The 119,392-nt window shown below is 34.9% G+C and overlaps 1 protein-coding gene across 4 annotated transcripts; it reads right to left on the bottom strand.

The window, feature by feature from the left end:
• Positions 1 to 4,132: 4,132 nt before the first annotated feature.
• Positions 4,133 to 88,319, bottom strand: LOC120414817 (synaptic vesicular amine transporter). 4 transcript variants are annotated; one of them, XM_052709590.1, is made up of 10 exons: positions 87,928 to 88,137; positions 81,637 to 81,844; positions 54,583 to 54,854; positions 26,017 to 26,166; positions 25,801 to 25,939; positions 25,599 to 25,657; positions 21,985 to 22,580; positions 21,730 to 21,926; positions 14,264 to 14,384; positions 4,133 to 8,666 (listed from the first exon to the last, which is right to left on the bottom strand). In XM_052709590.1, exons 3-10 carry the CDS (start codon positions 54,827 to 54,829, stop codon positions 8,595 to 8,597), a joined length of 1,581 nt encoding a protein of 526 aa, XP_052565550.1. In that variant the 5' UTR covers positions 54,830 to 54,854; positions 81,637 to 81,844; positions 87,928 to 88,137; the 3' UTR covers positions 4,133 to 8,594. The 4 variants fall into 4 exon arrangements, with proteins under 4 accessions (XP_052565550.1, XP_039432073.1, XP_039432074.1 ...); XM_039576139.1 differs by lacking the exons at positions 4,133 to 8,666; positions 87,928 to 88,137 and adding an exon at positions 88,221 to 88,319 and having other exon boundaries at positions 13,804 to 14,384; XM_039576140.2 differs by lacking the exon at positions 4,133 to 8,666 and having other exon boundaries at positions 13,804 to 14,384; positions 87,928 to 88,140.
• Positions 88,320 to 119,392: the final 31,073 nt, after the last annotated feature.

Raw genomic sequence — 119,392 nt, 5'->3', positions numbered from 1 at the left:
GTCACCAGTAGAATTTAGGGCTTTGTTGACACCAGGCCTGCAAAAAGTTTCCAACCCAGCGTACACATGAAGCAAACCAAAATGTCTGTTCACTGCTAGCATGTGACTGCAAGCCTACTGTGTCTATTCAACCACTGCCGCCTGACTTGTGCCGGTCGGCTGCTGGAGAATGAGAGATGTGAAAAAATGAGCTACACTCACTCAATTCGTGTCATATGACTGACTCATAAAATCCTCTTTAAACCCTATTTTGACTATTTTCAAACAGTTGAATGGTTGTAGTCTGTGCAAAACACTTGAAACAATAACTTATATTCAAAATTACATTTCCACGCATAAATACGAACTTTTTGTGTAAAAACTTGTTTCTTTATGTGTGTGCGTGCAACGTCGAATGAGCGTTGGTCGACTACTGCCTCGCATTGCAGCTGCTCAATGAGCTAGGGCACTCACGACTGCGCCGGGTTTGTTTATGTCACGGTTTTACGGTTCAGTGAATGGATCTCAAAAATTCGTGTCAGCGTCGCCGATTTTCGAGTCATGACCCCTGACATTTTCAGCACTGGTTGACACTCTGTAGGTGTCACCCTGCATGTCAATAATTTAAAAAAAAGCCACATTCATATACAACCACTTTTCCTAAGACAACATTTTGCCAGGTTGCCTCCTTATTACTTTAAAAATTAAGATATTGAAATATCTACCGAAATACTGGCAGTGTTGGTAAGAAATATAATTTTCAGCACTTATTTTGAAATGACACTTTAAAAAACTCTGTATCTTTTTTCAGAAGCAGGATAGGACCAAGTTTCGGGTTTAGCTTGTTTTTCATAAAATAATTTCCAAAAACTGTGGAAAAGATATTATCTAAAAAAATATTTTTTTTTTCAGATTTGTTATCAAAAAGTACTTTATAGAAATTTGGATATCGTGCACCGTTTTAAAGTTAATGCCATCACATACTTTTTTTGCCATCAAATACTGATATTTTGTTAAATAAAAACGTGACTTTTTTACCTGTAGAAGTCATCACTAAGCTTAACAATCTCTAAAAATCCTTTTTGAAAAGATCAGAATTTCTAAAAATTTGCTTCAAAGACATTTCTGGAGTTTTTTTTGTAAAGGTCCAACCTGGGTGCAGAATAGTGGTTCGCAAAACGGCCTCAATTTAGAACTGTCAAAGCGGAACCAATTTACTGTTTGCAAAATGATACCAAGAAGTGGCAAGTATTGAAATCGATCTATAATTTATTTTGTCAGGATTGAAAAAATGACTCGAACTTTTGAGGTATTCGAAGTCAACAAATCTTAAGATACAAAGATACATAATCTCGGAACTTCCATTCGGTTGTTCTTCTGGTTCACAAAATTCCACCCACTTCTGACGCAATTTTTCGTCACGTGGAAAATAAAAAAAGCATCTTTTGGCCGCCCATCGTTTAGTCTACGAACAAAAAATGCGCGAAGCACTTAATTTTTCAGCGAAAAGTCTAACATTAACAGATCCAAAATGTTTCAAAACAAGTCACTTCAGCAGCAAAAAATATGTCACGCTTGAGCTTGAACAAAGCCTTCTACTTTGTTTATGTTTACAGCAGTAGTGCACTTGTAGTAGTGAGGAGCAGTTGGGAGCATTCGAAAATCACGTTACGCATTCTGTCTTTTCAGCACCCAGGGTCCAACAAACCAAATTTTCAGTTTTTGCTTTTTGGGTGTTTTTTTAATACCCCTGACTCAAGGCGGTTTCAAAAACACCCAAAAAGTAAAAACTGGAAATTTGGTTTATTGGACCTTTTCAAAAAAAAAAAAAAAACTCCAGATTTAAAGATTGGACCAATGGTTGCTAAGATAGCGTCGATTTTTTGATTGACTATAACTTATAATATATTGTTATCACAACTGTGCGTCTGATTTTCAGTGTCAAAAAAATGAAACTGTCGTAAAATTATACGATCTTTTGAATAACAATATTTTCAAATTCAACCCTTTCATTTGATTTGGTCGAAAATTAGAGTTTTTGGGCCTTCGGTTCCTTTATTTTTTTTTTTACTTGAATTGGGTACTAAAGCCCTGGGTGATGAATAGAGAGAATGCGTAACGTGATATTCGAATGATCCCACTTTGTTTACATCTACAAAGTAGGAGGCTGTTCAAGCACAAGCATGACTTTTTTCTTACTGGTAATTTTTTTACAGTTTTTGCTGGAATTTTTGTGTGTTTTCAAGTATTGATCTGTTAGAAGAGGTTTTTCTTTTTTACGGGCGACAAAGAACTTTGGCGAGAGTGTCATTCTGCGATGTCCGATTTTGGAATCCTACAGCTCATCCTGGACCAGCGAAAAAACGTCGCTGATTCTAGCGAAGCTGATCCAACAAACAGAATAGATTTTCATTAAACCAGTAGGTTTTCAAACGGAACAAAAAATTAAAACAGCTTCTGGATGGATACAACCGCATCGACTCCATAAACAGGTTCATTCATAATTAAAAAAATAATGACGATTTCGCCTTCAATTTTTTTAAGGTTTCTTGACTTCAACTTTAGATCCTCAAAAGCCAAAAATGTTTCAATCTTGCAAAAAAAAAGCAATTTTTAATTATCGATAACAATACTTTCTATTTTTGGCGAACAGTAAATTGGTTCCACTTTGACAGTTGAAAATTGAGGCAGTTTTGCGAACCATTATTCAGCACCCAGCTAAAGCCCAATGTAAATTTTTATGTACAACGGTAAAAAACACGATTAAAAACCATTTCTGATCACTTTTTTTTTCATTTTAATGCAAAAAAAAAATGACAAGACAACATTTTTTCGATGGATCAACTATGGTCCCCTTGGAACGAGCTGTCAAGTAGGAACTTTTCTGTCAAGAAGGACCGCGAGGTTAATTTTTCCAAATTGATTTATAAATCCATTTTAAACTCTATGTGGTCGTACAAAGGGTCATTTTACTCAGAAAAATAAGTTTTATCGCTGTAAACAATAATATCAGCAATAAGACCACCGAATACCGTTTTCCAAAATTTTGGAAATGGTTCTGACGGTTTTGAGTGAACCAACCAGATTGCTTCTCGAGCCGTTGATACCTTTCTTCAAGGAAGTCGCCAAGAACCTCGCAGTGAACTTGGCGTTGTCCACAGTTATTTTGTTTGATGTTTAATTATTTTTAGATTTAACTCAAAATGTAGATTCCCGGTCCTAACTTGGTCTCAGCACATAAAAGGACCTAATAAAAATAAGTTCGTGAAAAAAATATCAGCAATCTAAGCTTTATTTTAGGACCCAATTAAAACGCTTGCTTTAAATTTCACCAACAACTTTATTTAGTGTTCCCCTTTTGTGTAGATTGTACATACATTTGTTTGCTGCTTATTTTGTCTTGTTTGTTTTGTTTACGTTCTGTTTGTATCAATATAGTAATATGCTTTAACATTTTTATAGCCAGTTTGTTGTTTGATTTTGATTTCAATACACTTTTTCGTACACACCTATCACTTCGTTTATGTTTTATTTTTATCATATATTTTGCTGCGTTTGTAAAAGTTTGTTGCCACGTGTATACAGTTATTGTTTCTTGATTATTGTTAATAGATTGTTTCTTTACTTTTCTTCCTATATTTATACTTTTGTTGTTCTTATTCTCTTCATTGTTCATTGTGTGAGTGTGTGTATGTGTAGATCTCATATGTAAATATTTTGGTCATGGTTTAGCTACTTAGACTTAAAACACTTGGATTTTTTTTTTGTTTCGTTTTTCTTTCTTTCTTGGTTTTGTTCGCCACCTTGACTCTGGCAAGAAGGTTTTTTTCTACAACAGTCGTGTAGCAGTAAAGCTTCGGTTAAAGGTTCTCTCTATCTATCGATACTTGTTGTTTATGCTGCTGCAGAATGTGCTCATAACAGTGCAAGCGTTTGTTCATTCAATGCTTATGATACTTTTTTCTTTTTTGGTATTTCAGCTACTTGTTTTCCTTTGTTTAAATATTTTGTTTTAGTATTATACATTTAGACACAGTCGTCTACTCACTACTGGTTGGCTTATGTTCTACAATACAAACGATACTTTGTGTGGGCTATAATTACCGGTGAGTTTTTGTTTTTGGTTAGTAATTATCAATGGTAATTCACAATCGTGTAACTACAAGTGTGAGTAAGTGTTTATGTGTTATGTTTTAGCAGAAGTGTTTGTTTTTGACCTACATAAATCGCTTAACGTTCTACTAATTCCTTGATGTGTGACCCCATACCAGCCTCTCTCTAAGTAAGTACAACAAACTAACCGTTTAGTGCACGAAATCAAACGAAAAAAGAAAATCAGCCTCCTTCGATTAGATAGAATTCCACATGACAGGTTTTTTTTTTTCAAGTGTGTGTTTCCGATTTGATTTCGGTTCGCCAAAAATTATGCTGAGTTTTGGTTTTTGGTTCAAAATTCCTTCCACGCAAAAGTAAGTAAGTTATTGTCTAATTCACAATAACACGGCGCAAGTAAGACCGAATTTTTCTACATTCTTTTTTAGTATATATGTGCTACTAGTGTACTCGTTAGTATTATAATGTGTTCGTTTTGTTTTGTTTACTCCTTCTTTCGAGGACTTCAACATAGACGACTAGACGTGATTAGTTAGATTATACAATTTAGGACAGTACCGAACCGATTATACCGTAAATTAGGTGATTTTAACCAAGAGCCTAGTAGATTTCCTGTACAACGCATTTTGATTGAGTCAGCAATTCATGATTGTATGTGTAAGTGGTGACAGTCTAGAAATAGTGATAGTGTGTGTGTTTTGTTCTTTTTTTGTTGTTTTATATGAAGCCCACATTTATCAGAATGTTAAACTTTTTTGGTTACACCTTAGACGCTGTACAATACCGTTTTAGTTGCATACCGATACTCTACTTGTTTGCTAAATAATTATATAAACTACATAACGGGTTCTCTTTACAGGTTCAAATCTAACATGGTTTACTCTTTTATGAACTTAGTGAATGATTCAATCTATTTATTCAAACTGAGGGCAGGTTTGCGCTATTGCCTAAAACATAGAACTTTCTTTGTATTGCTATGGATACTCTTGTTCACTTCATCTATAGACTCGTAAAATAAGAAATTATTTTCTTCTTTCTAGCTCAGTGATATACCAGTAAAATTCGCAGCCATTCGAATTTTGCGTGTATATCGGATTCACCAAAAAAACTCTCCATAATTGTGATGTGTTGTGAATCGTTTTGTAATAACAGTTAATATTATGCTAGACTTTAAACTGCTCTTTGATTATAGCTACGATAATCTATAAAGGACGTTATTCTTTATGGATTTTGACAATACTAGTAATTGTCGGACTAAAAAAAGATTTTTACAATTTTCTGCACGAAATAGTTCCAGTTTTTTTGTGTGGATAGTGTGATATTTAGATTAAGTTTAAAAGCAAGATAATGCTACAGCTCTCGCTCGATATAGACGACCAGAGTTTAGACAATGATCAGACGATTCCTTTTGTACAGAAAGTTGCGATCGTCATTTGTTGGTTAAGTGAGTAAATTATTCCCATCATCCGTCAGATAAGACCGTCCCGCAATATTTTGTCGCTGAGATCATAAAATATGCTGTAATTGGGTCACTTGAAATTTTGTTGTGGCATTAGAAATTTAAAAAACTTAAAAAAAAATTTACATTGCAAAATATAAGTTAAAAATAAGTAATACAATAAACAGTTCAGATTGCTTGACTCAAATGATTAAAATTCATCAGCCTAATTCGAAAGCTTGAAATAGGCTTGTATTTATTTTTGCTTAACTAATTTGTGACAGTTCCTTGCTTCAATGTATCCGAAAGAAACGGTGATTTTTTCAGCTGTCTTCTAAAAATTTATCATGAAAAGTGATTTTTTAAGGATGTTTCGGAAGAGTCAAATACAGAGCGGATTCGCTAATTCGAATGGAACAGCATTCTAATGAGCGAATCCAAATTCGCTAATTGGAACGACTGACAGCTGTCAAAAGCTTGAAACCACGCAAGGTATGGAGATTAGATAAGGTAAGGCGGGATTTCCCAGCTGTCAAAATAGTTAGCACGAAACCAGGATTTTATATGGAGATTTTCATAAAAGTGAAGTTTTGACCAATGTTCGGGCAAAATTCACCGGATTTTTTTTCTATAGGGTTGTTAAGCATTCCAAACTGAACCGAAAAACGCGTTTAGTAATTTTTTTTATATTTTTGTTTTAAAGGCGTATTTCAGTTCAGTTTGACATGCTTAACAACCCTACAGAAAAAAAATCTGGTGAAATTTGCCCGGAAAATGGTAAAATTTTCACTTTTCTGAAAATCTCCATATAAAATCCGGGTTTCGTGCTAACTAACTATTTTGACAGCTGGAAAACCCGCCTTACCTTACTAATCTACATACCTTGGAAACCACGTGTTCGAAATTGTCGAACAATGGTGTTGAAACGTCAACCGGACGTTCGAAGTAGTGAAATTTGAATTAACGAATCCGCTCTGTATTACCAATTTACGGGCAAATTTTAACGCTTTTATTTTTTTTTAATATGATGAAATTAACTCAGAAATTGTTTTTTTTTCACTTTTGGAAATCTCCACAAAAAAGCATTCCGTGCTAACTTTACAGCTGGAAAATCCGATACATCTTTTTTATCCAGACACCTTGAGTCAGACTCATACTTTTTGACATTTGCAGTGCTGCTAGTTTCACGATAAATGTGAATGCATTGGTTCTAGTTATCTTTTTTGAAAATAATCTCTAACTATTTTGAAGTTGAAGTAACTATGTGGCAGTTGAAAAAAAATTCTTGAGTTTTTTTTTGAAAGGTCCAATAAGCTCTTGTCTTCCATATGTTTATAGGACCTTTTCAAAAAAACTCTGGAATTGCTCAATGTTAAGTTTAATGTAAAGTTGAAAACAAAACATTTAATGGTCTAAGCGACAAGATATTTTTTTTTGTTTTTTGAAGGACGGTGCATGTTTTGAAACGTAACATAAGCAAATGTCAAACAATAACAGAGATAACATTCGTAGCATAGTTTGTGAATAGCATGAAGCTATGTTAATTTTTCTTTCGATCAACCTTGGTAGGCAATTGTTTTGTGATTCCGCTATTTGACTAGAGTTTACAGGATTAATTCGACCGATTCTACTTTAAAAAAACTTAAATTTAAAATTTTCGTTGAAAATTTCTATAAAAAAAATATAAATATTTTAAATAAATAATTTTATTTTAAAGTGGAAATTCAGAGAAATTGTTTAAAATAGTCGTTTATAACAGAGCTATAGAAAAAGAAACTTAAAACTTTTTTTAAATCAACAAAATTTGAAATAATTTCAAATTGAAATTTATGAACTCATGTCAAATAATTGTTTCACATTGAGATCAGGCAATCCAAATTCCATTTGAAAGTCAACGATTTCCCATTTTCCTTTAGATCTAACATGCTTAAGACAGTACCAAAAGTAGATGCTTCAAATCTACAGTCAAAACGTGATTCATGTGACCGTTGCAACTGGTTCGGATTGCCTGCACTCCGGTGGCAGTCATGAGACTGTCCTTCTGCCTTTGGTTAGTTCGATTTCTAGAGTTATTTTGAGCGTTTTTAAAGACAGAAAAATTAGTCAAACGAAGTCGAACAGAAGTTCTCGTAACATGTTTGCTGCGAGTACTGTGCATTTAGTGTTATACATGGGTTGTGAAACATGTGATTTGCTTCAAAAAGCATGGTTGTTATATAAACAAAAATTATTTCAAAAGAATTATTTTTGTTATAAAAAAACTCAGCAAAGATCAATAAGATTGAAATTGTAATGCATTTTTTAAATTTTGGAACAAGTTTAATTAAGATATTTAAGGCTTGCAATTCTGAATATTGAAAAAAAAATCAGAAAAAACACACAAAATAACTCAAGGAACCGATTGACTTGAGAGTTTGCAGGGAGTAATTCTAGTTAAATTTTAATGTTTATATACGTTGTTGTTGTTCGTTTGTTTTTTTTGCTCTGTTCGCCATTCTTGTTTGCGATGACAGAAAGAGAGATGTACCGTTGCTCAACCACTTTGCAGTGTTGATTCGATTTACCAATGATTTGTTTCAAAGTTTTACTCGGGTAGTGCTTTCTATGTGTGTGTGTACATTTACATGTTATATTTTCTGATAACCACTTTCAACTTTTTCTTCCATTAACCTTTTCCTAGTCTCACTTTCAATATTATTTTTTTTTAGTGCTCTTTTCAACAAGTGTAGTCTGTTTTTGTAGGCAACACATCTTATCATATTGGTTGTAATAATCTTAAAACTTTTGTGTACTAAAAATATGGCTTCATTGGACTTTAAAAACTCCTCTAAAATACCAGCAATATCCTCTCCTTCGTTCGTTTTTATTGTATCTTTCGGCTGAAATCTGTTCCCATTTTCTATCTAAATGTCTTTATAAAACATACTTTGAAGCTTCCATTCTCGGTTTTGTGTTGTTGCTGTTGTTGTTTCTGGTTGCAGTTGCAGTGTTGTTTTCCAAATACGTTGCTCTTGTCCTGAAGAAGTAGCCGTTTGGGTTTCCGATCTGGGTGTAGCATACCGCCTTACTCGTCGTCGTCCTCGTTCTGGTAGGTCACGTAACGCACCGACGAACGCTCACCGACACTCATCAGGGACTGAAATTGGGATGGTTAAGATTGAGATTAGTAAGAAATGGGTTGATCATGATATTGAATTATCTTATTGCAAGCAGAGATTGTTAAAAATAGTCATAATGTTTATCCCTCTAACTTGAGATCGAATTTCTCGGAGATGAGACAACGTTTTCAACTATTTTTTTTTGCACATGTTTAGGAAACTTATAAACTAACTTCTGATCAATCACATTGATGAAGTCCGAGCTTTTTTACAGACCAAAACCTAAACAAAAATCGTTTTTTTTTTGGGAAAATAATTAAAACTTAAGTTTACAAGCAGGCACAACCGATATAAAAGCATTTAAGATGAAACAAAGAACGTTCACGAGTCATTTGTTAGAGATATTGCCAACCTCTTTTATCCAAATATTAGCTATGAAATCTTATTTTTTAAATTGGTTCGTAAAATCAGGGTGCAAAATTTTGTTTTTCAAAAAACTTTAAAATTTTAAATTAGAGGTCTTACCAACTGAAAACAATTTGAAATGCACTTTTCTGTGTTTAAAATCATATTTAGCATGTCTGCAAAAAATTAGTTACAATACACTGTTACGGAAAGGATATTAAAGTTTTCATAAAATGAAAAATCTGACGTTTTTATATAGTTGCAACGGCCTTACGCAAATATTTTTCAAAGTTCTGCCCCCCCCCCCTCCTCCTTCAAAATTGGTCTGAAAATCAGGGAGCAAAACATTTTTTTAAACCAAACCACAACTGTTTCGGAGCGTTTGGTACGGTATGTTCACACATCCTTCCTCCCCTGTTGATTGAGAGTCTCAGAATCTGCGCTATCTACAATCACTTAACTTTGGATAATTAAGTAAAGTAAAATAGATAAGGCTGGTACAAATATTTTTAAAAGTTTTTGTCACCCCCCCCCCCCCCCTTCAAAATTGGCTCGAAAAATCAGGGGGCAAAACAAATATTTTTACAAAAAACTTCAAAATTTCAATGAAAATTCAAGTGCAACCAGCTGAAATCAAATTAAAATACATTCTCCTGCGTTAAAAATCATTTTTAGCATGTTTGGGTTTATTAAAAAATCTTAAGATTTTTTGAAAATTTTCGATACAATTTTTGTTTTTGTCAGATCTTAGATTTTTTGAAAACTAATGATTGCAAAACAACTGAACTAGTGTAAAATGCATTTTAAAACACTTTTTTTTTATTTAAATGTGAAGACTATGGCTTGTTATCTAAGGGACAAAAACTTTTTTAAATATTTGCATCGGCCTAAGTTAGCTTGAAAGTTACTTACGCAGCTTACGGCCCTCATATACAATCAACTTACAAAACTTGCTAGGCTGATATACGGTGCTATGCAGTTGTTTGTTTACCTTTGATATGGAAATGTCATCTTACCGTAGATTTTGAAATTTTCCGTCAAGTTTCTAATTAGATTTATCTTTCAATTGTATAAGATCAGTTTTATTTCCATTGATTCAAATTCCTAAGGTAGGTGCAATTTTTTAAGTTAAACGACTGTAGAAAGGTTATTCCTCGTATGTATTGCAATCATCAATATTGACAAGAAAGGAGTTGGGACGTAATCAAACTAAAAGTTCTTCCAGTATGTTTTCTTCGGACTCGACAATATTAAAAATACGTATTTTGGGAATTCAACTTTTAGTTAGTGGTGGGCAAAAAAAAGAGCGAGCCGCTTAGAGCCGGTTCACTAAAAAGAGCGAATGAACCATGGCTCACAAAAAAAAAAAAAACTGCGGTATATGACCATTTCAAATGTTATGCTAAATTTTTTTAAACTTCTTACTATTTTTACCAAATATTCAACCTAATCAGCTTTCTTTTGCGTCTAAGACAGCTAAAATCGGATTAAATGGCGTGGAGATATGTTTTTTTTTTTGAAAAAAGTGGTTTTTGCGAAAGTCGACGAAAATTACCATTTTCGCTCCACCCTAACACGGCGTAGTTCACCCTAAGGGCCAAACAACAACTTTTTCGAATCATTCTGTTTTGCTGAGCTGAGAGATTTTGGAAATAATAAATTCTCTTGCCCGATTAAACTTTAGCGTTTTTAGACTTTATCGATGTATCGATTCAATCAGAATGTAGAAAAGGGTTCGCAGAATATTTATCTTCTTAGCTTAGCTTAGCTTAGCTTGGTTGACCGTACTCTAGCCGAGCATAAAGCTCGCAATAGCTATGTGCCGAATGACACATCACCACTCATTTGTCCTTTTGGTCGACTCCTCACGATCAACTGGGGAAGTGGGGAGGGATTTGATGATTGGATACCCTATAGAGATGCCTAAGAACTTAGACGACCTCCAAGATATCCGGATTTGGAAGGGGAAAGGGGTTGATGGGATACTTCACCGACGAATGAAGTAGTGCGTAAATCATTCAACAAATACAAATATGAAAGAATAAATAAATAAAAATGATAAAAAATGGAAAGATCTCACCAAGTACCAAATGTCCAGATCATTCTTCATTTCTATCGCATCGAAAACATCAAGCTTAGAGCGTCCAATTTCCCGGGGTTACAAAATTCCCGGGAAATCCCGGGAATTCCCGGGAAATTTGAAATATGACGAAAATTATTCTGATCCTGTTTCTGGTTAATATTTTGCAACAGAATTGTATAGAACGGCATCATTAATGTCCAAAATCAGTGTGAGGATCAATGAATGGCTTGAATGCTTGTAAAAAATCATGAAGCTATGAGAAGATAGTATAAGTTTTTTTTATTTTTTATGCTGTCTTTCAAATCGTACCAAATCAACAAAATATTATTATTATTTTTTTGTTAAAAAGTATTTTTTTAATCAAAGTGTTTGGACAGTGAAAATTTATGCCCCATGAAAATAAAATTGCTTTTAAATTTGTCTCAGTGACCATAACGTTGAAACAAAAAAAAAATATCATGTAGAAATAATGTTTCTTATGGCAAATTACTTATTTCAGAACAAGTATTTTCAACTTGTGAACAAATAGATTATCACTGTTTCTTGATACCAAACTCACAGTTTTACAAAAATTGAAGCGAGTTTTTGAAATAATGGTTGGATTCTTTGGGTAAACTTCATAAGATTTTTCATGGTTCCATTTATGGAACGATTTTAGTTATATGGTTAAATGTCCTAATAAATTAATTAGATTAAAATAATTTTCATAGTGTAAAAGTGGTTAAAATTAAACGATATTTTTTCATATTTTAAATTTACCGATTATATCTTGAATACTTTTAAACAAATTCTTCTTGAACAAACCTTTTTGAAAAATTTAATCCTATCAATTAAATTTTCATCCAATTTGGTCAAGGTAAACAAAAATGATATTTTCAAATGATATAACAAAAAAAGTCGTTAAAATAAATTGTCGAAAAAAATAGGCAATATTCATGCCATAATAGCGTAATTTGTGTTGCCCAACATATAACCAAACAATATTCCTAGTTGTGAATGCTTCAGGAATAAATATTATCTGAATTAAAACTTGGCATGAAATTAACAGACATAGTTCAATATGAACATTAAATTGAAATGAATAAAATCAAATAAGGTTCTCTAATTATTGGTGCCAAAAAGGTAGGAAAATGTATACTTCCATTTGTATTTCGGGAATTCCCGGGAAATTTACAAATTTCCCGGGAAACGGGAAATATTTTTTTCCGGGAAATCCCGGGAATTCCCGGGAATTTTTTTCCCGGGACGGGAAATTGGACGCTCTAATCAAGCTTCAGTCTTGAGAAAACTATTTTTGCTGAACTTCCGGAAACATGCCAAAAACAGCAGGATCGTTAGCGCCTTGGGCTGGAGATTCTTGAATTAAACGGGACGCGTGACCTCAGGATCAATTCCCCGATAAGCAAACTCCCGGCGTCCAAGACTGCCGTTTTCACTTGCCAGCAACTTTGCCTTCGTACACTTCCATTGCAATCGTTATAACTGGCCACTTCCGGAAGTTATTCTTCGAAATTCATTAAATTTTCGGTTAATTCAAAGTAAAATATTGGAATTAAAAATGACAACGTCCGAAAATCGCGTCCGATCGTGCGCATGGCTTACTTCGATCTTTCGGTTCGCAGAATATTTATCTTCTCTAAATAAAACATCAGCATCAGTTCAATTTCTACAAAAAAAAAAATCAATTTTAAAATTGACAGTAATTTCTCCAAAATCCTAGGTTTAAGTTTGGATGCCATTTTAGGTTCGAATAGAAATCTTGACATAGAGACCGCCAAGACCAATGGTTTTTAAGGGCATCTTCTTAGTTTTAGATTTTTATTCAAATGTTTTATAAAAGTCCAAAGTGAAAAAACTTAAAAAATGACACCATTCTTAACAATAACCTTTTTATCAGAATTTTTGAAAAAGAGCGAGAGAGCCTTTTTAATGAGCGAACGAAAATTAGCGGCTCTTTAAAAAGAACAGTTTTGCCCACCTCTAAGCCTTTTAGTGATAAAAAAGGTAATTAAAAAATGTTACTTTTTCTGTTTAAGTCTTAACTTAACGATCAGTCAACTTTTGGGTAAGCAAACTTGAACATTTTCTTATGTAGAATCCAATTATATATATAATTATATTCCTTTTTTTTTGTTTTGGTCTGTAAAAAAGCTCAATTGGGACGAAATTTGGTCAGAAATTAGTCTATATGTGTCCTAAACATGTGCAAAAAGAAGCTGTTGAAAATATCGTCACCATTGCTGTTAGAGGGTTGATAATGATGTTTTTCAAAAATCTAAGAAAAAGATGGGAAGTGCCACGGGCGCGGGGTGGCAACATGGGATTCTTTGTTTTTGAGGCAAAACAACCCCCATGCCAAATATGATGATGGTCGATGCCGGACGCTTGGTCACAATTGAACTATTTTTAATAGTTTTCAATGAAAAATTTCAATTATAATTATTTAGAAAAAGAAAGATAAGAAAAGATAGGTGACTAGTGCCTTAGAATGTAACCTATAGAACGAAATACCAAGAATGTCGTCAAAAGGTTAAAATGAGTCAGCATCTATAAAACATATGTTTTTTTTAAATATTTGCAATGGTCTAATGGAAAAGAATGGTTATATTATAAGATAAAATCATTTTTCAAAAGAATGCCTTACCAACTAAAAATATGTGATAATAAACAGAAACAAAACAAAATCATACAAAAGTAAAACATGTCTTTATTCGCGAATGTCTTTTTCCTTAGCCTAGATAAAAGAAGAGAGTTGTGTGTTATCAATACAATCGTTTTCTTTTAAGAGATTCAACCGTCTCGTCGTAAGGCACATACGTTTCCGTTTAAGGCAGAAGTTAAAATTCGATTTGAGCACAAAATCCTGCGTGTACTTATAAAGGTAGGTACTTAAAACGAGTAAAAAAAACTAAAATCTGATTTAAAATCACGCCCGTCTGGCGCGTCCGCCAATTAAAGCTTCGTCGTGCAGCTCTCCTGGTTGGTGGCAGCAGCACTAATTGGTGCCGTGGCCACAGCATTTTTGGCCGCAGAACTGCCGTTCGTCGTCGTCGTCGTCGTCGTCGCCGGGGGTTGCTTTTCGGTGACCACGGCGGACGACGGTTTGCCATTGTCCAGCGTGAGCCCGCCGTTGTCAATGCCGCTTACCTTCTTTTCCTCCTTGGTCGGGGGTGCCCGGAGCATCAGCAGCAGGGGCGCGTACAGGAAGCACAGGATCGAGATGCCCACCAGCATCCACTCGAAGCCGATGGTGTTGACCAAGGTGCCACTAAACGGGGGTTTTCAATAGTTTTGGGGTGGAAACGAGGGACGAAAAGAGAGTGCAAATAGAATCAGGGGTTAGATTGGATTTTTTTTCGTGATGGGCTGTTGTAGTGCGGTGACGCGTTGATGACGGTGATGATGTTGACAAGTGGTATGAATGATGTTATTTAGAGACGGTGGATCACAATTTTTATGTTCAGTAACACTTGAAAACTTAAGTAGAAATAATTATTTCAACAAAATTATGTTGATTAATCTAAGTTAAAGTTATCCAACCTAAAAGCGATATTTGATTAAAAAAAATAAAAAGCTTGCACACTAAATTGATTAATACAAATGATTTTTGTTTTATTTTATGTTTCATAATAAAAAGTTTAATGAAATATTCAGATTTTTTTTAAATATTATGTTGAACCCCTCGGTGCAAACAAAATGGTTCTGAGAGAAATTCAATGGAAGCGCTTGGTTTCTTAGAATATTTCTTTGTTGTTGCCTGATGTCTTGAAATAATTCCATAACATTTATGCACAAAATGTGACTAACATTTGAAGGAACTCAAAAATTGTTTGAGAAAAACATTGAAAATCTACATTATTATGCTTCAATCATCTACACATTTTCTTTTTTTTAAACTTGACACTAATAGATTTTTTTTTCTAAATTTCTTTGAACTTTTTAGAGTACCGAATAGAACCGAATAGATCTTGTAGAACAAGTCTGAAGTTTTTTTTTGAAAAGGTCCAATAAACCAAATTTCCAGTTTTTGCTTTTTGGGTGTTTTTTGAAACCGCCTTGAGTCAGGGATATTAAAAAACACCCAAAAAGCAAAAACTTAAAATTTGGTTTATTGGTCCTTTTTTTTAAAAAAAAAACTACAGAAGTTTGATTTTGTGTAATTATAGTAGAAAAGCAACCAAAAATAAATAATTATATATAAATAAATGGACAAGCGCATGGTAATGTGTTGTTTTTTTAAACATATCGACGTCGTCGTGCTATCTTGTCGCACCCGCCATTTCGACGTTCCGAGAAAAACGCGTTTTAATGTTTGACCTTGAATATACAAAAACGAGAGCACGCAGTGTAAACAATAACAAACACGTTATGTTTGGCTCACCATTCTGTGCATTGTCCCAAAGTTTGGTTGAAGTTGGTTGCTGGAGTCCCGAGTTATAATTACAAATGTTTACGGTAGTCTAGCTTGTACGTGCGACAAACGCATCCTGACTTTCCTGGCCTGAAATCCCTTTGGCCTTTTGTCGCACTTACATCAATTTTCATGGAGTGACAAGATAGCACGACAAGATTGAAACTACTTTCATATATAAAGTGACAAAAATGCACGGAGTTTTTTCGGTTTTTGTTGAATATCTCAGGATTGAAATCGAATTTTGAGGATCTGTGACGGTCAAAAGGTGAGGCATTGTGAGCTGCACAATATGGCGTTCTTAACTCAATTTGGCCCAAAATGCACGTACGACAAGTTAGCACGATGGTGACGATATGCTATTTATTTTACATTGAACTGTCTATTCCAATTCAAAATAAAAAAAAAGTTTTATCCAAACCAAAACAAGATTTAATAAAATCATTCCCCAGAATCCCATTCCCCAAAATGGTCCATTCCCTAAACCTCATTCCCCAGAATAGTTTATACGTAATGTACAACAGTGGACTCTCTAGTTGTCGATATTGAAGAGACCGTCGAGAGCGGGAGATATCAAATTAAATCTTGATCTAAGCATGAAGGCACTGAAATTTGAATTTGTCCTTCTATAATGAAGGGAAAACTTTCTTGACTTCTAGTAATTGCTGACAAAAGTTAAATTTTCACTTTTAAATAGAATTGTTCCTTCTTTGAAAGTTGAAATTTCCCTTTGAAGTTGTTTTTTTTTTTTTTTCTTCCCTGGGCTTTGTCATAATGAGTATCATAGGTTTGATGCTTGTTTGGCAAAGAGTATGATTTGATCCGATGTGGAATTAAAATCGAAGTTTTCAATTTATTGCTGAAGCTTCCATTTTTACACATGGACACCACTTCATGCTACGAGAACCCACTTTGACGTAGTCTCAGGGCTTAATCGATGGCCGGTAAGCTGTCATCGAGACCAGGAGGTTCTCCGATAGTGGAAATATCACATTTGTACAATGAAACGCTACATATGTGATTTTTCCCTATCTTAATGTGGGTGTCAGGTTAGGATGCGGGTTTTTAAAAAAAATAGTTTTTTGTAGAATTTAGGATTTTAACTATAAATATCAACTTTTTATATTTTGCCTTTAGTTATTTAGTGACAAAATTAGTAATAGTGAATTTAGTAATTCTATCAGAATCGGTGATTTTCATTCAAGTAGCATAAAAACCATTCTGATTTGTCAAAATTTCCATAGAGTCTCGATCAATCAATAGTGAAATGATATCGGACCAAATTCGTTGATCTGTTGAACTAACGGTTGTCGGATTATGATTGTATCGATCATTGTTGCGAATCGAGGATCTACTGGAATTCTGACGATCAAATGGTCGTCTCTTTTTCAATTCACGACTTGTAAAATATGAACTGTTAATCTATTTTTTTGTTTTTGTTTTTTTAAAAGAAGCCAGACAGGTTTTAAAAGAAACGTTCTAGATTTTTTGGCTATTAATTAAAATGTCGGGGATTTGAGATAAGAGTAGCTTTCGGATAGGTTACTTTAAATCTTGTATTCAATTCAAGTTAGGTAGTTATCCGCAAATGAATATTTGGACTTATATGAATAATTGAACATTTTGGACTTATGAATAACACACAACTGTGCATTTATTCTAGAGTCAGATCCATACAGCGTCAGTGTTTATTTGATCGAAGTGTACTAATTCATTGGCAGATCTGGTTCTAGTTGTAATGTACGACAAGACTACTGACGGACGTGACAGGACGAGGGCCCAGTTTAGAGGTTTCAACATCAATGATGTGCGGCTGGATCACCCCCCCAAAAAAAAAAAAAAAAAGTTGTTTTTTTTTCTTCTTTAAAGAAGGGAAAACTGTGATCACTTGTGATAACTGCTGACAAAATTAGAATTGTCCCTTTGATGTTAAATTTTTCCTTCTTAGAAGGGAAAACTAAATGCTAAAAAGAATCATGCCAAATGGAACGCATTCTAACATGCATAACATTATTTATTTCAAGGTCTTACATAATTCTAGAGAATGGGTAATTCTAAGGGAAAAGGATAAATCCTTTTTACCTGTGTATAAAAATGCGCTGCTTTTTAAAAACGAAACTTTTAAATAAAATTTGTACAAGCTTTAAGGAAATTGTTAAAATTAACGGGATTTCACATGAAGAATACACAGAAAAAAAAAATCATGGTAATATTACATCTGGGAAGAGATGTACATCTTTTATGTCAGAAAAAACGTGTAATTTTACCTCTGAAAATGTGTAATTTTATCACTTTTCTGGTGTAATGTCACTTTTTCAGTCTAAATTGAGGTAAAATTACTTCATAAAAGAGGTAATATTCAACCTTCCAAAATTACAGCTTCCAAATTTACATTATTTTTTTCTGTGTACGCTGTTCGCGAAATTGTTAAAAATCTATAACCCTCAACATAAGCTTAGCCCACAGACAAACAGACATGAAAGTCGAGGTCACTAACTTGTCCCAAAAATGTAACGGTCATTTTTCAAAAATCTAAAAGCATGGTCAATACCTCTCGGATTCACCGCCAGAGGCGCCCTTGTGCTCAGCAACAGTTTTTTCAAATGACAGCTTTGAGCTTTCATTTTTATTTTGTTTTGGTTACCGACAACACGTGGCTCGAAGTCGTGTTTTGGAGTTGGGTCGATTATTACGGAGACTTGATTCCGCCGAATGAACAGAACTCGGAGGTGGTTCCGTCCGGCCACTTTCAGAACCTGTTGCTCCGGTGGATTAAGCTGCGATTTTTTATGCGGAGTGCTGGTTTGCCTGGGCAGATGGTTACATCGATGCAGTTAAAAATCGCTTTAAAAGCGGAACATGCACAGTAGGGTGCCCAGAAAAAATGAGCCCCTGCTCCACAAGCGGAAAACAGTTTGTTGGGTTATTTTAAGCATCTGTGTAAATTTTGGGCGAAATTGGTTGAGATTAACCCATTGATACTCGAGCCTAAAGTTGGTGAAAAAAAAGTTTTTCATACAAAAATGACATTTTTAAATCGCTAATAACTTGAAAGGATTGAGTTTTACAGCTTTAGTATGTTCTACAAAGTTGTAGAGCATTGAATTGTCTATAAGAATCTCACTTTTGGGAATATTTGGATGGAAGTAGCGCGCCCTACAGACAAACCCGTAAGAAAATTGGGTTTTTCATACATTTTTTCGATTTTTCCCATACAAATTTCACCTTCGAGTATCAATGGGTAAATGCTGACCGATTTTGCTCATATTTGGCCCAGAGTCCTAAAATAGCTTAAGAAACAATAATCAGCTTGTGGAGCGAGGTTTGGAGAAAAAGTCCCTTATTCTGGGCACCCTAATGCACAGCCACTATCTTTTCGGCGCGTTTGTTGCCAAGTTTGTGTTGACTTGGTGGAAGACCAAACTCGTCTATCGGTGAATAGAATGGCCAACGCTTTGAAAAAATGTCCGGCTCCAAATCATGACTTCGAGCTGGGTGGAGTCTTCCACCGCCAATCTACTCCGACCCATCGTTTTTTAGCTAGGAACCGATTATTGACTAATTCTTCTACTCCTCCTTTTCAACCGGCAGGAGAAGATGTTTTGGCGACCGTTTTGTTGGTCAGCTGCACGGCAATCGCTGGCATTGTGAGACTTTACTTGGCCGGGAGAAATAAACTGTCCTTTCAGCCTCAATTTTCCTTTGGTCGTCTGAACAGTGACATGTGGAATTTCCGTCGAAACGGAACGTCTTCTCTCTTGTATTGAAAGCAAACAATTTTTCTTTACAATGCCTTTTCAACGTTTTGTTGTGATTGCCTTTGATGCACGCTTTTGGTTATCTGTCATGATTACTCATACATAGATACACATGTTCAGCTGTCATTTGGGAGAGAGTGATTCTAGGAATCGTAGATAGATGTCGTTAGTGAGCAAACCAAATTCAAATTTAAACTGGTCCCACTTTCTGAACAAAAATTTGTTCTAACTTTCATGTCTGTTTGTCTGTGCTTAGCCTTCATACTAAGAAAGGGACATTTTCAAGAAAAAAAAAAATAAAAAAAAGGAAATTGAGGTGAAATTGACTCTTCGCCGTCTCGTTGGGTTAATAAAACCATTACCAATTGATTTCCCGTATTTTTACATAAGAAAAACTATATCAAATAATAATAATTTTCATATATAGATACCGGTTGCGTTTAAATATGTGCGATTTCGGATCTATTTTCGCCAAAGGAGCACTTCTGTTCGAGCAGTTTTTGCTTTTTGTCTTCCTCACCTTACTGAAGAAAGGCTATAAAATCACTCGAAAAACGAAATTCTTAAATTGACCTCCTAGACCCACCTTAATCTATACATATCGACTCAGAATCAAATTCTGAGCAAATGTCTGTGTGTGTGGTGGGATGTTGATCAAAAAAATTTGCACTGGATTATCTCGGCAATGGCTGAACCGATTTTGACCGTTTTGATCTCATTCGATCCGTCTTGGGGTCCCATAAGTCCCTATTGAAAATTATAAAGTTTGGTTAAGTACTTCAAAAGTTATGCTAAAAAAACGATTTTAGCAAAAGTCCGGAAGATTGTAAAAAGGGTGGTTTTTGTAAGGAATGTTATACATTTTTAGAAAGGTATTCAAAAGACCTTTCCAAAGAGTTCAAAAGATTGAAGATCTGACGATCAAAAGTTATAAGCACTTAAGTGTTATTTTTTAACCTTTTACAGGGCGAATCCCATTTCAATGAAAACGTTGTTCGGATCTACCATGCGTCTTGTCGTTCGATAGGTAATCAAAAGACCTTTCTAATGAGTTCAATAGATTGCAGATCTGAAAACCCTATCAAAAGTTATAAGCACTTAAGTGTTATTTATGAACTTTTTAGAGGCCGGATCTCAGATAATTTGTCAAAAACGTTGTCCGGACCTGTCGATGGATAAGTAATCAAAAGACCTTTCCAACGAGTGCAATAGATTGCAGATCTGACAACCCTATCAAAAGTTATAAGCACATAAGTGCCCTGAATTATGAAGATCTGACTACCCAATCTGATGGTAAGAATAATGAATCAAGTTTATAGAACACTAAAAGGTCTGCCCTTTTGTATATATTTTGGATAGCATTACCCTCTAAATGTGAGGAAGGCACCAACCACCTAAAGGTGGATTAAGTAACGTTTTTCTAAAATGTATTTCTTATTGGAGAACTGTCATTTCTACCACTCAAATCTGGTGCTCCATTGTGGACCTATTTTTCATTGCAAAACCAACAGTATAATTTTACTCTCAATTTTTTTTGAGTTATTTCTATGACAATCATTTTCAAAAAAAGTAAAAAAGTAAAAAAACACTAACGTTTTTGTTGAATAATCTAACGATTTTTTTTTTCAAATTAACACCAACAATCAATTGAAGTACATAACATTTTTCATATAGGTTTTTAATTTATTTATCATTTATATGATTATCGAAAACCTAGGCGATTTATTTTTTTTTTAATTTTAGTTAGTTAATATTAACAGTAAAACTTTTCTAAAGGTTCTTAAATACTAAACTTTTTTCAATTATCTTAATTTTAAAAAAGTTTTTAAATTTAATTTAAATTAAAATATAATAAAGTTGAGTAAGTTTTTAGTTTTTGACTAAATGAGGAAATGAGATTTTGTTTGGTTTCTTTTGGTTGTATAAACGACAAAACATCAAAAATTTGTATTAATACTTACATCAGATGAATCAAACGAAAAATTAAAAAAAAATCGCGAGGCGTGTAACAAAATATCAATAAGTTGGTTCAAATTAGAAACTTCGATACAAATTTAGTTAAACTAACATTTTTCTCCAGAGATTGTTTCATTTTGATACCGTTGAGATCCATCAACCTGTAGCAGTACGTTCTGCTGTTTCCTTTTAATTTGATATTTATGTTCACACTCATTCGCTCTTCAGTTTCTCCGCCTTCCCGAACGCCCTTTCTATTGTACACACAAATGAAACCACCACCCTTGAATCATATCAATTTTATTGTCCCCACGACCAGCTTTACCTTGCTGCGGCGTTGACAAAGAGGGTGGGACACATGGACAAACACAATTGGTCCCGATGGAGTGGTCAACCCCAAATGTGTGTAAACTTGATTGATAATGATGAAGGTGATGATGACGATGAAGATTTCCTTCAACAAGGACCCCCCCCCCCCACCCATTTACCTGAGCGCTGGTCCGATGGCGAAACCCAAACAGAACGCCACGTCACCGATGGCGTAGACGCTGCCGTACACGGCCGTGTGCCGGATGTCCACCAGGTATCCCAGCTCGGGCATCATGCACGAGTCGACCATTCCGATGGCAAAGCCGAGGCCGGCGTTCGGCAGGATTAGGTGATGGATGGAGGTGGCCATTGGGATCTGGAAAGATGGGTAAAGTTGAAGAAATACTTTGAGGAGAAACGAGGCCTGAACTTACGAGGAGTAGACACAGTCCGATAATGACCAGTCCCAGAAGGGCGGCCAGCCACCGTCCGATGCGATGACCCAGCGGTCCAAAGAGGTTCGTTCCGATGAGATAGCTGATTGACGCGGGAAGAAACGTGACGCCCTGTTCCCACCGGCTGGCACCCATATTGTCCATCATCCAGATCGGCAGCGACGGTTCCAGCATCGCAATGCCCATGTTGGCGAAGGTGATCGCTCCGGCGGCCACGATGATGTACGGATCCATGACCAGGGCCTTCAGCGAGGGTGGGTCCGATTCCTCGATCACCATCGAAGGTTGCAGCATCACCAGCTGGAGCAGACCGTCGCCGAGGGCCAACGCCGACAGGATCAGGAAGGGGGCCGATTTGCCCACGAATTCGTACATGATGCCTCCGAAGGGTGGACCGATGAGGACGCCGAGGGCAAGCCCCCCGAGTGCGATGCCCATGGCGTTGCCGCGCTCCTTGTCGTCGGTGTACCGATCGGCCAGCATTCCCATGCCGGACACGGAAGAACAGGACGACCCGATTCCTTGCAGTGCTCGCGCCAGGAACAGAACGGAGTACGTTCTACCGAAGGCGAAAACTGGGAAAAAGAGGTTTGATAAAATATTAATTATGAAATGTTTTTCGTCTCCTTGCAAATGTTGAGTCTGAAATTATCAAAAAAGTGTTTCCGTTGTTTATGGATGGCCCCAAAACAATTAAGGAGGATGATTTCAACTTGAAATTTTCAAGTATCATAAAAAATCACACAAAAATTATTATTTTGGAAATAATTGAAAAAAAAGAAGATTGGAATGTACATTATTCGTAGATTTTAATTCTAAAAGGAAAGAAGAAGAATAAATATGCTTAATCTTTTGTTATATATTAAAAATTCGAGAATGTTTTTAAATGACTAGTGAAATCGATTGCGGCTAAATTTTTACATTCATACATGAACTATGCAAAATAATGTTCTAATAATTGACAACATTTAATCAACAGCATAACCGAAGCAGCTGCTCGATGAAATTGAGAAAGTAAATAACTGTTAGCCATGGAAAAAGGCTTTAGCGAAAATGATGATTAAGGGGTATAAAAATTCGGGAAAATTAAAATTCAAATATACGGCAATTAGTGTAAGTGTCACTTCGGGGAAATGGCATTCGGGAAAGTGGCCGATTAGGGGATGTGGCCTATTAGGGGAAATGAGTTTCGGAGAACTGGAATTCGGGGAAATATCATTCGAGGAAATGAGCTAGACCCCGAAGAATCATTGCAGACAACAGAAGTTCTTTTTTACCGATAGCTGAAATTTGTGCCAAATCCTTGCAAAAAAAAATCTCTGGGGAGTTTTTCCAAAAATATGCAAATTTATGGCAAATTTATTTTTTGTAGTTTTTATTAGGATGAAACTTTATGGGGACTTTTTTAAATGACTAAAGAAGATATTTTGCATCATTGACCATAAAAGTCTCTATGCAATTCTGGCAGCTGTACATACAGATAGGCTATTGAAATATAAAAAAAATGTATCTTGAAAACGGATTTTCTGATGGATTTGCTGGTTTCGATAAAGTTATAGAGGCAAGTTTCAACCAAAACCGGAAATGGAGGATTTTATTTATATTTTTGATTTGGATCAAACATTGATTGGTCCTTCCCTATGACCAAAAAGCCATTTTGTATCATTGGTTCATTTATACAAGGCTCCATACAATTTTGGTAGCTGTCCATACATAAATGGAACGTAAATATTTTAAAATCTGTAACTTTTGAAGGAATTTTCTGATCGATTTGCTGACATCGGCAAAGTTGTTGGTAGTGATGAGGACTATTTAAATAAAAAAGAAGGTACAAGGAATTTTGTTTTTGACAATTTTAAAATTGACTTTTTACCAAAATTTGCATTTTTTTTTTATTTTTGGATGTTTTTTAGGGTACAAAAATCACATCTTTTGGACCAAAAAGAAGAATAAAGGAAAAAATGCCGCCTAGTTATGCCCTATCTACAATCACTTAGCTTTGCACTTAGCTTAGGAATTTGAATCAAAGGATATTAATCTGGTCTTCTACAATGGAAAATTAATCAAATTAGAAATTTGACGTACATATGGTTTGGAAAATTTAGAAATCTACGTAAAGCTGGCGTTTTCTTATCAAAGGTAAACAAACAACTGCATAGCAACGTATATCAGCCCAGCAAGTTTTCTAAGATTATTGTAGATGACAGCCGTAAGTTGCGTACTTTCCTAAGTAACTTATCTATTTTACTTTAATTACTGGTCTAAGCCAAGTGATTGTAGATAGGCCAATGAGGTTTTTGAAAAAAAATATATTTTGAAAAATAGATATTTGAGTCAAAAAATGAGTTTGACTACAGTTTTTAATGTAAAATTTGCAATCGAAAAGTACTTTACAGATTTTTTCATAAAGTGCATCGTTTTCAAGATAGTTTACCCGAATAATAACTAAATAAACTGAGAATGTCCTAAATAGTGTCCATGATTGTCGATTCCTGAAAATATTTTTTTTTTGAATGGTTCAGAAAATGTCCAATAAAATTCCCAAAGAGACATAAAAGATTGGACCACGGGTTGCTAAAATACAGTGAATAAAATAAAAAGAAAAAATAAAGTTTTTCTGGTCTAATCCAACCATTCCCACATTTTCTAATGCCCTTTTTCAATCTTGAAAACTGAAACATTTGTAAAATTGTATGATCTTTTAAAAAAATATTTTGAGCAAAATAACTTTTTAACTAACAAACTTATTTTTGATTTTTTTAGTGTAAATTTTTTGAAAGAACTCTATGACGCAGTCTGTTTTCCGATACGATCTCATATTCAATTTGAGAGTATTAAATTAATGCTTTTTATCAATTTTTTCCTCATTAAAGTTAACTAACTTTCAAAACTTTTCAAAATTAGTGGAAAACCGCTACTTTCTACTTTTCTACTAAGGTCAGTATGGATCCACATAATTCCGTTTGTATTAAATTCGTTTTTTTTTTTGCAAGACAAATCACCCCGTTTTCCGGTACCAAATTCACCGTAAGAATCTGAGCCCAAATGTAAATGGATCATAGTTTGATACAAAATTATATTGAATCTTCGCCTGGGACGAATTGGAACAAACGAGAAATGTTTAGATGTTTTAAATGATAATTTTTTTTGTTTATTTTTTAGGACATTCTCAGTTTATTTAGTTATTATTTGGGTAAACTAAAAAATCCATTTAATCAATTCTATATTACAACAAAATCTTCTTCTCTGTATTTCTTATAAACATTGATTTTTTCATAAAAACCGAAAATGCTAAATTAAAAACGTCCAACAGTGAACCCTTTGGCCATCACGATAACAACCTGAAAAGGTGGGTGTTTTGATCCAAATTCGTAACAGTTTATTTATAGCTACAATCCGTCCCTTTTCCATCGGCAGCCATTGCCCACTCAATCAGGATGTTGGCACATTTTTCAGTACCAAAACAGCACACTATTAATCAAAAGTCCTGTCTATTCAGGGTCAAAACAAGCAGGAGACGCTTACGTTCGCCGTTTTAAACGCAATGATTTGGATATAATTTACAGTAGGAGAGTGGGAGAGAGTGTACTTACTTAGCGTAGAAATGAACATGATGACGAACCCGGCAAACATGGGGATGCTGTAACCTATCCTGGGAGGTTAAAAGAGAAAAAAAAGTTTGCGGTTAATTTTATGACTTAGGAAACACCATGCATCTCCATCAAGTAGTTCTACCTAGAATCTGTCAATGGAGACGCTTGGTCACTCAACTTTGTTTTCGTCAAAACTACTTACTTATGCGTTAGTGGACCGACAATGGGGTTCGCGAGCAGCTGGACGAAGGCCTTGGACGCGAACATCAGCCCGACCTCGACCGTTTCCTCCACCAGCTCCTTGTGGCGTTCCTCCCGTTCGGCGTACCAACTGGCGTTGTCTGGTGAGGTGGATGATTTTGTTGAGGTTAAAATAAAATGCTCAAAAAACACAAATCCCGCTTCCTTCAGAACCTACCGTAGCCCGGGGTGGTGACGTCGATGCCATTGTACGGAGTGGTGGTTTCCTTCTCGCACGGAGACAACGTCGTCGGCGGCTCCTTCGGGAAACTAGCTAGCGGCGCATCCGGATGCCTGATGTCATACAGGAACTCGGGGATGATTGGCACTGGTGGAGAGAGAAGGAGAGAGAACAAATTTGAATATATGAAGCAAAACCACGCGACGATAAACTTCTGTTGGAAAATCAGCACAAACGAGTTAGTTAGATCTGCCAAGCGGAAAATTGAAAATGCCCAGCACCATTCCTCCGACCATTATTATCTGCAGTTGGCACACTACACTTCCTGAAGAGCTCCAACCCCTGTCTTAAGCCATCAGTATGGTGATGGGACAGGAAATTGAGCAAGAAACACTCGACCTCGTCAACAAGTGGTTGTCGTGGGAGGCAGCGTCTTCCCAAACCGCCAATTGAATTATTTACAGTTTAAAATGAAAATTTTAAGCGTCGAACCTGCCTGAAGTTGTGTTTTCGTTTCAAAAAGTTTCTCGAATCTCTCGGTAAAGTTAGAAACTACCTCCCGAGTTTTTAATTGCGTTAACCCGAGGCTTCAGTTGCATACAGTTTTGGGTAGACGCGACTTGTTGTTTTGCCTCCGTTGGATAGTATTTACTAGTTTGATACAATGTAAATGAGTTAGGACGTGGGAATTCAAATTAATAACAATAAAATTTATTTTCCATGAAATACTTTTATATACTTTTATATATTTTTTTGCAATTCCGTCGTGAAACTATTTACTTTTCCTGTCATTCTTTAACGACGAAATAGCCTACTTTTCTGTACCAAAAATAACAGAATCGAATAGCAACACTTTTCAAAATAAATGCTGAAAAGTTCTACTTTTCAGCACTCAAATGAGTGAAAAGTCACTTGTTTCGAAAAGTAACACTTTTCAACATGTTTTTGATTTAAACGATTTATTGACAAAATACATGAAAATTTGACATAAAATTTCACTCAGTGTGTGTTTTGTGGAATTGCAAAAAATGTTGTATGGAACTCGTTGCAAAACTTGATTTTTTCAGCACTCTTCGTATTTATCCAACTCGGTGAACCTCGTTGGATAAATGTACGACTCGTGCTGAAAAAATCCTCTTTTTGCAACTTGTTGCATAAACTACTATTTCAAGGCAAATAACTTATTCCAGAACAAGTATTTTCAACTTGTGAATAAATAGATAATCATTGAATTTGCCTTAAAAATCCAATTTCTAGCGCTTTTTACCTTGACTATTTAATGAAATCACAACTCAAAGTTATAAAATCTTTGAAGCGAGTTTTAAAATATGGTTGCATTCTTTGGGTAAATTTCATATGATACGAAGTTGTTTTTCTCTTTAACATCAATCCCTTCCCTACTAACCCCGAGTAGGCCGCGGGTAATCGACTCCCCTCCTACTAACATTTACACACAAGATCCTTTGTAATTACTCTTAGCTTTAAGAGGCAGTATTTGTAAATATTGCTCGGTTTGTTCTAGAGGTTGTATCGAGGTGCTCCGATTTGGATGAAACTTTCAGCGTTTGTTTGTCTATACATGAGATGAACTCATGCCAAATATGAGCCCTCTACGACAAAGGGAAGTGGGGTAAAATGGGATTTGAAGTTTGAGGTCCAAAAAACCTAAAAAATCTTAAAATTGCTCGCATTTCCGTAAAACTTCATCAATTCCAACTCTCTTAGATGCATTCGAAAGGTCTTTTGAAGCACTTCAAAATGTGCCATAGACATCCAGGATTGGTTCGATTTTTTCTCTTAGCTTTTGCAAATTACTGTCAAAAATGGATTTTTTTAAAACCTTAATATCTTTTTGCAACAGCCTCCAACACCCATACTCCCATAGGTCAAAAGATAGGTAATTACATGGACTATAAGCCTATGGTATTAACTTTTTGGCCAATCGCAGTTTTTCTCATAGTTTTTCGATTTTTCTAGAACAAACATTTTACAACGTTAGTTTTTGCCCTGTAGGCCGCCATAGCGGCACTTTTTGGTCTCAATTTTGTCATATTCGAAATCCTCGGACAATTTCACGTATGTTATAAGTATTGGAGTTGTAAATTTGATTTAAAATATAATTAAATAAAACATTTTTGAAAAAAGAAATAGATCTTATTTACCCTGTGATCAATACGTCAAATGCTGTATCAAGTAGGCGAAACCCTGTTTTACTCCTAATTAAACAAATTGTAAAAAATATTTTAATTCATTCTTAATGGCAATTTTTCCAATCAAATTTACAACTCCAATACTTCTAACTTACGTGAAATTGTCCGAGGATTCCGAATATGGCAAAATTGAGACTAAAAAGTGCCGCTATGGCGGCCTACCGGCCAAAAACTAACGTTGTAAAATGTTTGTTCTATAAAAATCGAAAAACTATGAGAAAAACTGCGATTGGCCAAAAAGTTAATACCATAGGCTTATAGTCCATGTAATTACCTATCTTTTGACCTATGGGAGTATGGGTGTTGGAGGCTGTTGCAAAAAGATATTAAGGTTTTAAAAAAATCCATTTTTGACAGTAATTTGCAAAAGCTAAGAGAAAAAGTCGAACCAATCCTGGATGTCTATGGCACATTTTGAAGTACTTTAAAAGACCTTTCGAATGCATCTAAGAGAGTTGGAATTGATGAAATTTTACGGAAATGCGAGCAATTTTAAGATTATTTAGGTTTTTTGGACCTCAAACTTCAAAGCCCATTTTACCCCACTTCCCTTTGTCGTAGAGGGCTCATATTTGGCATGAGTTCATCTCATGTATAGACAAACAAACGCTGAAAGTTTCATCCAAATCGGAGCACCTCGATACGACCTGTTACACATTGGTGAAAAACTCGCTCTTAAGTCAAATGTAATTACAAAAGCCAACTCGGTCCTAACCAGGTCCCAGTACCAAAAAGGACCTAATAAAAATAATTTTATGAAAAAAAAGTTGTTTTTGAATGATTTTTCATTGTTTCATTTATGGTATGATTTCAGTTATATGGTCACTTGGACTATTAAATTAATTAGATTAAAATAATTTCGTGGTATAAAAGTGGTTGAAATTAAACGATATTTTTTCATATTTAACCCTTTTAAACCCATGGCAGCTCAACTGCTTCATAAATGTATAACCTCAAACTGTAATTTTTCGAATATTTTTCAACAAATTCTTCTCGCACAACCGTAAACAAGAATTTTAAACAAATCTCAATTTTGATCTTGGCCGGAAGAGGCTAGTATCTTATTTTCAAATTATATAACTAAAAATATCGTTAGGTTGTCAAAAATAAAAAAGGTAATATTCATTCCATATTAGTTTTGTTGCACAACATATTTTTAAAAACCCAAAAAAATAAAAATCAGGTTCTCTAATTATTATTATAGGGGAAATATACCCATTTTAATCACACTACGCCGTTCGACCCATTCTCATCACTTTTGCCATTTTCCGCTATTAAATCAACATTTTCAGATGTATCAACAATAAAGAGTTGCTTGCTCACTTTTATTTGAGCTATTTATTACTTCAGAATTGTCAAAAACACTTTAAAAAAGCTGAAATTCATGATCAAAGTGCTGATAGGCCGATAATAGAAATAGGCTGAGAAAGGGCATAGTTCCCCTATGTATAATTGAAAAAGTAGTGCCAAAAAAGTAGGCAAATGTTTACTTCCGCTTGTATTTCGGGAATTCCCAGGAAATTTACAAATTAGGCTTAAAGAAAAATTAAATTAAAAATTATTAAAGAAAAATATGTTGAGGTCAGAAAAGGTCCTATGGAAATTTTATTTGCTGATTTGATGGTTTCGGGACCAAAGAGTTCATACCTGAAAAAAAATCCCGGATTCCTTGTAAAAATCTACATAACATCTACATAAATAAATTTCGAACATCCATCAACAGAATTTTTTGAACCAGGGTTTTCGACGCGCCACGCACAATAACGAGACATTTTTTTTATATTTTCTGAAAAAAAAACTTCGAATATTTTTATGATATTTACATTACTGAACTTTTGAAATCAAACAACAAACTGCTTAGGAACAATCAACTAATAATAAATAAATAAATGAAAAAAAGTGGTCACGTTGATGGCCCCATTTTTTAAGTATGCGGTTATCCAGCCCAAAACAGGAGTTTTTTAACTTTTGTACTCGACCTTCTCTGATTTCAAGGAAACTTTGTAGACTTGTTGTCCTAGATTTATATAAACCATTTTTGTGTATATGGAATCAGTTGCACCCGAGAATGACATTTGAGAAGGGTGTTAGTTGTTTAAATATTTTGTATTTTAAATATTGTTTTAGTTAAAGCCGTTGCATCATTTCATAAAGTGGTCAAAGATAAATTTGTAGGAAATTGGACTGACCGGGATTTCTGAAAAAAAAAATACACTGAAATAAAAAAAAAACACGCCCTTCTATGAGATATTTCGTTTTTAAAGTTTAAAATGTCAATTTTTAGGTGATGTAAGCTCACATGAATTATAAAACGAGTCAAATTGAAAAATGGTCAAACAAATTTATGGGAAATTGGACGAGCTTTCCGGTAAAAATATTTACGAGTCACCGGCACTACCAAAATGTTTGTTTACATCAGGGACTAAGGAGTACACGGTTACATGAGAGCGACAAAATAAAAGAAATTATCGAGCCTTATTGAAAGTTAAAACTTTTAAATCAGTTGGTAGTGAGATTTTCAAAAACTTTAGCAGTCAAAGTTTTGATTTTTGAAACAAGAAAAAAACTTTTAATTTTAGCCACTTTTTAATTCAAAAGTAAGTTACTTTTGCCATTATAGTCTTTTTTATGTGTATTGAATCCAAAATATCGGACACAAATATTTACCATTTATGAATTATGTTATCGACTTTTTGTCGCACTTAAATACCTAAACTGCTAAGCTAAAAAAAGGAAATTTTCATAAAAAATCGTCCATTTTTAAGATTTTGGGAGTTTTGGTGTAAAGGAAAATTATACCCATCATTCAATAGCTCGAAATACATAAGTATTATTTTCCTTTAATTAAAAAAAATCATCTCAAATTCTGATTTGCTGACAAAGTTTCCCAAACTTCAAGACACCAATTAAAACTATCGGTGATTCCTAAATCACTTCTGCTCTTTTCGGAAGCAAAAGTTTCACATAATACATCTCGTTAAAACCAACATCCGGCAGAAGTTAGTTAGAGAGTAAATTGTTTTATTTTGACGACACTTATCCTTATCTTTTCGTTTTACCGGCTTACACGATGACAGCGGATATTCGTTCTACACCAAACCAGCATCAGCCGTAGCGTTCAGAGCCAGCAGAACCCGGTCCCAGAGATAGGCGCCCGACTGATGACGTTCTGGTTCGGTGCAGCTGGAACTGGGGAACAAGGAGGTCGTCTCTTCCAGTCAGTGTGACGACAACATTGAAAGGCTGTTGTGATACCAACCACTGTGTACTACTACTGTGTCCTTAACCGCCCCCCCTCCCCCCCTCAAGGACCCGAGGAAATGCTGGTTAATTTCCCGGCTAATTTTTCCCTATTTAAATTATCGTTTGTAATTACAAGCATCTCTCTCTCTGTGGACCCGTTGGCTTGGGTGTCACTTGGTTGGTTGCGTTTCAGCAAGCTGCGGGCCATGATGACTACCGAGCGATATAAAACTCTCAACTCTTTGCTGGCGCCTTGTCCTGGTTGATGTCCGGAACACTGGGACTCGAGGCAAGCTTCGTTTAGTTTTCAATTAGCACAAGATCATCGGGAAATTGGATTAGGCCGGTGATAAGGCTCTCTTCATTCTGGAAGCTTGACCGTTTTTTTCTTGTTTCAGGATTTTAGTTTGAATTAGGGACGATAGTTTTGATATAGAATTCATGACTTAGCGAAGAAAATATTTGTATATCTTGAAAGCACATAGTATCGAAGAAATTTAGTGCCCCTAAAACTCCAATCTCCCTTTTGTATTTCAACACTACCCAGTCGCCAATATGCTCCCCCAAGAGGTTAAATAAAGTGGAAATCAATCGTTCCCCAAACGCCACCACCGGAGTCGAACAGAGTGGCCGTATCAAGTGTCTGGTGGCAACACCCCCGCTGGGACGATTGAATTTTCCTCCCCCCCCCCCCCTTCCCCATCATCGAACGTAAGGTGACAAAATGAGGCAAATAAGCTTGATGGCAACATAAAAGCGAACAATTTGTGATCTAATAAACTTTGCACTGATTCAATTATGTATCACTTTGCCATCCGGGCAACGGTGACGGCAAATAGGACCAATTCAGGGGATGCGTTTTCCCCAAATATTCTGATACACCATCAGCAGGGAACTTTGTTAGCAAAATAGGAAGGGACAAATTTGTGTCGCCCCCCCGCTGCATCCGGTTACCGATACGTATCGGTGAACGCGAGGAAATCGACCTGTTGGAACAGCATTGTAGGAAGTTATTTGGGTCAAAATTCGAAATTTTTTAGAAACTTTTTTTGATTTTATTCGATTTGATTAAATTTGAACTCGGTTGTGAGCAATACTCTTGCACTTCGAAAATCATTTATTTAACATTTGTACCAGTTTCAGTTACCAAAAATATATTTCGCCTTTTCGTCCACACAAATCACTTTATTCCATACAATTGGGTACTAAAGCCCTATGTAAATGTTTTTCTACAACGGTAAAAAAACACGATCAAAAACCATTTCTGATCTGCCCGGGAGAATGTTGACAGCTCCCATACAAACTGAGCGTACCCCGTTTTGTGGGCCCAGTGGGCCTAAGATGGCGGCCTTCGATATTATCTAGCCAAACTTTTGAAAATCGCGAATAGTTTAGATAAATAAAGTTTTTGCCTTGTTTTTGTTTATAACGACAAAATAAGCATTCTGGAATCATTTTCTTTAAAAACTAGTTTAGAGATACGCCACGTTCAAATATTAGTCTAGAACAGTTGAAGTGAGCGTGCCGCAAAAGCCGTCACGAAAAAAAAGTTTCCTATGCTAATTTTGAGTTGCGTTTTTGATGGGCGGACTCCGACGAGGCCCACTTGCCATCTGTCGGTGAATACGCGCAACTCACGAAAACTGTCATCTTAGGGTCCGGTTGTTTCTGATCCCTTTTTTTCATTTTAATTAAAAAAAAAAAAATGACAAGACAACATTTTTTCGATGGATCAACTATGGTCCTCTGGAACGAGCTGTCAAGTAGGACCTTTTCTTTCAAGAAGGACCGTGAGGTTAATTTTTCAAAATTGCATAGCATAGCATAGCATTGGTGTCTACCCGTAGCTGCTACTTCGTTATTGACCAGGACCCCCAAACATTGCTCCGTGGACCACAGATGAAAAGTAGGAACCAATCATCACCCCTTCGCAATTTTCAAAGGTCCCTATCGTGCTGATCAATACCGACGCCGGCCACGACCAGTGGTAAGACACGGGGAAGTGGATGGGAATATTAGCCGATACTTGAGTGATGGGACCGCCAAATCGACTGCGTCTCCGACAAAGTATCACATGAGTTTTGAGGGGTTAGTAAGATGGGTATGAGGTCAGGATTCACTGTGGTAGGTGATGCGACCATGAGCAATTTGTTTATCGGTTGAAATTTTAAAAATCTTAGGCAGCCGGCTGCGGAAAGATACCTATCTAGGGATTTAAATATAGTATTAATTCGACCGCGATTCTCCAGAAATTCTCCGTCGGCGTGCCTTCCGATCAACGGTGATGTAGGAAGGGCTTCATTCATTAAAACTATTTTATATCATAAGCCTTAAAACATATCCGTCGACGTGCCTTCCGATCCTCGATGATATGGAAAGGACTTAATCCAGCAATACGACTTGCTTGTCTCAAAAAACAAAAATCGGATCGTTTCTATCGAAAACAATATAAAGAGAACAAAATAAAATTCATCGGCCAACGAACGCGCGAAAAAAAAATAAATGAAAAAAAAAGAAGAAGAAATCCAATCACCCCATGCACTCAAACAGCGACATAAAAGAGACGGAAAATAACACGAAAAAACAGGACTGAGCGTCCACACAGGCACCGCACTACTGATGCCATTATTTAATTATAATGACCAATCACCCATGCACTCAAACAGCGACACAAAAGAGACGGAAAATAACACGAAAAAACAGGACTGAGCGTCCACACAGGCACCGCACTACTGATCCGTGAGGTTAATTTTTCAAAATTGATTTAAAAATCCATTTTAAACTCTTTGTGGTCGTACAAAAGGTCATTGTACTCAGAAAAATAAGCTTTATCGCTGTAAACAATAATATCAGAAATCTAAGCTTCATTTTAGCAAGGCTAGGGGAACTATACCCTTTTTCAGCCTATTTCTATTATCGGCCTATCAGCACTTTGATCATGAATTACAGCTTTCATAAAGTGTTTTTGACTGTTCTAAAGTAATAAATAGCTCAAATAAAAGTGAGCAAGCAACTTTCCATTGTTGATACATCTTAAAATATTGATTTAATAGCGGAAAACGGCAAAAGTGATGAGAATTGGTCGATTGGCTTAGAGTGATTAAAATGGGTATATTTCCCCTACGTCACGACTGTCATCCACATATAAAGCGAGTGAAGTCAAAATCGAACCAAGGTCGAACCAAGTTTTTGGCACGTTGCTTTTGAAAATGTCGTATGCGCATCGAACATATATAACAAAACTAAAAACTTTTTTAAGTTTAATATAAGTTTTTCTTATATATATTTAATCTCAGGGGACAACTAGGGAAACTGCATTTAATTCCGTCAAGCACCTAATGTTGGCATATCAGCACTGTGGTGTTCAGTGACAGCTAGTTTGTTTGACTGAAATTTAATAAGTATTCCATTCATTTTAAACCAACGGTCAGGAAGAATCAAACTAATTTAATTTTATTTCAAGGTAACTGAAGATATTAAGATTTTTAGTTTAGTTTAGTGAGTTTGTTTGTATTGTATCGTCAAGTAGAACTTTGTTTTATTGATCTAATAAATTGTAAATGTGGAAAAATTTACGTAATAATTGAAATTATCTCGCATATATACGCAAAAGATAAAAAAACTGGCAAAAAATAATTTGGGAACAAAATTTATGTATTTATTTCATACGATCTTTTCAAAAAACAAGCGTAAACAATATTGACAGTGCCTCTTGTGGGGACTTCAGGAAACTGCATGCGTGTCAGATCCTTGCATTTTAGGACCCAATAATCAACATCTTAAATCATCTGTACGAGAGTGTTTTAAACATAAAAATTCAGAAATTCCATATGAATATTACGCTCAAATCATCTTCATTTGCTAATGTGTTTCAACAATAAAAAAACAATGGTTTTGTTTAAAGTCCTTGTCCTTCCTCACCTTAATGAGTTAAGGTTATAAAACCACTTGAAAAAAGAACTTGACCTCTTAGACCCACCTTCACGTATACAAATCGACTCAGAATCAAATTCTGAGCAAATGTCTATGTGTGTGGTGGGATGTTGACCAAAATAATTGCACTTGATTATCTCGGTGCTGAATAAACCGGTTTTGACCGTTTTGGTCTCATTCGTTCTGTCTTTGAGCCCCAAAAGTTAAAAGTTATAAGCAACTAAAGTGTTATTTATACACTTTTTGAGACCAGATCTCAGATATTTTGATGAAAACGTTGCCCGGATCAATCATGTAACCATTCGTCGAACGGATATTTGAAATACCTTTCCGACGCGTCCAAACGATTGAAAATTTGATAACCCCATCACCAGTTATTTATTCATTTTTTGTTTAGACCGGGTCAAAGATATTTTGATACAAATATTGTCCGAATCTATCATGCGAACTATCGTTGGACAAGATTTTATTGGACCTTGACAATGAGCCAGAAAGATTGAAGGAAAAAAAATGAGTTGATTTGTTAAACATGTTGCTATTTTGACTGAATGAATTCACTATGTGAATGTGAGGAAGTCACTTACCACCTTAAGGTGAATTAAGCAATTTGTTTTTACGTGAAGACCACATTTTTGGATTACTTGATGGGATTTATAGAGAGTTTGTCCAAACTGTGACTCGAACAAGATTGAATGTTATTTGGGCTGTGAGGGAAACAAACTATGGAGTACAAAAAATCGAGCAAAGAATCTGCAAAAAGCTTTATATAGCTTAGCAAAAATATCGATTATTACAGATCAATTCAAAACATACTTCGGAGATGCCCAATTATGGTCATGACTTGTGCATGGAAAACATAATCACATTTTCAACAAAAGCAAAATCTTTTATGAGAAATTCTCTCCAAAATCAGCTGATTTTGAGTACCGTCATCTGGGGCGAATTTGGACACATGGGGCAAATTAAGACAGCTGTTTTAGCCAGGTTCTTGCAATAAATTTTGATATTTTTAAATGATGTGAATTTTTTGAATGCTTTAAAAACTGCTGTCCCTATTGAGACTGTAGTCCCAATTCGCCCCAGTTGACGGTAGCTTTCATACGACCAAATAAATTAAATTAAAGCATTAAATTCATTTAATTTGGTGTCTTGGGCAAAGTTGTAGTTCGTGATTAGAAAAAAATGTGAAAAATACAATATTTATCAAAAATAAAAAATGTTTAAAATTAATTTTTATGCACAAAAAGAAAAAAAAAAGATACAAAAACATTTTTTGTTGGAGAATGAAGGCGGTTCATCGATGTTGCATACAATCCCAAAATTGTATGCAATATAGTTAATCGCATCAATTCTCCATACAAATAGTCTAAATATTTTTGAAAAATTCAGTTTGCACGTGTTTTTGTAAAATTCAGTTTGCACGTGTTTCTGGGAACCCGAATGTTTATGCTTCCTCACGAGTTGAGCCTGCGCAGAAATTTTGTTGGTCGATGTTATCTATCCTTGTCATGGTCGAGGGGAGCGGAAGCATAAGAATGATACATATTTCAAGCCATGTTTTCAAAACTTTTGAAGCAAAAAGAATCTTAAAAATAATTAAACCTCTGCATGTGTTCAGGAAGTCATTTTGAGCAACTTTTGTTCTACGAAAAACTTATCCTTATCCTTTCACCTTTTCATTTTTTGAATTTTTAAATAAAATTTATATTTTGAACTTTTTTTTATGTAAAAAACAAGCCAAAAATTGAACATAAAAAACTCACTCAAAATAAGTCAAACGTCTCAACTAAAAAAAAACTATAATTGCAAGGGTTTTTCTTTCGAATAACTTTAAATATAATTTGTATTGTCCTAAAAGTTACACATGGGTAATTCTCCGCCAACTCACACAGCAGTTGCCCCGACCCCTCTTCGATTTGCGTGAAACTTTGCCCTAAGGGATAACTTTTGTCCCTGATCGCGAATTCGAGGTTCGATATCTTGTGACGGAGGGGCGGTACGACCCCTTCCATTTTTGAACATGTCAAAAAGAGGTGTTTTTCAATAATTTACAGCCTAAAACGGTGATGAGATAGAAATTTGGTGTCAAAGGTACTTTTACGTCAAATTAGACACCCGATTTAATGGCGTACTCAGAATTCTGAAAATACGTATTTTTCATAGAAAAAAAACACTAAAAATGTAAAAAAATGTAACTATTTAAAAACTTTTTTTCGTAAAATCGTGATAACTCGTGATGTTTGAAAGCAAATGTTTATAAATCAATTTTTTTGTAATTGTATGCTCTACATTTTTGTTGAACATTGTTACACTCTAGGAAATAACCCTGTAAAGTTAGAAAAAATACGAAATTTTCAAATGAAAAATTGTGTTCTAAATAAAAAAAAATACCCTTCTGGGGTAAAGTACATTAAATTTCCCTTAAAATGACAGGTTCCAAAAAAAATTACGTTGGAGTAACAGAAAATGGCAAAGTTTAAAAAAAAATAGTGTTCTTTTTCGATGAAAATACGTTTTTTGCAATTCCGTCGTGAAACTAATTACTATTCATGTCATTCTTGAACGACGAAACAGCCTACTTTTCTGTACCAAAAATAACAGAATCGAATAGTAACCCTTTTCAAAACAAAACAAATGCACTGAAATGGATGTTGAAAAGTTGAACTTTTCAGCACTTGTTTCGAAAAGTTATACTTTTCAACATTTTTTGAATTTAACGATTCATTGACTCAATGCATGGAAATTTATCCTATAATTCTGTTCAAAGGGTGTTTTCGGAATTCCAAAATAGTAGTTTTTGCAACAAGTTGTGAAAAGAGGATTTGTTCATCACTCGTCGTATTTATCCAACTCGGTGAACCTCGTTGGATAAATGTGCGACTCGTGCTGAAAAAATCCTCTTTTCGCAACTTGTTGCATAAACTACTATTTTGGAATTCTGAGTACATAAAAATCCCTTTGACATCAAATTTCTATCTCATCATCATTCAGACTGCAAATTATTGAAAAACACCTCCGTCACGAGATATCAAAAAACGGGTTCGTGATCAGGGACAAAAGTTATCCCTTTGGGCAAAGCTTCACGCAAATCGAAGAGGGGTCGGGGCAACTTTTCCCGAATTCGAGTGAGTTGGTTGAGAATTACCCATGAGTCATGTTAGTTTAAGATAGTTCATTGCGGATTTTCCATCAAACGAAAAAAAAAATCCTTTGAGTTACCATCACGCTACAAGTTGTCAGACCCATACCATGTAGTCAGCGTTAATTTGGGCACACAGCAATACCGGCAGTCCCCGCACCGGAACCCAAAATCCCGGAGGGAGATTAGTATCATAAACTCCACTCTCCCGCGTTGAGCTTTCCAGCTCGGTGAACATCTAAGCGCGCGAGATTCCATTTCCTTCCCCTCACGAACAATCACACAATACAGGACTTTTCTTATTTTTCTCCTGCTGCTAATGTTTCCTAATCGGAAAATTATGTTACTTTTTTGCCTCTTCCTTTGATGGCAATAGAGCATCGAAAAAAAAACGCCGAAATCCGGCCACATTGGTCCTCAGTCACGCGTCCTGGCGGCCATCAACGGTGCTGAAAGTGCGAATGTCCCCATTTGGGTTTTGACTCCACCATCATCTAGACGTGGAGGTTAGGAAACATTGATTTCTCTGGTTTTGCTGGCTGCCTAATGATAGAGAGCAGAGGTTGTGGGTTGGGCGAGAGAAAAAAGTTCACTTTATAGTAAAGTACACAGCACAGACTTGTGGGAAGGGTTAACCGCAAAACCTCTCCGCAGCAAACACACAAACCACAGGACGACTTTAGTTTGGCATGTGCGTGCCCTTTGCGATGCCAGGTTGGCGTAGATACGAAGCTGTGCTTGTAGAGTAAGATATTTTTGTTGATGTTGCTTTCTTGAATTTCGATGTACTAAACTCAAGAAATTTTAACTAAAATTAGTTAAAAAAAAGAATCATTTCCGAACAATAAGTTGTGCCGAATTAAACCCAGTAATGCTACCATACAAAATTCAATTCCCCCCAAGGAGGGGAAGAAGGTGTCTACCGGATCCGCAGCAGGCAATTTCATTTCAGAGTCGATCCGGTTCGCTCTACCCTCCTGGGGGACTACTTTTCATCAATTTTCAAGCCATCATCATTCCACGTCGGCTCTGACGATGCTAAACGGTGATGAAACTGTGGAAATGCCCAACGCAGGGGGATGAGATTTGTTGCCGTGGTTGCGCCTCCCACCACCATCGCCCCCAACCCACTCAAGAGATCCTTGGTAATTTTGCTTCCCATTCTTTGGTCCAAGCTAAGTGCCCCAGTGGGTGGGTGCGCAATGGGAATCGGAATCAAAATAGAATGATAGTAACATTTATTAGCCTGCCAGCTGGGGTTTCAGCGTTTCAATTGTTATCACTTCATGGGGAAATTATGGGGAAGGAAAATGTTATCGGCTGGTACTTGGCGTAAGAAGGATGCAACTGGGTCGGATTTTATGCCGCAGGGAATTCGGTAGCTCAGCTTCGCTAATTGAGTATGGCTCGGATTGGTTCGCATTGCAGCCAACCGATTAATTGGCGAGCTTTCTTTTAAGCAATACAAATTTTCTCATTTTCCAGTTTAAATCATTCAAAGGACGTGATGTGAAAAAACTTTATCCATTTTTCAAGTATATTTTTGGAAAACCATCGTTTTTTTAGAAATGACATTGACGTCTTTTTGAAAACCCTATTTAAATTGATACTGACTAGAAGGTAAAGATTCTCGAGCATGGCGTGTTTTCTGGGCAACCTTAAGGAGAAAAAATAGTCATCACTACTTTCAAAAGTATCTTATAGGAAATTTTCTCAGCTTTCCAATGCTTCTAAAAGCGAAATGTTTTATCTGGAAATTTCTGAGATATCTCTATTTTAAGTTTTTTCTTTCAAAATCCTTGATCATTTATTGGAAACTTTTAAATAACAGTCCAGGAAACTTGTCAAATGATGTGTTTCATGACTGACCAAAATGTGCAAAATAAGACAAGAAACAACTTTGTAGAAGGTTGCAAACCGCTAAACATTTTGAAAATTAAGTTTTAACCGAATTTTTGAATATGTGGGATTTATTCAAAGAATAAAATAATGAAACCGTATTGAAATATTATTTTTACAAGAACAAATAGATTATTACATAATTGTTGTGTACAAATAACACCGGTCTGATTTTTCAGTTTTTTTTTGTATTAAATGATCAAAAAAACGAAACTATTGGCACTACGCCCCCCGGGGCATGGCCTTCCTCTAACGTGGGATTTCTGCTCCAGCGCCTCTGACGAGACAGGAGAAACCGGGACCGACGTTTTACTTCACCATCCGATAGAAGCTCCGTGGATAAGGCGGGAATCGAACCCGCGTCTCATAGCATCATCGGGATCGGCAGCCGAAGCCGCTACCCCTGCGCCACGAGACCCAACATGATCAAGGAATTAGCAATATTTTAGAAGTTTATAAGACTCTCATCTTCAATCTCTAAAAAAATATATATGTCTTGATTTTTGTTCAAATAGTTTGGAAAGAAAGTTTCTGTTAGATTTTTTTTTGTTAAAATACTATTTAATTTTTGTTCAAACAAAAATAAATGTTCGTGACGGTGTTTTCAGAATTCTGAATTGGAAAACTCGAGTTTTATTGCTACTTTCAAGTGCATTCTCTACAGAAAACATTATATAAAATTTTATCTTTATTTATACTCATGAAAACATGACTTTTGAAGCTTGCTACAGTAATATGTAGTACATTTTCGATTTCAAATCATATTTGTATTTATGTTCCTGGTTAATGTTTGCTTAAGAAAATATCAAATTTATTCATTAAAATTCAATAATACCATTAACAATTACAAACCTGCCAAAGTTTCGGCTGAACAAGCTAAATCAGAGTAGACACGTGATATTTGTACACAAAAAATATGTAATTTTCAAATAATTCTTGTAAAAAATAAATTTTTACACTGTTTTGTGATTTTAATTTCTGAATAAATCCCATATATTCAAAAAATTAGACAAACACAATTTTCAAAATGTTTCAAAATGTGCAAACATTTTGATGAGTAAATGACTCATGAAACACATCATTTGATAAGTTTTCTGAACTGTTAGTATAAAGTTTCCAATAAATAATAAAGGAATTTAAAACCAAAAAAAATTAAAATAGAGATATCTCAGAAATTTCCCGATGAAACATTTCGCTCTTAGAAGCATTGGAAAGCTGCGAGAATTTCCTATAAGACACATTTGAAAGTGGCGATGACTATTTTTTCCTGATAAGGTTGTTCTAGAAAACACGCCGTGTCGAGATTTTCAATATCTCGGGAATCGAGAGTTGAATTTTGCCATTTCCCGGGAATTCCTGGGACGCGGGAGATTTTTTTTCACTGTGCCAATAGAGGCAAAATTTAGAAAGGAAAGTAATAAATTTGTTTATTTTAAGGAATTCGGTAACAATTAATTCATGAGCATCTCTACAAAATTGGTCTTTTTTTTAGAATTTTAATTTTTGTATTTTTTTAATCCGACTGAAACTTTTTTGGTGCCTTCAGTATGCCCAAAGAAGCAACTTTGCATCATTAGTTTGTCCATATAATTTTCCATACAAATTTGGCAGCTGTCCACACAAAAATGATGTATGAAAATTCAAAAATCTGTATCTTTTGAAGGAATTTTTTGATCGATTTGGTGTCTTCTGCAAAGTTGTAGGTATGGATATGGACTACACTGAAAAAACTATTTTTATTTTTTTATATGTTTAAGAGGACATAAAATGCCAACTGTTCAGAAATTTCCAGGTTGTGCAAAAAATCTTTGAGCGAGTTATAAATTTTTGAATCAATACTGATTTTATAAAAAAATCGAAATATTGGTCTTGAAAAATTTTAAACTTCATTTTTCGATGAAAAATCAAATTTGCAATCAAAAAGTACATCAGTGAAATTTTGATAAAGTGCACCGTTATCAAGTTAAATCCATTTTTAGGTGACTTTTTTGAAAATAGTCGCAGTTTTTCATTTTTTTAAATTAGTGCACATGTTTGCCCACTTTTGAATATTTTTGAAAAGCTGAGAAAATTCTCTATATTTTGATTTTTTAAACTTTGTTGATACGACCCTTAGATGCTGAGATATTGCCATGCAAGCGTTTAAAAACAGGAAAATCGATGTTTTCTAAGTCTCACCAAACAACCCACCATTTTCTAATGTCGATATCTCAGCAACTAATGGTCCGATTAACAATGTTAAAATATGAAACATTCGTGAAACATGTGCACTTATTTAAAAAAAACTGCGACTTTTTTTAAAAAAAAGTCAACTAGAAATGGATTTAACTTGAAAACGGTGCACTTTATCAAAATTTCACTCAAATACTTTTTGATCGCAAATTTGATTTTACATCGAAAAATGAAGTTGAAAATTTTTTGCGACCAATATTTCAATTTTTGAAAAAAAATCAGTATTGATTCAAAAATTCATAACTCGCTCAAAGATTTTTTGCAAAACCTGTAAATTTCTGTAAAGTTTGCATTTGATGTCCTCTAAAACATATAAAAAAAATAGTGTTTTTTTTTGCAAATAAAGTTTTAGTGACAAAAAGTTAAATTAAAAATCACAATTTTTTAACGTGTATTATTTTTTTCAGTGTAGTCTCTATCCATACCTACAACTTTGCTGAAGACATCAAATCGATCATAAAATTCCTTCAAAAGATACATACTTTTGAATTTTCATACATTATTTTTGTATGGACAGCTGCCAAATTTGTATGGAAAATTATATGGACAAACTAATGATGCAAAATGGCTTCTTTGGGCATACCGAAGGCACCAAAAAAGTTTCAGTCGAATTAAAAAATACAAAAATTAAAATTAAAAAAAAGACCGATTTCGTAGAGAATTGCTCAGCTACAAAAAAGTACATAAATATCACAGAAGTGGTCATAAATCGAGATATGGTTGCCACATCTTCAATGTTTTGGACTCGTCGGAAAGGTCTTTTGTTAACCTAACCAACGATTGTTCGGATGGTGGTTCTGGACATAGTTTATGTAGATTTAAGTGAGATCCGGCTTCAAAAAAGTGCATAAATATCACTTAAGTGGTCATAACTTGAGACAGGGTTGCCAGATCTTCAACGTTTTAGACTTGTTTCAAAGCGTTTTCAATCACAAATGTTTTTGTGTGAATCCAGATTAGTTTACCTTCAGATTTAATGAACTGATTGGACTTAAATAGACACCACTTATTATTGTGCTTCATATCTACATTAACTTTAACCCAAACCATCAAAAATAGTTTTTCAACCATTTTAATTTTTCATAATGTGATTGTAAAAAATCGTGAGATTTATTAGAAGGGAATTTTGATGTTTGATGATGAAGAGATTTATCACCAAACCAATACAGGGCCTGATTTTTGCTATATTTGGCATTTTTTGCAGTTCACACTTTTTGTAAAACAAAAGCTGTTTTAATTGTTTAAGAGTGACGTAAGGCTTTATCTTAAATTGGGTTTAAAATTGCTCCAGGCAAAACCGAAGACCACTTGAAAAAGTGCAATTTTGAAGTATCATTTCAGATACTTTGACGTTAAAAAATACCTGCAAATAAATCCAGTTGATGATCAATTCAATAAAGTGTTTTTCCTGTTGTTATCATACGAAAAAACGTTTAAAATCCCACTTGCCTGATTATGTAGCACCATCAAATAAGCATAAACGCTTCCCATTATATGGATTTATACAACTCATCAGGCAGATGAAATAAAACTCGCTGCCCGGAGATTTACTACGTACGAGCCGGTATAGCTGGTCAGTTAATGTTAATATATTCCACCCTTCCCCCAAGTTGTTGTTGTCCGTGCGGTGAGAGGAAGATAAATAGAGTAAATTCATCGCACACTTCAGGATTGTGGCTTCACCTTAACAAGTAGCCCAGGAACATACGGATAACGTGCAAGGACGAGTCTCTTTAGGGATTTTTTTGTATTGCATTGTCAGACACCGTAATGAAGAAACATTTTCCATAGGAACTATGAAACATTGTTTTATGCTTTAGAAATAAAATAATTCAGTTAATTTGTTAGCAACATAAAAAATCACAAAAAATTACTAAAAAATGCAACAAGTTTAGGCAAAAATCCCAGCTACGGCCATTCTTAAGAAATTATCACCCTCAAAGAACAAGTTCAAACGATCTGCAGAATTCAACCCTCCCTCCCCCCCCCTTTTCACCCGCCCAGAACTGTCCTGATGCTGTAAATCTCGGCGGAAGTGACACAAGAAGAAAAGCCCTGAATACACAATTGTATCCTTAAGTGGCGAAGGAAAAGCCAAAGAATGAACAATTTTCCGCTCCACCCCACCCCACCCGGACGGACGGAAGGATCTCCTGTTGCTTCGTGTTGCTTGCCCTCATCGCGTACCAACTTGGCAAGAAGAAGCATGCTGACGGGAGAGCCTCAAGAAAATTGTTAGAGGTCCCTTTTCCTTCTTTTATAAAATTTGCTTCTCGGGAGGCATTTTCCGCATCATTGCTTCGCGCCACTTTGGCCATCGTGGCATTTTCATTCTGCACTTTGCAAGTTTACATAGTGTAAAGTTTCATAATTTTTTACTCGTTTAAATTGTAACAAGTCAGTTCGTGACATTTTTCAAAAAGATTCATCTCATTCTTCAAAACTGCATTTGCAATTATTCAAAGTTGGAAAACTAAAAAAAAATGCCCCAAAAATTTCACTTCTGTTGCCTTCACAGTGACAGCGGTGGTGATGGTGTCAAAAGGGCGTCAATTTTTGCCTTATTTCCTCCCAGAGGGTAATTTACGGTACCCGTCGTCGAAGAACATTCCGCTCAAATGGTCACTAATATGCTCTCTCTATTAGCACTTTGCTCGTGGCTTTTAGAGGGAAAATGTTAAAAAGTGCATCAATGCAAATTTGCATGTTGATGCCAGGATGATTTACGTCAAAGAATATGGAACGGTTGAGTTGTTTGAGTTATTTTACTTCAAAGTGACCTTCAAAAAATTGAAAATAAAAAAATTTAAAAATAGTTCACAAGTCAAAAGAAGTCAAACATTCAAATTCAAAGTTATAAGAGGTTTAAAAAAGCATGCATCATTCAAGTCTACCAAGTTACTCAGAAGCCAAGAAGGATGCAAAAGGACGAGGCTTGAAAAGTCATTCAACAGTTGAATCACGAGTCGGCGGTCTATTTTATGTTCTCACTTTTTTTTCGCTTCATCCTTCTTGGGATCAGTTCCTCCACAATACACATGTTGAGCGCGCTTAGCTTGGTTCCACGTGTTTTCCACTATGGAGAGTGAAAACTTGTGGGCGGAAAAATGTGGATGTGAGAAATGCTACGTGTTGGACGGAACATGACTTAATTTAGGGCAGATGGGAGTTATCAGCTTATTTTTCCGACACAAGTATTACAGAATTTAGTATAGCTTGTTTTTGTTTTCATTTCATTTTATTTGGTTGCTTTAACAATTACATTGGTGCAGTTGTTGTCCTGAGCTGAGATATGGACTACCTTTCAACAGCTGATTTGTTCGAAATAGGGAGAGAGTTTACTGGTCCTAAGGAGAACGAATTGGACATAGAAGCAAAAAAATGCAACTGTTTTAGCCTTTTAACTGCACAATAATTGGTTATTTTTTTATTGGTTTCGGATTTAACAGATACAGATTAACAAAAATATTGCATCGATTTCTAAATTTCATATTTTTGCGTGATCTAAAACCTGCTGTTCTTATTCAAACTGAAGTCCCGATTCGCCCCAGATGACAGTAAATAAACTTTTTTTTACACTAAATCTGTCAGTGACAGGTGACAGACTTTCACCATTCCTAGATGTAATGTATTATCATTTTTTTAATGCACAGAAAAAAAATTGGAAGTGGAATGTGTTAAAATTTAAACCTGGTGAAAATTCACCAGAACAGGATGGGGCCCGGATCACTTTGGAGAGTTCCGGAGGAAATCAAACACCTCGGAGCATAGAACTTTAAAACGAACTTTATTCTGCTGATCGTACACAGAACAAACTACTTCCAACGGACTTTTATTGGGATCTGACGATAATTACTTTTAAGTACAGAGCAATTCCAGCCCAAAACAGGATTTTTTTAGGTACTTTTTTCTTGACCCTCTCCGATTTCAATGAAACTTTGTAGACATATTTTCCTAGGCATATATAAACCATTTTTGTGTATATGGAGCCAGTTACACTCGAGAATGACATTTGAGAAGGGGTATGTTTTAAATATTTTTGTATTTCGTAATTTTTAAATTACGAACTACAAAAATATTTAAAACATACATATATAATATTGAAAAATATTTCTGTATCTCGAAGCCGTTGCATCGTATCAAAATGTGGTCAAAGACAAACTTGTAGGAAATTTGACGGGCTTTCCGAAAAAAATACACTTTAAAGAAAAATACACGCCACTTTTATGGGATTTTTGTATTTTTAAGTTTAAAAGTCAAATTTGAAGGTGAGCCAACGATTTTTTTTTCATTCAATTTTTTTGTGAAAATAGCCTAAGATGTTACAAAAAGACTCACGAAAAATGCAGGATGGAGCAGCTCACCTAAAAAATTACAAAAATCATTTACTGAAACTGTTTTTTTTGAAAAGTGCTCTAAACGTCAAAATTTTCAAAAACCGAACTCGAGAGTCGATTCTCCAGACAATTTTACATAAAAGTCTCCACATTGACCATGGGGGTCATGCATAAACCACGTGGCCTTTTTTTTGAGAATTTTTGACCCCCCCCTCCCCCCTCATGGTTTTTCGTGGTTTCACGCCAACCCCCCCCCCCCCTACATGGCCACGTGGATTTTTTCTCTCAGGTTTCAATTCTTTAAAAAAAATAAGTATACATTTCAAAAATGTTTATCCATAAATGATATACCGTCAGTGGGGGTGACTTTGGGTTAAAAAACGATATTACTGTTGTTATTTTAACATAACAAAAACCTTTCAAATTATATCGAAATAAACAATGTTAGGGAATGTTCTTGAATGATTTATCTAAATTTTTCCAGCATATGGCTAAGTATAATCACACCGTTCATAAATGCCAATCGTTTTAAAATTTACCCAACCTCACCCTTAGAAGGGATGACATTCGGTCAAATAGAAAAAAAATATTGTTGTTTAGCTTTTTGAATTATTGCATTATCAAAATTTTCTATAAGAAATTGTTTGTATGTGCTGTAAAACCATTAAAGCAAATTTAATAATTAAAAAAAACACAAATTTTCTTAAAAGTATGAAAAAAATATTACATTGCAAAGTTTGAGGTAAATTTAAATATTTAGTTATTCTTTAAGTGCTAGAACTATCCAGAAATCATTTGTGTAAATCAAGCATTTTAGATAGCATTGAATTCATTTAAAAAATCCTATGATAACAGTTTAATAACTTATCGATATGGTACAGAAAGTAAAAAAAAAAATCACTCAGCAAAACAAGAAACTTAGTAAAACATATGTATCCAAACACTTACTTGGTTATAAACTAAAGGCCAAAATTATGAAATAGCAATGCAATTAATTGCATTCAAAATAAATATGCTTTAAAAATTTAAGCTTATTTGTAATATAAACAGCATTCACGATTTAATTAAAATGCGGTTTTAAATATTTTCAATAAATCAAAATTAATGAATAAAAAAGTAAAAAGTTTTGTTTATGGTTTTTTTTTATTTTGATGTAAATATCTAGTTATAAAAACTCCTAGTTAATACTTATTTTATTCCAAACATTCATCAAAATCCAAGCTAAGGCAACATTTCTTTTTTAATTAAGCATGATCAGGGATGGAATAATCGCAAAAAAAATAATTTCGCTTGCGAACTTTCTTCACCCGCGAAAAAGAGAGGAGGCCGTGCAAAAGAAAATCACTCCCGAAATTCTCCAAGAAAATCAATCTGCTTATGATTTTTTGTGAATTTCCTTGTCAGCACCACTTAATAATATTTATTTCACTTTGTTTACACACATTGCCCATCTTCAAAATGTGAAAGATCATTTTTTGACGTGTGACGTTACACTTGCAAGTGTAGTAGTGAAAAGATTGATGAACGTCCAGAGATTTTCTTTTGATGATGATTATTCCATCGCTCAGCATGATTAATTCCATTGATTCAGTTTGTCCAAAAAAAGTCGAGTTGTGTCATTTATTTCTCCATACAAGACTCTATACAAATTTAGAGGTTGTACATTAGGGTGGGTACGGATTTTGAAAAGCTCTCAGATCAAGTTCTGGTGTGGTTCCCCTTGTAGGGCATACCCATAGAGACTCTCACGCCAAATTTCAGCTCATTTGGTTGAAAACTGGCTTGTCTCAAGCGGGTTCAAGTTTACATGGAAATTACTATGGGAAATTTTGAATTTTCATTCATTCGCTCCTACAGGCCTGGGAAAAACATGTAGAAACTTCTAGGATGGCGAAAAATGAGTGGAATTGTCTGGAGAACGACTTTCTCTAAGAGACCAGGTCGATTTGTTCAACCCCCATCGAGCTCAACGGCAATACATCCGGGGTTTTCGGAACCAACGGTTTTCGCCAGAAAAGCATCAAATTTTCCTTAGCATGCTATGAATGCTTGATGAACACCGTGACGCCATGACAAACAGCTACCACGTGGACTAGCATCGCCTATAAAAAAAAAACTTTTTATTACTTTTTGAACCATAGAATTATCTCCGGGGCGCCTGGTAGACCCGGGGCCCCCCTAACCACAAGCTATACGAATAGTGGAATAGGGACAACCCTCCGGGCTCCCGAGACCCCTGGTAGAGGACGTACAAGGGGTGACCCCCCGTTCCCTTGGATGAACGAAGAACGCAGAAGAACAACCACCGAGGGACCAATGGAAGGCCAGCAAAACGTCGAAGCAAATCTCACTAGTATTTACAAATTTAGGTTATCCAATTATTAAGTTTATGTTTTAAGCAAGTCAAATAAACAATATTTACAAAAAAAAATCAGGATACTATTCAGCTGTATTCTGAACCTCCAAATAAGAATAAAACTGTTATGGTGCAAATTTTACAATCACATAAAAAAAAGTTATGTGAATATACCGATTTCGTGTCTTTGGCAAAGTTGTAGACAACGTGCTAAAAATAATTCTTTTAGTCATGGACGGCCAAATTGCTTAAGTGTACAATTTGCAAACATTTTTATAATTTCATAAAACTCTTACTCTTACTTTAAATTGAATATGCTATCGAAACGTCGTCTACGATTTAAACAATTTGATCCAACGTTTGGTTGTTGAGATTTTTCCTTAAAACATTAAAAAAAAAGATTATTAAATGTAAGTTGTGTTTTCATTCACCGATAACTTTGAAATTTTTAACACTGAGACGCCAAACGCATGTCTAACATACACGGATTTCCGAGCCTCCCTAAAAAGTAGGAACTCTCAGGTTTTCGTGCTTGTCTCCGCGGAATTTTGGCCGATTTTTATTTACAAGAGCAAAAAAAAAAAAGTTGGAACGACGTTTTTTATCGCATAAAATACAAATTTGATCAAATCGAGTTCTGCAAAGTTTTAGTTTCATCTAGACATCCTAATAACTCACTTAAAAAAAAGAACTGTCCCGATTGCTTGAGTTATGCCAGAAAATCAGCGAGATTTAATCACCGTTCTTTCTTTTTTAAGTAGTTGGGAGTTGAAATGTTAATTTATGTTGATCTTTAACGGCATGGTATTGAATTATTTTCACAAATTGATATCGGCATTTGTAAATTAAAGAAAAACTTATATTTTCAGGAAAGGGCACCTTTGGCCTCCTTTTTTAATCTTTTAATTAATTAAGAAATAAAAACAATGTTTGCTTGAAGTTCCCTTTTTTCTAAAAATCCTTACAGCAAAATGTTTGCCCATGTTTTGTTGGCTCAATGAAGTCTCTATTAACATAAAAAAAAAAACAAAAAAAAATACCTGCAGCTTTGCCGAAGGTACACGTTTACGAATATTTACATACACAGCAATTTTTTTTTTTATAGTAGTACTACGTGTATTTTGTGAATTTTTATTGGATAGTACTACGTGTATTTTATGAAATATTATGTAATATAACAATCCGAATTATGTAACACATGGAGGAATACCTTTCAGACGTTTCAGTTGCAAATGTAGCAGTGAAAATAAAATTCCGCGCGATATTCCTGAAATTGGGTTTTTGAGTTTCTTTTTACTTAAAATCTGTATGAAAGAGGAGAGACAAGATATCTTGAGTTTGTTTTTAGTGTCAAAAGAAAATGTTTCGAATCTTTGTTATAGAATTTTTTTTTGAAAGGCCACGTGGTCAGCCGTCGACCCCCCCTCCCCCCATGGCTTTTCATGTTTTTTTTTCGATCGGATTTCGGACCCTCTCCTCCCCCCCCCTAAGGAGGCCACGTGGTTTATGCACGACCCCATTATGAGAAATCCGTACCACAGACTGTGTTCGTAACTTCGCTTATTTTCATGATAATTTAAAACTAATTTTTAATTTGATTCTAAAGCGACAACTTATTATAAAACCTTGCTTAATTCACCTTAAGGTGGTTGGTGCCTTCCTTGCATTCATAAAGTGAAAACACTACACAGCCACAAAAAAGTTAAAAAATAACACTTATTTTTAGCAAAATATCTGAGATCCGGGTTCAAAAAAGTGTATTAAAGACACTAAAGTATCAATAACTTTTGATAGGTTTGTCGGATCTTCAACCTTTTAAGCTCGTTGCAAAGGTCGTTTGATTACCTATCCAACGATGGGTCGCATGACAACTCCGGACAACGTTTTCATCAAAATATTTGAGATCCAGCCTCAAAAAAGTGTATAAGTAACACTTAAGTGCTCATAACTTTTGATGAGGTTGTCTAATCTTCAATCTTTTGAACGCGTTGGAAAGGTCTTTCAAATACCTTTCTAACAATATATAGCATGACGGGTTTTCTAACAAAAACCCCTTTTTTACAATATTTCAAACTACAGCCAAATCGTTTTTTAGCATAACTTTTGAAGTACTTTTCTAAACTTCATAATATTAACTAGGGACTTGTGGGACCCCTAAGCGGATCGAATAAGACCAAAACGGTTCAAATCGGTTCAGCCAGTCCAGAGATAATCGTGTGCATATTTTTCGTTGCACGGACTTACAGACATACACACTAGGGTGTTTCATTCGAACAAAAAAGTTCTCAGAATCAGGCAAACCGAGGTTCTCCTAGTAGAGGATACCCATAGGGACTCTCATGCCAAATATCAGCCCATTTGGTTGAGAATTGGCCTGTCCCCAGCGGTTCAAAGTTTACATGTAAATTACTATGGGATTTTTATGCTTTTCGTTCAATCGTTCCTACAGGTCTGGGGACATCATGGATTAACTCGGAATAAAGACAGGTGTGTAGGGGATGGTCCAATAAACAAATTCCAGAAGGAATTAGGATTGTACATTTTGTCCCCAAGGTGCGCATTGGATCGACGTCTCCAGAATCAGCGAGTCACCCTTCAAATGTACGCATTGTCCTTGGTATGCTATGACGGCTAGCTGAAAATTACGACGCCCCATGTCAGACGGTGAACAAAAATTTTTTCTCAACCAAATGGGCTGGTAGGGCGTCCAATTTTCCCGGGTTTTGAATTTCCCGGGAAACGGGAAAAATATTTTTGAAATCCCGGGAATTCCCGGGATCCCGGGAAATTTTTGAAGCAGTCATAAAATGTATGTTTTCATAATATTTGATATGTTTTCAAGCTCAATAATAATAATTGGTGACAATCTACACTTCAGTCTAAACAAGGACGACAGTTTTTAAATTACTTAAAAGAAATTAAAATTGTTTTTTTTTAATTTAAAAAAAAAGTTCAAATTTAAATTTTCAATGTCATTCAAATTAAATAAGTGTTTTATAAATAAATTTCTTCTATATATTTTAATATATGCCATAACTAGAAAAGCAAGACAAATTTCTTTGAAAATATCTACAAAAACGAGAAGCGACAACAAAACAAGAGTGTTTTATTAAAAAAAGGTCCTATAAGCTATTGTCCTTCATATTAAAAAAAACAGTCAATGCAAAATTTTAGATAACTTTTGAATGTTTTATTTTATATAAAACATATTTTAATAATTCTCTTAAAGTTACTACCGCCAACTAGTGAAAATCAGGAATACAGACTGAAAAGGTACAGGAGATTTCAGAGCAATACATTTGGAAATCGGTGTACTAAATTTGTTTTCTGTTCCTGTTTTAACCGAAGTAATTCAAAACACGATGCATTTTTTTTCTTAAATAGCTGTCTTATTTCGTTACTTGTCCCAAAATCCGGAGTTTGATGGAAAATAATTTAAGATGATAATTTTCAATTTTAATATCATAAATATAAATATGATAAATAGTCTTCAAAAATACGTAAAATTAAAAAGAAAATATTTAAAGCGCCAGGCATTTTGCGAATCTATGACTAAATTTTAATCAATTTTCCCTTATCAGTCAAATTAAAGCTGATATATGCCGAATACAAATTTTAATGATTTAAAGTTCGTATCGATTACTATGTACTATACTGTTCATCTATTTCTACAACAAAATTTGAATGTTCAGACAAAAATTTGATTTTTTTTTCAATTTCGGGAATTCCCGGGACAAATTATGAAAATTCCCGGGATACGGGAATTCCCGGTTTTGGAAAAATCCCGGGATTTTTGTCCCGGGAATTCCCGGGATGGACGCACTATGGGCTGGTATTTGGCATGAGAGTCCCTATGGGTATCCTCTACTAGGGGAACCTCGGTTTGCCTGATTCTGAGAACTTTTTTGTTTCGATGAAACACCCTAATACACACGCACATACATTTGTTCAGAATTTGATTCTGAGTCGATAGGTATACGTGAAGGTGGGTCTACGAGGTCGAATAAAGAAGTTCATTTTTCGAGTGATTTTATAGCCTTTGAAGAAGGCAAAAAATCCATTTCACAACACAAAAAAAGTAACAAAATCTAAAAAAAAAAAAAATACTAACAGAAATCCGACCGAGGACTTGTTCGTAACTGAGTGACAGAGTTTAGGTGTTTAGGTAAATAATTATTTGGGAAAAACTACATAATATAAAAATCAAAACTTGTACACCCTCGTCTCCACTATCAGCCAAAGATCCATCTTCGTCATCTCCCTAGCTCCCGTCGCGCTGCTCTCCGGAACCCGCCGACGACGACGCTTTACCGCCATTCATTCGTTCTACTTGGTTTAGCCGAGCTGAGCACCCAAATGATGGAAGAATGCCGAGTAAAGTGCTTCCCATCGTGGATGAATCGCTCCCACTAGTTGCATTCGCCTCCTTCCTCCGACTCGAAACGACTCGGATGGCCGTATCACAAGACATCAAGGACGAAGCGGATTATGGTCGTCGTCGGTAGCCGGGAGGCCACGGACGGGTGTCGGAATCCATTATTGCTTTGTGTTATAGAAGGAAAAAGAACCTCCCCGTTGGGAAGCAGGACGGTGGATGCAGGGAAATGAGGTGCATGTTCTGAATGAAAATTACAGATGAAAGCCGAGCTGACTGGCAAAGAATGAGGAAATTTGTCGGGTTGTCGTCATAGACACACACACACTTACACATTTTGTCCTTCTTTTTGTGGTGCAACTTGTTGCGCTTGATGCTTCCGGAACGAGGGCAAACTTGTCGTACCGGAAATGAACCAGCGGTCCCGGAAGCCGGCGCTTTATGGCTTTGTTCGCGGTAAATTTTATACAATAATGTACGGAGAGGAGGTGACTTTAAATAAAGTTTTGAAGTTAAGTGCTAATCCTTTGAGAAATGTTCTTGTTTCACTTTTTGTATATTTTTCCGATTGTTTTTTCTCGTGCAACGAACCGACCTAATTCTTTTTTTGTTTACTTAAAATTCAAAGTGCACGTGATTCTACGAACCTCAAAGTTCACGCTTCCCTCTCAATTGATCAGGTTTATTTTTGTAACATTTGTCAATAAAATGCTAAATATTGAAATTTTTATGTCAATGTAATTTTTCAGCCAAGCTTTCCGATAAACATTAAAATTCAAAATAATAAAATAATGTGTACTAAGCAATAATATTATAAAAAGAGACTGATTTGTACTCACCAACGACGGTCAGCAGCATATTGTCGAGCAGCAGCGCGATGGCCACGATGACGAGGACCAGCTTCCGGGAGCCGCGCCATCGCAGGACGCTGGCCTTCATCGATGCCCATGATCCGGCCGGCGGTTTCGGCGAGGAGCGCCCGGACGTGGAACCGTTGTTGTAGCTGCTGTTGTTGTTGTTGGCGGTGGCAGTTGCCGCAGTCGTGGTGGGTCCCTGGCCGTTTCCCCCCGGATCGGTTGTTTGCATTGCAACTCACGGAGACCCCTGGTGACTGTTGGCGGAGATGTACCCGGCAAGTCCAGAGGAAGGCCATGTTTGAGGGAAAAAAAAGAGAGATTGAAACCGAAAGAGGATTATTTTCTTGTTCCGCTATGTAGTGAGCAGGAGGAAGAGTTACGATATTATCCTTCACGGTACATTTCTGAGTCACTTTAGTACACTAGTAAGCCCCATTTCCGGATGTGGTACAGTCAAGAGAAATGATAAATAGCACAGGATGGACGACTCGCAGGCAATGCGGTAGACCGACAATAGAAATATTTCATCTCATATCTTATGATTTCCCAAGGTGAGATTCTTTAGCTTTATGGAACTGTCGGCTGATCCCTTGAGATGGATTCAACGCCAATATCTACAGCACATAACGAAAGTAAAATTATCCCGAGAATTTAACCAAACATGATGGTTTAACCTAATGTGCTTTAATCCTTGAGACACATTTTTTTTTAAATTTAAGTTCGAAACTCAAAACCTAGAGAGCAGGATTTTCATATGGGTAATTTTCCACCAACTCACATTAAATCGAAAAAAGTTGCCCTCGCCCCTCTTTAATTTGCGTGTAAATTTGTCCTAAAGGGTATTTGTTGTCCCTGACGGCTAAAAATCAGTAAAATTTTGAAATTTCCATGAAATCCCGTGAAATTTTTGAACTTTTTTGAAACATATCTTACAAACATCAACTCTAATCAATCATTTCATCCACAATGCTTGTTGATGTTGATTAAACTATTTTTTGATTGAAAGGCATGATATAAACTATTTGAAAATTGAAAGGAAAAAAACAAACAATAAAACCAAATAATTACAATATTTACCAAAAAAAAAAAAGGATTCAATGCAGTCACCCCACATATTTGGAACACCCATAAATTCGGAAAACTTTTGTGATAATTTGTCAATAGTATGCCAAATGCATCTTTTCTGTCGACCCAACTATTTTTAGGACCTTTATTTGGACATTCTCTTGATATTTCACTAGTAAAAGTAGTACATACTTTTAAAACAATAAACTGCTTCCAAATTGCCTGTTCCATAATTGTGGGATGATATTGTGCCTCCCACAATTGTGGAACACCTGAATTTAAAAAAGTTATCAGACCATTCATGAAACATAACTTAGCTTGAGTTTCATTTGTTTCAGTGTGTGAAGTCATTATTTTGTACAAATACTCCTGAAGAGAACCAAAAACTTGATATAAAAGTTAAAATTTGCAGTTGTTCGATACAGCATTCGAAAGATCGCAAGAAAAGCTTTCAAATGAAGCTAAAAGCGAATCATTAAGAGCGAGTTTTTCACCAATGTGTAACAGGTCGTATCGAGGTGCTCCGATTTGGATGAAACTTTCAGCGTTTGTTTGTCTATACATGAGATGAACTCATGCCAAATATGAGCCCTCTACGACAAAGGGAAGTGAGGTAAAACTGGCTTCGAAGTTTGAGGTCGAAAAAACATGAACAATCTTAAAATTGCTCGCATTTCCGTTAAATTTCATGAATTCCAACTCTCGTAGATGCATTTGAAAGGTATTTTAAAGCACTTCAAAATGTGCCATAGACATCCAGGATCGGTTTGACTTTTTCTCATAGCTTTTGAAAATTACTGTTCAAAATAGATTTTTTTGAAACCCTAATATCTTTTTCCAACAGCATCCAACACCCATACTCCCATAGGTCAAAAGATGGGTAATTTCATGCACTATAAGCCTACGGTAATAACTTTTTGGCCAATCGCAGTTTTTCTCATAGTTTTTCAATTTTTCTAGAACAAACATTTCACAACGTTAGTTTTTGCCCTGTAGGCCGCCATAGCGGCACTTTTTGGTCTCAATTTTGTCATATTCATATTCGGAATCGAAGAAAAGAAAGTTTCGCACTGCCAGGGGTAATGAAAATAGGTGAAGCTTTTTCTTTTGTTGGTGCAAGGAGGAGCACCCGAGAGCTGTAAGCGGTGCTGGCGCGGTTCCGGTCGACGGGAGCATGACTTGCTGAGGTTGGAGAGAGAAGTTTTTGCTCTCTCTAGCGAGCTTTGCAGCGTGTTCGTGGATGCCAAATCATTGATGTGGAAATCTGCATCAATGAGGAAAAAGTCTGCAAATGCCTTGGAAGCCGTCTTTGCAGACTCAGCTGTATTAACATTATTCCTGGTGAGTTTGTTCCATTTAAAGCCCAGTGTGTGTGTGGATGTGAATGACTGTATGTGTGTATGGAAGTGTGTGAAAAGAGAGCAAAATGGAACTGTTGTGGTAATTTAAATCATAATGCTAATGTTCTTCTTCATCATTTTCTTCTTTTCTTATTACTATAAACTTTTAATTGTATTCTATACTAATACGAAGTTAGGAAGCGTTCTTTTATTACGTAACGCAATAACGGGGGGTAGTAGGGTGTCAGTGTCTGCTACGAAATGTTACGAAAATTGGGTAGGGGAGAGTGACGAAAAATGCTGTTACGTAACGCAAAATTTTCATATAAGTACTCATAAAAATTTGAAAAAGACCTTTCGTTACGCGTTACAAGGGGGGTAGGGGGGATCGCTCATCTGTTACGATTTGTTACGAAGGGGGGGGGGGGGAGGGGGGGTCAAAAATACTAAATTTTGCGCTACGTTATAAAAGAACTCCGGTCATGCTTGCTCATACTTGGCTAAGGGAGGGTTCTTTTATTACGTAACGCAGTTGGGGGGGTCGGAGGTCGTGTTACGCTCCATACAAAATTTTTAAAATTTGTATGGAAATTTTGTTACGAGGGGGGAGTCTAAAAACCGATGTTTTGCGTTACGTAATAAAAGAACGCTCCCTAATCATCCCAATTTATTACGTCACTCTTTAATTTCTATTTAACAATAATTTCTCCGCTAAAAAAAATTCTTTTCTTTTGATTATAATTTTTCACAAAGTTGTTTTTAAGAAACTATCTCGTGTAGAATCGAGTCTTTAATGCTCTTCTATTTTCTTAATTTTCTTTCTCTATCAAATGTTTACCTTTGCCTACTGCCGGTTCGCGTCGCGTCCGTCGCGCTTGATTTTCGTCGTCGTCGACTTGTTTGTTGTCTCCCCTTATATGTGCGTGCATTTTTATTTTCATTTTTTGAGTGTTCCTTCCGGGCGGTTTGCGTGATTTGACAATTGATTTTGTGCATTCTGCCGGTTTCGCCGTGACCGTCGGGTTTGTAGAATTTTAAGTTTATTACAGATGAAATTCGTTAAATACAGACATCTCGTCATCGCCGCGTTTTTGATTAAAGATCGATCGTTAAATAAAAGATATTTTTGGTATTATAGCCTTTGTTTTCAATTATCTCTTCACGATTTCGCGATTTCAATAGATTCCCTTCCGTTATGTAGCATTTATGTCGCATCGCAGATTGTCACGATAGTACGCTTTACGTTTAATTAAATAATCAAGTATGTAGCTCGCTCCAAATCACTCACTGAGATTAATATTTTACCCTCTTTTTACATATCGCTTTGGTTTTATCTTTCCACAGCCGGCTGTCTAAGATCAAACCGTTGATATAAAATTCAACATATAAACGGGAATTGTCTCAACAGCAGCATCCGATTGCTTGCCTTGAGAATAATACATCATCCCTCCAAACAAAACATTCGATTTTGGGTCGCATCATCATCTTCTATGATGAATCCTGACCAAACACCCTATCCTACTAACCAATTTTCAGGTTCCTGGCGCTCGTGGGGTGTAAGCACAGAGTAAATCAGCTGCCCTAGTAGCAACCTGCGCTAACTAACATTCCCGTCCCTTAAACTCGAGGTCTACAAACTGACATGGCGGGCGCCGTTGGTGGCCAATGACTGTTACCTATTCGCAACTGATCTAGCTTTGGCAATCATGGTGTTTTATCTTTTCAGCGCATTCATACATGCTGTTGATAAGGGAAACACCACTAGATCGTCGAAGCCAATGATCAGTAGTGCTGAAAGGATATTACGGTTCTGTTCAGCAACGGAGGGGCAACCATGGGTGATCTCTCATGCTCATGCTCATGCTCATGCTCAATTTTGTCATATTCGGAATCCTCGGACAATTTCACGTAAGTTAGAAGTATTGCAGTTGTAATTTAGATTTAAAAAATATTTAAATAAAATATTTTTGAAAAAAGAAATAGATCTTATTTATCCTATGATCAATACGTCAAATGCTGTATCAAGTAGGCGAAAACCTGTTTTACCCCTAATCCAACAAATTGTTAAAAAATATTTTAATTCATTCTAAATGGCAATTTTTCCAATCTAAATTACAACTCCAATACTTCTAACTTACGTGAAATTGTCCGAGGATTCCGAATATGACAAAATTGAGACCAAAAAGTGCCGCTATGGCGGCCTACAGGGCAAAAACTAACGTTGTGAAATGTTTGTTCTAGAAAAATTGAAAAACTATGAGAAAAAATGCGATTGGCCAAAAAGTTATTACCGTAGGCTTATAGTGCATGAAATTACCTATCTTTTGACCTATGGGAGTATGGGTGTTGGAGGCTGTTGGAAAAAGATATTAAGGTTTTAAAAAAATCCATTTTTAACAGTAATTTGCAAAAGCTATGAGAAAAAGTCAAACCAATCCTGGATGTCTATGGCACATTTTGAAGTGCTTCAAAAGACCTTTCGAATGCACCTAAGAGAGTTGGAATTGATGAAATTTAACGGAAATGCGAGCAATTTTAAGATTTTTCATGTTTTTTCGACCTCAAACTTCGAAGCCCGTTTTACCTCACTTCCCTTTGTCGTAGAGGGCTCATATTTGACATGAGTTCATCTCATGTATAGACAAACAAACGCTGAAAGTTTCATCCAAATCGGAGCACCTCGATACGACCTCTAGAACAAACCGAGCAATATTTACAAATACTGCCTCTTAAGTTCAATTATCGATTTTCTATGATTTTTTGCACATTGGCCGCTCTGTAAACCGTTCTGAATATGTGGGATGACTGTAGCTGAATGATGTACATTATTTTCGTTTTTTTTTACATAAAAAATAGTGAAATAAAATAAATAACATCATCAAGTTATAACAATTTCTATGAAATTTGACTTTCTTTTTGTTAGGTTCAATGTTTATGTTTTTTATGATCTTAATGGTTATTTTAACATTTTTTACGTCTTGTGAAATTTTCGTGAAATGTTGTATTTTGGAATTTTATTCCTCGTGAAAGTTGCAATTTTTGTGCGTGAAAAATTACTAAGCCTACTGATCACAAATCAGAGCTGGGTAATTCCCCGCCAACTCACTCAACAGTTGCCCCGACCCCTCTTCGATTTGCGTGAAACTTTGTCTAAAGGGGTAACTTTTGTCCATGATCACGATTCCGAGGTCCGTTTTTGATATCTCGTGACGGAGGGGCGGTACGACCCCTTCCATTTTTGAACATGCGAAAAAGAGGCGATGAGATAGAAATTTGGTGTCAAAGGGATTTTTATGTAAAATTTTACGCCCAATTTGATGGCGTACTCAGAATTTCGAAAAAATGTATTTTTCATCGAAAAAACACTATTTTTTTAACGCTCTGCCGTTTCCGATTTCATGTGAGTTGGTAGAGAATTACCCAGCTTCATTCTTCGATATCGAGGGACGGAGGGGAGATCACGGCGTGTTTTCTAGAACAACCTTATCAGGAAAAAATAGTCATCGCTACTTTCAAATGTGTCTTATAGGAAATTTTCTCAGCTTTCCAATGCTTCTAAGAGCGAAATGTTTCATCGGGAAATTCCTGAGATATCTCTATTTTATTGTTTTTGGTTTTAAATTCCTTTATTATTTATTGGAAACTTTTAAATAACAGTCCAGGAAACTTGTCAAATGATGTGTTTCATGTGTCTTTTACTCATCAAAATGTGCAGAATAAGACAAAAAAAAACTTTGTAGAAGGTTGCAAACCGCTAAACATTTTGCAAATCATGTTTTGTCTAAGTTTTTGAATATATGGGATTTATTCAGAAATTAAAATCATAAAACAGTGTAAAAATATATTTTGTACAAGAATTATTTGATAATTACATATTTTTTGTGTACAAATAACACGTGTCTACTCTGATTTAGCTTGTTCAACCGAAACTATGGCAGGTTTGTGATTGTTAATGGTATTATTGAATTTTAATGAATAAATTTGATATTTTCTTAAGCAAACATTAACCTGGAACATAAATACAAATATGATTTGAAATCGAAAATATACTACATATTACTGTAGCAAGCTTCAAAAGTCATATTTTCATCAGTATAAAATAAAAATTAAATTTTATAAAATGTTTTCTGTTGAAAATGCACTTAAAAGTAGCACTTAAACTCGAGTCTTCCAATTCAGAATGCTGAAAACACCGTCACAAACATTTTTTTTTGTTTGAACAAAAATTAAATAATATTTTAACAAAAAAAACAAACAGAAACTTTCTTATCAAACTATTTGAAAAAAAATCAAGAAATATATATATTTTTTTTATAGATGAGATTGAAGATGAGAGTCTTATAAACTTCTAAAATATTGCTAATCATTTAATCATTTAATACAAAAAAACTAAAAAAAATCATTTCATACTAATGAAAAGTATTTCTCCTAAAGCTCGCAACAGTAATTTGCAGTTTAATTTCTAGTATTAAACATGTTTTGTATCCATGCAACTGTTTAGTGTTTGATTAAGGAAATATTATATTTATTCATAAAAATCTTGTAATACCCTATCAATCTCAAACCTGTAGAAATTTCGGTTGTATCAGCTAATTCCAAGCTGGATCAGAGCAGACCGGTGTTATTTGTACACATCAATTATGTAATAATCTATTTGTTCTTTTAAAAATAATATTTCAATACGATTTTATTATTTTAATATTTGAATAAATCCCACATATCCAAAAATTCGGTTAAAACTTAATTTTCAAAATGTTTAGCGGTTTGCAACCTTCTACAAAGTTGTTTCTTGTCTTATTCTGCACATTTTGATGAGTAAAAGACACATGAAACACATACATATGTAATTTGACAAGTTTCCTGGACTTTTATTTAAAAGTGTCCAATTAATAATCAAGGATTTTAAAAGAAAAAACTTAAAATAGAGATATCTCAGAAATTTCCCGATGAAACATTTCGCTCTTAGAAGCATTGGAAAGCTGAGAAAATTTCCTATAAGACACATTTGAAAGTAGTGATGACTATTTTTTCTCCTTAAGGTTGCCCAGAAAACACGCCGTGAGATACAACCCTTTCCGTTTTTAAAACATTAGAAAATACGTGTTTTTCAATAATTTGCAGTCGAAATGGTGAAGGTTTGGCAATTTGGTATTAAGGAAACTTTTATGTTAAATTGGACGCCCGATTTTATGTCATACTCAAAATTCCGAATCTGCAATAACCCGGAAGGGTCATCTTTTCATTTAGAATAATATTTAAAATATCATGTTTTTTCTGTAGGACCTCGTTGGTTAGCGGCTTCGGCTGCTGATCTCTAAGTTGCTATGGGGCGTGGGTTCGATTCCCGCCTTATCCTCCTGGCCTTCTATCGGATGGGGAAGTAAAACGTCGGTCCATTTGCGTAAAAGAGGTTTTGGGTGACTCACCACACATAACCTTCGGACGCCTAGAAATGAGCAGAAACTTGCAACAGAGACCACAAAAACCCGGGGGTCGTTAAAGTGGATTGCTTTGCTTTTTATGTTTTTTTTTCTATTTTTGCAGGGCTGATTTTTAGAGTGTAACAATGTTCTAAAAAGTTTTAGAGCAGACAATTACAATTTTTTTTTTGAGGATGTTCTTTTAGCAAAAAACATGTCTCAATTTAACATTTAATTTTCACTTTATTTTTTAAATATTCTCTTAAATTTGGCAAAAATATAAACATCACAAAAATCAAAATATGCGGTTAATTGGCCAACAAAGTCAGAATTTTCCACTACAACCGTGCTAGAACCGGTAAAGGAGCAATTCCAGCTCAAATCAGAAATTTTTCTGGTACTTTTGTACCCGACCCTCTCCAATTTCAATGAAACTTTGTAGACATGTTATCCTACGCTTATATGAGCCATTTTTGTGTATATGGAGCCAATAGTACTCGAAAATAATATTTGAGGAGGGCGTAAGGTATTAAAATATTTTTGTATTTTGTAATTTAAAAATTACTGTATCTCGAAGCCGTTGCGTAGTATCAAAAAGTGGTCAAACACAAACTTGTAGGAAATTGGACAGGCTTTCTGAAAAAAAATACACTGAAACAAAAATACACGCCACATCTATGAGATTTTTTGATTTTTAAGTCTAAAACTTAAATTTAAAGGTGATGTCACGATTTTTTTTTCGTTCAAAATTTTTGAGGAAATAGCCTAAAATGTTACCAAAACACTGACGAAAAATGCAGGATGGTATGTCTCTCCTAAAAAAATACAAAAATCATTTACTAAAACTGTTTTTTTGAAAAGTGGTCTAAACGTCAAAATTTGTAAAAACCAGTAGTGGGGATCGATTCTCCAGACAATTTTACATAAAAGTGTCCAATCCTTGGGAAGATACAGCGGTTTTATAAATAAAAATGTTGAAAAAACGGGTTTTTGGTGGTTTTTGGCAATTTCTATATGGCAGACTTGGTTTATCAGTCTTGTCTTGTTTTTTTTTTACCGGAAAGCTCGTCCAATTTCTCATAAGTTTGACAGCTTTTTGATTTATATCGTTTTTATATATACGTAAGCAAATTTACTGTCCTGGTTTCTACCACACTGAAAAAAATATTCTATTTTCAGTTAGGGGAAGGTGGGGCAAGACGACCATATGGGGCAAGAGGAACAATCGCTCCTACGGCCGTAATTTGTACAATTTTGATTATTTCCAGTATGAGAAATTGTTGCTAGCAATGCAATTAGCTGATTCTACTACCACATAACCGCCAAAATGATGTAAACGCCACGGGGCATAAGATTTAATGAAGTTTTTTTCGAAACTTTTGTTTTCTTATAATATTTGGAAAGTACAAAATAAGGCTTAGGGTTCGTTTTAAGGCTCATTTTATCAAAATGCTTTTTTTCCTAGATCAGTAGTGTCCCTACAAATGACATGCACCTATTACAAAGTATGATTTAACTTTTGGTTATTTTTGTTGAGAGCTTTTAAAAAATCTTGTTCAGGTGGGGCAAGTGTACCATATGGATTTTTAGTATGGAAAAAATTACGAATTGCTGCAACAACATATTTTATTGGGAAATAAATACATAAAAGTACTTAAAAACTGATAAACAATCGTTAAAAAAAAATTGTACATACAAAGTAAAGTGATATTATGAAAATTTACAATTTATCATCGAAGTAGTATTTTTTTCGTAAAAACGATAAAAATTTTAGTAAAATATTATTATTTAATCTAAAAATGGAAGAAACCATTCAAATACATTCTAATCTGATGTATCTAAGTGATAACAGTTCAATTGTTAGCAAATTACCATATTTTTTCATGCATTGTTCCTCTTGCCCCAACGGGTTGCTCGTCTTGCCCCACTAGTTGAGTAGAACGTACGGAAAATCAAAAATTTTAAAATCAATTTTTCACATTAAAAAACAGGATTTTTTAAAAACTTGTTTAAACAAAGTCAAGACCTAGAATAAGATGATTATAATAAAATCCGACAGATTTTTTAACTTTTTAATGGGTTATAACGAGCATTTCCTTAGCTTGTTACACTTGCCCCACTTTTCCCTATTAGCAATGCAATTCAAATTATATCTGTAAGACTGGTTGCAACGCGGCTCTACTTTGTTCTAGCTGTTTCATTTTTCAAATAGAACTGAAACAGACCACCCGCAACGCGGAGTTGCAGTTTTATTTTTCGAGCAGTATTTTGAAACCGTAATAAAACTGCTCGACGAGTTTGTTTCAAACGTGAGACGATTTGGAACTGGAATAGAACTCAGTTTCAAAAAAAAAATCAGATATATAGAGATATCCACGTATTCTTACACACACACTATGATGCTGTGTTGATAATCATACGCACACAATTAAAAGCATTTTTTTGAAACAACATTTAGATCAGCGCGTTGCGAGCACCGTGTTCTAGTTTCATTTCCGCCAGTTCTAAAAATTTAAAACTGCTCGCAATTTGAAACAATTATAAAACTTCGCGTTGCAACCAGTCTAAGCCCTTACATCCAATTGAAATGCTGTCAAAGGCAAACTTATGGGAAATCGGACGGGCTTTCTGGTAAAAATATTTACGAGACTGAAAAACCAAATCTGTCATATAGAAATTGCCAAAAACCACAAAAAACCCGTTTTTTTTCAACATTTTTATTTTTAAAATCGCTGTATCTTCCCAAGGATTGGACATAGGACAATGGTCAATATGGAGACTTTTATGTAAAATCGTCTGGAGAATCGATCCTATTGGTTTTTAAAAATTTTGACGTTTAGACCACTTTAAAAAAAAAACAGTTTTAGTAAATGATTTTTGTTTTTTTAGGAGAGACATACCATCCTGCATTTTTCGTCAGTGTTTTGGTAAAATTTTAGGCTATTTCCTCAAAAAATTTGAACGAAAAAAAATCGTGACATCACCTTTTTTTTAAGTTTTAGACTTAAAACTCAACAAATCTCATAGATGTGGCGTGTATTTTTGTTTCAGTGTATTTTTTCAGAATGCCCGTTCAATTTCCTACAAGTTTGTCTTTGACCTCTTTTTGACACGACGCAACGGCTTCGAGATACAGTAATTTTTAAATTACAAAATACAAAAATATTTTAATACCTTACGCCCTTCTCAAATGTTATTTTCGAGTACTATTGGCTCAATATACACAAAAATGGCTTATATAGGCCCAGGATAACATGTCTACAAAGATTCATTGAAATCGGAGAGGGTCGGGTACAAAAGTATCAGAAAAATTCCTGATTTGAGCTGGAATTGATCAAAGGAGTAATTCGTGGGTTGAATAATGCCAAATTCCAAAACGTCACTGCTGAAATTGGCCACCAGGTTCATCTAACATAGAGCTGTAAGTCTACAATTTGTAAATTGCAGCGATATCACTATCAAGAGTGCTATTGCTAATCCAAATAACGAACAATAAATTCTTAACTCAGCGATGAGGAACATCTAATGGAATTTAACGAGGTACTACTAAATCGACACTCATTAGAAAGCAAACTTAGCCCGTGTTCCTCCCACCGCTAGCACACCAGCCAAAGGTAAAAACATCAAAGCTTTTAATTAGCAATTCACCAATAACGAGCGCGCGCTGTAATTATCTTATTCACAGCCACCGCGGTTATCTTGAACACAATCATAATTTCTTTGCGCGCCAGCAAGTGCAACAACTAAACCCACGTTTTTTTTGCCTCTCTATACCCACTCCGTTTAGCGCCGTAACCATGATCTTGAGCATTCTCCGGCCACTTAGTAGGGAATTCTGTCTTTGTGTGTGCAGTACACTTGCTTGCTTGCTACTATATTGTTGATTCTGCCCGAAAGTGCACTGTGTAAAATTGCTTCAAACTGGCACTAAATCAATTTTATCGGGTTGATTTGCTTATCAGGTCATAACACTATCGCTTAATACAATTTTGTTTACGTATGATATTTGAAGTTGAAAATCAGTAAAATATTTTTTAATTCTTATTTTACTATATTTAAGCTGGTAAAAATAAACATTCTGCGATGTTTTATCGTGTTCATCGGCAATAGAGTAAACATATCAGAACGAGCACATGGATGACGCACTGTACACATGTACATGAGTTTCAAGTTCATCAGATTTAAAGTTCTGGTCAAACATTGAACTTTTATTCATTGTATTGTTAAGAATATATCCAACTTTCAAGTAATCTCTGTAAATTGTCATATTAACTTGTTGAAATTACAAAGTGGATAACAAGAAGATTTCAAAAATCAGAATTAGGAACGATTGATTTACCAAAGTTTTTCGAAAATCATTTTCAAACAAATAAAACAACTGTTCGAAAACCATTACTTTCTTTATAAGAAAATATTTCGAAAGAACTGAGCCAACTTCAAAATCAAATTTCACCACATTATCCACCAACTGGCCTTTGCTGCGGCACCTTCGCACAATTAAGTGCATTTAGTCAGGCAAAATATGCCTGCTCATGGCGGTGCACATTTCTATTGAGATAGCCCCGAAGGGGCCCGGTAATCCACACACAAAGCGCGGTGCATAGTTCTGAAACGTGAAAGATGATAATGAATTTTGCAAACTTCCTCATTTCTGCCAATTAAGAACCCCCCCCCCCCCTCCCCACCGCGATTCGCACTATTTTCGTTTCGCAAGTTTCTTTACCGGCAAAGACACCGCGGCGATGCAGTTTTATTTCACCTTAAACTTGGTGAAACCAGAATAGGAACAAGAAACTTTTCAAAGTGCTAATTTTGTTGTACTTCTAGTCAATTCAAGTTAATGCAAAGCAACGAATTTAATTTTGATTGATATTTTTGGCAACTTGCTAATTTCAACAGAAGCTTGCTTACAACTTGTTTTGTCGGCAACCTGTTTAGGGACCGAATGTTTGCGCCTTAAAACTAATTGAAAGACAAACGGCCTTACGATACCATTCGGAAATGAAAATTCATGTAAACAAGGGTTATGGAATGGATGGCTTCCAGTTTTGGCTGGGTTTTTGGAATGTCGGCAAAGGTGCCCAACATTTGAAATTTGTTTTTTTTTTCAAGTCTTGACTTCAACAAGTTTCCGCCCTGCTCTAGTTTTCACCCACCTATTGGATTTAATCTGTATTTACACGGAGAAAAAAGAGTTCCTAAAATCGTGAACAAGCGTTCATGAAAATTGGAACCACGAACAAAGTGTTCAAATTTCATGGTACGTTTTTCAAAATCGTAGCATGGGATTTGAACACTTTGTTCGAGGTTCCCATTTTCATGAACGCTTGTTCACGATTTTGGGAACTCTTTTTTCTCCGTGTAGCAAACTTATACCATTTTTCGTTGTGGATGATTTCTGTGGTCATGAAAAAAACATGAAATCCAATTTTCGCCTAGGGCGAAATCTAGTATTGCGTTATCAGATTTTAACAGGAACCAGTTTTCGTTTACCATGAAAACTTATCTAATCGCAAAGAAATGTGCTTGATAATATATTGGGACCATTCTAGATTATTTTTAAAGGATAATCAATCATTTAATTTTATTTCATTCATTAGGGTGTAAAAACATCAGAAAATTAACCTAAGCTAAGATATGGGACACCTAGTTCAAACGTGGTAATAGTTTACTGGTACATAGGAGAACAAATTGAGCAGAGGATGGAAAAGTAGTTACACAATATGCTTCATATTTGCTTTATTTTTTTTATTTAAGAGGTACTTGAAGTTTTCTATTGAGTCGATTTGGGAGTGAATGACATATAGGGTTAAGGCCGATGCAAATATTTTTAAAAGTTTCTGTCCCTCGGTTCTGGCCGGAGTCGAGGGGGGGAGGGCAAAAAAATAAAAAAATAAAAAATATTAAAATAACATGCCATAGTTTCAACATTTGCATGGAAAAGGTGTTTTAAAATGTATTTTACACTAGTTCAGTTGTTTTGCAATCAAAGTTTTCAAAAAATGTAAAATTTGACGAAAACAAAAATTTTAGCGAAAAAAAACTTTAGCGATAGTAAACATCGAAAATTTTCGAAAATTCTAAAGATTTTTAAATCAACCCAAACATGCTAAAAATGATTCTAAACCCAGGGGAATTCATTTTAAATTGATTTTAACTAATTGCACTTAAATTTTGTTAAAAATATTGAAGTTTTTTGAAAAAATATTTTTTTGCCCCCTGATTTTTCGGGCCAAAATTGGGGGGGGGGGGGGGGGACAAAACTTTGAATAATATTTGTACCAGCCTAAAGTTCCCATAATAAAATCAACAACGACATGGAGCTACACTAAAACCCAGTTGGTTTGACACCAACTGTTGTCAAACGAACGGGGTCACTTTTTAGTTTGTAAAAAGTGTAAAAAGTGTAAAAAGTGAAAGTTCGTCACTTTTTAGTTTGACTTAGACCAACTAAAGCGGTACAAACTAAAAAAGTGTCAAACGAAAAAGCAATAAACCATCGAGGGTTGAGTGTAATTGTAACTGTGTGCCCTTATCTTGGGTGAATAGGGAAACATGAGTTCTATCAGGAATTTTTATTTAGTAATATAGACAGAGAACCTCAAAATTAGTAGGATACTTGTAAAAAAAAACTCCTAGGGTTTTTTGAACATCAATTTATTTTACAACAAAATATGTGCACATGAATGAAATTGAGCTTCGGAAGCATGTTGTGTGTCAATAGGAGACCATATTTGCTTAGCTTTGTGCCATAATTTCATTTGAATCCTTGATTTCTGTCGCGGTCGAAAACTAGTTCCAAGGGTGGGCGAAAATTGGATTTAGGGGGGCGAAAATAGGCACTTCAGATCACTTTATTAAAACGCAAAATTTCAACAAAAAAGACCTTGTTAATGATAAAAACCTTGTGAAAACTTAAAATTCCCACTATCAAGTGGGTGATTTCTGGGTCCTCTACTAAATTCCCGTTTAAGCTACACCCGTTGATGAATTCTAGAGTTTTATTTGCATTTTGGGCCGTTTTATTTGCGACAACTGTCCAAAGGGATTTCATTTCAGAACGCGTTTGACGCACGTACAAGTTAAACTGCCGTAAACATTTGTAGTTATAACTCGGGACTCCAGCAACCAACTTCAATCAAACATCGGTAAAATGCACAGAATGGTTAACGAAACAAAAGGTGTTTGTTATTGTTTATTCAAGGTCAAACATTAAAACGCGTTTTTCTCGGAACGTCGAAATGGGGGGTGCGACAAGATAGCAAGACGACGTCGAATTGACTCATTGAAACAGTTCACTGGTGGCAAAAAATGAAAAAGTATTAAAAATATTTATTTTTCAAATATCTAAGCAGTGACGATTTTTTTTCACCCAAAAAAATATTTTGCGTTACTGTACAACCGAATTTTACCTAAACTGAAATTATTTTTAAACGAAATTAAACACGTTTAAAATGTTAATCAACAAAGGGAAATGCATTTTTAAATGTTTCCCTGAATGATATTTGAAAGATTTTTCAATCAAATCTTGTATTTGGATGGGTCAAAAAATTATACACCTCTCGTAATTTCTTGAACACATAAATAATTTGAATAACATTGAAAATCGTTTAACGTAGAATTGTTTTTAGATAGTTTACTAAAATTTTCCCAAAATATGGTGGAATTTGATGGACCGCTTAGACTGGTACAAATATTTTTAAAAGTTTTTGTCACCCCCCCCCCCCCCTTCAAAATTGGCCCGAAAAATCAGGGGGCAAAAAAAATATTTTTACAATAAACTTCAAAATTTCAATGAAAATTCAAGTGCAACCAGCTGAAATCAAATTAAAATACATTCTTCTGCGTTTTAAATCATTTTTAGCATGTTTGGGTTATTAAAAAATCTTAAGATTTTTTGAAAATTTTCGATGCAAAATCTTTTTTTTTCGATACCTACAATTTTTGTTTTTGTCAGATCTTAGATTTTTAGAAAACTAATGATTGCAAAATAACTGAACTAGTGTAAAATGCATTTTAAAACACTTTTTTCATTTAAATGTGAAGACTATGGCTTGTTATTTAAATTTTTATATTTTTTTATTTTTTTGCCCCCCCCCCCCCCCTTGACCTCGGCCAGGGCCGAGGGACAAAAACTTTTTTAAATATTTGCATCGGCCTTATAGAGGATGACATTGGGTCAAATGAAACTAAAATGATGCTCAAATACAACGATATTGTTAAAAACAAGTCATCCAACAGTGTTTCTGACATGCTACAATGTTTGAAGAAGAGATTTTCAAACATTTGGGCACTTTTAGAGCAACTTCCACAAAAATATTTAAAAGCTACATAAACTTTTTTTCAAATATTTGTACCAGCCTTAACACTCTTCTGCATTGGAAGACTCTTTAAAACTTAATCAAATTTGTATTCTTCCAATATTCTTCCCTATCAAATTTGTCAAGTCATCTTTATGTAAATTAAAACGATATTCTAACCTGTGTAAAAGAAAAAAAAGGTCCAAATCGTTGGACACTCTGCCGTTCCCCGTGGTCGTTAGAACACGCGGCGTTCTTATTTGCTTCACAATTCACACACCACAAACTTGGCGAACTTTTCGAACGAATTCACCCGTCCAAACTATATGCAAAACTCCGTTCACAGAACCGTTCCGTCCGTCCCGGGGGATGAAGAAGCGCGCGCGCCCTGGCCGATGTTTACCTCTCTAATCACAACCGTTGACTGACCGGAGTTCATCTCATTCATGTGCCTCTCGGCCTCCTCCTCAGCAACCGCACATCAAACGCCATGCCACACGTGTGTGTTTGTGTGTTTATCTTTTTTTTTTCGTTGTTTCGCCCGAGACGCGGTTGATTTTCGCTTTCTTTCACTCATTTCTAAGCCCGAATTCGTTTCGTTCTGGCCATCAGCTGTGTGGGGACGCCGCCGCCGCCACCGGTCTACGGCCACTCAGAAGCTACCTGCGTCGGAGAGGCCTCCCGAGGGCCTCAAGCCGGCGTTTTCTCCCGCTCTCTCTCTCTCCTCGGAAGCTTATGTATTCGCATATACGCTTGTTTGAGTTTAGAACTGAAGCTTATCTAATGTGTACCGGCCAGTGTTGGCAGTTATTTGAGTAAAGCTTACAATCATTAGTTTTTTTTCAAAAATCATTTCACCACAAGAGGAAAAAATAAACTACCGTCAGTCGAAGTGTCATTGGCTCTGGGGTTGATATTGGGTAAAAGTGATTTTTTACGGATTTTGCTATGTTTCTTTTTTTATGAAAATAAATTCTGATTAAAATGTTGTGTGACATCTTAAGACAACATTGCCTAAAAATAAATCTCGTTCTCATCAAATCTTGTAATTTTGGCATAGCATAGCATAACGGGTCTGCACCACGCTGTAGGGGGTGCCACAATGGTCAATTCAATATTCTTAGACAATTTGATTGCTGCCCGGTACAACCAAGAATATCTAAGAACGTAAATTTCCACACTGTGCTCCAAGGCTACGCCCCTACAGTCCCGTGGGAATTTGGGAGGGGATGTTTTTGTTGTTCACTAGTGGCAAAAGTGCAGGGAACCCATGCGACTTTTAAAAGTGAACGGAATATTTTTGGGAGGTTTGGAATGGGGGCTAGAGGAATTTCATCGGGCCGATGAAAATGGTTGAATGCGTAATGTATTACATGATTTGGATGTTTGTAAGTGTAAATGTTAGTCTTTAGTGTATTATCTAATAAGCATATAGTTTTGTAATAATGATAAATAATAAATATAAAAAATATAGTATATAGAATAAATATAATAAATATGATAAATATATTAAATATAATCAAGATGATTCCAGGAAGCTGTGAAAAATAGCAGTAATTAAAAATATAAATGCTCCAGATGGTTCCCATATGCTGTTTTAGAAAGTTTCGTTAATTTAAGCAATTTGATCATATATGGTATGAGAAGATGGTATGTTACAGGAAAGGAATAGGATAAGGAATAATATGAACATTTAAATAAATTATATAGTGAGTAGATAAATTAACATGTAGACATTTAATTTAAAATAATTCCAGGAAGCTGTAAAAATTTAAATAATTGTAAAACTAATACTCCTCATGGAACCACAAATAAAACAAAAGAGACACAAGAATCTAAACATGCGGCTTCGTACCTTCCACAGAATTCAACATGAACACGACCACGAATACAGCACAAAAAGGACACCACAAAAATCCATTTTCTCGGCGCTGCTGCTCACACCAGGGTTACCAGGTCTGAACAGAAAAAATCTGACAAAAAATCTGGAAAAAATCTGGCAAGCCACTTTTCTCAAATTAAAAAGCAATTTTTTGTCCAAAAACAGTGTATTTTCACTCTTTATACATTATAGATTCACAAACTAAACAAAATACATCAACAAAATAATGTGCGGAAGAAAAAGAAAATTATTTTTTTCAAATTGGCACTCAAAAAATCTGGCAACCTGGCACCCCTGGCTCACACGATAATCTCAAATCTTGTAATTTTGGCAGCACACAAAACTTGATGTTTGTTTTTGAACAAAAATTACCTCTCGAAAAATCAAACTTTATTTTTTTTTAAGAGCAATTCCATGCCAAATAGGGAATCGGTTGTACCCGACCCTCTTCGATTTCAATGAAACTTTGTAAACATGTTATCCTACGCTTATATAAGCCATTTTTATGTATATGGAGCCAGTTCCACACGATAATGACATTTGAGAAGGGCGTAAGTGTTTTAAATATTTTTGTAATTCGGAATATAAATATTTCTGTATCTCGAAGCCGTTGCATCGTATCAAAAAGTGGTCAAAGTCAATAGTTTTATAGAGGAATTTGATAAAATACTGTAATTAGAAATATGACTCTCAAGTCTTTTTTATGAATTATGAAAAAATTAAACACTTGAATGAAGAAGTTGTTGTGACTTCATTCGTTTTCTAAATATCTAAGTATCATGATCCGCGGGGAATTGGACCTCATGTTTTTGCATTGATACTACGCAATATTTGGATATTTTTTGAAGGTTTGGAATAGACAAAAAAATAGTGCATCGTTTTCCATTTTTCAAGATTTTAAGTGCACTTAGGGAGCGCTCTTTTATTACGTAACGCAGTTGGGTGGGAGGGGGGGTCGGAGGTCGTGTTACGCTCCATACATTTTTTTTTAAAATTTGTATGGAAATTTTGTTACAAGGGTGGGGAGGAGGCCTAAAAATCCGATTTTTTGCGTTACGTATTAAAAGAACGCTCCCTTCAAACTGCCGATTCACCCCGGTTCAGTTGATGGTTATGACGAAAAAAAGGGATAAAAACACTTTTTGCGATACAGCTTCAAGAAAATTTTAAATATGTTTAAACTTACCCACGCAAGTTAAATATGGTAATCAATGCCGGAAATGTTTTCCCTTCGAAACATTGAAATATATTTGCAACGGCCCAACTTCAGATGGGAGATAATTCTTCAAAAATAATTAATTTTTCAAACGAAAAAATGAAGGGGTTTTACTCACCATAAAGAATTATACTAAAAAAAAGAAAAACACACACATTCACCCCAAAAATCCTCCTAACAAAATAACATAATATCTTTCCCCAGAGACCACACGTCCGACATCGACCTTTATGAAAATCTGCTCCTATTTGGCATGGAAGTTGTTTTTGCCCAAAAAACAAAAAAGTTTTGGTGATAAATGGTCCAGAACCCGCGCTTCCCTTTTTTTAGGTTTTTGAACACTTATTTTTAAATGATTTTTCCTAAGATATAATTTAACAGAAGTCAACTTTTTGGTAAGCCAATTTGAAGAATTTTGGACGTAAAATCCAATGATGTACTCAAAATTTACGAACAGTTTTGCCAAATATAAAAATTTTGCGTTTGAGGGTTTCAATGTATTTTTACCACTTGTACCAGCACTTACGGAAAAACAGACATTTTCTTTCAATTGCTTATAGCTCGTTCTTAGCTGTGGATCGGTTAAAAACATTTTTTTCTGGTACAATTATCTCTAATTTTGTGCACTTCTCAATGCTCGATGAATCAGCTCTAATTTGGACCAAAGCCTCAAAATATCAGATATGATTTTATCAGATATCAGATATATTTTTTGTCGGGGCACCTCATCGATAATATAGTTTATTATGTATTTGTTCAATGAATTTTAACTTAACAGCTGACTTAATCCGCCTATGTGGTTTGTGCTTTCCACATTCTATACCAAAAATAAGTCCAATGAAAGATCCGTACATATTTTTGATAAATTTCTATAACTCTTTGAATACCACGTGATCAGGAAATTAGAAAAACAGGACCATCTACATACCACGTGCCTTCGCCTCTCCCCATTGTGGACAATAGCTTCGCTAGAAATGAACCTTGGTCAATTGTTCCGGCCTAGACAAGTATATTAGTAACTCTTAAGTGACCATAACATGAGACAGCGTTGCCAGATCTGCAAACTTTTAGATTCGTTGAGAAAGTTTTTCGATTACCCATTTATTCAGTTGCGTTATTCCATTACGACTTTTTTGATACTCAAATAAGTTGAACCGCTCAAATATTCAAGTTATCACAGTTTTTAATGAAAAGAGTTTAAAAAAATAAAGAATTAAATGTTTTATTCACATTTTCCCTTATAATTTTCGAAAGAGTGAGGTAGAAAACAAGCCAAATAAGAGTCAGTATAGGTCTGATAAAATAAGAACAACAAAGAACATAATTCTAACAGATGAGATGAGCAATGCCTCAAACTGTCAACCCTGCCAAAGATACTCATCCAGCTTATCATCTAACCCAGCGTCTTCCTCCCACTCATGCCTCCCTGTGAAAAGGATCTCCTGATGGCAGAGGAAATTTTTTCGAGGGCTTCTGAGCTTACCAACCGTCCAACGGACCGGTAACAATGTGCTTCCCACCCTCGCGAATCGGGTTCTAGGGTTCCCTCGTCAGACGGTGAACGAAAAAGCAATAATGCTGTTTCTTATTCGCTCTTTATCATTTTTTGTGTGCGCTCTCTGACCTCCCCCACATTATGTGTGTGGTTGTGTGTCGGTTGTTATCATCATAAGCTTTTTTATTGCAGCTCATCTTTCAGACCTCTGCTAGGAAACCGACGAGACGAGTTAGGGGAAAAGCACCTATTTCAAAAGTTCGTCATCAGTACTTGATGAATGACAGCTTCCAAAATCGTTTCTGTACTATAAAAGGACGTCCAAAATAAAATAAAAATGTATTTCAGAAATACACTCAAGCCCTGATGGTTTGACAGTAACTGTTGTCAAACGAACAGGGTCCCTTTTTAGTTTGATACACCTTTTACACGGAGTTCACGCACACTACCAAACTTTTGTTTTGATAGTGTGCGTGAGTGCCGTGTTAAAAGTGACAGTTCGTCACTCTTTAGTTTGACTTTGTCAAACCAACGGGGTACAAACTGAAAAGTGACCAACCACCGGGGGTTTAGTGTATATCGTTTTGATAGTGAAGACTGCAAAAAAAAGTTGTTTCCCCCTACGTTAGACATGACTTGTTCCTCTCCCTTCGCCACAGAATACATCTATCTCTGCCGAGCAAGGGATGATGATGGGTCAAGCACTATTCCGCAAATATTATATACAACACTCTCAGAAAGTGATGCTTTCAACAGGTTAGGACGTGTTATGGTAGAATTTTGATGCATGTGAATTTCAATGTCAGCTTATGTCCCCCGAAAGAAAGATTTACTATCGTACGTGTGTTATCCCTTTTTTCTTCATCTTAGGTCACCGAAGGAATTCCGTCCTATCTTGGGGGGAGATAACTGATGATGTCATTTCGGTGCCGCACTTTTAAAAGTCAGAATGGTTACGATTTGGAGATAATCCATTATCACTGCTTTTCAGAATATGATTGTTTTAGTTGATTTACAAAAAACGCACTCCGTCAAATATCGTGATTATTTTTATTTATTCTACATGTTAAAAAAAAAAAAAACAAAGATCAGCACGAGTTGTATCCAACGAGGTTTACCGAGTTAAATAAATACCACGAGTGCTGTCAAAATCAAGTGTTGCATTTTGTGTTATACAATAATGTCATTAAATAAAAAAATATCCACAAAAAAATGCTTCTCACTATTTATCATCAATTATTGCCAACAAACCATTCAGACGACAACCTGCACAACAGATCATAAATCGCCGTAATCTGCCCAATTCAATTTGGGCAAATTGCGAAATTCAATTTTCCCGATACGTAACTGTTTCCAGCGCCCAAAAACTTGTTCATGTGTTCACATGTGTACTCCAATTTCAAAGCGCGCAGCAAACGGCGGTCTGCAAATGATACAGGTCAAACCTGAACCAGAAATTATGACTTGTGCCACTTGTGTCCGAACGCTCGGTGTGTTCTGCGCCACTCGATGTTCTGGACCCTAGAACCGGTTCAGGGTTTTGATGAAAGTGAAGAAGAGTCCCGAAATTCGCTCTGGATGAAAACCGGTTTTTCTGTGAGGTTAGAATCTCGCGGCGAGGTAAAAACGACGAACCTTCGCGGCCAAATGATTATGCTGGAGGTTTTCGCGCAAATTTGCAGGAAGAGGGCGGAGAATGGAATTTTGTAGCGCTGACCTTAACATTGACGAGGTGTTTCAACGCGGACTGCCGGAGTAATGAGGGGAAGATGCTTCAATTAGGTGCTTACAGGAATGTGTTTGTTGGCAACATCATAAACAATCAACAGCCCAGTAAAATAGGCTTTGTTTTAGCACGGTTGTGTTATCATTGTTGGTACAAGGCAGTTAACCACGGTATCTGACCGATGCAATTAGCACAAGTTCAAAACGCACGACGACCTTACCGTACAGTGTAATGCTTTCATCGGAAGCAATTCGATGACACGTGTACTCGTTATCGTTATCGGTACCTCTCCGGGCTGCAGTATATTCCAAACGTGTAAAACATGAGTTTGAAGTTTATGGGAAAATCGAACGACCTCTTACATTTGAGTAATATTGTTGTTATACCGCAGTGTTGCTGCCATTCGCGATTATGGTTAACGTTGGATAGTTGCGGGGAAAAAATAATTGAACTTAAGATACAACTTAATTAATAGCTTATTATTCTTTCTTTTACCGCCGAACAAAAAATTATGAATGAATAAAGACATCATTAGATTTAATAAATTTTGTATAGGGATAAGAAAATGTAAGCAAAGAGCGTCATGAGATTTTGACCAGATTCCAAATATCATTTTTTTATATGAATTAAAAACAAAATGTGGTAAATTTCATTAAATTAGAAGACTCTACGATGTTATTCAATATAACACCTCTGTTGAAAATTTTAGATTTTGCTTGAGAACGATCTAATACGAACCAGACTCTATAAGCCAAATCAGTCATCAATGTTTTCCTTTCTTCGGATTATTGAGCCCCGAATTTGTTATGTTTGTTTAGGTCAAGGTTCTCTGGTATCAATACCAAATTTTGGTATTTCTGGACCCTTTAAAATTTGTCTTAAGGATTATGCAAGAGCAAAATGTAGTATCATACCAGTTTAAGGTATTGTTTTGATATTGCAAAATTGCAGAATTTGTCGATGGCCGAACACCACATTTTGGTATTCTCTTGGTATTACAGTATTTTATCAAATTCCTCTGAAACTATGGAAAATTTTTGACCATTTTTTACAAAATAATTAATTTTGCGCTAAAATGATGTCTCAAAGCGAATGCTTTCATTGAAAACCGGAAATTTCAAACTTGATTTTAAACATTTTTGATATACCCCCTAAAGAAATGACTTGAAATTGTGGAAAATTTTCTAAGTCAGGATGCCACATTTTGGTATTATTTTGGTATTGAAGTGTTTCATCAAATTCCTCTGAAACTATGGGAAATTTTTTATAAACTTTGACGAGATAATTAATTTTGCGCTAAAATTACTTGAAACTCAAAAATGTTAAAGCTGATTTTATTTTTTTTATTTACACACAATTTATTATTTCAAATCGTTGAAATTTCTCTAAGTCGGGATAACCAAATACTTTGAAAAACGAGTCAATCGACAGATTATTGAATTTTGGTGAATTTCAATCCAGTTTCATTTTAATAACACTTATTTTTCAATCTTGTTATTTTTCAGAAGCTTCAAGAACTTCAAGCACAGGCCGTTCATCAATGAAAAATGCACTAACTGCAACTGGTGCACTAAAAATTGTATGAAAATACCAAATTTTGGTATGACTTGTGCAAAAAACAGCGACCAAAATGTGCCTTTGGTTGCCCAATAACAGATGGTAAAATACCACGAAATCATACAAAAAATAAATTATTTGTCTCTGATTTTTTGAATTATATTCAAACAATTTTTAATCTCTGCCTCGGAAAGTTATAGTTGAGCAACTCTCTACGAAATCGGCCGATTTAGACAATTTTTATTTTTTTGTATTTTTTGATTTGACTCAAACTTTGAGGGGGCCTTCCCTATGACCAAATAAGCTATTTTGCGTCATTGGTTCACCCATACAAGTCTCCATACAATTTTGGCTGCTGTCCATACAAAAATGGTTTTGAGAAAAAAATAGGTACACGGAAAAAAAATTGTAGATTTTTAATCAACTTTTTTTTTCACTAAAACTCAATTTCCCAAAATACGTATTTTTTGATTTTCGAGATTTTTTGATATGTTTCAGGGGACAAAAATCCGCAACTTTTGAGCCATAGAGAAACATGGTCAAAATATCTGCCGCCGAGTTATCAATTTTTGAAAAAACAGTGTTTTTTGGAAAAAAATCGAAGTTTCATGCAAAAACAAGTTTGACATTATTTTTTAATGTAAAATTGAATTTGCAATGGAAAAGTACTTTACAGATTTTTTGATACAAGGTTCTGTTTTCAAGATATAGCCACCGAAAGTTTGATTTTAGCGAAATATTTGCAGTTTTTCAATTTTTTTTAAATAGTGACCATAAGTGACCATTTCTATTTTTTTTTGAGAAGTTCAGAAAATTTGCTGTAAAATTGTCTAAGAGACATTGAAGATTGGACCACAAAGCCCTTTAACAAAAAACTTTACCCTGATAAACTATGTTAAAAAAAAGCTTAAATTAAGTTAAGATCAAATTTTCAAATGGGAAGTTTTTAGAACCATTTATGTGAATTGAGTTAAGGTGATTATGAAATGATGAGTTTTTTATATTTATCAACTCAGGCTTATGTCGTAGCGAATTGGTGTCTTCTAGATATTTGTAGAGCTTTTCAAAATACACAGTTGTCTTCTAAGAGAACAGCCAAAATACGCCATTTTGAAACGTGAATAACTTAAAAAGGTGGTGAAGTTTGTCCTCGCTCTAGGAAGTATCGAAAAGTACATATTCTAGAGTACATTTGCTGAAAATATCTCGGAAGTCTTTTTTGTAACTCATTTGAAACTCATTTCGATCAATCGTTTTTTGATAAAATTGACCAAAATTCGATTTTCCGGAATAAAAATATTAATTTTGACAAGCTCTACTATTGTCTAGAAGGGCCCAAAAATGTACACATAGATCTAGATGTGGTAAAAGAAGTAACAAGTTTTAACTGAAATGTTTCAGAAATTAATTTTAATAATTTTGTTGTTCAACCTTTTTCGATCTATTCCCCCCTTGGCTAATTTTCAAGAACTTTATTCCCCTTACATTTTTCAAATAATTCATGTTTGTAGAAAGTGTTAGTTCAACATAGCATAATGTTTTAAGGAAAAAAAATACAAATCCTTGAAGTTTTTTTCTTCAACATTTTTCGTAACTTTCAGGCAAACGTAATTAATTAAATTCCTCTTGGTAAATTTTTAATTCGGAATTTAGCTAAATTCACAGAAATCAATCAATTTTTTTCCAAAAATAAAAAAACGGATAAGAAGTCAAATAAATTTTTGTTGTTTGAAAGAAAACAAAACACACAAAAATAAAGTCTGAAAACTATTTTTTTTTAAATTTCATTGATGCTTGAAAAGATAACAAAATTTTCAAAAAAAGTAAGCAAATAATATTCTCAATAAATCGAAGACACTAAAATTCTTACAAATATTGGTTACATGTGTTGCTAGGGTAACGTATTAAAATTTAATTTCACTATCAGAGATCTGTTTAAAAAACTAAAACTAACAAAACAATAAAAAACAATCTCTTTCAAATTAAAAAAAGAACGACTCATGATTGAAACAATCCCAAAACTCAAGCTATTTCATTAAAAATCTTTGCATATTTTCAAGAAATGCAAATGTTTAAAAGAACTCGAAAAATCACATGAATTTTCTTTAAAATATGAAGCACACTCATCTAAAAACATGAAGTGCAGCTCATTTTGAAAAATTTTTAAAAGCAAAAATATTTAAGAATTTAACAGCTATATCATCTAATATCTTTTAGGATGAAATCTAAGATATTTTGCATGGCTGTTATAGTTTGTAAAGTATTCTGAAATATTGTTTGCTTCAAAATAGTAAAAATTGTGCTCGAAACAGAAATTGTTTTTTTTAATACTATTTTGTTAAATTTTATCTGGTGTTTTAGTAGTATATTTCCGAATCAAGAAAACACATTAAAATAATGATTTTGGACAGTCTTAGGAATAAAAGTCTCTTGACCGAGCCACGTGGCTTAGCGAGAACGCTTCTGCCTCGTAAGCGGTAGATCGGGGTTCGAGTCCCGGCTCGGAACAAACACAACTGGTGATCGTTTCTCTTCTGGATTCGATTGCTTAGTAAAGGGAAGGTACTGCATCGTCACAGGCTGGACCGTATCAACGAAACCTTAGGAAGGCGACCTATGGAATGTTAAAAACTGCCACTGAATCCGCTTTGTAAATGCTGGCCTTGATACCCATCAGGAAACGGGTAATTTTTTTTAGGATACTGGACAACTTTGTCTAAAATATCAATTTTAATAAAACTTTCATAATGGAAAATTATTTATAAAACTTGAATAACATATATGTAAAATTTAAGAAAATAAATCAAGGCCGAATAATGACGGTGAATGAAATTTTGAAACAAAATATAATCCCTCCTCAGCATCCACCGTCGGCATCTGGCCGAAAACCCCCTTTTTAACCATAAACCCGTAAACCGCAGATCCCTGGCCAAAATCACCGACGACGACCAAAACAAAAATACCTGCCATAAAAAGCTAGAAAAAAAAGTAAAAAAAAAACCTCCCAAACCCCAGAATGACGTTGTAATACTTACACGGCTTTGTTCTCGTGGTGCGACGGCTGGGGGCGAGATCTCAATCGACCGGAACGCGACGGCTGGGGACGATGTCACTTCATTTTTGTCCTTCTGGTTCGGGCTGTTACAACGATTAGGCGCTTTGGCAGAAAAAAAAGAGTTTTCCTTTCCCTCTAGCTTGTTGCTGTGTTTGCGCGCTTCCTACTGTTGCTTCTTCCGTTTTGTTCTGTTTTCCGGGAAATCGAGAGGGGAAAGGGAAATTTGAAAAACGTGCAACGGCGGCAAACGATTTCCACGTCAAAACGAATGACTGTTTTAGGATCAAAAATAATCAAATAACTTTTATGGATTTTTCGATGTTCGACTGACGACGATTGACGACTTGCACATTTTTGTTATACAAAGGAGGAATTGCCAGTCCTTTTCTTAATCCTTATTGAGAAAGATAAAGAAAGATAAAGTTCAACTAATTTGCATTTCAAGACGAGTATTTTTTGCTCCTGCAAACCATATGGCATTCATAGTGTTTTAGGTACAGACGCTTTTATAATTATATACCAAATCAATCGTAAGAACATTAAATTGCCTGCTATGGTCGTTTTATATATTTTGTAAAGAGTGGTATAAAAATCCGCAATGAGAATTTTTGACCATAAAATTGATTAGAAATGGTAGAATCTGGCAAATTGTAATTTGGGTTTCATTGATATTGCATCAAATTCAATTTCATTGAAGATTAACTAAAATAGTCAATAAGTTTAATAGATTTGAGGTAATCTTCACTGAATCTCTTTTTTTGGTCAGCGGAATTGCTTTTTAACCGAAGAATCGCATAAAAATTGAGTATTTGCCCAATTAACCCAATGTTATGTTTAGTAATCGTCACGAGGTTCTGTAATCAATGATACTCACGTCTATCGAACCAAACCTGATACTTCTTCAGAAAATGTGTTTCTGCAACCTTTTTCAATTAATCTGATTGCCTCGAAAATGTTTTATAGTGCCATACATTGTAGAGGAATTGAAAACTTATTTTGGAAATATCATAGGTAATAGATAGCTTTTTAATGAAATATTTAAAGCTCATCTTGAGTTCAATTAATAAAAGAGAGAGTACACTCAACCCCCGCTGGTTGGTCACTTTTTCGTTTGACACTTTTTTTTAGTTTGTACCCCGTTGGTTGGTCAAAGTCAAACTAAAAAGTGACGAACTGTCACTTTTTACACGGCGCTCACGCACACTATCAAAACAAACGTTTGGTAGTGTGTGTGAACTCCGTGTAAAATGGTTGTCAAACTAAAAAGTGACCCCGTTCGTTTGACAACAGTTGGTGGCAAACCATCGGGGTTTGAGTGTAATTGAAAGTCAATTCCATTCAATAGATAAAGTAATTTTGATTATTAAAAGAAATTTGGATCATAAATAAAGTTATACCACAGCAGTTCCACGTCAGACAGGAAGAATCCATATCAAAAGTGCTCTAATTTGGCCCAAATTTGGCATAGGTACCTACCTGTATTTTTTTTTGTTCTCCGTTAAGGGTGCTTCTATCCAAAAAAGGGTAATCAAAAAAATGCGTTTTTCGTCATTCGGAACGGCTAAACCAATTTTAGGTCCTATGAATTTTGATGGTATCGGGACCAAAAAGCTCATGTATAAAACGGGGTGACTTTGATAGGCTTGAGAATTTTTCGTAAAATGAATAGTACAAATTAAATACGTATGAAATGCTATGGAATCATACTGACTATGGTAGAGAAATGTTCAAAGTCCTTCAAGAAGAAGTTTTCATAAAATTTTGAAAAGTTTAAATATAATTAAGAAAATGTTGATGAATTTCAATTTAGCTTATTAACCTAGTTAACAAAATATAAACATTGATTTTTTTTTCTTGAAACCTATATTAGCAACCTTAGTAATGGTACATTAAACGTAAAAATAAAATTTGAACACCTTAAATCTGAAGGAAAACTATAATTATCAAAGTCATTCCGGGATTCAAAATATGAATTTTCAATGCTACTTTTTTTGAAAAGCACAATTGAAAAAACTTTTTTTCAAAGATAGTGCATGGACCTTGTGTGGCCAGCCCCAGTACATGTTTTAAAAATTATAATTTTGAAAAAAACCTTAACAGTTGGAAAATATTCCAAAAATAAATTGAAATCCTATCAATGTCACTCCAGATTACGATATTGCTCGCGATCCCAAAAAGTGCGGATATTCATTAACAGGATTCTGAGGGATGATTTTTTGAAAATAAAAAGGGTTTTTCAAATTTCCTAGTTTTTTTAATTATTTCGATTTTCGCGCGTTGAAAGTCTTAATTTTTATTTTGTGAATCATTCCTCCGAATTTTTGTTAAATGATATTCGCAATTAGATTTGATATGTAAAATATGTCAAGCAATCAGGAAGAAATATTTTCCGATTTGAGCTCTTTGGTCCCGAATTGAAGGTCTCGTCAGCAAATGAAATTTTCTCCAATTTGGAATTTTGAGCGCACTGGTGCTTCCTGAGGGCGCCAAATTGCTTAAGGGGTTACATACATGTAAATCGGCATAATTTTCATAGGTTGGTTTTAGCAAACGCTTGAACTTTTTTTCAAATCTGTTTTCAGGGTATAAAATGTACATTTTCATCTATTCATGTAATAAATTTGAACTCATTTGGCGGTGTCTTCGCCGAGATATAGCTATTTTAAGTTTACAATTAAAAAAACGGGTGCCACGTTATCTCAGCACTGCTTTGACCAAATCGGCTCAAAATTTTGGTAGAGACTCGTTAAACCGGTACTGTGTGCATGAAGAAGGCTGATTTTCAAAAAAAAAAAAGATTTAAAAAAGATGAAAATATTTTTATATTTTTTATATAAAAAATAGTAAGTTTCTGATTTTGTATTTTTTTAAAGCAAAATTTCAAAATTGGGCTTCGTCATGTATACGGGATAAGTTTGACATTTCGCTTTCCGCATGGCAAAACTTTGAGCTTAAATCGTCTCTTACTCAGTTTAATCATGAAATATCATCATGAAATTTTCAGGAGTGTTGAAATTATCATTTTAGTGGATTTAATAAATTTTCTGTAATATGATTTTTTGTAATTTTCTACATGTATATAACCCCTTAAGAAGACGACTTATTTTTTTAAAGAACTTATTAGTCATCGACTAACCTACAGTTTAGTCCTGGAATTTCCATAGGACCTTTTCTAATGTTCAGCTCGTTTTTTCGGACCTCAACATATTTTTGCTTAAAAGCCCTTTCTTTTGAAACGTGGCGCACTGAAATTGGTTCAGTCGTTTCGGAGATATGGTTTTGTGGAAAATTTGGTTTTTGCGAAGATCGACGAGAAACGCATTGTTTTGGACCACCCTGTTTCGGATAGGAGCATCCTCATCGCCAAACAAAAAAAAACACGGATCTAATTATTTTTGCCAGAAACTCCCATGTCAAGTTTGAGCCAAATTCGAACACTTCTAATTTGGATTCTTCCTGTTAAACGTGGAATGGCTGAAATTAATAAAAATCAACCCGAACTTCCGATTAACTTTTGAAGTAATTTTAAACGTCTAAGGATCTACTATAAAATATTTTCTAGAAAATATATAAAAAAAGATTCAGGCCTTCGAGCGAGTTGTGGCGCTTTAACCACGGCAAATAGTGTCCAGGGCATTCGTGGAAATACAATGTCCCATCCCAGAGGGTCCCGGAGTACCAAACCTTCTTAGCATGGTGCTCCCAACGAATACAACCAAAATCTCGGAGCGTATGGTGGTGTGTCCCCACGCTTCTTCCTCCCCTGTCGATTCAGAATTGTGTTGTTGTTCGAACACTCAGTGCTCAAACTCAACCCAATTACGAGTCATCTCTGCGATACGGCTTTACGCAGTAGGCCTGGCCGCTTTAACGCTTGTGATGTTTCAATGCATTTCAATGCAATGGCGCACTACAAATGTTAATAAATGACAAGAAGAGTGCTAGGCGTCATCTAACCTAAGGCACTCTCCAGGATCCCTTCGAAAGATTGGCTGCGCTAGGGTCTGATTAGATTAGAAAAAAAGATTCAGGCCTTCAAGAAGGGAACTGTTAAGCTAACGTACATACTTATCCCTCTTCTGCTCTGATTTCGACTCATTAAAAATGTGCAAAAATGTGAACCTGATTAATATTCATCAAAAACTGATGAAAATTCATCATTTTCTGGGGTAAAATTAATCATTTTTTTTACACAAAATCTGTCCCCATTTCCTGATGAATATTACCATCATTTTTTTCTGTGTATGTGGATTTTCCCAGCTTAATTTCGTTGATATGTATCAATGCAAATTATTGCCAAAAATCTCTTTGACCCGTTGTTGCTCCAACATATATATTCTTGTTTGTTTAGAAGGTTAAGGATTCGAGACTTTTGACATTTAATTGATAGGATGAATCTCATCCTTATAGCTTTATTATTAGTATACAGAAAAAATAGTTGAATATTGGAATGTTGAAAATTTGGTAAGTTGAATATTATCACTTTTTTGAGGAATACCGTAAAACGAGGTGACTTTGATAGGTTTGCAATTTTTCCGCAAAATGAAAAGTACAATTAAAATACGTACGGAATGGTTTAGAATCATACTGACCGTGGTAGAGAAGTGTTCAAAGTACCTCAAAAAGAACATTTCATAAAATTTTGAAAAGTTTAAAAAGTTAGTTTACTACAGTTAAGAAAATGTTGATGAAAGTCATTATTTTAAACTTCTCAAAGTGTCATAATTTTCTCAATGAACATGATTTTGAATCGGAAAGCGGAATGCATTTTCGGATTATTTGGAAAATTTTCCACTAGGAGAAGGTTAAATAAGTTTGTAAATAACAAATAATATGTGTTTTTGAAAAACAATTTAAAAAAAATCTTCAGATTTATAGGCATTTTCAATAGAACAAATTTTATACAAAATGTGAAAACTTGTGATTCGTGCTTCGAATTCAGTATAAAATGCAATATAAATCGATAATTTTATAAACAAAACTAGTTTTAACAAATTGCAGACAAAATTTCGACTTTTTAACAATTTTACCTAAAATTTATGTGTATTTTGTTAAAAAGCTTATAAACTTAGTTAACTAATTATAAACATTGATTTTTTTTTTCTCAAAAACTATATCAGCTACTTTAGTGATGGTAAATTTAACGTACAAATAAAGTTTGAACATCTTAAATATGATTTAACAAGAAAAACTACGACTATCAAAGTCACCCCGGAATTTAAGCTAAGAATTTTAAATTTAACTCTTTTTCTAAACACTATTGAAACAACTTTTTTTCCAAAACAGTGTATGGACTTTGTGTGGCCTACCCCAGTACATGTTTTAAAAATAATAATCTTGATAAAAACCTTACCTGTTGGAAAATATTCAAAAAACAAATTGAAATCCTATCAAAGTCACCCCGGTTTACGGTACTACATAAAAAATGTGAACCTGAAGAATATTCATCAAAAACTTATGAAAATTCATCATTTTCTGGAGTAAAATTAATAAATTATTTTGACACAAAATCTGTGACCATTTCCTGAATGAATAGCTTTTAAGATACTTTAATCGAAGCGATTATAAGCCAGTATTAGGTCCCCTTTTTTAAGAAGTTTTTCTTTTGAGCTCTTTTGATATAATTATAAATATCAAGAATATATAGTGTATTGAGAAATTTTAAAATCTAATGTTCGTTTTGATGTGGAATAGACGTTCGGACGCTTTTCATTGAATGGGAAAAAACATCACTGCTTTCGGTTGAGTTGGTTGGTTAGTTAAGATGTGCGTTTTTGAAAATAAGGATTCAAGGTGTTTAAAATACTAAATGAACTAGTTTATTATTTTTGCTGAGTTCTACGCTTCCCATGAAATTTCAAATAAACTGCACTCTAAAATGTCTACTCAAAGCAAGTAATATCCGCTTGATAGTGCCCAGAAACGGTCTATTTGTTCGAGCGCCGCACCACAAAATAGTTCCTGACCGACGTCGTCGTCTGGAGAGTCATATTAATCACTCGATTTTGGCGTGTGTAATCGTCCGCGTGTGTACCTTTCGTGTACACAACAACTCGCGCTCTCTATTGGACCGGCGGGACTCTTTATATAGCGCATATATTTCAAATTTATTGTGCACCCGCCCGGCACAATTCGCGTATATTGAATTTCCCGAAGCTTTGTAATCACCCGCAAACACACACACAAACACTGGTTGCTTCCGTTCAGTTGCTGGTTTGCCCTTAAACGTTTTTTTTTTCTTTTTTTATGGGATATTTCAGCACAGTTTTACCTCTTCGGCTCACGTCACAGCTTGAACTGTTTGAGCCCCTCAACTTCAACCACGGGGTGGAGAAAAAATGGGAAAATCTCTTGGCCACTCCAAAAGGGGAAGGGAAAAGACACTTGAGAACCCCAAGCACACTCTGTACCAATATTTGGTTCTGTTTATGTCTATATCTCACAGCACACCATCATCACTTTTGCCATCACTTGGAAACCCCCTAAACGCATCCTCCCACAGACACACTCACTAACCACCCTCTCTAGCACCCAAAAAGGTCTGCTAGAGTCCCTCACACTCACACAAAACCAGGCTGGTCCACCAGGTATCTTCCACGAGAAGCTGCCAGAGCCACAGCCTGTTCCGACGAGATCTGGTCTCGCACTGAACCAGACTCCGACCGAACTCTGCCAGAATCCTGTCAAGGAGCAAAATTCATCCCCTACCCACTGTAGCTTTCTCGCTCTAGCCGAACCTGGTGCCGTCCCGCTCGCCGAAGTCGGAAAATCCGAAGAAAATGCGTTGGCCACCGAAACGGGTCGTGAAAATTCATGAACCACAGTTCGTTTAACTGGACGGCAGGAATTCTTGGGAAGAAAAAGGAATCCTAAACTTCCCCCTAACCCCCCTTTTTAACGGACTTCATCCTTATCATGGGGGGTTGTCGTCGTTGCGCGTGGAAAATGTCCTCCATCAGCACAGCGTCCAACAAGTGGTGGAGCCACTATTGTCCTGTGTTCCGGTATCCGGCGTGGTTGGTTAGGGGGGGGGGGGGGGGAAACAGCCATGTGCGCATTCCAAGCAGGGACACGTTGAGTGGAACATTATCGCGGACATTGTGGTCACACATTATATGAGCGGGTAATGGGATTGCGATTATTGCGTTAGGAAAAACTGGTCACCAGTGGAATATTTAGTGTGTTTAAAACGCATTATTAGAGGATTTCCACGCAAAAAAATAGTAGAAACCAAAAGTGCTATATTTTTGCTCACGCTATGTTGCTTTCGCTTAGGAAATCCATGTTAAGTAAAAAAATATTTTTTTTTACAAAAATAAAAAAAATCAACGAAAATGAATCGTGGTGAACGACCACTTTCCATGGCTTTAAGTTGTTCAATTTCCCTTTTTTTGAGCAAAACCAAACAGGCAAATTAATTTTGATTTACGCTGTACTATAATTTGCTTATGAGTTTAAAATACACAGTCTTAGTTTCTTTATATTTACTTAGGCTAAAGCCGTGCATATTTATTTCAAGAAAAATCACATTAAGTGTTGGATATCCAATTCAATTTGATGAATTTCCGCACCAAAATAAATCAGTATGTGCTGATTGTAGCCATCTTCATGGAAGGAATTTTGACTCAAAATTTACATAATTTTATGAATCTTCCATAATGTATTGTTGAATTTTCTTAGTTTTTGGCAAGCCTATGGCTAAAGTTATTAATTTTTTGGACATGAAATTATTGAATACACCCAGTGTGAGCGCTCACTTTTCGCTCATTCGTGAGGAGGAGCGCTGCGCGAGCTAGCTCACGTTTGCTCCGATTTTTTCAGCTCGCGTTTGCTCCACGCTAGCGCTCGCGCTCATATTTCGCTCACGGAGCGCTCATTTTGGACGTGTCGCTAATCATTTAAAGCTTTTGAGAAAGTTTTTTTAAATTCTAGATGGATTTTAAGGTACAGTAGGGCTGTGGAAATATGACTTTGTGAACAAATATTAAGATATATGAATTGAAATAGCTTATTTTCATCAACCATGTTTTTAAATAAAAGGTTGGATTCGCAAGGGTCAAATAATTTTTTAGACATGCAGTTGAATGTATAAATATTTGAGAATTTAAAGGCCTTATTGTAGCAGCGAGGTGCGGGCGGAGGGGTTTAGATGCCTAAATAAAAAGGCCTGTAAACCTTAGAAAAACTTACAAAACAATGAATTGATTCAAGAGGATTTATGCTTTGGGAAGTTCGATTCAATGTTAAATGCTTGATTGATTAAAATATAACATTAAATTGTTTTATGTACCTAATCAGTGTTTTGACTACATTTCCAGATTGCGGGTCAGAATGAGCTACCATTAAAAAAGTAATTCCGTTTATTAAATCTTTCAGTGATTCAGTGATGACAAAGGGCTAATCATTTCTATAAGGTTAGTCTTTATTTGGCAAACATTTAAAAAAAATAGGGTAACATTTTTGAAATATAAGTCTCACAATTCCTAAGCGTTGAAATAACCCTTTTGAATCAAATCAAATAAATTGTCAATATTTTTCACCACGAAAAGGTTGGCTCTTCTTCCAACAAGTGGATTTTATTCAACACTTACGCAACCAAACCTCTGAAAATATTCAATTACAAGTTATATATGATTTTTTGAACATGGATGATTGTAACTGTTTAAAAGATTTTTTAAAAATAAATAAAATATACATAAATTGTCAATATTTTTTTTGTACGTAACAACAATACAATATGGTCCAATATGGATTTGATATATGAACAAACAGTGCATCTCTTCACGTCAATGAATGTTTACATTATAAATTTAGGTTTTCGTTCCTTGTTCGAAAAATGTGTAGATTTTAAATAGAACGTAAATTTCGGTTCACTGATCAAATCCATTTCAGTGCCTAATTTTGTTTGTTCGACCACTTTCTTGTTTATATTTGCTGCCTGTGCTGAGATAGTTCTAGAAACTTCGTTTCAAACAGGCAGATGCTTCAACAAGAAAAAACAACTACCTACTTTGGCTCACCAGCTCACGTGAGCGCAAAACGCTCCGGTGAGCGTGAGCGAGCACGAGCTACCTGATAAAAACTCACGCTCCAGCTGGAGCGAGCAAGCCTTCCGTGAGCGCTCGCTCATTCGCAACCCTGACACCGCTCTATCCCTTTCAAGCCTGATTAAAAAAAAAACTATATTTTTGCTAATAATGGAAAAATGATTCTTATGAACAGGGCTGCGGAGTCGGGTCATATGTCAAACGACTCCGACTCCGGCTCCGGCTTTGAACAAATGGTTGGCTCCGACTCCGGCCTACCAAATCTATCCGACTCCGACTCCGACTCCGACTCCAGCTTTCAACAAATGGTTGGCTCTGACTCCGACTCCGACTCCGAATCCACAAGTTTTTAAATGTTTCAAAAGTTAGTTAACTATTATTAGTTATTTATTTATAAAATATTGATAAATAGGATTATTTAAATACTCTTTAAGCGTCATGTTTTGCTTAAGAAAAATAAGTTAAGTAAAGTAAAGTAAATAAACGGAAAAAAGTTTCTAGGTTACAAGTTTTATACGTTATGGAAACAGAAATCAAAAAATATCTTCAGTTTTAGAGGCATTTTGAGAAGAACAGTTTTGTAAGTAAATTTGGAATTACTTGCTTAACCTCAAATTTGAAAATATTTTTTTCAAAGCTTATACATTTAAATACTAAATTGTTATTTTTGAATGAATAACTAAAAGAAATCTCGCCTTAATGATCTATTGAACATTAAAATTCAATTTGCACACTTTCAGGCTGACATTTGTTAGAAGCACAGTGACAGGCACCTTGTTTTTTAAATGACAATTTTAAACGAAACTTTTTTTTTGTTTTTTTTTTTTTTAAGACGTGGCTGAAGGAGATTATTATTGCAAATCAATGTATCTAAACAATTTCTTCGTGGAAAGGACGCTTAAGATGTCCTTTTCAAATATCTGTGACATGAAAAATATTTTAACGTGGAAATTTTTAATTTATTTTAATTTTAAAATTTTATATACTTTAAAAAGGAGGTGCACGATACTTCGTGAATCTTCACCTAAAACGAAGCTTTATGAATGATCTTGCGCCTTTATCAAAATATATGAAAAAAAAACTTAAAATATAATAAAAAACAAATATCCACAAGTAAAATATTTTCTAGGTCACAACTATTTCATTTTTTTTAAGGTACATTGATTTGCAATGCCTTCCGTCATATTGGCGTAAGACATACAGTATGTAGAGGGTGACGATTCTCGAGATTTTCGATTTCCCGGGAATCGAGAGTTGAATTTGGCCATTTCCCGGGAATTCCCGGGACCCGGGAGTTTTTTTTTTTTTGACTATGCCAATAGTGCCAAAAATGTAAAATGAAAAGTAATAAATGTGTTATTTTCAAAGAGTTCAGTTACAATTATTTCATACTAATTCTATGAAACGTTAATTTAAGTAGCCTCATGAGACCTTGTGATTTTTTTTCTGAATCTGCAAATACAAAATCGTTATTTGAGCTTTTTAAGACTTAAAATTGTAGTTTAAAATATTTACGAATCATAATTCGCACTTAGTGATTTTACAAAAAGTTTCACAAACTTGTTAATAGATGTGTGTAAAAAAAATATATATAATTTTTCAGTATCGGAAATTTGGCAATATGATAAATAACGACTTAAAACAACAAATTAAACTGTATTTTTTTAATTTTTAAGGTCAACTGTAAATATTCATTGAAGATATATTTAGTAATCAGGAAAACCCAAGTTTTCAAAAAAAAAACTAGGTTATGAGGATTGCTATGCTCTAGAGAAGATAAAGAAATTGAATTTAACTTGAAAAAGCTTTCACTCTTAGAAATAATTTAGAAAAATATTTGTAATTAAAACATTTGATTTCATTTCTGGGGTGAAACTGCTTAATATTTTTAAAGGAAATTTTGGGGTCCAATTTTTTTTTGCTTCTTTCAATAATAGTTATTGGAATTTTTGACAAGCTAAAATTTACACTTTCTGAATAAGAAGATAAGAGAAGCATTGGTTTATTCGAACTTGAACACCGAACATTGAACATTCAATGTTCGAAACCAGGCCTGCCCAACCTTTTTGGCTCAATTTTCACATTTTTGATCGTCAAAGTTACAATTGTTTATTTTTGCATGGTTTATTTGATGGAATCGGTTCCCAGATGACCAGTGAACATAACTTTTCCAAAAGTTAGAAAAAATATTTATACAAGTCGTTTTTATCTACATTTTACGTCAAAAATCAATCCGGGCCCGCGGGCCTGACCTATTTTTCACTTAAAACTTACATAAAAACGACTCTCAAAAATATTTTTTCAAACTTTTGGAAAAGTTATGTTCACTGGTCATCTGGGAACCGATTTCATCAAATAAACCATGAAAAAATAAACAATTGTAATTTTCACGATCAGAAATGTGAAAATTGAGCCAAAAAGGTTGGGCAGGCCTGTTCTAAATAATTATGAATTTTTCAAATATTTTTCTGATTAGTTTATATAATTTTGCTCCTATATTTATAAGTATAAAATTTCCCGGGAGTCTCGACCGAATTTCCCGGGAATCGAGAGGTCCAAAAATGGTCGATTTCCCGGGAAATTTTTCCCGGGAATTCCCGCTCGTCACCCTCTAAGTATGAGAAAATTCGTACCAGTTGATAATATTTTGATTCTATGTTTTTATTTATGATATTTGAAAAATAAATTAAAATCCTATATTTTGTTATATACATTTTTTTGTTAGTTCATTTTTGTACTGAATTCTTGAGATTTGTTCAACGATAATTTGCAACGATATCAACATAGTTTACCTTAAATCAACATCAACATCAACTATCAATGATTATTTCAAATTTGTTGCAACTTCTTTTGACATTTTTTGTTAGTTTAAATTATTTTAAATGCAACACTTTGATTTTCTTGTATTCAGTTATAAACAAAATGCGCATGTTGAGTTCCAAGTAAGAGATTGTTATTATCGTTGATTATTTGTTACTAAAGTTAAACTGTCAGTGACTCTTTTTCGATCTGCTAAAACAGTGATTACTATTTATAATCTTTTTATGTACCTCGTAATTTTTTCCTAAAAAATGATTTAACTTAAAACCTCTAAGACATTCGCTATCGGGGTAAAAGATGACTTTGTGTGTACTTTTTTTTCAGAAATAACTGGATGCAATTTGGTCAAATTTGAATTGAAAGGGCACATAAATATAGTCTGACTACATAACCAATATTTTTTTGATTATTTTTTGAATTATGATACTACATACTTGGGTAAGAGGTTATCATTTAGTGATTATAGTGTAATAACACAATTAGAGCTTTTCAATCACAATAAAAAGCTTCAAATACATAATGGCATGATAAATCAATTGAAAATATAAGTTGTTTTGTAAATTAAGCTGTTATATAGAAAATACTGAACAGTAAAAAACATATTTTTGTTGAATTTAAGATAAAGATAAAGAAATCTTCGGCTCCGACTCCGACTCCGACTCCAGCTCATACAATTTAGCCGACTCCGGCTCCGACTCCGACTCCAGCTGTTCGAGTTTTGACGACTCCGACTCCGACTCCAGGTCCCCAAAAAGACCCGACTCCACCGACTCCGGCTCTGACTCCGACTCCGACTCCACAGCCCTGCTTTTCTCTAAAACTTAACCCGGAATTGCTACGTTCAAAAAACTGATTTTTGAATGGATTGCTTAGATGCTTTCTCTGAATTTGGTCGTAGAAGGCGTAGATTACGAGATAAAATTTCGGTGTCTTCTACAAAGTTGCTTGGATTGGCGAGCCCAACAACTTTCTAGAGGACGAAAAAATCCCAAAAATATTTCTGAAAAGTTAGATTTTCAAAATCATCCTAACTGTGAACCACCCTAATTTTGAACCAAACCAAAAGTTGCCGTTTTCCATTTGCAACATCTCTTCTGAAGACATCAAAATTCCAAAACTGTACCATTTTGCGGAAAATCCATTTTCCATTTTCCAGTATTGCTATCTGGACCACAGTAGCATTCCAAAAAATGAAGAAGTGAAACAAAAAAAAGGCTGAAAACTCAAATTAGCTTGAACATTTCCTTTTAGAATTGTTTGGATTGATATTAATATTTAAAATATGTTTTACTCGAAAACTTAAGATTTTCCAATATTTACATACCGTTATTGTATGGACAGCTGCAAAAATTGTACACCAATGATGCAAAATGCCAACTTTCGTCAGAGCCAACCAATTGAAAAACAAAAAAAGATCCATTTCTTGGTTTTAGGGAAAATTACTCAAAAACATATATCATATCTAAATGTTTAAACAAACCATGTACAGTTTTCGCCATAATACATTTTCACACCAAAAACCCACAACTTGTTGCGTCTTCGCATTATTTACCCAGTCATCGAGAGCCATTGTCTCCTCCTGTCCGTCTAGAAAGGAGACTTCTTGGTTGTCATCGCCCCCTATAACCACCTCCAACCCTACTAGTAGACATCCCCTTTTCGAAATCGCTTACCGTAATTGGGAGAAATGCGATGAAAATTTATGTGCGTACGTTTAATGGTGCTGATTCTAATGCTGCATGTATCGTTAAGCAAGTCCGAGCAATTTCTTGTGCGTTCTTCCTTCGGGGTGGGTGTCCTGACAGGGATCCTTTGCACATAGGAGTCCGGAGGAGGAGGACGACGAGTAACAAGTCCATGAAATTCAAATTTCTGCCTCCCACCCCCCCCCCCTCTTCGATAGTGTCGGCGATGAGATCAGAGCCCAATAAAAACGATTCTACGACAGAACCCATGTGGCTCCGACGTGGACTATTTACATTACAGATTTGATGCCACTTGTAGCATCTTCCCGGTTGGACGTTTGCTGGAAACGTGATTTTATTGATTAGTGCCGTCTAAGGACGTCTGTTCCACCTCCCAGGGAGACAAGAAGGATCTGCTCAGACAACGGAAATCAACTTTCAGTTAACGGAACAGAAAAAAAGTTTCCTCTCCCCGGGCACGAACAACGGCAGCTCGGGCTATCATTATTGATTGTCTTTTTCCCAGAGTGCCGGTAAACGACGTGATACGTTATCAATCAAGGTAATTCTTCGCGGTGGGAAACGGTTTGTTGGCGAAAAAATATGCCCTGATCCAAAGACACGTGCGTGTGTTAACTGACTGTGATTTGCAACTTGCATGATTTTTATTTCACCAGTCAGCAGTAATATAAAGTGGATTGTTGTGAATAAGACTTATGAGCAGTTATCTATGAAATCAGTCTTTTTTTCTAATTTTATTTTTGTATTTTTTATCCGGCTGAAACTTTGTTGGTGCCTTCGGTATGCCCAAAGAAGCCATTTTGCACCATTAGTTTGTCCATGTAATTTTCCATACAAATTTGGCAGATGTCCATACAAAAATGAAAATTCAAAAATCTGTATCTTTTGAAGATATTTGTTTAACGATTTGGTATCTTCGGCAAAGTTGAAGGTATGGATAAGGACTACACTGAAAAAATATTGTTTGCCCCAATCAGCTAGCTCCCTACGTTGTGTCTGTCGGGCCGGCCGGGAAAGCACACAAGTTGCCTCTGCAACCACGAAGAATAGCGAAGACGACGACAAAATACCATTCGGAGGACGATACAATAAAGCAAACACACGGCGATTACTTCTGCCGAGGCACAGAGAACAGATGTACATCTAGGCTCGAACTTGTGTCTAAACACTGCAGCACTCACAAAATGTGTTGCATACAATCTTGCATTAAAGAAATTAGGGTGTAAAGGATAGGCTTGGCGGCGCCACCGTCGCAGCTAAGATTACTTGACTTAACAATGTAGAATGGCTCAATAATTTCCTCAGAAACATAATATTTTCCTCGTTTATAAACTAAATTCACTTCAGTACAATTTCAATTGACTGCAAATAATGCAAAAATACATTAACATTAACGAAAACATAGCAGGAAACATATTTAAAAATTATTTTTTTGAACGATAGCTTAAAATAGTACCTTTCCACAAGTTAACTCTGATTTCGTTTTGTTTACCTTCACAGCTGATTTTGTTATTTTCTTTCGCGCGTAAAATCGTACCCCTACGATGAAGGACAGTCAGACATTGGTCTGATGTCATTCGTTCGGAATGTTTTGTGCAGTGAATGGATGGTCCAACGTTCTGCTACTGTAGGTCATCATGATTTTTGAAGTGGAGCTATCTAGGCGGATGAAGCACACCCTAGCTCTTTTCAACGTATCTTGTTTTGAATTTTTACACACGTTTTTCGATGTTTTTTGTTCAGTGCAGGGCCGTATCTAAGGGGGGTGTTATGGGTGTTCAACACCCCCCATGGAAAAAAATGGCTTACACCCCTAACGCCCCGACAAAGACACGGCCCGAAGGGCCGCCATTTTTTATGACTATCAAAGTAAATACGCCCTCATAAAAACATTTGACGCTAAGAAAAAACTCCACTTTCCCAAAACACACCCTTCTAAAAATATTTAAAATAACTATGTTCGTTGACGCCAAGAGAAAAACTAAACTCTTGCAAAAAACCCAACTTTCATTCAATACGCCCTCAAGAAAATTTAAAAAAAAATTGATCGTTGACGCCTTGAAAAAAACTAAAGTCTCGCTTAATACGCCTTCATAAAAATAATTAAAAAAAACTTTGATCGCTGACCCCTTGAAAAACTCAACTTGTACTAAATACGCCATCAAGAATATATTTTGAAAAAACTTGTATCGTTGACGCCTTGAAACAAAACTATACTCTTAATTATTTTATAAAGGCGTATTTAACTACATAAAATATTAAAAAAAAACTTTGATCGCTGACGTCTTGCAAAAAAACTTCCACTAAATACGCCCTCAAGAAAATATAAAAAAAAAGCTTTGATCGCTGACGCCTTGAAAAAAAAAAACTAAACTCTGACTTAATACGCCTTCACTAAAATAATAAAAAAAACTTTGATCGTTGACGCCTTGAAATTTTTTGTTCACTAAATACGCCCTCAAGAAATTATTTAAAAAAAAACTTTGATCGTTGACGCCTTGAAAAAAAAACTTTCACTAAATACGCCCTCAAGAAATTATAAAAAAAAACTTTGATCGTTGACGTCTTGCATAAAAACTTCCACTAAATACGCCCTCAAGAAAATATTTAAAATAAACTTTGATCGTTGATGCCTTGAAAAAAATTCAACTGTCACTAAATACGCCCTTAAGAAAAGGGTGAAAAAAACTAAACTCTGGCTTAATACGCCTTCATTAAAATAATTTAAAAAAACTTTGATCGTTGACGCCTTGAAAAAAACTAAACTCTGTGTTAATACGACTTCACTAAAATAATAAAAAAAAAACTTTGATCGTAGACGCCTTGAAAAAAAAAACTTTCACTAAATACGCCCTCAAGAAAATATTAAAAAAAAAACTTTGATCGTTGACGCCTTAAAAAAAACTAAACTCTGTGTTAATACGCCTTCACTAAAATAATAAAAAAAACTTTGATCATAGACGCCTTGAAAAAAAGAACTTTCACTAAATACGCCCTCAAGAAATAATTAAAAAAACTTTGATCGTTGACGCCTTGCAAAAAACTTGCACTAAATACGCCCTCAAGAAAATATTAAAAAAAAAACTTTGATCGTTGACGCCTTGAAAAAAATTCAACTGTCACTAAATACGCCCTCAAGAAAATATATAAAAAAAGACTTTGATCGTTGACGCCTTGAAAAAAAAAAACTAAACTCTGACTTAATACGCCTTCACTAAAATAATAAAAAAAACTTTGATCGCAGACGCCTTGAAAAAAACTAAACTCTGTGTTAATACGCCTTCACTAAAATAATAAAAAAAAACTTTGATCGTAGACGCCTTGAAAAAAAAACTTTCACTAAATACGCCCTCAAGAAATTATTAAAAAAAAAAAACTTTGATCGTTGACGCCTTGCAAAAAATTCAACTGTCACTAAATACGCACTCAAGAAAATATATAAAAAAGCTATGATCGTTGACGCCTTGAGAAAAAACTAAACTCTGGCTTAATACGCCTTCATAAAAATAATTTAAAAAAACTTTGATCGCTGACGTCTTGCAAAATAACTTCCACTAAATACGCCCTCAAGAAAATATTTAAAAAAAACTATGATCGTTGACGCCTTGAAAAAAATTCAACTGTCACTAAATACGCCCTCAAGAAAATATTTAAAAAAAACTTTGATCGTAGACGCCTTGAAAAAAAAAACTTTCACTAAATACGCCCTCAAGAAATAATTAAAAAAACTTTGATCGTTGACGCCTTGCAAAAAACTTGCACTAAATACGCCCTCAAGAAAATATTAAAAAAAAACTTTGATCGTTGACGCCTTGAAAAAAATTCAACTGTCACTAAATACGCCCTCAAGAAAATATATAAAAAAAGACTTTGATCGTTGACGCCTTGAAAAAAAAACTAAACTCTGACTTAATACGCCTTCACTAAAATAATAAAAAAAACTTTGATCGCAGACGCCTTGAAAAAAACTAAACTCTGTGTTAATACGCCTTCACTAAAATAATAAAAAAAAACTTTGATCGTAGACGCCTTGAAAAAAAAAAAACTTTCACTAAATACGCCCTCAAGAAATTATTAAAAAAAAAACTTTGATCGTTGACGCCTTGCAAAAAATTCAACTGTCACTAAATACGCACTCAAGAAAATATTTAAAAAAAACTATGATCGTTGACGCCTTGAAAAAAATTCAACTGTCGCTAAATACGCACTCAAGGAAATAAAAAAAAAGTTTTGATCGTTGACGCCTTGAAATTTTTTTTCACTAAATACGCCCTCAAGAAAATATTTTAAAAAAAACTTTGATCGTTGAAGCCTTGAAAAAAATTCAACTTTGACTAAATACGTCCTCAAGAAAAAAAAAATGCTATGATCGTTGACGCCTTGAAAAAAACTTAACTCTGGCTTAATACGCCTTCATTAAAATAATATTAAAAAACTTTGATCGTTGACGCCTTGCAAAAAACTTGCACTAAATACGCCCTCAAGAAAATATTTAAAAAAAACTTTGATCGTTGACGCCTTGAAAAAAACTAAACTCTGTGTTAATACGCCTTCACTAAAATAATAAAAAAAAAACTTTGATCGTAGACGCCTTGAACAAAAAAAATAATTCACTAAATACGCCCTCAAGAAATTATTAAAAAAAAACTTTGATCGTTGACGCCTTGAAAAAAATTCAACTGTCACTTAATACGCACTCAAGAAAATATATAAAAAAAGCTATGATCGTTGACGCCTTGAGAAAAAACTAAACTTTGGCTTAATACGCCTTCATTAAAATAATTTAAAAAAACTTTGATCGTTGACGTCTTGCAAAAAAACTTCCACTAAATACGCCCTCAAGAAAATATTTAAAAAAAACTTTGATCGTTGACGCCTTGAAAAAAATTCAACTGTCACTAAATACGCCCTCAAGAAAATATAAAAAAAAACTTTGATCGCTGACGCCTTGAAAAAAAAACTAAACTTAATACGCCTTCACTAAAATAATTTAAAAAAAACTTTGATCGTTGACGCCTTGGAAATTTTTTTTCACTAAATACGCCCTCAAGAAATTATTTAAAAAAAAAACTTTGATCGTTGACGCCTTGCAAAAAAACTTGCACTAAATACGCCCTCAAGAAAATATTAAAAAAAAAACTTTGATCGTTGACGCCTTGAACATTTTTTTTTCACTAAATACGCCCTCAAGAAATTATTTCAAAAAAACTTTGATCGTTGACGGCTTGAAAAAACATTCAACTGTCACTAAATACGCCCTCATGAAAATATAAAAAACCCCGATTGAATATCACCAGAGGTGAAATAGAGCCTTTCTTACAAAATGATGAAACTCCGAAAAATATATTGGTGCAATTAAGTTTTCAGAAACATAATGATACCACCCAGTGAGAATTTGACCTAAAGCTTCGAATCTTTTTAGACTAAACTTTGAATGCATTTTTTTTTTCAGAGGTACATTATGCGTCCTAATAATATTTAATTAAGAAAAACTTATTTGATTGACATTATTAAAAAAAAATAAAGGGTACTCAGTCTTTAATATTAGTCTATGATTAACTTAAAAAAATATGTATCGATATTGCACTTTGTCGATCTATTATGAGAAGCCAGAAAGAACACCTTCACGCGCAGCGTGAAACGCGCAAGCGTAAATGTGCTGGCGTTTATGCTTCGACTTGACGACTTGTCGATCTTTTGAGCGAGAACGAGCCGGGACTTCAAATTTGATGTTCAGATTATGATTCCGTATAAAACCAAAAATGTAATAGGAAAAATAGGGTTAAAATAAGACTAAAACGTTACTTAATCCACCCTTAGGCGGTTGGTGCCTTCCTCACATTCGTTGGAAAGGTCATTTAATTACCTATCCAAAGATAGGTCGCATGATATACTTGGACAACGTTTTCATCAAAATATCTGAGATCTGGCCTCCAAAAAGTGTATAAATAACACTTAAGTGCTAATAACTTTTGATAGGGCTGTCAGAGCCTACTCCGGTGGAATCGCTGGCGGCGGTTGGACTCGCAATCCAAAGGTCGTCAGTCCAAACACTGGAGTGGAAGGTTCCTTGGAGTAAAAAGAGGTTTGGGTGCTCTCCCCATTCAAGCCTTCGGACTCCAAGGTTCGAGCAGAAACTTGCAATAGAGACTACAAAAGACCCGGGGGTCGTTAATGTGGATGGTTTGATTTTTTTTTTGAGGGCTGTCAGATCTTCAATGTTTTGGTTGCGTTGGAAAGATTTTTTGAATACCTGTTCAATGACAGGTTGCATGATAGATCCGGACAACGTTTTCATCATGATATCTGAGATCCGGCTTCCAAAAAGTACATGAATAACACTTAAGTGCTAATAACTTTTGATAGGGTTGTCAGATCTTCAATGTATTGGTTGCGTTGGAAAGGTCTTTTAAATACCTTTCTAAAAATGTATAACCACCCTTTTTACAATCTTCCGGACTTTTGTTAAAATCGTTTTTTTAGCATAACTTTTGAAGTACTTTACTGCCCATGATCGCATAAATGTCCCATATGCATTTTCATCACTTTTGAGATATTGATGCAGTTTGGTTCAAAATCGTGTGCTCTTTCTAAAGAGCCTATAACATCCAGTACTTTGTTCTAGAAATCGGGAGGAAATCCAGTTTTTTCGTGAAAACTTAACATGTAGCCTTATGTGTGGGACAAACTTCAAATGCGTTTTTCTCAGTTTGCTGTTTTTGCATATGGGACATTTATGCGAACATGGGCAGTTTTTTAAACCGTATACTTTTTAATAGCGACTTATGGGACCCCAAGACGGATCGAATGACGCCAAAACGGACAGAATCGGTTCAGCCAATGTCAAGATAATCGAGTGACAATTTTTTGATCAACATCCCACCACACACACAGACATTTGCTCAGAATTTGATTCTGAGTCGATAGGTATACATGAAGGTGGTTCTAGGAGGTCTAATTGAGAAGTTCAGTTTTCGAGTGATTTTATAGCCTTTCCTCAGTAAGGTGAGGAAGGCAAAACACTAATATGGCTATATCTCTGGAAATACATTTTGGAAAAGCATCAATTTTTGGGCCCAATTAGTTTATGGCGCATGTTTTCGAATGGATTTTTTTTTTTTTTTTTTTTTTTTTTTTTATGTCGAAGCTTATGATCAGTAGGGCTGAAAGGATATTACGGTTCTGTTCAGCAACGGAGGGGCAACCATGGGTGATCTCTCATGCTCATGCTCATGCTCATGCTCATGTTTTCGAATGGATTTTTGTTTGAAACTGAATTCTTTTAATTTGATAGTGTTATCTGTAAAATAGTCCAAAAAATACCTCTAAAAATGGCTTTGACCACATTTACTGGTCTAAAATTGCGAATCAATAAATAAAATGTTCGTCTCCGACCCCACGGCTACAAATCTGAAATATAAAAATTGTGGGTTTTACGAGCGGTTTTCCAATGATCTAATCTGATCTTATCTAATCGAACACAAGCGCAGCCAGTCCGAAGAAAGCATCCGGGAAGAACTTATGGTTAGATTACGCCTCAAGTTCCTTCTTGTCATTATTAATGATTGCAGTACTTTCGAGAACCCCCGAAGTGTATTACACTCATTAAGTAGGCCGGGCCGCTACTGCGTTGCATTAACCGCATGAGACAGATTCTATGAACGGATCCCACATTTCATAGAACCATCAGGGGAAGAAGAAGAAGCCGGGGACATACCGTACCAACCGGTTCGAGTTATTTATAGATTATAATGGTGTGTGGGTGTGTAGGGGAATTGTTGGGGAAGGGATTGCTGTATTATATAGTTAATGACCTTGTGACATTACTTCACCACTACGGATTAATTCACTCAAGGAGTATTAATTACTTGGAGGACGAATTGCTAGAGCATCCGACTTCCAATCCAACGGTGTGAGTTCGAATCCCACCTGATTCTATGCGTTTTTTGTTCATATTCAAAGTTCAATGACAGTCGAAAAATTTCAAGTAGACCGGTCGGGAATCAAACCCTGAACCTTCCGCTTATGAGGCGGAAGCCGTAGCCATTAAGCCACGGGCCGGTCTACGAGCGGTTTTCCAATGATTGAAGACACAAATTTTTAAGAGCGGATACAGACATCGCTCAAGTATTTCAGAAAAAGAGCTCTCAAAAATCAGACTTTGAGTTCCGGGTTCCGGGCCAAAATTCAATCGAAAGAACGCATCTAAACCTTCAAACTAGACATTGGATTTTTTTTCTGGGACGATCCCTCGCCGTGCACGATTTTTTAAAGATTTCTGAGAAAAGCGTTTTTCCAAAAGTAAACCTTAAACCTTTCTTTTGTAAGAAAGGCAAAAAGCTTTGATCGTTGACGCCTTGAAAAAACTGAAGTTTAGCTTAATAAGGCCTCATTAAAATCTCGAAAAATCGAAATCGCACTGAAATCGGTCAGCTATTTTTATTATAAAGCCTTTGACTAACTGGATAGGCTCTCCTGGATTTTGTTAGTAAAATACTTAGATCGTTATCAGCCAGATCCAAATCCAACTTTGACTATGTACGCCAAAGTTTTTTTTATTTAGGGTCATTTCTCCCCAACTGGAAACAAAAAAGTACAAATTCGAAATTTACTTTTTCTGATCCTGCTGAAATTTGGCGAAACTGTTTATCATATCGAAACATAAAAAAATCTTCTATTTTTTGGCACTGCCCCAAAGTTTTACGATTTTCGCCAATTAAAAAAAACATTTTCAAATATTTTGGAAAAAAAATGATTCAATTCAGCGTCATCATTTTGATTAATATCAAACATGGCAGCATTTTGAGCAATTAGAATAAATGATGCAGGGATGGATGTGAGTAAATTCTGCTACTTTAAGCTTATAAATTTGAAATTCTCAAGAGATTTCAACTTGCCCTAACAAGTAAAGTTCGATTCGAATAAAAAATTTGATGACGCCATATAATTCAGCGTTTCTTAAAAAAGCAGTCGATTTTTGCTTTTTTGTATCCACGACATGGCCATTTGAAAACTAATTTAAAAAAATAGATGAAAATCGTAAAACTTTGGGGCGGTGCCAAAAAGAAGGGATTTTGCATGTTTCGATAGGATAAACAGCTCCGCTAAATTTTAGGCATGTTCAGAAAAAGTCAATTTCGAGTGGCGTGAAATGGCCTCGTAAGCAATTGTATGGGCAGCTGTCAAACTTCTATGGAAACTTGTACGGACAAATCAATGTTTTTTTGACGATATTATCTTTTTTATCTACAAACTGTTCTCTGAAATGTGATTGATTCGAAAATGTTATTGTGTGATATGACCGAGGATTGAAAAAAAAGTTGTTGGTTGGTATGTTACATTTAACAAGAAAAAAATATCCGTCAGCTTTGATGTTTGTGTTCTTTCAAAGAAAGCTAGAAATCTGGTAAGTTTGGTACGAAAACTTTTTGTTGATTTTGATTTTCCAAAAACTTGATGAGCTTATAGTTTGAATTTTAAAAAACAACTTTGCTGATAACATCGAAGAGCTACGTCTACATCGCCTTAATTTTTTTTTCAAACTAAAATCAAACTAAGGGATTATTGTTTGTGCCAAAGCAAATCTCGCTGATGTCTTCGGCAAACTTGTTCCTTAAAACACAAACTATAAGCTCATGATATGTTTGAAAAATAAAAAAACGGCGAAAACCAAAACGCATAGATAATACGAGTTGATTTCCATTTTGAATTGATTTGGCTTGAGATGCTCGAGTTCGTTACCAATCTGGCTTAAGCTGTGTATAGATAAAAAATGCCCTCCTTTAAAATTTTCCCGAAAAATTAAGGGGCAAAACAAATTACTGAAGAGAAAAAAATTAATTGAAAACAAAACAATCTAAACTATCAAGGATTCAATAACGTTATTTCAATATTTTCTATCACATATATCACATCAATAATATATGCAAGAATAACAATATTTTCATGAACTTATTGATGTTTAGATATTTTTTTAGCATTACTGCTACAATATATAAAGCAAATTTCACGTTTTTGTTTGGTACGCATTTGTTGACTGTATACGCCCTTCCTATAACACACATACACCCCTAACGCCTTATGGGGGGAAACACCCCCCATTGAAGAATCCTGGATACGGGCCTGGTTCAGTGATGTACATCTGTACACAAGTGACCGAGCCACGTAGCCTAGTGGTAACGCTTCCGCCTCGTAAGCGGTAGATCGGGGATCAAATCCCGGCTCGGACCAACACAACTGGTGATCTTTTTCCCTTCTGGATTCGATTGCTTAGTAAAGGGAAGGTAGTGTATCGTCACAAACTGGACCTTATCACGACACCTTAGGGAGGCGACCTATGGAATGTTAACATTAACCTTACCATGTTAACATTAAGTTGAGAAAGAAACTGCCACTGAATCCGCTTTGTAAATGCCGGCCCCGATACTCTTCAAGGGTGTTCCCCTCAGGAACTGGGAAAGATTTACTTTTACAAAACAAGTAGAAAAAAAACAATAACAATAACAAAAAAAAGTCAAAATGTCACTCTGGCACTAGAGAGCCTAATGTCACTCTCAGGGTTCCAATCGAACTGTCAAATCGGGGTTCCAATCGAGCAACAAGATCATGCAAGAACAAGGTCGGAATCAATTTAAAATAATTTTGACAAAAAAACGAGACTTATAACAATCACAAGTATTGTAAAACTGTTGTTGATAACAATCTGGTAGTTTTTGTTATGTTTATGCTTGTTCGGTACAAGAAAAGTGCCAGCACCAAAGAAAAACTACAAGTTTTCCAACCTTAAATTTGAATGACCTTGGTTGTTTGAAATTTCTCCCAGAACATTTCATTTCCCTATGTAGGTCCCTATCTGGCACTACTTTCTTGGTTCATTCATTATTACGCTATTTTGAAATGTTAGTCTACACAGTAAAAAATGGTGTAAATTTGGAAGCTGTAATTTTGGAAGTTTGAATATTACCTCTTTTATGATGTAAGTTTACATCAATTAAGACTGAAAAAAAGTCATTACACCAGAATAGTGGTAAAATTACACATTTTCAGAGGTAAAATTACACATTTTTTCTGACATAAAAGATGTACCCCTTCTCAGATGTAATATTACCATGATTTTTTTTTCTGTGTAACTAATGATGCAAAATGGCATCAAAACAGTTTCAGTAGGATTAAAAAATTCAAGAAAAAATCGAATGACCGAAATCTCAGAGAATTGTTCTTATAAGACCTGTATGCTGACGAAAATATAGCACTCCAAAAATTATAGGTTAAACATGCGAGCAAAACGATCTAGAGTAATTCTCTACTACCCAAACGATGATAATTAATTTTTGTAATTATTTGCTTATATTGGCAATTTGCGGCGAGAAATATTAAGCTAACCTAGGACAGAAAGAGGAGAGACAGAATTGAAGATCGCGACAACAGTTTTTTCAAACCTTTTGTCACATGGTGGATAGATCCAGACAGGGCGCTGGCAGTTATAAGGCTGGATTTTCATGGATTATGCAACGACATCGAGAGCACGAGCATCGAACCAACTCGATGCTCATGGCTTGCGTTACTTCATTTAGCTTGGACACAAACCCAAAATCGACTTTCCGGAATAAGGAACACTTGCATGCAAGTTAACGAAGGATGGAAAATGACATATTCAAACGTAAACAAAGCAGCATTTGCGTGGCGGTCGGAATTCCAGCACAACTTTTGAAATAAGCTGATGTTGCTCAATAAATCTTTTTCAAATGGTCGTATGAGTAGACTAGCGTCCTACGGGTGAAACTGGAATCACGAAAATGACAATAATTCAGTGAAAACTCAAACAAATTTGCATACTTCTTTGTTAGTTGGACTCGTTAGAATGTCTATTTTCCAAAAATGACCCACAGAACCCGGAAATGTTCCGGTGGCCGGAGATATTCCGATGGGTCACTGGGTCAAACAGAGACAAAAATTGCCATTTTTGGGTCCCGCACAATTTTGTTAACAGAAATCATGGAAAAAACACAATTTTTCATGTTACGATCTTTGTTTTACCCACAGACAGTGCTGACCATGGATTTTGAACCAACGGGATGTTCCGGATTGAGTGGACAGGTTCCCTACCCCGGGGGAGCAGGTTAAGGGACGGTCAGAAATAAAACTATTTCTATCATGGCAATATTGGTGTCAAAGTTCATCTTTTTCAAAATCGAGCTCATCTATGATCCCCAAAACCACTTTTGGGCCGATCTGGCTACTTTGGGACCGGTTCCCGGCACTCCGGCGAAACCCGGAATATGGCAAATTACGGGATTATTTCTGAACAAGTTTTGACAGGACAATATGGATGTCAAAGTTCATCATTTGCAAAATCAAGCTCATCCATAATCCCCAAAACCACTTTTGGACCGATCTGGCCACTTTGGGACCGGTTCCCGGTACTCCGATGAAACCCGGAATATGACAAGTTACGGGATTTGCAAAATATAGCTCATCCAAGAAATTCAAGAATTTTAAAAAATGTAAGAAATGTAAGAAATTTAAGAAATTTAAGAAATTTAAGAAATTTAAGAAATTTAAGAAATTTAAGAAATTTAAGAAATTTAAGAAATTTAAGAAATTTAAGAAATTTAAGAAATTTAAGAAATTTAAAAAATTTAAGAAATTTAAGAAATTTAAGAAATTTAAAAAATTTAAGAAATTTAAGAAATTTAAGAAATTTAAGAAATTTAAGAAATTTAAGAAATTTAAGAAATTTAAGAAATTTAAGAAATTTAAGAAATTTAAGAAATTTAAGAAATTTAAGAAATTTAAGAAATTTAAGAAATTTAAGAAATTTAAGAAATTTAAGAAATTTAAGAAATTTAAGAAATTTAAGAAATTTAAGAAATTTAAGAAATTTAAGAAATTTAAGAAATTTAAGAAATTTAAAAAATTTAAGAAATTTAAGAAATTTAAGAAATTTAAGAAATTTAAGAAATTTAAGAAATTTAAGAAATTTAAGAAATTTAAGAAATTTAAGAAATTTAAGAAATTTAAGAAATTTAAGAAATTTAAGAAATTTAAGAAATTTAAGAAATTTAAGAAATTTAAGAAATTTAAGAAATTTAAGAAATTTAAGAAATTTAAAAAATTAAGAAATTTAAGAAATTTATAATTTCAAATAAGAATATTGAAAAACATCTATAAATTCCGAAATACAAGGGGACACTCCATAAACTACTTGGACACCTTGAGGGGGCCCCTCCTATCTCCCCCCCACTCCCTTTGAGCGATAATCCACATTCCAATACTTAAAAATATTCGTTTTGTGTGGAAATTGTCCACGAGGGAGAGAGGTTGATTTTAGCAATAAGTTATGTCAATAATTTTGATCCATTTAAACAAAATAATATTTTGAAAATCATAAAATTTATTTTATCTAGCAAATTCAAATCATCTTTGCAACTTTCCAATACATTTGAAATCAAAATTATTACATTATGTGGAGGCGAGACGTTTTAAAACTGATCAATACTTTTATTTTTGACAGGCCAACTGTTTCGGTTTTTTCTCATAAATTTTTCAATCTTTCCACCGTGACTCTTCCGCTTCTGCAGCGCCATTTAACCGATGGACTCCGCTTTTAACTCCCAGGAACCCACCAACTCCTTCGGAGTGGCCGTCGCCGCTGCCATTTTCCTTTGGAACACCAATAACCTGTTTTTGTGGGGCGTTGTGCCGGAACTCATCTGCTGGATCTCCCGTCTTGCCACTCGTGGACATTTCATTGAGCACCTGCAGCAAGTTGTGCGCCAGAAACGGGTCCAGCCGGACGTGGTATCATCGCAAAGCCGCCGCAGTGAGGGTTTCCAACTCCAACGATACACAAGTGTCAGTACACTTGTCTTGCCCGCTCTGAAACTGGCCTTCAGGGTCAGCGGATCGCCGCTTCTTCTCGAAGTCGTTCTTCTGGCCAATTGTAGATCGAAACCTTCTTCGATCCACCTTGTATCTGGCCAATACCGTCTTTTTCCTTCCTCGTCATCCAGCTTTAAACATTTTTCCAACATTGTTTTGATTTTTGGTAGAAATTGCGATCGCAACAAAATCAGCTGTTTTGACAGATCAGTCAGATTTTTTCGTTTCGTTCAGTTTCATTTCCAACATGCTCCCGCTAGTTACCAAGCGTTATTCTGGTTTGTGTCCGGGGTGCAGCGATGGCAACAAAGCGGCGCGGACAAGCATCGTGTTTCGATGCACTGACATTTTAGCAAAGCATGGTCGTGAGTATGCTTTCGATGTCGGTCGGTTTAAAATGCTCGTGCATCGAAAATAAAAAGTCGTAAAATCGTATTTTCGTGACTTTCCGGCAATGAGTGGTTTGTTTTTTTACTTGTACAGTCATTTTACATTAATATAAAATATCTTTGAACATTATCTCTTTGAAAAAATGAAGTTTGCAACAAAATTCGACCACGACCATCGAAAGCCGCTTTCAATGTCGTTCATCGAAAAATCCATGAAAATCCACCCTTAGGGGTAAGGAGGTGAAGAAGCTAAGGGCCATTCATTCTAAGTGTAATATTTGGTTGAACTAGCTTTTTAATTTTTGACGAGATCTCGGAAACTATTGGTCCGATTTTCAATGCAAAAGATGAAACTTGAGTAAAATTTTCAGATTTTCAATAAAAATAATTACAAAATTCTGGAGTTTTTTTTTTTGAATAGGTCCTATAAACCAAAATTTCAATTTTTGCTTTTTGGGTGTTTTTAGAACCGCCTTGAGTCAGGGGTATTCAAAAACACCCAAAAAGCCAAAAATGAAAATTTAGTTTATAGGACCTTTTCAAAAACACTCCAGAATTATAAAATTAAGCTTTACTTTGAAAAGGTCTACACTAGATAAATTTCCTAATTTCATAGTTTCGACCAAATTATAAAATTGCTGGAATATTGTGATTAAAAAGAAAATCGATCCAATAGTTTCCGAAATAAAGTCAGTTGAAAATTATAGGCTGATTATGTGACACTTATAACAAATCTTTTTCATCTCTTCAAATTATATGTGAGCTGGTTTCTCAGAAACTAAAATCTGTCCGATTTTCATATCCAGAGAGTTCTTCGATTTTTTTTTCTTGTGTGCTTTTTTCAAAAAAGCATTTTTCTTTACTTGAAAACAGTACATTTCATCAGAAAAAATATACATTCGATTGCAAATTCGATTTTGTTTAAAAAAATATTTGAAAAATCATTTTTGTTCAGGATTTCCTGTTTTTCCAAAAGCACGATTATTTCGAAAAATCATATCTTCTAAACCAGATCTTAACTCAGGAGATGTCATTTCTAGTGAAAAAAAAATCAAAATTTTAAAAATAAAAAAATGGGAGTTTAAAAATTTTAAAAATAAAAAAATGGGAGTTTAACTTTTAGTAATAAAAAGTTTAATAACAAAATCAGTTTTTTTTCAGCCGCGATGACTACTGACTCGACGAAAAAAAGAGAACACAAAAATCAATTGCGCTTTGAAAAGTTGAATTCCTAAATTTATTTTTTGATTTTGTAAGTAACTTGCTACCACAACCCTGTTGAATGTATGCTAGATACCTAGCTCACCCTAGGAGAATGCTTGAAGAGTTCAACATTTCTGGATTGAAGGGAATATGAGATTAACTATTCATGTGAGTGGATAAAATGTTTTTTTTTCTAAACGTAGACCTAATTTGGGCGACCAATTTTCCCGGGTTTGTAATTTCCTGGAAAACGGGAACAATATTGTTCAAATCCTGGTTTTTTTTTTCAAATGGGCATAAAATAATTTTCAATACATTTGCTAAGTATTTAAAGTTTGAAATCATAACCTCATCATGTAGTGATAATCTAGACTGAAATTAAAACAGGGACATCATTTTAAATTACTTATAAACTTGGCTTCAAAGTATTAAAAATTGGATATTACATCAACCACGAATCTTTTTACATTGTTTTTTTTTATTCAGTAAGCATCTCAATAATAAATTTCTTTTGTTTATTTTTTGAATCATTAAAATGTCTTTAAAACTTCAAACGGATTAAGCCAATGTTATTTTTTTTAATATAATTTAGTTTTTTTTAATAATAAGGCAAATATTTTTTAAAGTTTATGTATTTTTTCAAAAAACTTCAAAATTTTAAAAGAAATTGAAGTCTAACCAACTGAAAACAATTAGAAATGCATTTTATTGCGTTAAAAATCATATTTAGCATGTCTGGGATCAATCAAATATTTTAAATTTTTGTGAATTCCAATGTACCACCACAAAAAGCATTTTTTTCGGCGAAAAAAACTCTCTTTAATACTTGGATATTTTGAAAACTAATGATTGCAAAACAACTGGGCAGGTGAAAAATGCACTAAATCACTTTTTTCATTCAAATGATGAGAACATTGCTTGTTATTTCAATTTTTATATTTTTTTAATCTCATCAAAACATAATATTAATGATTAAATAACAAATCATTTTTTCACAAACTCAATATCCAATCAAATATATTTTGATTTGATTTCAATTTAAACATTGATGATAGATTTGACAAATTTTATCCAAAACGAACGCCCTCTTCGGTGACCTTTCGAAGTTTTTTTTTGTCTTTCCCATCAACATTGTGACCCCGGGCCCGTAGCAGACCGACGTCGACAACGGCGATGTACCGACAACCAACCGGGGCAGAGCACATTTCCTGGCCTCACCCAACCCATATCACATGGTAAATTAGTTCGCTATTCAGATGTCATCAGCACGGCAAATCATTTGAACATCAAACACTTGAACGCATCACTTTTCCAAGAGCATCCCCGGAGACTTTTTCCCCCCACCCGGACCAGTACCTGGGGGTGGGCCGAACCGGGAGGACTTGAACAGGGGTGAAAAGTGGAAATAATGCAGCAAAAAACTGGACTGATACTCGAGGTGGAATGATTTTGGTACATTATGAAATTTTAATGACTAATTATAAACATATATATAGAAACATCAAATTTAATCTTCAAGTAACAAATGTAACCTTCAAAAAATTGTTTTTGACTTTCTTTTTAAAAAACTGTATTTTTGATTGAAAAAAAAACAATAAAAAATGTTTAAAAATTGATTCCAGGAATACTTATTTAAAATTAGAATTTTATCTAACTATCCCCCCTTTTGCAAAAAATTCCACATCACAGACACAGCAATCAGAGAAGAGTGAGTGATAATAAAAGATGTGAATATGGGTTAAGGAGTAAGTGATGTTGGGAATGCTGCAGTGCGGAAGGACCAACAGCGATCCATGGGCGAGAAAATTATGTGGGAGTGCGATGGTTATCGAACTGTGCCCTGATGGGAGGTGGGAGGGCGTGAAAATGTGCTCGCTGGAAAATCAAGCATTTCCGCTGGAAATGTATGTACAGATCGGAAAATGGAAGAGCTTCCACAAGTATTGGTCTGGCAAAAGTGAATGAAGGAATGAATAAAAAAGGAAAAACTCAATTCATCTGTGGGAAATGGCTTTCCGATGCGTGCTCATTGTCGAAGGGAATGAGATTTCACTTGCAGAATGTGAAGGAGTTGGAATTTTCTTAGATGGGACTAAGTTTAAAGTACAAATCACACTGTGTTATAGTGGAAGGCATTTAAAACAGTTTAGCATCTTTTTTTTAATAACTCAAAAATATTCTTAATGTAATAAAATTGAAATAAAATTTGAACCATTGCTCTAAAATCTCACTTTTTTGTATGCTTTACAAGGTTTTTTTATCGTTTCCACAAAAAAAAAAAGATCTGACTACACTAAGCTAACAGGACAGAAAATTAACAGAAAAGTTATTCACTAAAATCACAAAAAAAAACAAGATTTTCAAATTATGATTTTATTTGTTTTAAATGGAATTGTGTTCCCTATGTCAAAAGAAGCCATTTTGTATCATAAGTATTCCTTAATAAGGCTCCATACAATTTTGCGGGCTATACATAATGGGCACGAAAATCTGTATCATGAGAAGGGATTTTTTGGTCGATTTGGTGTCTTCGGCAAAGTTGTAGGTAGGATATGATTCGGACATTTCAGTAAAAATAGGTACACGTAAAACTCAATTTTATCATCAAATGTTTATCACCAAAAGTTGAATTCCAAAAATACATTTTTTCCCATATTCGTTTTTTTATATTTTGCATGGTACATAAAAATGGAATCTTTTGCGATCCTTTGGATGGTGCAAAAAAAATGGAGCAAGAGACATTTTTTTTTGAAAATAGAAATGAAAACAAAAAAAGTTGGAGCGATGTTTATGATCTCAAAAATAACACATTTGAACAAATCGAGTTTTGCAAAGTTCTAGGATCATCTAGACATCTCTACAACTTACTGTAAAAAATAATCGCTCCAATTGAATGACTTATGCCCGAGAATCAATGCGTTCCATCTTTTTTAGGGGTTGAGAGTTAGAATGTTAATTCTCAATAACTGGGATTTAAAAAATTAATGCAAATGACTCTTTATGTTCTAGCGCATAGTTGGTTCTTTCAATTACACAAATTTTAGTGACCGTAAAAGTATAGGTCCAATGAAGATTTGCAGTTTTGTTGCACGGTGTTAATCAATTTTAGCACACCTGATGCCACCTGTTGCTAGTCCAGACGTCCTCTTCTCCTTAAGGGGTTACATACATGTAGAAATTCAAAAATTTCATGTTTCAGAAAATTTCATAAATCCACTAAAAAGATGATTTTCAATCACTCCTGAAAGTTTCATTAAGATATTTCATGATTAAACGGAGTAAGAGACGTTAAAAATTTTGCCATTCGCAACGTGAACTGTCAAACTTTGTGAGCGTTTTTTCTCTGAACTCCGAGTTGATTAACGGGTGCCACGATATCTCGAGATGGGATGGACCAAATCGGCTGAAATTTGGGGTAAAGACTCTTAAGACATATTTCGTGTGCATGACGAAGCCCGATTTTGAAGTTTTGCTTTTTTAAAAAATACAAAAATCTTAAACTGGCGATTTTTTATATGAAAAACATAAACATATTTTTATCTTTTTTTCAAACAATTTTTTTGAAAATCGGGCTTCGTCATGCACACAGGACCGGTTTAACGAGGCTTCACCAAAATTTTGAGCCGATTTGGTCAAAGCAGTGTGGAGATATCGTGGCACCCGTTTTTTGAAACTGCTAACTTGAAATGCCTATATCTCGGCAATGATACAACCAAATATCTTCAAATTTATTTTAATATTAGTTGAAAATGTGTATTTTAATGCCCTTAAAACATAATTAAAAAAAAGTATAAGTGTGTGCTCAAACCAACCTCTTACATTTTTGTCGATTTACATGTATGTAACCCCTTAAGAGAAATTCCCTTTCGACCAGTTTGCCATCGTTTTCTTCCGCCAATGCTGTCCATTATTCTTAGAAAATTTCCATAAATATTTTTCGGCGAAGGCATGAATCAAAAACTTGGCGGCAGCAAGGTATCCTGAATAGATATGACCTATGAGTGATTTTTACGTAGAAAAATGTTTTTCATCTTCCTTATTAAGAATTTGAATGACTGAAAAGATTTTATAGATGTAAATTAAGTTTTAAAAAACATGATTTTTAGTACCTACTAATCAAGACACTAAGCAAAAATTAAAAAAAAATGATTGAAAAATACTTTTCTTCAAATTTATATTTATTTAAGTTAAATAAAGTAAAAAAAGCATTTTAAAAGACGCCACATAATAAAGCTAATTTATTATCAATAACAAATTAACTGAATTACCATGCGCCTCCACACATTGTACTTTATATGGGAAATCGTTTTTTTTTGTCTGAAAACACAATTTTCACCGTTAAAATACCCAACGGGATTCTATTTTTATTTGTCCAAGTGAGGGATAGGTGATGGTTGGCAGGAAAATTCTTCTGAGCTTCTTGTGGTGAAGGCAAAAATACACACACACGCAAATGGTACTCAAAATTCAATGACTTACTTCTGTCATTACCGTCCGCACAGAGAGGCGGTTTACTCCTTATCGGAATCATTTGTCGGTTCGTCGCGTGGAACCATTTCATTCTTAAACCGCCTACACGAAGAATTTGCGTGGGGATGTCTTCGTTTCAAATTCTAATAAACGTAACAAACAACTTTACATAAAATGTGTTTTTAATGTAACCAACAGAGGCAAAAAATACTTGCCAATATTTTGGTTCTGGAAACAATTCAATAAAAATCATAATATTCAAACTTGTTCAAAAAATGTAGAAACGAAAAACCCAAAAAACTAAGATCAGAATGGTATGATCAGTAGGGTGCCCAGAATATTGGACTTTGATTCAAAACCTCGCTTTGGTACGGGTGTTGAATAAAAAAAATGAGTTTTGTCCAATACCGTCAGTGGGGGTGACTATGGGTCAAAAAACGAAACACTTCTCGAAATTTCTTAATAACAAAAACAATTTAAATAACATCGAAAATCTTTTAACGTAGATTTGTTCTTAGATAGTTTACTAACATTTTCCCAAAATATGGTCGATTTTGATGAACACTACCTTAAATGCCAATTGTTTGAAAATTGACCCAATCTCACCCCTTAGAGGGGGTGACATTGGGTCAAATGAAACTAAAATGATGCTGAAATACAAAGATATGGTAAAAACAAGTCATCCAACAGCGTTTCTTGTTCGAGGGAATCGTATTGACACGCTACAATGTTTGAAGTGGAGATTTTCAAACACTTGGGTAGTTTTCGAGCAATTCTAACAAAAATATTAGAAAAATGATTTTTCGAGAGGTCATTTTTGGCCAAAAACGTACCCCAACTTTAGACATCTGCCAAAATAACAGGATATGTTCTAGGAACCAGATTTTTTTCAGCGAAGTCATCTTAAGATGTCCCATACACAACCCTTTTAACAGAATTCAGTTTCATTGAAAAGAATCTGAGAAATGGTAAAATCCGTAAAAAATCACTTTGACCCAATCTCACCCCCCAGACCCAATGTCACCCCCACTGACGGTACCTTTGTGACCAGGGCTCCATCCAAAATATTCATTGACGTTTTCTTGAGGAACAAACATCATGGTTTTAATAAAAATGACTAAATTCGTCGAAAAAACATTTGTTATATTTCGAAATCGAAAAAAAATCAAATTTTAGTATAGATGTTCAAATTTGTTTGAAGAAATAAATAAATAGATTTAAATGCAAATTTAAATGCTTAAAAATTCTTATAGATTACTATGTATTCAAGTAATCGATAAGAATTTTAACGCATTAAAATTTGTATTCAGCATAATATACAGTATGTAAAAAAAGTATTTACACCCCTTGGGCACTATGCACATTTTGTGATGAAACATTTAAAAAATTAAAAGTTTGACAGTAACCTAGTACTACGTTTTGTTCAGAAACTTATGCCAAACATTTTGCTACAAAAAGCTCATGAAAAGATGATTTCTATAAAAAGTTATATAACAAATACTATTACGAAAATAAAAAAGGTGCAAAAAAAGTTTGTACACCTTTCGAAAAATTTACATAAATAATGTTATTTGTTGACAAATCACCATAAATCCAGTCTCCCAACCAGGCCTGCAAAATGTTTCCAACCCAGCGTACACATGAAGCAAACCAAAATGTCAGTTCACTGCTAGCATGTGACTGTAAGCCTACTGTGTCCGTTCAACCACTGCCGCCTGACTCGTGCCGGTCGGCTGCTGGAGAATGAGAGACGTGAAAAATGAGCTACACTCACTCAATTCGTGTCGTATGACTGACTCGTAAAATCCTCTCTAAACACTATTTTGACTATTTTCAAACAATTGAATGGTTCTAGACTGTGCAAAACACTTAAAACAACAATAACTTGTATTCAAAATTACATTTCCACGCATAAATACCAACTTTCTGTGTAAAAACTTGTTTCTTTATGTGTGTGCGTGCAACGTCGAATGAGCGTTGGTCGACTACTGCCTCGCATTGTAGCTGCTCAGTGAGCTAGGGCACTCACGACTGAGTCGGGTTTGTTTATGTCACGGTTTTGCGGTTCAGTGAATGGATCTGAAAAAATCGTGTATGCGTCGCCGGTTTTCGCGTCAGGACCCTTGACATTTTCAGCTCTGCTCCCAACTCCAAATAGGCATCCTTGACTGATTTAAAAACTAATTTGGATTGAATATTAAGTTTACTAACTACTTAGTATAAAAGTTTATATAACTCTGGAAATTCTATATAAAACATATCTAAACTTAATTTTGCAAACTTTTAATTCAACTAAGTGTCAATATATTACCACAGAGTTGCTAAATAAACATTTTGGAGTGGATATAACACCGTTATGAGGTTCGTTGTATCGATAGAATTGAATTTCCGTTGGAATTTCGTACCAATCCGGAATTACGTCGTCGGAAAATTCGCCGGCATCTGAACCGGTCCACAAATCACAAGTCAACCTATGTGGCATCAAAAAGGGCATAAAATTTCCGATCTTTTGATACCCATACATCCAGGTTTTCTATAAAACCCACGTTTTTAAATACCTAAACAAAAACATTGTTATGGTTTCGTTTGAGCAACCTGCCAAAAATGTATGGAATTTCGTAATTTTTGTTCTCGTGGATCAAACTTACTTTTTGCCCAGGTATTTAAAAACGTAGGTTTTAAAGAAAACCTAGATGTATGGGTATCAAAAGATCGGAAATTTTATGCCCTTTCCGATTCCACATATGTTGACTTGTGAATTGTGGACCGGTTCAGATGCCGGCGGATTTTCCGACGACGTAATTCCGGGTTGGTACGAAATTCCAACGAAAAATCTATTCTATCGATACAAATACCCCCAAAACGGTGTTATACCCACTCCAAAATGTTCATTTAGCAATTCTATGGTAATATATTGACATTTAGTTGAATTAAAAGTTTGCAAAATTAAGTTTAGATAAGTTTTATATAGAATTTCCAGAGTTATATAAACTTTTATACTAAGTAGTTAGTAAACTTAATCAAAAAAAAACAAACCATCCACATTAACGACCCCCGGGTCTTTTGTGGTCTCTATTGCAAGTTTCTGCTCGAACCTAGGAGTCCGAAGGCTTGAATGGGGAGAGCACCCAAACCTCTTTTTACTCCAAGGAACCTTCCACCCCAGTGTTTGAACTGACGACCTTTGGATTGCGAGCCCAACCGCCAACCAGTGACTCCACCGGAGAAGGCTTGGTTTGGTGTAGAGGTGGGCAAAAAAAGAGCGAACCGCTCAAAGAGCCGATTCACTAAAAAGAGCGAACGAACCATGGCTCACAAAAAAAGAACCGCGGTTCTTTTTTAAACTCTGGAGTTTTGAAAGAACCGTTTCAATACGGCATGATTTTTGTTATAAATATAATTTATTGAATTTCCAAAAAAATAGTATTAAATTTGTTTTTGAGAATTGAAAATGCAATTTCAAATATTTCAATGCTTATAAAAATTAATCCCAAAAATAAATGATTTTCTAAACAAAATGGAATAAACTTTTAATTGTACAACTGAGTGTACAATAAAGTAATACCGGAATACAAATTTGAGCATTTCAAATAGCATAATTTGTCAAATATTACCAAAAATCTATTGAATACTAAAGAGATTTTGGAAAATAAATAAATTATTTTGTCCGATTAAACATTAGCGTTTATAGACTTTATCGATTAAATCAATCACAGAATATTTTCTCCAAATAAAATATCAGCATTAGTTCAATTCTTGCAGAACTCTTTCTCACAGGAAATTCACTAAAGCTTTTACTGGCATCAAATAAAAAAAAATAATTCTTGCAGAAAAAAACGCAATTTTAAAGTTAATACCATTTTTTCCAATTCCATTGTTTCGGCTAAAAAAAAGTTCTTAATACTTCGATATTTTGAAAACTAATGATTGCAATACTACTGGGGATGTAAGAAATGCATTTTAAAACTCTTTTTTTTTCATTCAAATGTTTATACCATGGCTTGTTATTTTTTTTTTTTTGCGACTTTGAGCAGACTTCAAAAAATATTTGGTACGGCCTAATTTATAAAAATCCAATGTGAAATAACTTATAAAATCACACGATTCTTGAAAAAATCCTTTTCATCCAAATTTCGAAAAAGAGCGAAAGAGCCGTTCAAAAGAGCCGCTCTTTTTAAAGAACGAACGAAAATGAGCGGCTCGTAAAAAAGAGCGGTTTT

The sequence above is a fragment of the Culex pipiens genome, chromosome 3, assembly GCF_016801865.2.
Source record: "Culex pipiens pallens isolate TS chromosome 3, TS_CPP_V2, whole genome shotgun sequence".
In the NCBI taxonomy this organism is placed as follows: domain Eukaryota; kingdom Metazoa; phylum Arthropoda; class Insecta; order Diptera; family Culicidae; genus Culex; species Culex pipiens.
The sequence above is the reverse complement of the archived record's forward strand: the minus strand, read 5'-3'. Positions and strand labels throughout refer to the sequence as shown.

Excerpts from the sequence above, each read along its gene's own strand:
- LOC120414817 (XM_039576139.1), bottom strand. The coding sequence starts at position 54,829 with ATGCAAACAACCGATCCGGGGGGAAACGGCCAGGGACCCACCACGACT. Across the intron at positions 26,167-54,582 it reads TATGCTGCTGACCGTCGTTG|TGCCAATCATCCCCGAGTTC; the intron begins GTGAGTACAAAT and ends TCTCTCCACCAG. Across the intron at positions 25,658-25,800 it reads GTCGGTCCACTAACGCATAA|GATAGGTTACAGCATCCCCA; the intron begins GTAAGTAGTTTT and ends TTAACCTCCCAG.